Source organism: Hippoglossus hippoglossus, chromosome 21, assembly GCF_009819705.1.
Source record: "Hippoglossus hippoglossus isolate fHipHip1 chromosome 21, fHipHip1.pri, whole genome shotgun sequence".
NCBI classification, from domain to species: Eukaryota; Metazoa; Chordata; class Actinopteri; order Pleuronectiformes; family Pleuronectidae; genus Hippoglossus; species Hippoglossus hippoglossus.
Genome location: NC_047171.1, coordinates 16597279 through 16719174, shown reverse-complemented (window position 1 = coordinate 16719174; position 121896 = coordinate 16597279). Strand labels below are relative to the sequence as shown.

The following is a 121896-nucleotide window of genomic DNA, read 5'->3' as shown; positions in this document are numbered from 1 at the left end:
GCAAAGTTTTCATCCAGCTGCAGCTTAATAAAGATCATTTGAAGCCTAGATCACAGTGCCCCCTTCTGGTCGGTCCAAGCCACACAAATCTCCTAACAGATTCTTTGTCGTGGAAATGGAGCATGACTCGTTCTTGTGTGTTGATTGTGAGATGAAAATGAGGTGAATCTTCGTGGGCCTGCTTGAAAAATCACCTGAAAAGTGGGTTATCTTTCCTCCAAGTGAGCGAGCGGCAAAAAGAAAAAAGAGGATGGCGGGCAGAGCATGCTTTCTTATCTGGGACCTTCCATCTGTGTTCCATCTTTTTGCGGACGTTATTCTTCTGAGCAGCCGAGCATAGTTTCTCTGTAAGCCCACACACACACACAGAGAAGCTGGTTGATTCTCCACGTCAAAGCCTTTCCATACAGGCTGGTTGCGGCCTCGGCTTTGGAGGGAAAAGACGGGGATACTTATCCCGAAAGGTTTTATATTTCCCAGCCACTCAGCTCTGCTCGGTGCCATTCAGGCCGTTCTTGTTTCCCCAAGCACGAGGATTAAGATCTCTGTCTCTCCTCTCCTCCACAGGAGCACCAAGAAAAATCTAAAAATGGAATCGAGGAATTTGAGAGGTCTGCCTCCGGGGGCTGTTTGTGCTTCACAATACGGAGCCAATTTATGCTCGGGTCTAGCTTATTTCCATTTATTGCTTCAGTTGAGCTTGCTTCCATTTATGGCAAATGAGGACAATTTCTTACCTTTGCTGCTCAAACGCATTGAGGGGGCTGCAGACTATGTGCTCTTCTACTCATATGAATATGCAATACAGGCTAGAAAGACAGAATGCATTAAGGAGATAGCCTATCAATGTGTAATCAAATGTAATGCATGCACACTGGATGAAATATGCATGACAAATTGGCTTTGGAGAGCACAAAGCAGGCAGGTCCTCTGAACCTTTGCACAAAGGCTCATTGAAATTCCTTTCATTTCGACTGTAGCGCTACCGAGAGACGGAGAATGAGAGGGACGGACAGAGAAAGATGAGTATAATGATTTCTGATCACAGAGGCAGGAAAAGCCTTGCATCATAGGCTATACCTGAATATCACCACAAAAGGATTACACAATCCCAACAAAAACAAAAGCACGGGGTGAGGATTTAGTCGTTTTATTTACAAATGTTGCCATTTTGCCTCAATGCCATTCAATGGGATATATATAATCTTCACATGGAAACCTGCTTCTGTGTACAATCCTCCATCTATCAGCGATAACTCCAGACAAGTGCTATCCGAGCAGAGGTTTCTCTTTTTAAATATATTTTGAAATAATTCTGTTAATCTTAATCACTTCTCCCTGTTACCAATGAAAAAGGCACATACACATGACGAGAACACCTTGGCTGACAAACATGTTATAACCACGAGATTCAGCAGAAAACAAAACAAAAGCGTGAAAACGAGAAGGAAGAGGACGATCCTGCAGGGTTCTCTCTCAATATCTTGAAAATCTGTCTCATATGACAGCCCCCGCCTGTGGGATCTTAAAGTCTGTTTATTGCTCGACTAGTTTCACGGCTAAAACATTGAAAAAAAACCTCTAGTGCATGCACAACCCTTACACTTTGCACGGCTGTAATACTTAATACGATATAAACGTGTTAAAGTAGATAACGTCTTTGCAAGCTTAGACCCTCTCAATCGCACACTGTAAAAACACAAAACATGATTCTGCTCAATGAGACAAAAGGGAGTTTGCTAGAGTCGGTAATGGAAGTGTGTACGAGCCGAGTGTTTCCGGCTGTTTGCGACGGCTCCGATGTTCATGGGTTGTTGTCACAAGTAGTCTCTTCATCAATCTGCTGGAGGACAGTGACGTCACATAGCGGTTGGCAGGCCGGCTGAAAGAAAAACCGAGCAGGAACATTACACTTCAAGAAAAACACAACACGTCTTGATGTCGGTGGGGTTCGTCAAACACTCACTTTTGAATCGCATGTAGCAGGAGTTACAGTAGAGCTGTTTGTTTCGTATTCTGACTTCAGCGCCGGCTTCCGATCCTCCGAGGTTAGCCGTACAGTCGATACACTGCGGAGGTTTAGCAGAGGGGAGAGTTAGAGACCTGCTCTACTCGTTAAAGCTGCAAAGAAGTGTCTGAGTCCACAGGCGGAGGGATGAGGACAGAGAGAGAGAGAGAGAGAAATGCCTTAAATGTATGTACAGAAGGAGAAAAGTGAGGGAAGAAGAGGATCAAAGTCAAAAGACAAAAAACATTCAGATGCAGGAGACCAAAATTCGAGTCGTGTTTTAGAGAAATAAACAACGTGAGGGGTTGATTAGTTTGTCAGCTTTTGGCACAGAAGATCTACTGTTAGGGATCAGGACCTCCAGATTCAACAGGTTGGTAACAAGAGGGGAAAAAAAGAGAGTCTGGAAGTGATCAGGTTAGTTTTTGGAGGATTGGTGAAGAGTCGTGCTGCAGATGTGCTCCGAGGCCGCCGGGAGCCCAGCTCTCACCTTAAAGCAGGTCAAATGATAACAGAGCCCGAGGGACTCGATGATCATGGCCGCTCCCTTTCCCAGAGGGCTGTCACAGAACGTACAGATTTTCTTGCCACTCACTGACCTGGGTTACAGAACGTACAGCTGTGATTCCAGAGCCGAGCACAAGTGCAAGACTCACGCATTCATGTTAACACGTACACAAAACACACTGGTATACAACGGGGGTAAACTGGTAAATTACTTGTATAATGACAATATTGACTTTTTAAAAATATTTATTTTTGGATGTGGGTCAAACATGTTATACATATATAATGTTTTGTTTTTTAAATTATATATTTATTTTCTAGAGCCTCTGTTTCAGCTAAAATAGAAGAGAGGAAGTTATTTCTTTAATTTTATTTTAATGAAACATATATATGTATATTTAACTCAAAAATTAGAAGTAATAATTTATCATTTTTAAAACATCGCCAAAAATGTTGGGTCTTGTCACACACACACACACACACACACACACACACACACACACACACACACACACACACACACACACACACACACACACACACACACAGGGTATAGATCATGTCACATAATTCAATATCAAATGCAACAACTTATTACAACGCTTAACACATATTAAGAAAGATGAAGATTCAAGAAACCCTTTGTCACCGCTCCCCCCCCTCACCAGAGTTATGGTTTAACAACAACACCACCACTTTGACTATGCTTTAAAACCCAGTATACCAGTGACAGGATGACGCAGCTTGTTGGGAGCATTAGGCGAAGCAGCCATTTTACCTGCTCTGCTGCTGAAGGGCACCGGCCTCGGACGTAGGCTCCGGAGAGGTGGTGGGTGACAGAGAGGAGGGGGAAGGTGTCTGCCGGGACCAGGGGGACGAGGGGGTTCCTGCCCCACCTCGAAGGGAGCCCATGGAGTAGGAGGAGGGCAGGGTGGAGGAAGTGGGCCTCTGGAGCCCCTGTCCGCCACCGTAAAAAGAAGAGCTGCCGGAGAGGGCAGAGTGAGGCCGGGCGTAATTTTGGACATAAGAGTTGCTCCTGGGTGTCCATGACGAGCGCCATGAGTTGTAGGAGTCCAAGTTGTCAAGAGAGTCGCCCCTGCAAAGCCAATCCACGCCACGCCCAAGTAAGCCGGTTAGTAGAGCCATTTAATGCGTCTGGCTACCAACTGCACCTGAGGCAGCAGTTTTTTTATTTGATATCTACTCACTGAAGGTGCAACCCATTTAGCCAGGGCAGGGTCAGAGTGGCAGCCAGACGAATAAATGTTTTCTTTTAAAATTAAAGGTTCAGTGTGTAAGATTTAGGTAGAAGGGTGCCATGTTTTTGTTTTTTTTACAGTAGCCCAAACTAGACAAACTAACACCGTTTGGGTTTTTATGACAACTGAAGGCTACCGGTTCTCTTTCATGTTTGGAGGGGGGTGGGGGGGGGTGGGGGTGAGGGTTGTTCAGCTGCAACATGCAACTTCACCACTAGATGTCACTAAATTCTACACACTGAACCTTTAACTGATTTTTAGTGGGTTTAAAAAGCCAAACGCCATCATCACACAACAGAGATGGGATTACTTGCTGGGTGGACTTTACCTGCGCATGGGTGGCAAGTCACTCTCCTTGTTGGCGGCCATGGCAGCGGAGCGCTGGCGGATCCAGCTGCTGTCCGTCAGCAGCGGTGCTTTCTTCTTCATCTCGTTCAGGATCTGCTGCCGCTCCAGCTCAGCATGCGACAGGGGCTGCTGTCCCTTCCTCTCATCTAGTCCACTTCCACCTGTCACTGCACCCACAGAGAGGAACAAAACATTACACTGGGAAAAATCTAAAGCTTTCATGGAATAAGATCACAACTGGAGACGGGAAGAGAAATTGGAAATAATTTCTGTGTTCCCCAAGTCTTGTTATAAATGAACGAGCAGCAGCATAAGAATAGACGATTTCTTTAAACATTTTGAAATCACGGCAGCAAAAAACGCATTAAATCCATCCCACTATAATCAATCCGTAAATTTCTTCCATGTCATTTTCTGGCCGTTCAGCTGTTAATCAAAAAGCTACATCTTGATTAGGTGAAATGTCACAAGTGATTGATCAGCTGATCAAAACATTCAAATTAAAAACAGATTTTAGTTTTGATTAAAACTGAGAGGGCGGAGCTTCGAGGGCCGAGCCAACCTCTCTCCGGCTCTCTGTATCTCATGGCGTTGAGGATGTTCCTGCGCTCCATCTCCAGCTCTGACGCAGCCCTCTGACTCCGGGCCTGCTTGTCACGCTCACTCCTCAACTGCTTCTCCAGCAGCCAGTGGGCCATGCCCCCCGGCTGCACGTTCACACCTACAGTCAGGTGCATGTGCAACATGTGTACATAGTCTTTCATTGCACAACCAAACAGAGGCGAAAAACAGGCCAATGCGGACATGATATCAGCCTGATGTCAATGTTGCACCTCCAAAAAAGTTACCACTACGTGTACTTTTATAGTAAAACTTAATTAATGCAGAATGAATATAGAAAACTGACCTCTCCTCTGAGGTTTTTCCTCTTCGTCGAGCTGAGGAGACGATTGGGATTTTACCCTGTCAGACAAAAGAAAACATGTAATTAAAAAAAATTACAGTAATCAGTAATAAACTATATATACTAATCTAGAAATCAAACCAATTCATTTGACTTTTTTTGTGACCAGGAGTACGACCGACTCAATAATAAAGAATATCTCACTTTTGTTACACAACAGTGTTCCTTGATTTGACCCAATAAAATTGTATTTGTCCATAAAGGGACACTGCTGATTGTATTTGTCCATAAAGGGAAACTGCTGATTACAGACAAATCTCAGGTAATTTCAATCCCAGCTGGAGACCTAACCCGCTTACTGGAGGACTTCCAACTTCATGACCTTCTGTTTGAGTTATTTTGTTCAAATGCATATATAAAACCTCTACTGGACAACATCAGCTACTCAGTAAAGACAAGACCATTTTCTTCTGTGCAGGAAAAGTGTAGAAAAAATAATGACTCGTATGACATATATAATGCTGAGTTATGTCTGTACTGTAATGCTTTCAGTTTCTCTCTGCTTTCTGTTGTTATTTTTAGGTTAAAATGACGTATGAGTGAGAAATTCTTCTTGTTTCTTAAAAACTGGCGTAGAGGTTTTGGCAGGATCATGCGCTGTTTTGGCAGCTTTGGTACAATTCAGACAAACTGTGTCACCAAGATGAGTCCTGTTGCAAAATTCCCTTCACTGTCCCTCCCATTTAGCATTTATAAACTATTACTTCACATATGAAGACATTTTTTATATCATTACAACTGTATGATACCATCTTGTTGTTCTTTATACAGCAGCCTCCACATGAATGTCCACAGGAGGAGCTACAGTTGTTAACAAATACATTAATTAACACTCAAAACTGCATTATAGTGAATTTTAAATCATTTAGTGATTGTTACCTCTGCCAAGGTTCTGTTCTCATTGCTGTTTGTGTCTCAAGAAAAGCGACTGAACTGATTTTTTTTAAACATGGTAGAAGGAATGTTGGATTTATTTTTTATTCTTTGACACTGACATTTTTTGACATATCCACTATTTTCCCAGGAAGAATATCAGGCATATTTAGGGAACTGATATGAATTATTAATGTGCGCATTTTGATTGAATTCAAAGAGAGACTGTTGGGTCTTTCTATTTCCATTCTATATGCCATTGTACAGCATATAGATACGCAATATATATTTGGGATCTGTCGTTAAGTTTTTATTAATACAACTTTTTAAAGCGATTATATTGAAATATTGTAATAAATTGGGATAACACTCAGGCATTATTGTTACTATTGATCAAAACAGGTAATAAAGTAAATATGCATGGGATAAAAGGTTTGCGTTGTACGAGAAGGTTTTATCTGCGACATTGGCCGATTAGCTGAATATAAAAAGAAACCTTATCTCCAGGCTGCAGGTGCAGTTTATTAACCACAGATCCTGTACTGACCTGTCAGTAAAGGACAGTGGAGGATGCATGTTAAAGCCATCGGAGCCAGCAGCCCTTTGGTGATGAGCGGTGTGCAGAGAGATGGGTGACAGCACAGAGGTTGATGACAAAGCACATGCAAACACGTTAGTTGCAGTTATGTTCATGCACAGATGATAAAGCACGTAATGTTTGACATGTGAGTGTGTTCATATGTGCATGACGGACAAAAGACATGTGAGTGTTATGCAGAGAACAGGAGGAAGCAGCGTCTCTACTGACCACTGCTGCTGCTGCTGCTGCAGCTGCTGCTGCTGCTGCTGCAGCTGCTGCTGCTGGAAGGCTCGCTCCCGCTCTCTGCGCTGCTGCTCCGAAGCTTCCTGCCACCTCCGCTCCTCCTCCCTCTGCTCCTCTCTCCTCCTCAGTTCCTCCTCCCTACTCTTCCTCTCCTCCTCCTCACTCCTCCTCCTCTCCCTCTCCTCCTCATCCCTCCTCTTCTTCTCCTCCTCCGCCTGCCTCTCCTCTTCCTCCCTCCTCTTCCTCTCCTCCTCCCTCCTCTTCCTCTCCTCCTCCGCCTGCCTCTCCTTCCTCTCCCTCTCCTCCCGCAGACGCCGCAGCTCTTGCTCCTCCTCCTCCCGCTTCCTCTTCTCCTCCTCCTGCCTTCGGCGCTCCTGCTCCTGCTCCTCCTTCCTCTTTCTCTCTTCCTCTTCCCGCTGAGAAGAAGTGGGCTGGTTGACAGGAAAGAGTGGCGAGTGTGGGCTGACGCTGTGGCTGTTCCCCTCCAGGCTGCCGGGCTGCACAGACAGATGAAAGAAAAAGAGAAAGTGTTGGAGCACATGAGAACCTCAATTGATCACACGCTCATTAACCCTCCAGGAGGAACTGAAACAATAATGGAGAAATTCCCTGTGGTGACCAAAATCAGTAAATGTTTTGAAATTGCTGAGTTTTTCTTATTGCAAAACATGAGCTGGCATTACAGAGAGGATATACCCACACATGCTGAGTCTCCTGTGTGAATATCCACATGACTGAACGTTGTTCTGCTTCTTAAAAGCCAGAGTCTGCACATGCAACTGCTGCATAATCAAATCCCTTTGGATTGATTTATCCAATGTAATGTCATGATTCAGAGCTTATTGCCACCTTGTGATGGCACCAATTGATGTTTCAGGTATTTAGGTATTCATTTAGACACATTAAAGCTGTGTAGGATGAATACATATAAATGAAAATTACACTCGAGTCCCACCAAAAGAATTCTGATACTACTAATACCGATAAAGCCAATCCGCTGCAGGTAAATCTCTCTGTACACCACGGAGTATTTAGTTCTAAATGAGTTTTAAATCTGGTATCTGTGGAGATAATCCTGCACATTGCACCGGTAGCAATTAGTTTTAAAACCAGCACTAAAGATTGGTTTGCAAGAGATGAAGAGCAGAACAAACCACATAACAACGGAGACGGAGCAGGCTTGAAAGCCAAGAGTTTGACGGGGGAACCTGAGAAGTGTTCAAGACAAGTTTCTGAGCTACAGATAAATAAAGAAACCCTGCATTCAGAAAAGACGACTGCTGAGGCTTTTAGGAGCTGATGGGAAGGAACTGAGGGTAACCTCGGTTGGTGCCTCTCTACCCATAGACAGGTTGGCATATGCAAAATATTTGGAGTTAACTGCCATTACCAGAAGGGGGAGACAGAAGTTCCTCCCTGCAGATTTAAAATACCTTTGCAAAATCTGGTTGGTCCACGGGGTTGTCGATCTCCTCCTGAGACTTCAGCCACTCCTCCTGCAGCTTCTCCTGGTCGCGCTTATATTTCTCCTGGATGAAAAATATAGGTCGAGAGATTGGAGGTCATAGGTCAGATGTTGATGATGATGACGATGAGTGGCAACGGTAGAATGACTGTCCCTCTTTCACTCTCAAAGTGGCTGGGGGTAAGGTCCACACACACACACGCACACACACTACACAGCTACACTGCTACAAATGTGGCTGAAAGCATTTCACGCCACTTTAGGTTTGTTATGGACTCAATCTTCACACAATCTTCACACAATCTTGACAAATCTAAAAGCTGTAGGTCTCCACATTCTGTCTGTGTAAAGCATTTTAGGATCTGCAAACTGCTGCTGACACACAATTCCAACTTGTGGTTATGGCTCCAAAGTGTTTCCCATACAAAAAATACTACAACTACTAAAAAAATCATAGTAACTTTTTCTCTCCTTGGCTTGTGCACCAACTGGGGGTCAAAGTAATGAAATGGAGAATAAAAAGACGCTTGTATTATTTTCATATACTACCAAGCTCACCTACACGTTACCTAACCATCCTGAGTCGATAAGAACCTAGAGAAGCTTGCCCTGGGCAGGAAGTCTCCCGGGCACATCATGAAATCAGGCCGTTTATCCAACAGGGAGAAAGACTGGAGGAGTAACGCTCTGCTCGGACACCTTTGATCTCCATCCAGAAATAAACCCGCAGAAAAATGTTTTGACAGGATTCTACTACATTTAAATTGGCTACTCGACAGATGCTTTACCTTCAGCAGCCTGAGCCCTGTCTGAGGTTTTCTGTTTTCAGCCTATTGGGAGCAGACACTGCTTCGCGGTGCTCTCGTCTCATTGGGACATGGGACACAGAACTGATTTACAGCTGGTTATCAGATCAAATGAATTTTGAGGTTGCTTCATTTGGTATTTTCCATTATTTTAAATGGGCTACAAACTCCATGTCCAGTTTATTAGGTACAGCTATCTAAACCTACTGCAGTCTGATACAACACTAATCCAAGTCTGTTTTGGGCAGATGTTGAGTGTCCTTATTCCTTTGTTTTGAGACTTCATTCCTGTTTTTATGACATATATGACTTAAAGCTGCAACAGTGGAATTTACTGCCCGGATTAATAAATTCACCATCTAAAAATAATCTTCACGTGGGAAGGATTTATCGCAGGACTGTTTTACTAGACTCCTTTAGTATAGGCTGGGGGTGTAACGTAACATCACTGCTACATGCGTGTGCCTTTACGTACCTGTAGGAGGCGCTCCTGTTCCTTCTGCCATTTCTCTTGTCTCCTGCGCTCGTCCTCCGGGTCCCAGGACCAGCGGCTGGAGGAGGGAGTGATTGAGGGAACAGGCATCTGAAAAAAGAGGGCAAACATATCAGAGGGCTTGTGACATCGGTCCGCTGGAACACCTGGCGTATTTAACCTGTTGTTTCCTGACACCTCCGACTGCCTCTGGTGTTTTGCTTGAAACAGCAATTAAACATCTGTCCACATCTGTAACTCTATTATATTTGTAATATAAGGCAAATGCATCATTGCAGTTATCAGTAGATAATGTGTTATTGCCAAGTCAATTTGATCTTTATAGCCCAAAATTACAATGGATATAATATATATAACCCTCGATCCTGAGTATGTTCGGTTCATATATACATCTTCGTATATACTTTTTATATATTCAATGATTCATAATCAAATTGAGGTTTCCTGCAGTCAGTGGAATAACGAGGTGAAGCAGAGTGAACCTGCCTCTGAAGTGAACTAGCAGTGCATGTCAAATGCATAATTATGGATCCAGGCTTCGTGGTATCTGCTTTCAAATATATTGTCATGTCAAACTGCTTTGATGCACCGGTAATATTACTCACATCTGGCATCGCAGACTCTGATCCTCCTTAAAAACAAAGAAAATCACCAAGTCAGTACTTGTAGCGTGCAGAGACAGACCAATGAAACAAGATGTGAATATCCAAGTTAACCCTGAGGCCGTCACAACACAAAGTTGAGCGGCTTATTAAAGCTTCAATTTCGTTTTTTAAAGTCAAGCATCAATTTATGATTGCAAATGACATTTTAAACCAAAGTTAATTGATGTTTTTCATCGGCCTCAAAGCAGCAAAGGTCAAATTTCACCTTGTTGATTGATTCGCTCAATTCAAAGATCACCCACTTGTTGACATTCACATTGCCACACCAATAGTTCTGAATATGAAAATCAATAAATGGATCGTGAAACTGGACAAACTGAAAGGGAAACACATGCATCAGCAGCACAAGAGGCAGCAAAAGTTCAGCGTAGCCGCTCTGACAGTAAACGACAAACAGTTCAACACATGCACGCCGAGAAAGCAACAGGAAGGCTTTTCAGTTCATGCTCAGCAAACTGCGTAACCATGCATTAAACCTGGACACCACTCAGAAACACCACAAAAACAACAGGAGTTTCAGATTTGTATTTGTGGTTGGTACGCTGACACTGGTTCTGACATTCTGTTCATTCTTCCGCAGCCAAATACGCGGACTTTTTAATATTCTCTTTTCATTTTTTAGTATTTCTTTAGGTCTATTTTTATTATTATGAATTATTAAAATAGTTTCTTAAACAGGATGTCAGTGTCCCAGGCTGTACCAGGTGAAGGTGAGGAGATCACTGCACATTCAACCCAGTTTACCACAGAGGTAGACCAGCGCACTGACACTGGACCCTGAGCCGCCTGAAGGAGGGAAGGGGCACAAGGGTTAAAGCTTTGGCACCAGACAAGACTGTCACAAAAAAGGAAAAGTCCCAAGAAAGAGCCATGGAGGATTTCAGTCCTGACATGATTATCAATTCATAACGGGTTCCTTATGCATTTAACATGAGGCGGACAAGAACATGCAAAAAACCCTTGGAAAGCTGAGAACTTCAGCAGAGACGCAGAAATGACACAGAGGCACAGAGAACCCAGCCAACAGATTACACAGACGTTATATGAATATAAAGACAAGCCCACCCCTCTTTGGTCAGTGCTTGTTCTTTTTTTTCTTTTTACCTTGTTCAAAAAACTCTGACCGCCGTTTTAAGTTTTTCAAAGATATGGGTTCTGACTCTACATGAGAAATGGAGAACAGGATAAAGTGAGGAGAGAAACACATTTAACCAGAGGAGAAAAATACGATATCGCTTTAATATGAATTACACACACAGTGCATGTTGCCTAAGATGTATTAGACAATAAAGATTAATATTATCCACAGTAATTACCTCCGCCAATGTTTTCAGCCCTGTCTGTTTGTTGGTTTATTTGTTTGGAAGGATGCACTATATCAATTTTGGTGTGGATCCAGATCAGGATGTGGGTTAACAATGCATTTTTCAACATTTTCACTGTTTTCTCAGAGAAAAAATTCATGGATTTTGATATGAATAAATAAATCAGGAACATTAAGGGAACTGATTTCTATGAGTGTGTGAAATATGGTGGATCTTGATTGAATTTAAGGGGATTTTCGGCCCTTTGCGGAGGTATGTGCTGGACTGAGTGCCATGTTCTCCCACATCAACAAAATTGCACCTAACTTGTGTATTTTTATGTTCAGTACAGACACAGTCATCGAGATCAATTTCATAACTTTTCTGATTTTGCCCTCTGTTCTTTACCTTTGTTCCTCATGGTCACCGACTTCTGATAGAAACTTCCATTAACTCCATTTGAAGCCAAATCCTGCAGAGAGACATAATGCCCACATATTTTTGAAAAAAGAAGAAAATCACAGGGCCGGGAACAATGACAGGTTAAAATCTGACCAAACCTGAGTCAACCTGAGTGATTCTGGGTAACTTACGACTACTGGGTTGGCGGTGAGCTCTTTGGGCAACAGGGTTTCCGAGGTCATGCGCGAGGTGAAATCCAGGCTGGAGTTTGCAGTGTTCGAATCAGGGGAACCTAGAAGTATCGGATCCATACTGGTCAGATTGATGGTCTTATGGCTTTTAAATGGCAGGGAAGGTTGGTCTCTGTCCCAGTCTGCACGCAGACAATGCAATGGCACAAACACACGATGTGTGTATGCACAAAAAAAAACAACATGATTTTGTGCATGAGTGTTTGTGTGTATATGTGAAATACAGCATTTGACTTAGAGGTGTCTACTTGCATGAAGAAGACTAAAAAGCAGGGAACAAGGTTTCTGTGATGGTGTTGTTATAGAGAGCAGCAGGGGGTGACAGAGAACCCACCTTCCCCAGCCATGCAGCTTAATGAAGTTTCCATAAACCCACACAATGTTTACAACAGACGCACAACCACCGGACACAACAACACTAATATACCCAGAACTGTGTGTTAGTGCAGGTGAGCTACTGCGGGTGGTTTATCACGTTTGTGAGTTGACACTGATGCAGAAGAAGCCTGTGGCACTAACACTGTGAAAACAGCACACTCACAGAACCATGGACCTGAGCTGGGTTAGCTCTCCACAGGGGAACAGAGAGGAACGAGACACAAAAGACGAAATGACCAGAAGATTATGGAAAAACAGTGTGAGAAAAAGACGCACAGGGAGGACTAAAAGCCTCAGAGGTCCCCACAATAACAGTTTCTCTTCATTAGACGAGGAGAAAAAGCCTCACGGGTCCTTCACCGTTTCACTGTCATGAAATCATTCATGGATGATTTCACAATAGTTTACGCACCAATTTAAAGTGTCAAAACTGTTTAGCAACGCACGATGCATAAGTGGGACTGTCAGCCCAGGAATGTGACCCTCAAAGTGGTTCACGTCAACCTCACGCACACGCGCACGGTGGTCGGATGACTCACTGTTTTTGCCATGACGGCGAACATCCATGACCAGGCTGCCATCCTGCAGCGCCTCCTCCATGCAGGACTTCCAGTCTGTGTAGCTCATTTCTGCCACCTGCTGGCTGTTCACGGACAGCACCTCGTCTCCGGCCTGGAGCTGGCACATCTCAGCCGGGCTGCCTGCGCCACACAGAGGGATACGTTTTATCACACCTTGGTCCATAAGATGCTGAATATCTAACATAGACAATAACGTGGCTATTGTGGTAACAGTGTAATTTACTGAGATCGACATTGTAAAGCTATAACCTCAATGCAAGAACACATAAGACTTAAGGTCTTCTACAAAATCTACTGAGTAACAAAATACTTTCCATGCTTGAATGGGAAAGTGGTCTTGGAATTTTGGACCTGCCTTTCTATCTTTATTTCTATGCTGTATTCTTTTTAACCTAAGAACCTAAACCTTAATCTACCAGTATTGTATTAACAATGTGGTATTGATAATTCAATAATAATTGACAATTATGTTCTTGCACTACACCACTTACATGTTCAATGTGTGATATTAAAATTCTTACCAACCTTTGAACTATCTATATTAACGTCCCAGTTATTAATTAATAGATAAATACTGTTGATTAACATTGAAGAGAAAAAGTCGGGAACCACAGAAAGTCGGTGGTTTGATCCCAGTCTTCCCCATCTGCCTGCCAAAGTGTCCTTGGTCAGCCCTCATAGAAAAAGTGCTGCCCATAGACACACTGCATGAATGTGAGTGTGTATGTGTGGATGTGGATGACTGTAAAGTGCTTTGAGTGGTCATCAAGACTAGAAAAGCGTATATATAAAAATACAGACCATTTACAGACCATCATATTTCATCTGTGACTTATTGATCTGAATCAGTAATTTGTGCCAGATAACAATAAATGGTATGTTTTGGATGTTCAGTGCATTCTAGTCTTGATGACCACTCCAAGCACTTTACAGTATAGTTTAATTCACAGTTCATTTAAACACCGTCGGCACAGCCCTCAGGGGCAATTTGCAGTTCAAGGACACTTCATGCCAAATGGAGGAGCTGGGGATTGAACGACCAACCTTCTTGTTGGTGGACGACCCGCCCTACCTTCTGAGCCACAGCCGCCCAATAGGATTGTTCATTTATGTTCTGTTGCTGTAAACTACTTTGTTTGCACTGAACAATGAACCTGGTCATTTTACAGCAAGAGTGTTTTGCTGCCTCTTGTTGCTTTTAATTTTTCTTTGCATGCTTGATTCTTTTACTTATTATCTGGTCCTGTGAGGAACAATATCTCATTCTGCTGCATGTGGATTTTTACATGGCTATGTAATGACAAACCAATAACCTTGACATTGAATAGTGCGCCATCTCGTGTCTCATTCTGCATCTTTCCGTCTCGTGTTTCTTAACCTCTCCCTTCATAGGTTTTACAACATTTTGCCAAAGAACTGCAGTGAAAATCAAGATCCGCCCGCTGGCTAACACGGGCACATTTATAGAAATGTTATTGTTCTTATACCTAAAGACATGAAGAAGAAAAGAAAGGTAACATACGACATGACGTGATGGAACAAACATACAACAGGCTTAAACACAATGAACGCTGATGCTGGTGTGACAGAGTTCCAGAGTACGTACGTATGTGTTGGAAAAATACATTCATTTAGTCATTTAGTCATGTGGAGGTGGAGAATCAGTGGAAAGAGGCTCAGGCCCAGCAGATCTGACCCAGATAGATGTTGCCCTACTTAAGTCTGGCACTGCCGCTGAAGTGGACTGAAAAACCTGCTGACGCCTAACCAGCAGAGCCCAGCTGTGAAATACAAAAGCTCCCAATGTGAGAACCATGAATCTGTGAACCCAGAGGGAGATATAACCGTTGTCAGTCTGTAGTTTAACCACTGGGGATGTCAAAGTTTAACGTTGCCCGATTGCCTTTGAATAAAGTTATTCCTACACTATTAAAATCCCTTTGTCTGAAGGTCGTCTGTTACCTGGCGCGATGGTCGTGACGCGAGCTCCGGTTGAGTCCCAGGCTGCCTGGAAGCCAAAGTCTCTGCTGCTGTTGGGCTTCTGGTTCAGGTTGATCCGCATGTCGCAGTAGTTCTCCTACAAACCAAACACCAGCACAGGTGAGTGGAGATGAACGACACTCACCTGTTACAAGCTCTTACAAGCATAAAAACTTGGTGCTGACTTTCCATCACCCAGGAGAGAGGAGAGAATGTCAGGTATTGTTGTCAATGAACCTGTTGCTATTCTTTAATTTCAACAGCGCAGCAACTTATACAGAAAATAAAAAAAATATGTTTATGATGCATTAGGTTTCACGTAAAATTATGTGAATTCTCCGTCAGAGTGAGTCTTAAATACAATTCGTGTTAACAAAGCCGCATTATTTTTTAATGCCTTCAATGCAGGAGAAAAGAAAACAGCTGATCTGTTGTGTCAACAGCAGGTAATTAAATACCTGGCTGCTTTCTTTGGCTGGAGCAGGACTGACTGGAGCAGGACTGACTGGAGCAGGAGTGACTGGAGCTTCTCTCCTGACTGGAGGAGCAGGGACGGGCGAGGTGCTCTGAGTCAAGGTGACACTCTTCGGCGCGGTCTTGCCCCATGTCACCGCTGCCTCCTCCTCCTCCTCTTCCTCCTCATCTTCACTGCTGTGGGCCGAGCTGGAGTGAGCCTCGTCCTCGGGGGTCATGAACTGGTGATAGCGGCTCGGCACCGACGACTTCTTAGAGGCGTCGCCGTTGACGCGCTTGTTAGGGTCGCCCATCTGTCACGGATGAATGCAGAGTTATAAAGAATGTTCGGGCCGTAAGAGTGTAAAACTTTATTGAACAACAAATGGCTGATTGATGAAATTAGCGGATCAGCTCTTTAAACGTGTGTGAAACACTCTATTGCATTTGCTGTAACTGTAATGAATGTGAGAAGGCTGAAAATAGCTGCTCTAGTAGTTAGCATTATAAAAACACTGACCTCATCCATTATTAACACAGTAATCAGATCGTACTGATGGGTAACACCGATGCACTCAAGACAAATAAAATGGCACCTGATCACAGAGGCAAACATTTCTTACCAACACTTAACATCCTCTAGATGCCCTTCGTTTGTGCAGCACTGGTAGGTTGTGTTTGGTTGTAAAATCATCTAGTACTTACTGCGAAGACTCGCGGAAGTGAGGTGATGCGGGAGGCCTGGGTCCCGAAGGGCCTTGCCGTGACAACTGAGGTTAGACGTGCGCTATCCGATTTCTGGTAGCTCCTGGGGAGGGAGGCGGAAACATGAGACACCCCGGGAGGTTTGGGTTCCATCGAGCTGGGCTGCGGTTGTTGTTTGTACAGAAAACCAGGGGAGGGGGCCTCCACCTCCGTTTGTGCGCGCAAGAATGGGCGTCTCGGCTCTGCCACCTTTTGTAGGGCGCTGGAGGAGGAGACGACGGTCGTGGTTTTCTCCTCTGTCTTGGTGGGTCTGCTGCGTTCTGAGACGACAGTCGTGGTTTTCTCCTCTGTCTTGGTGGGTCTGCTGCGTTCTGAGACGGCACTCCTCTGTAAAGGTGCACCTGCAGCAGAGTTGAGGAGAGAGCCTCGGCTGGAGGGAGGGAGGTTGGGAGTGATGGTGGTCGTGGTGTCTCTGCCTGCAGGACGGTCCACAACGTCGACTCGCCGCGAGGTGGGAGGGGAAGCGGCCCTGCCCGTGGCTGGGGAGGCAGCAGGTGGGTCGTCCTCTTTCAGAGAAGGCTCAGAGGGCTCGAAATAATTGTAAGGAGTGTCAATAGTGAAGCTCCTGGCGGGGAGGGTTCGGGTACGAGGGGAGGTGACGGGTCTCTCAAACACGTCCTCCTCGTCGTCCAGGTAAGCCAGAGATCCGAGACGACTGCCAAGACTTTTTTTCCCTTTATTGTCTCTGTGGACCGGACAGAGGAGAAGAAAGGTGATGAGATTAAAAGGGGAAAAAAGTGATGGATAGGATTAAAGATGAAGATGGGCACAGGGAGATGAAATGGGGAGGGCAGTGAGAGACGAGGAGGAGCACAGTTGAATAGCAGCGGGCAAAGGAAGGTGGGGCAGTAAAAGAGGGGCAGGTTGGCAGGTTGTGAGCCGTGATTAAATTACATTTCCACAATGACTGAGAGACTCTCTGTGTTCAAATCTGCAAAACATCTCATTCACACCTTCTCTTAGGTTTACCTCAGCGAAGGATCCACCTCCGAGGGTAGACAGGACGTAAAAGAGGAAGAAACTCAGTGAGCCTTGTTTTTTCCAAGTAAAAAAACAGGATCTATCATCAAGCACTATCAAAACAACCGAATCAGGTGTTCTTATTCCTCCTCACCTCTCCTCTTGCATCTCCTTGAAGGTCTTGGACCTCCTGTTACCGCCGATGGTAACCTGCTCGATCTGGTCACGCTCCTCTTTCTTCTTCACGATGTCAGAGTTGACGCTCCTGCGCCGGTTCTTCCATTTGCTCAGGTCCTGGAGTAAAAGCAAGCTCAAGTCACCTGGTGCATCGTTTCGTGCCGATTCTAAGTTCTAACCCTAACAATAACCCTAACCCTAACCCTAGATCTAGATAAAAACAGACCGGCTGCGTTGCATGGCTAACTGCGCAGTGAAGTTGAGAAGGAGACAGACAGAAAAGGAGACAGACAGAAAAGGAGAGAGGGTAACATTTGAAGGTGTTCTACTTGTGAGCTCCACAGGCTCCTCCCGGCTCACCTCCCCTGTGCATTAGGGGACTGTGTGACCTAAATGCTGCTTTGAGACTCCATTATTTTGCCGTGACACCAATCGCACTGCTGATACGCCTGGTGAGACACAGCCATGCATGCACATGTGGATAACTGTATATTATTCTTCACTCGAGCACTTGTAATGGAGCATTTGTCTATAATATCACAGCCCTGCAGCCAATTTTCCAGGAACAAGCGAATTGTAAACTGATTACCTCGCATCATAACATCACAACATCATTTCGTATTAAGTCTATAACTTGTACTGACAGTATTTCCTGTCTTTGACACTGATTTGGAAATGAGGACAGCCCGTAGCCATAGGGCAGAGCTGCACCAATCAGCGACTTCCTCCGTCTCTGGCTTCTGTCTAAACCCCTCTCATTTCACCCTGTGGCCGCTTCACTGCGTCACAACACCTGCTCCCCTGGTCGCCACACAGATCCATGCACTCACCTTTCACTTCAACATTATCTGTGTTGGAAATCACAACTCTTTTTCTGTCATCATTCTGCCAGAGTCATCTTGTCTTTGATTTGTACAACAAGAATGGTGGAAAGCGAACAGATATCCTGGAGTGGTCCACACGCACATATCAGTTAAAACTCACATCCTGCCACTTGTCCTCAGTATCCTTTATCTGCTCGCGGTGCTTCTGTAGCTCTTCGTAGCGAACCTGCCGGGCGACGGTGGAGTCGACCTGGATATCACTTGTTGATTTGCTCCTGTGGGGAGAAAAAGAGAAGCAAGGGTTTATTTTTTTTAAAAGGCCAATCAGCATTTCACGTGTTTCCATGCACCATCTCCTTCAGTTAAGCGGCAGAAAACATTATGAGAATATAATCCTCCTTATACCTCCCATCCAACCTGTCCTGTAACCAAGCGTTAGTTTGCAAACACAGCACACGGGTGAACCACACACAACGGTGGCGAGTGGGTTAGTGGAGACATGTCACATTCTTTCCTATCATGCAACGTCAGTCAAAGCTCACCACCCTATGGACAACATCACTCACCTGCATAGATTTACACACATCTCATATTTCGACCAGAGTGTTAGGACCCCTGCTCAGTCACGACTCTCTCTCTGGGACACACTGCAGTGTAGGCGGATGGATGACCTAGCGTATTGCTATTGTACGCATCTTTCTAGTTTTTTTTTTTTTGTGCTTTGTTTCTTTGTCAGTAGAGCTTTGTGGAGCTGCACCCTCCACCCCTCCACCCCCCCAAAACCCTGAACTTGGCCCTCTACCATGCAATACACTTTGCTGTGTGTCAGCGTTTAGCACCCAGAGAGAGGGAGGAGAGCAGCACAAAAGCACAGGAGGCAGCGGGGGGTTGGGGGTGGGTGTGCGACTGTAAGAGACCAGAGCAAATGCAAACGTGCCACATTCCTGCGAGCCCGGATCAACTCACCCGTCGATACTCTCTTGCGTCGGGAGCTCTCTAGGAAACCAGACAGAACCACAGACAAACAGAATCACTTTTCTGCAGAGTGGCCTTGGACTCAGTGGTTGGAGAAAGGACTGGTTGAAAGCAAACCTGCTCATCCTCCAGTCTGATAGTGATTGAATATCATTGTACAATAAACATCTATTCCTGTTCTCTCTCTCTCTCCCTCATTTGTCTCCTGTCAACACGACCAGTCGACACAGCTCAGCCGGCCACCATGGGTCCAGCTTTGTCTGTTAATAGGAAGTTTTTCCTTACCCACTGTCAGCAGGTGCTTGCTAGCACTGGGAGCTAGTGTCCTAACCTAACTCTGTAAAATGCCTTGAGATGATGTGCTGTGTAAATAAAGTTGCATTGAAAGGTATGTAAACCCAGCCCAAAACTCGGAAGAATATATATACATTTAAATGTGTGTATAACCAATGGTGGGATGTAACTAAGTATATCTACTTCATTACAGAACTTAAGTATTTAACTATATTTTAATATATTATTCATGTATCTCCTTTACTTTATAGATTGATTTGCAGGTCCTTTCCACTTTTACTCTACTAGATATATAGAAAATATCGTATACATTCTACTCCACTACATTTAAAAAAAAAAACAGTGCTTATGTTCATGATATTTATATATTTCAAAGAAATAACATGTATACAGAAAGGCCACCGCCATGACTCAGCAGTAATGATGTAGTTTATTGTTGAATTTGAGAATAGGCTACACATGGCAAGTACTTTTGCCTTTAATACTTTAAGCATATTTAAAAGCAGATACTTACTTTTACTTAAGAAAAGTGAATGTGGTACTTTTACTTGAGTAATACAGTAGTATTCTTACTGTGCAGTATCACTTTTCCGTTCCCTGACATTTGACTGGAGAGGTGCGTGGACACGTATCTTTCCCCCCCAGAAACAATGCTTCCTTTCTGGAGACTCCAACATGATGTCACTGGAACTGTGGTTTTTTACACATGGATGTGAAGTAAATCCAGATGGGCGGGACTGGGGTTAAATGGTTGCTTTGTGAATGCTTGTGTGTGTCTGTGCGTGTGCAAACACTGCAGCGCAGATTTGTGTCCGGGTTACTATGGAGTCCGCAAGTTGCACCTTCGTTCAAAGCCGTGGGGAATTTCTATAGGTTTTTGTGTCGACTCCAAGGACAAGGCTACGTTTAACTGCGCCGCTGAAAGTCAGTCTTTGGGAGGTTATGTCTGGATATTACTCGAGGCTCCTCCACACGCTCATGCTGCTGCACTTTCAGCCTTACATGTCAGTGTGAAGTTCCCTGTGTGGAGGAAAACAACTCTGTACTTTGGTCAGATCCACGTTTCTGTGGAAGTTATAAAAGTTCAACAAATGGCCAGTTCAATGCAACGCATCACAACTTCATCAATTCTCTTCTCTTCTTTATTTTTTTGAATCACAGGCAAACTCGGTCCGATGGGAAAAGCAACCAAAAAATAAAATGTAGAATTTGAGTCTCTTCACAAAAACTCATCATGAATCAAACAACTTGAATGAGTTTATGCTGTTTTGCTCATAAATCACACTTCAAAATACACAACAGTTGTGGGTTTAAAGTGCAACCTGGACATCCAAAACTTGCACTTACAATATACCATATATTCACTGTGCAGAAAAACCATGTAGTATTTCAGGGTTACTACTGTAGTGAATTTCACCACATGTCCTTTGCTGCATTTTCTGTTGAAACACACAAAACTGATCCAGTGAATGCAAACATTGCATAGTAGTTTTCAGATACGAGAGTTTAATCTGGTACAACTCTCATCTCTAACAGCGAAGGCCTTAAAAACATGCTGTCCAGAACAACTCAGCATCAGACAGAATATATAAAGACTGAAAAGGAAAAAAAATGGAAGACAAAACCTACAAAGTAAAGAGAAGCTACAATTGCATCGACATGTTTCTACAGCTTCAGAGCAGCTAGCCTCTCCACCAAGAGCCTCTTCTTATATCTCAGCCGGCTGGCTTCCCTGATAGCCTGCCACCTCTGCAGGTCACCTTCGCTACAGGAAGAAGGCACTGAGGGAGTCATCTGATTGGCTGATTGATTCTGATCAAAACAAGCTCCGAGTTTACGAATCAGCATGTCATCCGTTTTAGGACGCGGCTCCATCTCAACCTGATCCTCTTTATTTGTTGCCGCTTTCTGGGTCAGAGGGCACGGCGGGCAGAGGAGCTTGGCTTTGAGGTCGGGAGGCAGAGCCCACGGCTCCGGGATGGGCATGGGGGCGTAGTTGTCAGGGGCTCCCGAGAGTGGTCGCTGAGTCTGCTGGGTTTTCTCCTTACGATACACCACATCGTCCTGCTCGATGTCAGGGAAGTCGCTCTCCTCTGTGCCGCCGCGGCCGAGTTGCTGGGTGATGATATTGAGTTGCGGCTCAGATGTGTAGAGTCGGCGTTTGTGGGGCAGCTGAGACTTCATCATGGCCAGGTCCGTGTTGGACTGGAAGGCCAGGGTCCGCCTGGCAAACATGTCATCGTTCTCCAGGTCGGGGAACATGCCCTCATAATCAAAAGGGTCTGGCGGCTCCCTGGGGTCGTGGCGCCCCAGGAGAGGCCACCTCTCGCATTTGACCAGCCAGGGACCTGAGGTGGGGTCCACTGGGGGGAACACCAGAGGGGGAGGCTGTAACAGAGGGGGCTGTGTCTCGGGGAGCTGTGGGGGAGTGTGTGGTTGGATGTGAGAACTGCAGGGCGGGCAGGAGGAAAAAAGGACAGAGAGGTGATGAGTGCATGCATGTGAACTGGATGAAAGAGCAAGAAAAGGAGGAAAATATACAATAAGCAGCAAAAGGTGGTGGTATTTGATTCAAAAGATATTGACCAAATCAGGATTTTACAATCACACTGCTATGAAATATGAATCTGAATATAATTGCTTTAAATCTTCACTAGAATAGGCAGTAATTAAGATATGATACTGCGAAGAGGCCGTCTATTTAATGATGCATGTTAGGGAAACTGCAGTAGCTCTTCTGTGTATTATATCATTAGTATATTAGGAAGCAGCTCATCAGAAATGCAGCCGCTTATATTACTCAAATTAAATCTGAATGCTCTAAAACATTCCTTCATTGTCACAATCGTGCAGCTGTATCGACCTTTTCCCCACAACGAGGGCGGTGTGAGCCGAGGCCTTGTGTGTGTGGGAGTGAGAGGGAGAGGGGCCGCAGGGAGAGGGGGCGGAGGAGAGCCGAGGACTGGTGTCACAGTCCGAATCGTCTGACGAAGAAATCGTCTTCTTAGGGCTACAGCAGGGTTGACGAAGGAGAAGGGGACAGAGGTAGAGAACAGGGAGAAAGAGAGGAGGCAATAGCAGGGAAGGAGAAAGAAAAATAAGAATTGATTGAGCAGACCACATTTTCAATCGGACAGTGTACAGGTGAAACTGGCATGCAAGTAAGGATGGCAAGTAAGAATTAAGTGTGTCAAGTCGGAAAAGGTAATGCAAGAAGCAGAAAATAAATTATTTCCGTGAAGTTATAAGCCTACGTGTGCATGTGCAGTATGAGCTGTGTTTCAATGCCCTCACACACCTGAAGCCTTGCATCTTCTTATACCAGGGCCTCGTCTGAGAGCCCAGTTTGATCTTCTGTATGTGAACGTCTTCCTCAGGCGTCCAGAACTTGGGTAAGAACTTGTCATAAGACACGTTACCCAAAGGCTCCGGTTTGACACCCATCTTGCGGGTGTAGAGATCATCTTGGACGGGGTCGGCATAGCCCACATCATCGTCGTCATCCTCAGAGTCGTCGTAAATTTCCCCGAACACGCTGTCAGTCCTAACGGCTCGGCGGTGGTCCACCCTCACGGAGCTGTGGTGGGGTGGCGGCGTTTCCCCGCCGTCGATGCCGCCACCGCTGCTCGAGGGAGAAGGCCAACCGACACGTGTCAAAATTGTGTTCACTGCACGAAAAGTCACGCAGAGAGGAGCACATTCCACGAGCACTTCAAATGAGATGACGCAAGAAATAGCAAACCAACGCAAGCTCAAAAACCAAACTGTGAAGGAGCCAAAAGATGATTTGAGGAAATATGTTGCCAACTCAAATCCCTCCTCCAAGCTGGTAGAATGCAGAAGGAGCAAATGAGGACGTGCTGCGGCTAAAACTCAACACAAGTCAAACGGAAACCAACAAACCGAAGACTTCAGAGCTGTTAGATGCGGCACACTACGACCAACCACTCATGGTTACAGTTAACCATGCAAACTGAGGGTGAGAGAAGCAATGATGTCATCACGCAGGCAAATCAAAGTCACACCGCAGCTTCGTGTTCTCTGACCTGAGGCAGGCCACATTCTGTTGAGCGGCCACAGTGGGAGCCATAGTGACCTTGGGCGAGGAGCCCCTCCCACCTTCAGCTGCCCTCCCTCCTGCCTGGGGACTGATGGGCACGGCGAAGTTGGTGGGGGGAGCTGGGGAGGGGCTATGGAAGCGTCTGCTGGCCAGATCGTCCAGAACCAGATCCGGGTCCGGCCGGTCTACGTCTGACTCACTGCCGCTCTCGTACTCGTACGCCCACTGTAGCTGAGCGTCGGGCGAGGAACTCTGGGGCGCTTGACTTTTTCCAAAGCAGTCGGAGGAAAGCGCCGTTTCGCGCCAGAGCAAAATGAAAAACAACACCATTGACCATTTGGAGACAGCACAAACACCGAGAGTGACAGGAAGACGGAGACAAAAACAGCCACGACGTAAAATTGAACCCATCACTTGCTGTTACGATGCTTTTAAGAGGGAAACAAAGTTAAAGATTATAAACGGCACCTTCAAACACTTTACTGTCGTGTGTGTTGTACCTGGTGAGTGTGCCGTCATGCTCCGTGTATATGGGGCTGGCCCAGCTACGCCTGTTGTCCTCGTGGCGCTCTGCCCGTTTCTTCCTCAGAGGAGCGGGCACGTAACCCGAAGTTTTGTCCTTACTGGGCAGAAACTGGTTGAACTGGGTGGTGGTCTTGGGCGTGATGACGACTGACCGCCGGTAACTGAGGCCATCCTTGTTCTCAGCCATCCTGAAGACGGAGTCGGCCTCGGTGTCACTGCAACAACCTGGAGCATGGAAGAGGACGCAGGAGCGAGGGACAAACATGGGGAAGAAGACAGGTTATGATTGCGAGGCAGAGAAGGAGAAGGCAGATGTCTGTTGGAGGTGAGGAGGTATAGCGAAGAGGACAAACGAGGTGAGAACAGAGGAAAGAGTGAGGGGAGTGTGCTGTGTGTTCTGGCATGACTTTGAAGGAGTAACAGAGGGGTGCAGGGTGGGGAGCGGAGGCCTCCTCATTTACAAGCTGGTGTGGACGACTGTGGAATGTCTCACTGCTCTCTCTTTACGAAGGGGAGGTCAGACTGCTCTGGGATCACTGACGAGAACTTCACTCTCTTACAGGGAACTATAAATCTGTCATGAAACCAGACAGGCCTCAGTGTTGATATCCATCTCCTGCCTAACCTGGGTGAATTTTCACTGAAAATATTCCCTGTCAAAAGCGCACCACTAGAGGGCGATATGCATTTGTTTTCATAAATGGGAGTCAACACGCTGGCTCTGGTGGAGCATATCTACCCTGTTCAAATATTTGAAGTTCAAGACAGATGAACTGGATCATAAATATTGATGCACAAATACAATTTGAGAAAAAGGCAGACCTCTTTGCTGAGAATGTACTGAGGCAAAAATTATGCTGCGTCTTCTTAAATGCCATAAATACAAGTTTAATAGGGGAAAAAGTAGAAGAAGTTCTTCAGTTTTGCACGAGACTGTCTATATATGTGCTCCTGTTTGTTTGTGAATGCAAATGACAATACATCTCCTTACCCTCGCTGCTGCCTTTAAGGGTGGTGTCGGAGGAGATGCTGTGAGGTCGGGATCCCAAAGAGTCCAAACTGTCCAGGGAGTCGTCTCTCCTGTGTCCGCTGCCGCCGCTGCCTCCTCCTCCTCCTTCTCTCAGTTGGTAGAGCTCCTCTCGCTCAGAGTACCAGCTATCTCCAAAACCACTGTCTCTGACGTTGCTGCCTTTCTGACTGGACGACTCCTGCAGAGCCTTTCACACACACACAAGCAGACAGTCAGATAATAGCATGCCAATTACAATATTTAGCTCTGCGGTGTGTTGTGTGCATGGGAGCTCTCCCAGGTAGAGTGTGAAGTCTGAGCTGTCTCCTCTTCTCATTCTTGCAGACTCAGCTACTGTAAATATATATTTCCATACGGTCTATACCGGGAAAAAGCATGCTGCGATTTAAATAGAATAACCTCATTGTTTTCTATTCAACAACCAGAGCCATGATCCATGCACCCTTGATGACTGTGTTTACTGCATGAGAAGAATGTCATTGCACACAAACGCCATAAACACTTACCCAGCGCGGCTATAAACAAGCAAAAACTTGTCAACCACATTAAAAGAAAATGATTTTCAGATCTTTAATCCACCGAAGCCTCCCAGACAATACAAATCCACAAACTAAACCCAGCCTGAGCCCGTGCCACTGAACTCGGATTACCACGGCTAAATGTACAAGGCGTACAGTAACTGAAAAACCCCTGTAGTGAGTTGAATTACGGGGGCCTCGCACGCCACCCGCCGATAAATCTATGAGAAAGCAAAGTGTCAAATTCAACACTGGCATGAGCTGGGGAGGGTGAGGAAACGTGCTTCCTCGGGGAAATAAACGTGGTAACTTTTCGCATGAACTGTGCACTGCGCTGTAAACAAGATTAGAATAGCTGAGTCGAGGGATCAGGTCATTTGTGACTTAACCTAGCTTTGGTTTCCTTCGAGGCCAGCGATCAGCGGCCACCTCGGCCTATCACGCTCATTCCTCCGCAGCATAGTCCACATACCAGGGAGGATACATAAATGTACTGTGCAGTGGTTGTAAAAGAGGATTTCATTCATGCTATTCCTGGTTTCAAGGAGGAAAATTAAGCTTTTGTTTCATGACAGCAGGGATAAGCCAGCTCAAAGTGCACAGTGAGTTTACCTTGTACAGTGCTGTGCCCAATAATCCCTCGAATGCCTTGAAGTTCAGGTGAGGTCCATTGTAGACTCTGTCGCACTGAGCTCTTCTGCCGAGCCAGAAAATGGTGATCAACACCTGGAGAGAGGAAATCAGACATGTAAGGGAAATCCAGTTCTTATCGGACACAATCAGATCATAGTGATACCTTCATACCCTCACTGGTGAATGTTCTGTGCGGTGCAAAAGCAGGTGATTGTTATGAGCTGGGGTCACAGCACCCTCTTGTTTCCAGGCTCATCCAGAAAACTCTGCTCTGCTGCCATTTGTGTGTGTATTATTCGGTCGGACGGGGACATGTAATGCCCTACATCAATTATGCTGGTCCCCCATCACACATGAAACCATTCAGACTGACAAGTCAGCTCTTTGGGTTTATGCCATGCAAGTTCAAAATAAATGATTATTGTTGCAGCGATGAGGCTGTGATGACAGACGCAGTGTTTCCTGCTCGGGCTGAGCAAATAAACAACATTAATAATTATCGCAAGAGTTTAAAACTACGACCGTTACTCAGGAGCAAATATGAAATAATAAAGTGACATTTATCGTGATAATTATCGATATCTACTGACATGAAAATGTTTATCTTGATATAATTGAATTGTCCAACCCTATTTCCTGCAATGACGTCACTTGCAAATGATACTTGAAGTACAATCTATGACTAATATCACCTGATGGGAAAAATATCTCAGAGAATACGAGCTGTGTTAAATCAACCTCCTCATCCTTATGTCATGTCTCTGTCCTTACAACTGCAAACTTACAGGAAAGACCTTAAAACCAAACTAAATGAAGGAAGAAGACATTTCACCAAGATGAAAACAGATCAAATGTTTTAGTCTTTTTTTAAAAAAAAAAGTTTTTTTCTTAATTTGTTTTGGGGACACAAACACATTGTAGTTACTTTCCCAGGCACCTGATCTGGTATTGAGTGCAGGAGAAGCTCGTCTGTTTACTTCCATAAACTCATATGACAAACTCAGGGAGTAATGTAAATAACACAGATCAGTTATTTACTTTTACAAGTTTTCTGTCTGTCTTTTGACATATTGAGCCTGGTTGGAATTCTGGTTGTCTAATTTCATCACATTACCCTTTGGATATAGCGTGCACGTTGTGCAAGGCGTCCATGTGATCTCTTAGTGTGACACAGGAAAATCTTTGTTTTATTAAACCGCTTACAAAAATTGTACCTATTTAGAAAAAGTGTGTGCAATAGAGTAACCAATATTTTGATGGTTCACTGAAAGTTCTGTGTTGGACATCTAAATGTTAATGTAAGTGCATGATTGTACATGTGATGAATTAGATCATTACAGAGGCACAAAATGCGGTAGGGACAAATAAACTGTTCTCTAATGATGCCTGAATACGACGGTCTCTGGAGATAAATGATGTTTAAGGATTCAAACAGGTCCACAATTCAAACATCTGGAAAAGAGACAAACAGAAGACATGGTTGATATTTGCTCACTCACATTTTTCAGCCTCCGGTTGGTCTCTTGATGCCTGCGAGAGACAGAGCAGAAAAGAGAGGTGTATGTGTATGAGAGGAAATGACAATAAAAAGGGGGGGGGGGGGTCTGTGTGTTAGAGGCAATGAAAGAGCTGGAAAGTGAAAGCACAATCCAGACGACTGTCAGCCCTTCACTCACTCTCACACAGCAGAAACAAAAGCAGAGGTCAATAACAACTACACTTTTCTGTAAAAAAAATAAAAAAGGTAGGATTGAACGACATCTGTGTGCGTATTTTTCTACTTATCGCTAAATCAAGCAATTGCAGGAACTTTTAGTCTTTCAAGTTTAGGGTCATAAAAAGAGCCCAAACAGATGATAAAAGTAATGACTGAAAATACGACATTTGAAAACCAAACAAGGCTCCACTGTTGGAGAACCAGAGCTTTAAGCAGCGACGCAGGGTCACACAGACTTTCAGTCATATTTCTGGGGTGTGACAGTCAGCAAATCACTTTCCCAGGAACACGTCTGTTCGCTCTTGCTCCTGCGAAACCAAACAACGGCCCCAGTCTCAACCTGCGGGCCTGATATTACCTTTCTGCTGTGTGCACACTGAGAACCTGTCACCTAGGTTGACTGTAGTGTCTATTTAACGAGGCCTATAAACAGTGATAAACAGCTACAGCACATAAAGTCTCCACAGCAGTGACAGTGAGGAGGATATATAGTCTGCTTCACATCCTTCCTGCTCTCATGTGGTAATGGATAGTTCTGCCCATGAACACTTGATTTCTTACAGGCCAGTCCCCTCAGGCGGAGCCGGCGGAACTCCTGCTGAGAGCGTGATGCATGTAGGTGCGCCCGAAATGACTGCCTGTCAATCAAATGGGTTCAAGTCAGTTGCTTTAGGTGAAGGAAACAAGCAAGGATTCATAATAAAACACGCAATTTTAATCTTAAACTGATTTCTGAGATTTTGAGCCCGAGTTAAAATGAGTTAACTTAATATAAAACATAATAAATATGAGTTTAGGGGCGAACATTTCTCAGATTGATTTATATGAGTAACTGCTCAAATGATTCATACATTCCATCAACCATTAAATAAAATGTATGTAGCCCAACTCTGTTTTCTTCTTCCCAATCCCAGCTATCACCTCTCCATCCCACAGCTCTATCTCATGACCCAACTGGAAGTATCCTACGTCACTAACATGCTGCATGTGCGTCGATGCATCAGTGTTACACAATGTAATTATGTAATACACTCACAGGGGCCATTTTTTAGGTTCTCTTACTTTCGTACTTTGGTACTAAACCTGTAGTAACTGATTATTTGGCAATTTTACGGTATTTATTAACCAAACATTGATATTTCATTATTGGTAGTAAACTTGTCATCATACGCAGTATACAAATACACATGTTACCTAGCAACCCTATCATTCCTTTGACAAAGGTATTTTTTCAGCTGTGTTCTTGGTCCCTAAATGATAAATACTGCACTGTATTTAACAGCTAGCTGCTAACTGCATCTGTCTGTGGTTTGGTGCTGAGCTGGTGGTGCACAGTGATATTTCAGACTTTTTTATTTCACTGAAAACACCTGCCGACTGCAACCAGATTCGATGCATATGAGAACAGTGAGCGTGAACCATGCAGCAAATCTCTGTAAAGCCGAGCGGACGGATACTTCTCTGTAGGTTCATCACCACAAGAGAATACTTCTACACCATCAAAATGTGTTTTTGCTACAATGTTCTTATTAAAATAGTGTTTTTAGCTGTTTGTTGACACTGTTTGTTTTGAATGCACAACCTTTACTTGTAATAGAGTATTTTTACATTACTCTGTCGGTTCTGAGGATCTGAGCACTTCTTACACCACCGACACCATTTAACTGGATGGGAAGCAGCTCAACTTTCCCACCAGCATGCGTCATCTCACACCAGGGGTTTCCAACATTCTTATTCCCCAGCGGTGAAAAACTGAAATGGGCGTTTACCAATTTGGCATATTACAAATTTATGGACCCAATAAAAGCAGCAGCAGGAAAAAATGCCCTCTCTTGTGTGGCTTGGAACACGGTCACGACGTTTTAAGATTATAGCAGTGGCAGCCAGGTCCAGAAAATAAGCTGAGCTGCAGTGTACCAAAACTACCACCACATCTCTCTTAATGCTCATTTATGGTTCGGGGTAATAGCTTAAGAGAGGAGAAAATAAAAAGGGCTATTTTCAGGCCTTAAGGGCCTCGGGACATTACTGTAGTCTGTTGGAATCAGCTGAGCACTCATATGACTGAGCACAAAACGTCACCAGACAAGCTCTTTACAGAGAGCACAGGTTAGGAATAACTTCTCTGAAGTAGTAATAGTGTTTGAACTATGCTGAGCAGATGCTCGTCTGACATTTGTGAATACCACAGTTCACTTGAGTTAACAAGAAATATGAGGTCAAATAGATAGAACAAAAAATGTGCAACAGACGTTTAGTGAGGTGCCCTGAGACAATGTGGTCCAGTAGGTATCCAGAGTTCTGACAGTTAAACCCTCCGGCTTGACAAATGAACGGGACGTCCACAAGACATTTTTCTCAGGCTTTATCCTCAACCTCTGACATTCATATCTTCACACTCTTGCAGAGGTCAAAGGGTGAGAGACGTCAAATCCATCTCCAGACAGTGACTCTTCATCTGACCTCCAGTAGAAATCCAAAAGATCCACAGACACACAAGTGCAAGTCAACATCTGGAGGTCAACTTCTGCTGCTACACAACCATCAACCGCACAATGTCAAACACGTGGAAAATATCAGACAACAAGCTCTTGAAAAATGATCAAAATTACTTTTATACTGTTACAAACACATCATAACAAGTATGCTTTTCTAACATAACAGGCTTGTCATCACTTTTTGCCAAACTTGAAATATTAGATTTTTCAGTGAAACTGCGTGTTCTGCCAACGCAAACCAGAGACAAAGAGAAAGATACGAAACGAAAGCCACCATTCAAATGTTAGACAAACAACTTGTTAATGAGATTTTCTATCATGTCAATCACTTTCCTTTGCCGCCACAGAGCCCCAAAAAATGATAAGATCTACAGCAAGAAAATAAATCTACAGGAAAGAAGCGAGATGACATAATGTGACAGAGTCCATGCATTTCCACTAAAAACACCGCGGCAACAGCAGACAAAGATCTAAGCCTGTGTTTACGATCTGAATCCTACCTCAGCAATGAAGATCCCTTGCTCTCGTGCGGGCAGTAACAGCAGATGTAAAATCCTTTTATCTATTCTTGCATTATCATAAAAATACCTAAGCTCTTATGAGTCTTACAAAAATAGACGTGTTCTGAACAGAGGGATCAGCTGCGGGTGAGACAGTGTCGGGCATCATTGTGTCACACTCGTCACAGACACTGCAGCCTCTGTGAGTCAGGACACAGGGTGAGGCTGGCATTTCCTTCTCCAACTCATCTACAGAGCACAACTATAACCCTTGTATTGGCCGTTTTTGTATTTATACAGCTGTGGCCTGGTCCGCGGTGTAGAAACTTTATTTGGCCGTGCACCATCATTGAATAATCTGTACAGAGTTTACGAAACACTGCAATGAGAAGCGACAGCGGTGCCACATATTAAAATGTGGAACCAGAGCAGTGCCAGCTCAGTGAGCCACACCCAGAACGCCAACACACGGGGCACTTCGCCCCGTCCTCTTTGCGTTGATTCAAGAGCGCTACAATATGTACAAGGTGCAATATCTCTTGATGTTGAATAAATTCTGATAAGAGGCTGTGTAGTGCGTCCAAATTTGTATGAGAAACGGCACATTCCTTCAGGTTGTTCAAACATTTGGTTTGATCCGCAGCCAAGGAGGCGATTACATAATCCACATCATGTAATCGCCTCACATAACCACTCCTCTTTCTCTATTGTGCACAGAGGTTCACTGACATTCCTCATAGGAGAAGGACATTTTTGATCTACATGCCTCTGTTGGGCAGTTTCTTTTTTGGAGAGTAGTCGAGCCCCATGTCAATAATTTGCTAAATCACGACGAGTGAGACTTTGGACCCGTCTCTGCGGGGGATTTGTTCTGTCAGTAAGTGGAGGTCACAGAGGGGAGTACATACATTCTTTACTTCAAATAAAAAAACAAAAGAGTAAAATGAGAGTGTAAAACTAGATTACAAGTAAAGGTTCTGCCTTCAAATGTACTCTTATATTAAATACATAATTTTGTGTCATTGTTGTGAACACAATATTGACATATCAACACCTTTTTAAGCCGATATGGGGAATGAGTTATCAAACTTATTTGAACATCCAGAAGTTATGAAGAAAAACATCATCAGTCCTTTGGAGTCGTGTTCCTCATCGGGATCATGTGAACGGAAAGTTCCCTTTCTTTTTTGCTCTGTTTTTGGGTTCTACCAACTCCTCAGGGGAATATTTGGCCCTTCAGCTGATAAATGCTCCACTGTGTTCACCAGTTAGTCACCAATAATAACAGTATGTGAGAGAATGAACCAGACCATTGAAGTTGTGGGCTAGGCAGCTACAATGAGCTGAAACTCACTATAAACACAAAGTGAAGCTGCAGATTCGGGTGATAATTCATCACTAGGAACCTTTTTCACACTGTATCATAATTTTATTTAAAACATTATTATTATTATCGACATTGACATGTTTTACCTGATTTCAGTGGACCTATTTTTTACCTCCTTTATATGCTGATGGGTTGTAAGCTTAAAATCATATTTTATAAGATGACATGTTTTACACGTTGTGTGGTGTGTGCGTGGTTCGTGGAAGGATGTGGTATGGGTCCGGGTGAAAACCAATTAAATTTTGGTGTGGATCCGAATTACCGTACAGATCCAGGGACTTTTTTTCACTTTCTTTGACATAACGTTTTTTCAACATTTCCCTGTTTTCCCAGAGAACAATTCATGCTCGACGAAACAAATCCGGCACATTTAGAGGACTGATATCTGTGAGTGTGTGTAATTTGGTGAAGCTTGAATGAATTTAATTAATTTCCACCACTGCTCAAAGTTTACCATCTAAGGCATCTAGTTTAACAACACCTACAGTATATAAACCCTTTATTGCCTGATATGATGCTGTAACTCCTCCCACACCCACTACAATGTACAGTAAGTATGAGAGAGACAAGTCTGAGCTTCATGTAGCTTAGACACTGAAACAGGCGGAATAAGCATTAGAGCTCCTTAGCAACAGTGTGACAGTATAATGTGTAACAGTGCAGGATAATGACGCGTGCATCCTCGGTTCCACGCGCTGTAATTTCCGCCTGTGGAGCCAGATGTCCCATTTAAGAGTTAGCTCTGTGACAAATGGCTCTTGTTGAAACATTCATAGAGGTCAAGTGTAAAGTAATCCGCTGACATTTAACGCCATTAGGGACAAGCCAGTGTGTCCTTGGATTCGTGGTCCTTCTCCGACCTGGAGTCTAGGCTGCTGAGAGGCATTTTTAGGGTCTAAAGGAAGTGGATACAATTAAATTGAGCCTTTTTAAGATGCGTCATTTCCTGAGCAGTCTTTAGAAATGGACAGAGTTGGTCCAATGCAGCCGGTGAGTCATAGCCTTCAATGATGATTCAGATTCAGTCTGGTCAGCGTTACACCTCTGTGAGTGTGGTTGTCCTGGATGGAGAACGACACGTGGGTGATGTGGGGGACGCCATGTTTATCACAACAGTCCGTCATGCTACACGACAAATCTGATATTGAACGTTCTTGTGGCTGATAAACCTCTTTATCGGAGAGCAGGTTTCACAACACAAAGCAATAGAGGGAGTATGCACTGCAGATTAAGTGGTTAAGGCCAATACGACTGCAGAGCTCAAAGGTCAGAGCTGACATGCAATAATCTTTTATGGCTGTTGAAATAACACAAGCTTTTATGTATTGAGTCGTGTTCTCAGCACACGTAGCTGTTAGCAACTATCTCAAAACATCAATGTGTGACATTCAGTGTACCTCATGTAGGCTTAGTTCAATAAAACCAATCAATCCTAAATCAATGAAAGTATTTTTCAGTGGAAATACAGTTGAATCCGCTTCTTATTTTCTACTGATTAATATTAGAGCCAGACTAATAAGGATTTTTGGGGGCCCGATACAGATGTAAGGGAGTAAAAGAATTACAAAAAATTCAGATACCAATTTATCATTGGATAAACTTTATTAGAAGTAATTATAAGTAAAAAGAAGACACAAATACAACTAAATATATAACTTATGTAAGAAAATATTTTTTAAAATCTAAAATCTAAATATAAAGAACATATTTAAAATCTAAGAAATATAATTATAGAAACATAAATAACGCAGTAAATGAAGATACCGATTTGTCTCTGAAAGGCTCGTATTGGCAGATTTACATTATTTGATCAGACTCACTACTAACTAATTTATGAACAAGTTTCTCCATTAATCTTTAGGTCCATAAAAAGTCGGAAAAAATCCCATCACAATTTCCCCAAACGTCTTTGTTATCATTTTATCTATTATCATAGAAGTAAAAGAAAACCAGTAAATATTCACATTCGAGGAGCCGGAACTAGATAAAACAATATTTGACATTTATTGCAAAAAAACGACTTGAAGAATCACACTTTCATAGTGTTTATTCAAGTTGCTGCAGATATCCAAGTTAATGACGGAAATTAAATGTCAGATTGTTGCTTTAAAAGGCTTTTGCCAAGAAAAGCTAATAATAGAAGTGTAACAGTGAAAAGCAGCACACAGCAGCAGCAGGACCCCCCCCCCCCCCCCCATCACTGCTGCTGAACCAGAGAATAGGGAAGCTGAGCGAAGCACCTGTCAGACAGGGTTTAAGGGAGTGGCAGTTGGACACACACCAGGGGCAAAGACAGCTGATAGAAACTACTTTCTCTCTCTCTCTCTCTCTCTCTCTCTCTCTCTCTCTCTCTCTCTCTCTCTCTCTCTCTCTGCTCTGTTCATTTGCCTTTACTCTCTGATAGGTAACATTGAAAAACTTCCACTGGCTGCAGCCATGTTTGGGATTATCTCCTCGTGTTACTCTCCGTGTGCCATCTCCTGTTATAAATACTGCAGCTCGGGAACCACATAATTGGGCCCACAAACACAAACACCTCCACATTTTTCTACTTGTGTAAAGTTTTAGCGAAAGAAAAACTGTGGGGCCAATGAAAACAGGCTGCGAGAGCGGGTGGAGACATTTCCCCTGTATAATTCATCACGACTGACTCATGAACAAAGCAGCTGGAGGAGGTTCATGTAAAAATGAGAACCTGCTACTGTCGAGCATATTTGAGGTGAGCATTAGTGTCTGCAGCAGCAATCAAAGACACACAAAGTATGTTCTGTATGTGTTCTCTTCCGAATGAACGGAATCCTTGACAAACCCTACGTGACAAAGTCACCACAGGAATAATAATAAGTAAATAACACTTCTAACAAAATCTACAAATCTAATGCACAGCAACAAAAATAAACAAACGCAGTTCAGCCCCAGACACATGTGGGTGTGACCCTCAGCCACAGAGTTTTGGGTTTGGTGGGTTTTGAGGCAGTAAGGCCCCTTCTGTGGGGAGTAGATTAGGAAAGGAAACTTCTGAAACAACACACTATTTACACACCGTGTATCCTCTGGGCTCAAATGAGGATCTGTCCTTGTCTTGTGTTTTATGAAAACACGCAGTCGTTCTTGATCTTTGGATTGTTGGTTGTTTTTCCTGTTGACATTTGTCTTAACTTGTAAAACCTGGTATTTACATAGATTATTCACTCCAGAAGTTCAGAAACCATAACACTACAGTGGAAAAGTACTTGATTACAGGTAACATTCAACATGTAATCCAGTCACACCCCCGTGTTTCAGAACCGCACAGAGAGCCTTGGGCCGAAACATTTCTTTCTGCTGCTGTGCGTGTTACCTAAAGTGTTATAAACATACTGTATCTGCAAGTGTTGACATGTTTTCTTTCTATTCCTGGCCCCCATTACACTCTGAAGACGTTTGATTTCAGCACACAACTTCTTTTGTTCAAAAACCACAATCGAAACCAGTAACCACACTCAAACTTTCACATGCACACACACAAATACACAAGTGAGAGAGAATGTACTAGAGGGAGACAACAATCTATTAAAAGCTCCTCAACCATGAGTCCCGATACCATTCCAATCAATCCTGCCAGTCAAAGTGACTCCCGGCTCCTAAAAATAGGACTTTGAGCCCCGGTCTGACCAAACCCCCGCCTGCAGGCGGACAGAGCCGAGCTGCAGGACACTCAGAAAAGTGGTTTTGTGTTGCTCATTCTAAGGATTTGATGCAGAAACACAAATTTCACAAATGCAAGATGAAGTAGAGTCATATTCTATGGAACAAAGTCTAGTTGTAATTCTTCATCTCAGAATAAATTTCAAATTGCTTTCAACTTTAATTTAATTTTGAAACTATTTGCCGCCAATATCACAGTACAGGATTACGCAATGGGGTGAACGTCTGATAACGAAACCGGGGCATGAGGTTTATAAAAGTTTATCTTTGTATTTATGACACTGGAACAGACATTTAGCATTTAGCCAATACAGCAATAATGATACTGCTGGGAGAGGGTGAGGCTCAATAAACAACCGGCAGTTTGTTCATTTAGTACCAGTGTATGTACAGTACATCTGCCCCTGTGTGTGGCCTCAGCATGAATATTAGTCAAATAGAGATTACTGACATTCTCTGGTGGATCATGGTAGAAACGTTACTTGAGGCTGTGGTAACTTTTCAGAGAAACATCCGATCTGACCTTAATTGCACAACTGCGTGCGATGCCAAGTGACACACAGTTGACAGATACACACAGCGTTGAGAGGACCACAACTTCATTACATCATGTTGCATTATTTTTCCAAACTAAAATGTTGTATTTGCCAGTGACTGCTTACGTTTAAACAACCTGCTGATGAAGCACTTAACCTCCACAGTGTTGTAAAGCCACAGACAGTGTGGATGAACTGTGCTCTGCTTCCTGAACACACACACGCCGGTGTAAAGGCTGAACAGGTTGTTCTACATACGACATCCCTGTCTGCCTGGCACACTATTGACACAATAACAACTCTCTAAAACAAGAAAATAACAAACACTATAGAAGTATCATGAAATCACCATCCCGCATGCTAAGTTGTGCATCATCTAAGCTGAACTTCTTTCTGTTTAAACACGTAACAGCTATCTACTCTCACATCTCATTTTTTAGCTGATTTGCTAAACACGCAACAAAACAAGTGAATCTAATCAGCTTTCTTTCAATCAGATCAGAGATTCTTTCATTCTGCACATCCTCTGTTCCACCGACTTGTGTGTTTTCACACCTCGACACCTCCATCGCGTTTCAAAGACGCACACGGAGCAGCGCCGTGCTTCAACAGGTGCGGGCTCCTACAGGAATACTGTACACGCACACTGAAAATAGCGCTGACCTTTTTTAACACCTCAGCAGTTAAACTTGATTCAAGGCTCACGCGAGGAGACATGTGGTTTGGAATAATGCGAGTGTGTGTGGGGATGGTGTGGAACATGTAAACATTCATCCCGGCAGTGCAAAAGAATGGATGCATACATCGATCAGCCACAAGATTAAAACAAGTAACTGTGGATGATTGGTGTATGACCGTGGCCTGATTTGAAGGAGTTGATTCCGACCAAAGGGAAAAAATACACAGATCAGTGTAACCAGAAACTTAAAAAGCTAGATAAATAATAGAAGAGTCAAAATCATGAATTGGTGTCAGTTTAAAAGACAGATCTCATCTCTGTGAACGACAATGATGCGTATCAGAGAGTAACTTACTTGACTGTAACTCTCGTGGATAAGTCCTGAAGATCTCCGGGGTGGAAGAGCTGAGCCTCCTTTAGTCCAAGCTTCCCGCAGGCCCTGAGGAAGACGTTGAGGTTGTCCTGGACAAAAGGAACAAAGTAGGGATGAGGAGGTTGTCCACTTTCAGGAGCAAAAGACTAATCACTGAAGAATTCTCTAGCTGGGATGGCAGGGACACCGCCTGCAACTCATTGCTTCCAAAGTTCATATCCAGAGAGCGGAGACGGATGGGGAGGAGCATGTGTAGCAGCAAATAAGAAGTGACCCAGTGCAGAACACACAAACACACACGCGGGGGGGGGGCTGCGTGACAGGAGCTGAGTGACAGCAGCAAAGCTACCTGTGGGCTGGGCAGAAGGGTGGGGACGGAGCCAAAACCGGAAAGGATGACATCAGAGCTCTGTTGAAGTCCCACCCAACCGGCCATGCGAGTGCAAAAATGACAGACACAGGGAGCACACTGCCATGCCGTCGTCTCCTTTCTTCTCACACCCTGAAACTGTCCCCTCCCTTTCCCGGCCAAGCCCTTTACTCGAGAATACCTGTGGAATCTGCGGGGTGGTGGAATATTTTGGAGACATTCTGTTGCTATGAAACATGAAGCCCGGGTGACAGAAACTGACAAATATTTCCCCTGAAGCGACTTGTGAGGACATGGGAGTGGAAGGACGGTTTCTCCTCCTCGTTCCTGTATATGATTCATTTTATGTTGCGTACGTTTTGTATGAGGGCACATGCTTTGTACAGATGTGTGAGCACAGTGAAAATACATAATCTCTCCATAAATACTCATACACTTCATACAAATCTTAACCACTAAAGCACCATTCCTTTCTGGGGTTATGACTTCTTCACTCGTGATCCCGGCTGTCTTTGTTTATAAGTCTGCACTTCCCATCGGGACTTAGTGCTTAAACAGGGTTTCGTGTAATGACACATGGTTTCATCGTGGGCTAGAATAATTAAGGGGTAGCTCGTTCTATATTTAAATGGCAAACATGCTTATTAGCAAATGGTAGGAGAGCTGACCTCTCGCTGCAGGCATCTCCTGCTAACAGCTTTGCTTGTCCTTCAACGGCCCTTTGACAGGCCCTGCAGGTCACCGCGGGGCCCCTAGAGGTCAAGGATCAAACCCGCCCTCCTCCTCTGTACGGAGGAGCAGAGGTCACTGTTTAGTCATTATGTCACTGTAAAGATTTTCTCTTCTCTTGCGTCATCTGAAGATATTTTGATCATAAGTGAGACCTCTCTCGTCACTTGTGCATGTAACATAGCTCACTTGTGCCTTGCTATTCAATGCATGCAGCATGTACAGTCTGAAATGTGTCTCTTTACCTCAGACTGTAACAGCAACAACACAACAGTAACTTTAAAATCATCAGCGCGTTAGATATGATTATAACCTTGAGTTCGAATGTTAATTATCCTCATTACTATCAAACCAAAAGCCCAACAGTCAGTCCCAGAACACGCAGAGATAATGATGTTGAAAGAATGTTATGCTGACTTGTGCCTGAACATAATCCTGCTAAATATGCTGTAACCATCCAGCAGCCTCTAATCCTCTCATGCAGACTTGAGGACCCCCTGATTTAAGCAAGTCACACTAAGAAACGGAATCAGACTCTAAAAGGTGTTTGGTTTGACATAAAAGTCCATCCCACTGGTTTCCATTGTGGTCACTCTATTTCTTCAACTGCATTGTTTCACCAAGATGTGCACGCTCTACAATTACCCTCAGCTGACCCCTCGCACCAAGCAAGGCTATGGTTAAGATATCAGGCTACACATTTTCCAATCTTGTCACAATAAACCAGAGAGGACACAGAATACGTCTGAAACTGGCCCAAAAGAAGGATCCTGTTCCGATCCAGTCATAACACGCACACATACAACGCCAACACAGTAACAAAACATGGTCAAATGCCTGTCGTTGCACAGATGATTACACATTTGAATCAGTAAAGACTCCCTCAGGGCCACTGAGATCGTTCATCTCCTCCCACTGCTACCTCAACCCACCAAGGAGTTGATATGTGGGAACATCCAGCACTATCTCCATTACGGTCTATTTACGGCACGCAGCGTCAGATGGAGTCATCTTTGACTGAAGCCCAGTCGCTCCTCGAATCCAGGCCCCCACTCATGTGCCGGCTTCCTGCCCAGCAGAACCGGGCCCGAACCATGACTCAAACCCACAGCTCAGCGTGATCAACAACAGGCAGAGAAGTCTGCTGACATGGGAAACATTCCCTTGGACGCAAGTGAAGCCAAAGAAAAGGGCCGGGTCTGGAGCCAGTGTTGCTAAATATTCCACAAAACCAGAGATTTCCGTTTCGTTCCCCTCTTTCCCTCACTGGGCCCTTTATCCTGACCGAGCTGAAACTTGGTGTGGGAGCTGAAATCTCTCAAAAACTATTATGAGAGTGAAAAACATTCATATCTGATTGTTAAACGAGGTGTTTGCAAGGTGATTACAGTCGTTCTCTATTATCTGGAACAGTCCTTTTTCTTACATTGGCCTTTTTTGGAAGCTCAGAATACAAGAAGAATCTCCGGTAAAGCCCAGTGGAGACAGGTAGCATGTGTACATTGAGACAAACCCTATAGCAATAACCTGCATTACGTGGGGATAAATGTCTGAAGATATTCATTAACTTGTTGATTTACTTTGGAATTTGAGAGAGAGCGCGGCTAAATTCTTCCCTCCTCGTCTGTATTTACAGAGATGAGAGATAGAGGACGGAGAAGTCTACAACAACACAGCTTTAATACTTTGGGAGAAAAGCTGATTCTCACAGCGGAGCGAGAGTGAGTAATGTTTGTTTGGAGAGCGCTCTGCTACTCGCCGTGTGGTTGGCAGTAACTGATCGCCGCAGGGCCAACCAGCAGCCTTCACATTTGCGGGAGAATTTATGATCAAGTGGTTTAAGGTTTATGTCCAAGCCTCGGAAATACCACACCAGTGCTACTGGAGGAGATACTTTACCTCATTACCTCAGCAGGTGCCCGGCCTGTTAGATTATCAAGCCGTCCAAAACAAACTGCCAGGAAACATGATTTGTGTCATAACACAGATATGCTGGTGCAGTGTTTGGTGCTGGAAATACTATGTTTACTGTTTACAAGTGCCAGGCCGTTTCGTCCACTGCCAGCTTGTCATTGTCCTGCCAAACATGTTGAGCGTTACTGATCCCACCAACACACACTGGCCGGGTTAGGGTTGGGGTTCTCCATAATTCCTCCAGACAGCTGGACTCAATTACTCCCACAAGAGAGAGAGCTTTGTGAGGGATGGGTTAAAGGTACGACTTTCAACCCTCTACTTCCACAGAACTTGTATGTTGACACTCCCAAAACATACATTACAACCTAGTCACCGTGGCCACAACCGGCTGAGCCACAAGACAGAGCCAGGGAGAGAAAGCTGATTCAATAACACCTAATGGCATGAACCAAACTCTTCTGACTTCCCATCAGTCAATCATAAACTCAATTATCATACCAGTATAAAGATTTATTTCCGGTTCTATAGTTCTTCTTCTCGTAGTTATGATTGAACGCAGCCTAAAGCGGGGCAGACATCATGTTTAGGGTTCACTGAAATGTCGGCGGTGGCCTTTCAAGCCGCACGTTCACTGAACTTATTAGTGCGGATGGATATGCGGAGCGACGAGCCACTGAGGCAGACACCCCTCGCTCACTGGCAGCTGTGCCTCAGACCTGTCACAAGTCAGCTCGACCGCTGCATCTTTCACCGCCTCCTATCACATCTTAACACGCTACGTCATCACCTGAACATGGGAAAACACCAATAATAGGAGATAGAACTGTGCATGAAGAAAACTAGTGTAAAAATATCTTTTAAAATAAATATATGCAACATCCCGTGACTCAAATTTAGGCTGAATAAAAATGTTAAAAGTCTTACCAGTCCAGCGATCGGCGTGGGCAGCCTGTTAACCCTCTTGACGACACCAGGCCTGATTTTGTTGATCAGACTGTGAGCAGAAGAAGGAGACACAACATTATGGAGAGGAAGGGTTGTAAGTGAAAGCCACTGGCCATTGGCTAGACTGGTCTAACTAGTGAGGACTGAACAAAAAAAGATGTTGCAAAACCTTGGTGTTGTGTGTTTACGAGTGTGTTTAATGGTGGCCACCTGGCTCCAGTTTAGTAAATGGTCTGTGCCGCACCGCGATGTAAACACACTGGGTCCCTCTGCTCCTAAGACATACCCTCTTCCATTGAAACGGCCCCAAACAAACCATGAATAACCACATATCATCCCAGAAGAAGAGTGGGGATTCTTTTTTTAAAGGGCAATGCGATCAAAATGGTACTGAATTGGTTTGTTTAGCTAAAGTGGTACAAATTTCCATAACCTTCTACTTAAGTAATAGCAGTAATACTGCACTGACCAAATTCTTAATTACAAATACAAGGCATATAATGAGTAACAAAACATCCTCAGAATAAGGCTGCATTTATTTTTTATCTTTATTATTATTATTTTAATGATTAATTACATAACAAACAGTGAAAATATAGAATATATATAAATACAGAGCTTAAGACGCCATCAAAAACCTACAAATACTGAATATACTTTAATATGATATGAGAAACAAGTGATCAATAGCTGGAATAGTCCAATATATAAAAATATTCTTATTCATCATTTATTAATTAATTTATTATCAAAATAGATTCCAGATTAATGTTCTGTTGATTCATAGTTTCAGTTCTGACTCAAGTCATAAAATGTTTTCATATATACATATTGGCTCCTGACACAATGTTATAAACATGACAGATGCACCAATGTGCCAACAGCATTGAAAGATGTGGCTGCTCAAAGTTAAAGGGACTATTTCATATTCTGCTGAATGGTTAAATCCACTGTGTAACAATGCAATAGATTCTATAGGTTGATCATTTATGTTTTGTGTGTGAAATCACAATCTGTAACGAGACAAAAAGGTGAAACTTTAGCACCATTTGCTTGTTTTTTGAAACTTAAAAGTTCAACGTGAGGCGAAATAATTTGTTAAAGCAGGTTTTTGTTTGCAGCCGTCTCAGCAGGGATAGAAGCAGTTGGAACAGGGTGATGTAATACTTTACAGGGGAGGACATGAAGCAAGAATGCACAAGGTATTTGAGTCAGTCACAACAGAAATCATAATTTCATCAAATAACACACTCTGTAAGGAGGTAAGTGGCCAAGTGGGACATAATCATCTGGGCGATCCCCACTAAAGATTACTTTCCAAGTAGTTGTGACAGGTTAACCACAACACAATGGGAACAGAGGCTGATTTCCTTCTGTGAAAGTGATTTAATCACCGTCTTCCTCTTGCTCCCGCTGAGAAAACATGGACAGCCCTGTGAACGAAAGTGTCTCTGTTGTTCTCTGAGAGGGAACAAACAGCGGAGCCAGGCTCAAATCAGCAGAACGAGGGGGCTTCATCTTTGAACCGATGCCAATAGAGGTTTGGAAGATTCTGCATGGGCAGCCGGCAATTACAGCTTCCTGCTGATTCGTGCAAATCCCATCACTGTGTCCGTCTAGTGCTGCCCACACACACAACTGCACAAAAGGACATTGATGCTAAACTTCGCTCTCACACATCCCCGATCTGAGGGAAGCCACAACTCCACAACTCTCAGAAGAGCATCAATGTGAAAGCCAATTCTGCGGAGATAAATTTGTTCCTCCAACTCATCAAAACTCTTGATGCACCCATGGGTAATGAGAAAGCAGGGTGCCCCGGCTCTCCGATGTGGTTTCTGGCTGGAGGCTTCCCATTCACGACACAGCTTTTCACAGTTCTCATTAAAGCAAGGATGGCAATCTGCCCGTCCACAGATCTGTAACATCTGCTAAACAGACAACATGGCTCCTCCTGGAATAGATCACACTTTATATTCTCAGACAAGACCACAGAGGGCAGATCTGACACTGGAAAGATCAAATAACTACATAATACAAGCTCTATTGTGCCGAAACAGTGGCTCACTTCATGTGGCCGACAAACAAACAGCGCCCGGCGAGGGGTCTGCCTGGGAAATATCAGTAACACTTACGTCGGAGCGCAGACCTGGAGGAGAGCAGAGGGCTTCCATATGAATGAGTGGCTTAAGAGAGGCGCCTGGTAAAAGCAGAGTACTTACTCACACAGCAGAACTCCATTCTCCAGTGCTGATCGGAAGTCGTTGCTCCCGAATGTTTTCTTGGTCACTGCCTGGAAAGAAAACGGATACAAAAACAGTGAGGAAAACAGCAAGAAGGGTTGGGTGAGGAGAGGAGGCGGGGGTTTGGGTGTGTGTGTGTGTGTGTGTGTGTGTGTGTGTGTGTGTGTGTGTGTGTGTGGTGTGGCAGGGAGGCTGGAGAAGAAAGGTAGGATGTTGAGAACAGTAGGAGAGGAAGTAAGAGGTATTTCCTCCTGCGTTCCTACAGTGGCTCAGGAACAGAGTTAAAGCGCAGACCTTCAGGTATTTCTCCTGGATTCCTGCAGAGGTTTGATTCTTCTCACTTTAACGCTAAAACCACTGGTTAACGGGAATAGCGGTGCTAAAACTGTGCTGGAGCCAGCGTGCCCAAGCCGCAAGGCTATGGCAGCATCTGGAGGAGCACAACGCTGGGTTATAGCCTCATGCCTTTCCCATGATCTCAAACCACCACTGCAGGAACACTTAGAGCCACTATGGAGGCAAACATACACACACACTGCATGAGGTGCAGGTACACAAACTTAAAACATGGGTATCTACAGTACACGAATGTTAACGTAACACTTGTCTGTACAACTTAATATCGACAATCTGTGTTTCCACTTAAAGACAATAATAGTTGCGTATTTTCATTTTCATGTAAATCTGCAGGTTGTTGGCCCATTATGTTCGTGTTGATGGCCGCTCCTTAACAGAGCTTCCTGTTTTGTTTGGTTAAGAATGTTTCCACAATCAACTGCTTCACCAATCAGCACCTGAGCTACTGAATCCAACCCAAACAGATACAGTACAGAGTTAGAGTCTACTTCTACAAGTTCTGCACGATCTTCTCTATTTGTAATATTACAAAATGTTCTGCATCTGGATGTGTATAGTTTTGATAATTACAAATGGATGCAAACAATTTCTGCTTAGTAAGTGCTGTACTTCATGAGTAAATATAAAATACGTTCCATAACACCCCATCTTGCATTGTCTAGAAAAAGGTTTTAAAAACATTCTTTAACGCATTCCAAACACTAACAACTTGTTTCTCGGCCCGTGGCCAAACTACATTTCTCTGATGTCTGCTAAACTATGCAAAGTGTCAAACAAACAAACTGGGCTGAGAACTCAGCAGAAGTTGTGACTACACGAGCAGCCACTATGTCATCGTGTTTTGCTGCAGCATTAGGTTCTGCACTAGTTGCTGTCTGAGGATGTTTATTAGAGCCTGACCAATATATGGATTTTTGGGGGCCAATGCTGAGACCGACATTAGGGAGTAGAACATTTCCCACACTAACATATCCGCTGATATATGTATTAAAAAGACTGAAATGATTCCTCGGACGCTGTTATCAAACCTTCATGACAAGATGATGTCATCGAGGCTTGATATTTTACAGTTTACAGTGTACTATTTACAAATACAAAAATACAAAAGAAAACACAAATACAAAGAAAATAAAGAACTCGAAGTATGGAAAAATAAACATCTTTTTATATAAAATGTTAACATTAATGCACATCTGAAATGTTTACTCTCTAAAATTAAAGTTTTCGTATTGACGCATATCGGCAAACATAAACGTTAGTACGACATCTGTGAAAGCCTCATATCGGCCAAATGATAACTAAGTCAGGCTCTAATGTGTATTATTTTGATAATACTCAAAACAAAGTGGTGTTATATGCATAAATAGATGAGTAACTATGATGTGAAAAACACTATTATATGGTGTTTGGTTTAAAATCTGAATTGGATAATTTATACAACCAAGAAAACAGATGAGCAAACAGATTACACTGCAGGAATATAGTAAGGTAGGACAGCTGTCATCAGCTTAAGTACATACACACAGACAGACGCACAAACAGCCAAACAAGTTGGACTGGTTGTGCCAACCAAATTGGTAAAATGTGCCTTGGGTCTAGGGTTTTGTCCTTTTGTCCCCGTTTTCCTTTCAAGGATAAAGGACAAAAAACTGGAGCACTTGTTGGCCCAGCTAAGTACAGGCCGTCACGCTGAGGAGGACGGGAGAAACTGGAGCAATCGGACAGATTAAAGGGGAAGACACTATTATTATTTTTGAAAGAAACGTACACCTGAGAACACACCCTGGGTAACCCGACATGGGCAAGGCCTCAAATACCCATCATTCCAAGAGAATTAGACCATGTTGTAATAGATGAATGAGATTAAAGCTTTGACACAGCGGCTGTTTGCAGCTACAACACAATGCACAATGTGATTAAGCTGCTATTGGGAAAAACCTGTTTTTTTTTGTTGTTTACTAAACACACAAAAGGTCTTCGCCAACTTCTCCTTCGTTGAGTAAAAAACAAAACCAGACACAAATAACACAGACAGACACACTAAGACTCACACAGCAAACTTTACAGTGCGGTGTACAGCCAGTCAGACGCTGCAGTTGACATATGAAATCCTGACCCCTACTGTTCTATGTATGTGGGGGCACCAGCTTGGATTCACATGCACGCAAACGAACAATACAGATGGAAAGGGCACAACAATAAGTGTAATTCCCTCTTTCAGTGACGCTTATAAAAGGTGTTTGTTGCTTTTATGTCTTTTTCTTGTCGAAGCTACATCACCCAAACAGAATGAATGGGTTAATTAAGATAATATCTCCTCGTCCAAGTGTGTGAGGCGGGACCCGAGCTGGCACTAAGCTGGCTGTAGCAGAACACTTCTCTAGTCTCCATCCTGGACATTAGGGGTATTAACTCCCCCTCAGACCCGGCCCTCTCTCGCCCTCTCTCTCCCCTCTGCTGAATCTGCCATGTGGAATAACGACTCTAATCTGCAGCAACACACTGCTGCTCCAATTGAACAAGGGGGCGATTTAAGGCAGGGGCAGAGATTTCAAAAACACAGATTGCCTTCCTGCAAAAATCAACCACCCTCGCTCGCTCCCCTCAAGAATGTGCGGCTGAACGCGTCGAGTCTCATGATGACCCACCCCCTCACGTTAAATGATCGAAACGCGGGACCTCGGAGTTCATTGTTGGCTCTCCAAGTGCTCTGATACATCTGTGAAATCAATTCTTATATTTGCAGTGAACCAAGAAAGGTAACTTGGGGGAACACAAATAATCAGAGGAATCAACAGGGACCATGACCACAGCTATTGTTTATTCATGCCGGGCACTGAGGCAAATCAGTATTCAAGGTTTGTGCGGATGCAGCCCCCCCCCAACACAACCACCACCACCACCACCCAGCCCAAATAATTGTTTGCTAAAATTCTTTGTTCCTTCTGCGGAGGACGGGGAGCATGGGTCGTCGGAGGCCGACAGGGACGTCATCCAACTATTCCAGGGTTCTCGCTCAAGACAAATATAACACCGGGGAGGCCATTAGTACAAAAAAAAATAATCAGCATATCAAAATAACAGTTACACTGACATGTAACTCGGCCTTTCGTGTGAGGTCCTGCTTCATGTGTGTGTGACTGAATGCATGTGGCCTGGTTTCTAATTGCTCCCTGTGAAAACAGTTGAAATGAAAACACAGAATGTGCAGTGCCACAGTGACGTGATGAATTCTTTGTCCTATCAAAAGCTCCTGGCACAAAAAAGAACACTGTGACGTGGGTCGTGGAAAGCAGTTCCTGGCTACTGGCTGCAGGACCAGAGTGGAAGGGTAGAAAATTAAAAGAAAGGAGAGAGGTTGTGGATGGAAAATTCTGTCTTTTTTTTTACATGCGAGTGCAAATTTATTGGTGTTGGCTTCTTTTTTCCTTTCTAACTCACCTCTTGTGGCCTCTGTCCATGCAGATGGTTTTATTTTGAGGTTTTGAGATGGATATCCATCTCTGGCATTTTGTATTTGCTGCCACCCAGTAAATGGAAATGGACAGAATTTTGATACCACAGGATTGAACATACATTTTCATATACTGTATATATCACTGTTTATAGTGTATACTGTTTTATCAATGTATGTCTTGGTAAATCGAAAATTTGAAGATAAAAATATTCTCAAAAATAATGTAACTTGTAAATTTGGAGCACATTGGTCTCTGTTTTTTTTTTTTTTAAATAAGCATCAGCTGAAGTTTATAAATTCCATGTTTTTCTTATGAAAGCAGATTCTTTGTGCCACACACTAGATTTCCAATGTACCCATGCTGTCTTGTTCCTGTGCAAATGAAAATTAACACCTATCTATCTATCAATCTCCCGTGTTACATGACTATCAAATCTAAAGAAATACACAGGATCGTGTTACCTGGGATTGGCTGCTTTGTTCCAGAGAATGTGAGAAACACAATATGGTCCTTTTTCAAGCAAAGACAGGGGAGCAGGAATCAAAACTAGAGCTGACACCTTAAATACAGATTACAACCTGAGACCAGATCGATTGCTGGAATGAAGCTCTGCCTTAAAAACCTGTTTAAAAGGAGGTATTCCAAGTATTCTGGGCAACACCTCGATGAATGGAGAAAACAAAGTCGTGCCCATGGCAGACCAGAACAGATAGAACTGGTATGATGTGTCTGACAATGTTGCCTGTGCTTGTTGATACTGAAACACACTCACATCCAAGCAACCTGTAATCATTAGATCACTGATGGCAAACTAATTTAGTTTTCACTCATAACGCCACATGTTTGTGTTGACGGACTGCCGCCATAGGATCCTGTGACCTGTGAGCGGCATTACCACCGCCACTTGTTCCTGCTTGTCATAACAGCCACACTTAAGGCCTCTGTGTTACATTAACAAGGACCTCTATTCTTCCACCATAGGCCCTGTGGTCGCGGAGCGCAGCCCATCGGCTCTGAGGGGGGGCTGCGTTCACGGCCACGGCGGCTAATGCAGGAATGTGTCCATGTGACAGGCTTCCAGACCATTTCGTTTAGCTTTTAACAGCGGCAGCCTCACCACGCACACATGCCACTGTTTAAAGTGCTGCGAGGCCGAGCGGCTTGTTAATCAGTCAGTGACAGAATCCACAGAAAGCCACAGAGCTCTGTCTTTGAAGGGGAACTGTGCCAGAGCAGATTGCCCCTGTGTTTCCTCCATGTCAGGCCTCTCATGCATTCCCTGTCAATACAACAGCTCCACACCTTTACCTGCTCAGCTTGTTCAGCTCTCCTCACTCTCGCACAATCGCCACACACCCGGGGGCCTCAGATTATGCCCCCACCACATGTCTGAGAGCTGAGCCACTACAATGGGCCAGTGTGCGAGCGTGCAGAGACACTGATGTCACATCGAAAGCATTCAGATTCACCCCTCATGAAATTAGAACAATATTTGTTTAGTTACAGCCATGCAGCAGCTCCGCGCCGCCCTGCTGGGAAGAGAATTTGTGAGATGAGGAAACATAATTTTGACCCGCTTGTAAAGAGAAGAGAAAAGAGTGAGAGTCTGGCTGAGGGCTGCATGGAAACTTTGGATAATTTGACTTTGGAGAAATAAAAGGGGCTGCTATTGAAAGAGCTGGTGAATCTTTTTTTTTTTTTTTTTTGCGAGTTGCTTGCCATTTCTCATTTTGATTACCGTGTTAGAGAAGTGGGCACATGACGTCCATAAAAATAAAGTATTTTGCCACAGAGGATGAATCACCTGTTGAATCCTTTATTCTGCAAATGACACATTTTCCAGGAACATCATGTACGCCACAGCGTGGGTCTACTTAAGTTTTCTGCTCTTCTCTGACATCTTAAACCGCACTCACAAACGTTTAATCTATTCATCAGAAACCATGTGAAAGTCCCATCATTTTATGAATGCGTGCGTACAGTCACATCTTGCGTCATTCAAAGCAGTTTCTCTTAACTGATGGGTTCATGTTCCTTCGCTATTGCAACTGGAGCCTGAAAGCCTCAGGGACATGTAGTGATGAGCAGGTCCGGGCAAGATCTGTCAATGAACAGTAATGATGAATGGAGTCTGTCTTCCGAAGAGAGATCCAGAGAAGATAAGAAGGAGACGCCAACTGATTTCTAGTAGTGGCAAAAAAGAGAAGACTGGTCTCACCACCTCCCAAAGAGGAGAGGTTAAAGGCGACACATGCCTCCAGACATCTAATGGTCCATGCAGGCTGCTATTATCTGGAGCCTGGGGGCAAGAAGCTGAGGAAGCTGATCGGTTTACAGCCATACCTTCAAATAACTCAATCTGGGATGAACTGAAGGTAAAAAACTTCTTCAAGGGTGACACCAGGGATTTCACGATCACCCTTAAATTGAAGCCTCTAAATCAAAAAGCAACACAAAAGTAGCACAAAAACGGAATTCCTAAAGGGATCAGCAGCTTTATCTCATCTTGATGTCATCTTGCATGGTTTTGAAATGTGTTTGCACTCACCTCAATCCATCTCTGCGCCTCTGAGAAGGCTTCGTCGCAGCCGACAGAGGACTGCTCACGCCACTCCATCACAGAAACTGATTATCCGAGCTGCACCGTCGGGGCCAATTCTGCTCCTAATGGCCCGATGACATGAATGAGGGCGAGTTTCAAACAGGCGGACACTAATGAAGCCACTTTAAAAAAAAAACTCCTCTTTAGCGCAGACACACGAGAGCGCAGGTGAACTTTTAGTCATCACACTCCTTTCATTCATGAAAATATGCCTCCTATTGTTCACTTGCACCAGCTCATCAAAGGGATGAACGCAAGATGGTAACAGTCATGCACTCCCTTCTTCTTCACCGGGCGGCACCCGCCTACCTACCCGCTCCTTGCATCCGTCACACCTGCGCTGCGCTCGGCGTCCGCCACCTTTTACGCACGGGTGGAGTGGTCAGAGTGGACCCGGGGCTGGCTCACCTCACCTCGGCTGCACGGACAGGAAATGTCCTCCTTGACTTCGTGGAGGTTTAAGAGCTGCAAGAGCTGGGGGCTGCGGTGGGGTGGACGGTTTCCCAAAGTGGGGTCCGAGGACCACCCGCGGGCCCACAGCTGAACACAGGCTTGTTATTTCCACCTCTCCTGGAGGATTTCATCCGATTCCAGGGTTTTCACCGCCTCCACGAACAACAGGCGAGATGCTCAACAGTGGGATTCTATTCACCGAACAACAAGCAGCAACACAGAATGTCCTCAGACTACAACACAGCTCCTCAGAATGACTTATAAACTACTTCAAGTCTGCTGACCACTAAACACATGGATGCCACAAAGTTTCCAAGAGTCTCGACAAACTTTCCTACTGAAAGAGGGCTCTTCTCTCCTCAAATATCTTTCCTGTAGCGCCACGCAGCGGTGGCCAGGGTGCATTGGAGAGCCTGAAAACTAAACTGACGTTACGCGTCAAGCGATTAAGAGCATTGATGGTTAGTAACAATATACATGTACTCAACAAGGCTACGGTACTTTCTGCGAGGTCTTGGTGCTGTGCTACATTTATTTGACCGTTGTAGTACTTTGCAGACTCAAATTTTCCATCCAAAACCAATGATCACCTTAAAAAAAAGGTACATGCATTGATTTAAATTCCTCAGTGGTATAATAGTAGTTAAAATTAGCTCAGCCTTGACCAGCAATATTAAAATGTTACTTATATGTATATAAAAACTTCTGTAAAATACTGTATAGACTAATAAACCAAAGAGAAAGGAGGCCTTATGCCAAATAAGGCTGGACGATATGGCAAAGATTGTATCAAGATATTCATTTTCATATCAGTCCTAATATCGTTGATTATCACAAATAATATCACATTATTATTTATTTTAAGTTTTAAGACAGATTTTTGCTAATGAGTGAGGGTTGTTGTTTTAAACTCTTCTTCATGAGCAGAGAATGACAAACACTCGATAAACAGCAAAACATTTTATAAATCTGAAGTAGATCATTTCTGTAGCAGCTCCTCGCTGTGATTGCACAATGCATTCACATTATATTGATATACATTGGACTTTAGTTATGTTACTATTGAGAACCTGTTCATCTGAATTTAACCCAACACATATGAAAGACAAGAGAACAGGTATCTGTTAAAGTATCTGTCGTTTACAAATCTAGATATATAATCAGAATGAAAACCTCAGCACTAAAGCTGCCTGTACATCATACAGGTACTTATATGATGATGTTGGGCTTCTGAGTCTGGTAGCATAAAGAACTGTAAATGCAGTTTATTCATAAAAACTAAAACAATATATATTTACCAGTCTTTAATTTTATGGATTAAGTCGGTTAATAAATATTGGCATACTGGGAAAAATTAACAGGTTCCTGGTTGCATTAAAATAAACAGCCTTTTCATTCCCAATGGAGTGTGCCAAGATATTTTAAAAATTTCTCATCAGGCTCTTATAGGTCTGGCATGTCTATTCCAGTTATACATCCGACTATAAGCCTGTCAAAATCTAATTCACACAAAAAACTTAAACGGATGGATATTTTTAAATAGCCAAGAGTCACATAAAAAGGTCAATGAAAGAAACGTTTAATAAATGTGCCTTTTATTTGACAGACTTTCTAATTCTTATTACAAAAATGTAGGCACCCAACACTCAGATGTACAGTCTGTTAGAGTGAGCCACACATGTCAGGGACATTCTTTCTGGGGTTTTTTTACCTTTTCATGAGACCATTAAAAACAGAAAACAGCTTTAAGCCATGACTGAAACTAAAGCCTTGCAAAATATATCTCTTCAGGTGTTTTTGAACACGTGGTTCGATTTATGATCACAACCAAATCACTACATTTAGTATGTTTGAATCCAGAGTAAAAAAAAGAAGTGTTACAGTTTGTGTTTTCCATTGAGAGCCAAGCATGCCAAGTAAACACACTTAAGTGCAGTGTCAGTTAAGTGCAGCTGTCGTCTGTATTGCAGTTAGAAATGTTTCAGCAGTGAAGATTTTCCTCTTGGCAAGAATTACCAAATTCTCTTTCAGTTACGATTAACGCGCAGCTAATTATTGACAACAATATTACTTTAGAATGATATCCCTGACATTTTTATCATTTTCCCCACATCACTTTCTGAAGTACTTTGAAAAAAAAAAAGAAAATTGCATTTTCCAATAAAGTCAGCACTTGAGAATGTTTGGCAGTAATGTTTTCTTTGTTTTCTCCGGTCATGGGGAAGTTTCCTCAGTAAGAATCTTTGGAAAGGGCAATGATGGTGAAACGAACCTCCTGCGGGTCCCGAGCCATGAAGACCTTACAAACCTCTACAGCGTCCTGCAGTGCAATTGAACACAAGAGGAAAGTGATGAGGTGAAAGTCGGAGTAAACAGATATTTTTACGTAGGCATGTGTGTTGTATTTTGGGATGTCGTACCTCGAGGAAAGTGTCTTCTGAAGTTTTACTGTGGATTATGGGGAAAGGCTTCCGGCCATCTGGGTATAAAAAACAACAACATTTCACTTCATCAAGAGTTTTCATTGTTTTAAGTTTAAATGTTGAATCAAAGTAATAAACTGTCAAAAACACAAATACTTCACTCGTGGTGAACTCACCCAGTTCATATAACTGTCCTCCGACATTCACCAACGCTATAAAATGCAGATTCACTTTCTCATCTAAGCTTGGAGCCTACGACAGACAAAAACAAACTTTTACATTAAGTAGTAAAGTTCAACAGAAAACATCTGAGAGAAGCGACCTGAGAAAAAAACAGAAAATCTGAAACTCGTACAAACCTCAGTCTGTCCCTCTTGTGCACTCGACTCGTGGGTAACACGTATACTCTGAAACAAGAAGTAGGAAAATTAGCTGTATGGCAATTTTCTCCTAAATATTTGAGCCGGCAAATTTTTTTGCAGCCGTTAAGGAAAACAAGTCTATGCAGCTGTTACACATTCTTATTTTTCTGTTGGATAATGTTTGAGGCCTTGTGTCATAACATCATAAAAAGGGAATTACTGGAAACTTAGATAATTTTTCTCCATCATCTCTAAACCATTGTGTTTGCTGTTCCCTTAGTGACTGACAGATATTGCAGAACTGCAAACCCTTCATTATTTTATGTGACCAAACAAATCCAAAAACTTAGTATAGTCTTTCACTCATGTGTCTCTCTGACCACTTCATCGTGCCATCCTTGAGAAAATATTTGTTCCTCAGCATTTTCCTACCTCGTCTTTTTCCAGGAATGCAGCCCTTTCCTTTGGGGTCATTGTAGAGGTTTTTTCAAGAAACTTCTTAAGAGGAGAATCAGACTCTGAGGAGAAGGAGCAACAGACACGATCAACTCTCTAAATCATACAGCTGGAAAGATCTCATCTCTACCACCCTGTACGACGCGAATAAAATAACTACTCACCAAATTCCAGGTGTTGCTTGTTGTTTGCCACTGCATGAATTAACCCTATTGTTCCACAGGCATTTCCGATGGTCTGCTTAATGAAGAAGACATCGGGAGAGATCTCCTGTCGCTGATCCTTCAGTTTCTCTTCCTCTTCTTGCTTGAAGGCCTCGTACTGGAGAGATAGGAGAAATGTTTGCTGAACATTGTTTCATATGGCATAAACGGAACCCTGTGCAACCACATGCACAGACATCTACAGTTAATCATACACCAAAACATGTTGCTGGAATAAATTTACAGTACCTTCTCTGTCACTGGGAAGAGGAGCAGCACTGCACACACAGGTCTTGGCACCATGCTGAGGAGCTCTGGATCTAATCCATACACATCTCCAAATTGCCAAGTTGGCTTCATACCCAGACAGTTAACGAACTGCATGAGAGGAGAGAGTAAATTTATATGCATACAAAGACATGAAGCTAACCTATCAAAATCATCCAGACAAGTTCAATATAAAGTAAAGTTGTATATAATTTATGATTACTGATAAACTAACCCCAAAATACAAATACTACGATATTAACTTTAGTATTTTTTATCTTTTACCCTTGCCATAAATTAGTCACACTAATAAAGTCTTATCTTTTCTACAGCAAGAACATCTTGGTTTATTTCCTTCTGTTGCATTGAAATATATTACCCAGTGTTTGTTCTTTATGACAGATAAGCTGCGCTTGCAATTAAACACGGACACAGTGGGAGCCGTGCAACCTTTGTAAGTGTAAACTAACCTTTGACAGTGTAAAGGAATTCGTCTGAGCAGAAAGAATAATAATCTTTTATAATCTGGCCCGCTTTCACAAGACATTAATTAACAAAGCAAAAACAACAAAACAAAAAATGTAAATAGCTGCAGGCCAAATCAACCTCTATTAGTTTCTAAGTTACAATTCATTTTATACCATTCAAAGAAGCTCACAAGATGATTCACCTGACACAAAAAAAAAACTAATTTACTTAATTAAAACTGAATTAACATATTTCATAGTATTTCCTCAACATACCGGCTTTAATTGTTGTTGTTTTTTTATTAAATATAATGATGGTTTTAAATTCTTTGGTTTCTTTGTCGAGATTGTTCCATAAACTGATTCCTTTCACTGTAAGGCAACGTTCCATCAATTGGGTTCTGAATCTCTGTTCCTTTTTAAAGATGCCCCTTTTAAGTTATATCTTTTCTGGATGTTGCAAGGCAAACTTTTCTTCTGAGCTTTATACATCATTTGCAGAATACTGTAATCTACTAGTTCCTGACATTTTGAAATCCCAGTGTGCTGCAAGTGCATCCTGCTCAAACTCTCCACGGCCTGTGACTCCTGCTATAACCAGACAGCTGCACATTACTGCATCAATATTTGATGTTACACTGGAGGTAACATCGCTGCTGTGGAGGCCCTGTGCCCCCAGTCCGTGCGTCTCGTTACCGCCGATCATTCAGTGGCATCTGGGGTCAGAGTCACTCAGAGGAAACCACTCACCTTCGTCATGACCTGGCAAGAGAAACAAAACACACAAAAGGATAAACAACGTGAGTAAAACTGCTGTTAGTGCAGAACGGAGCCGCCGCGCCGGGCTGTAGCTTTGTTCTCGGCGCTAGCATCAGTTAGCCGGCGGCGCTCACATGCATGCCAATGAATGACTTCGCTAGAAATAGACAGTAAACAGAAACATGAACAGCACTAACTTCTGGGTTGGACTCCAGAGGCAGCCATCGTGGACAGTCCATGTTGAGGCGAGGTCGAGTGTTTTGAATCTTTCCGGTTGAGAGCTGATTCGAGTTTACAGAAATCTGTTTGACAGCTGCGAATCACTTCCGCGTCTGGAGAGCGCACTCTGACATTCAGGGGAAACGCGGGGGTGTTCGGTTATTCATAAACTATAAATACATCTCAGCCAGAGCTCTATGACACAAAAATACATTGTGAATATATTTATTGATCCTTTTCATATATTCTCAATAGACAGACTATGGTTATTTATATACAAGATGGATATATTTTAATGTAGTAGCCACAATATGAGGCCAACAGTGGATCATTCCAGGGTCATGGGCGTGTTTCAGAGAGACCGATTCACAGCAGCTGTAGTTGTTTATTTCCCAGAATATTATTACGTTTACGTGTCCAATATAAATATATATTTTTCCACTACTGCTACTGCTACTACTACTACTACTACTACAAAAGTTGAGCTATCACAGAACCTCAGTAACTTATTTACAGATGATTTGTTTCATTCTAAAATTAAAGTTTTTAACAAGTCAGCCAGAACATTTTCTCAAGTATTACATTACATAATATATAATACAGGTACATTATTATAGGGGTGTTAACAAAACCACGTGCAAGATGCTCATTGGAGAAAAAGCAGTTGTGTGTTTATGTCCTTTTTTCATTTTCTGCATGACGAGTTTGGCAGGGTGACATTTATGAAAAATAAAGAAAACTCCTCTTCATGTTGATGGAGAATATTGAGAGGAAGAACCTACATGTAGTACACACTCCGGTACAATAGGTGGCGGTGTATACCTTTAACTATAATAAACACGAGTAAATGTAACACTATTAGCCGCTGTTGTCCAGTGAAAAGTCGTTTAATCGGTGAGTAGCTGGTTTGCGGTCTGTTTCCGGAATATATCACTTCAAAAACACGTTTTGAATCCACTCAACAGGTCTTAGAAGGTGTCAAATCGAACGAGAGGCTCGCTGAGCAGGCGGCGCTCACACCGCGGTGACAGCTCCGGGAGAGAAGATGCCATCCGCCGCAGCAGAGGTGTCATGTGGTGGGTTTAACATGCAACACGGGGCTCCGTGGTGTTTTCAGCATGTTGTAGTTTCACTAGAAAGATGAATGAGTTGTGTTCATCACACGTAGCGCTCCACCACACCCAGGGAATACATGCTAACTTCCCTGTTAGCTTCACAGAGTAGCTAGCAGGAGGCTACCAACCCACCCATCACCTCAATGTTAACCAATCATCCCTAACTCCAGTCAGGCTTCTGATGAGATGATAACTGGATCCAGGATTTATCTTGGACCACTACCAGGCACCTCTGGTCTCAGCCTCAACATGACCTTAGCCCCCATATGTGCCACTCGTGTATTATTCATATATACATGTGTTTATGTCACAGGAGTTAAGGTCAACTGTAAATCACTCGATGTCTCTTACTGCCTGTAGATTTTTCATATTTTATATTTTATCTGTTGGCCCTGCTTATTATACTCTGACATTTCCCTTCATTAGTGTCCGGATTAGTTGATATATTTTGTCTATTTGTTGAATACAGTTAAAATACATAAATTTATAAAGTAAATACATTTTTAAAGACATTTCTAATGAGCTATCTTCAGTTGAAATGGGAAACAGATACATACTAATAATATATGCTGATATATGGGTAATATAAATCCTACATCTTATTGTAAGTGCCTTCTCAAGGCAAGTTGGTAATGTATTAATTACAATAGTCAGACTCGCACGACGCCCCTCTACAGGCTCGGTAAAAGCAGCTCATGATTACTGATCCTCTTGAGACCAGTGTTAATAGCAGCACAACTGTATTATGGGAAACCTCATAATAAATGAGTTGCCTCACGTCTGTATTTCAGGCATCAACAAAAGTGTGGACAACATCTGCCGGCTTTCTCCAGATCTGTTAGAAGAAGCAGTGAGTATATGCTCTCTCAAATTGTGTGTATATATATAATATACCCATGCAGGCTAAAAGCAAGTTACAATTGAATAAATTAATTCATATATTGATTAATTTCTAAGTGATTAATAGAGAAAAGAGAAGCACCACACAGGTCACGTCTTGGTATTATTAGCCTCTAGTATTGGTTTGATTACCATGAGCACATGATTCATTCTTCTTGTCTAGTTTTGAGACTTGCTACTTGATGAAGTTACCGTGGATTAAACCTCCCAGTCGGCTAACACAACAGGATGTTAAATGCCATGTAATACTGCTCATTGTAGAGCTATTGGCAGCCATGCTCTGCACAAGTCACAAAGGATGTGGTATTGGTGGCATAGAGGTTCTACAGTACATCTGATAACTAATCTTCTAATCTCCACAGTGTCAGCACATTCTGATTTATCTTCAAGGGCGAGCTACAGGAGTAGATTCAGCTCAAATGTCTGACGTGAGTCAATATTTTCTTGGATTTTAATTTTTTTAACTTATAGTAACCCATCTCTTCCAAGGTTCCTCTTTCATTCACTTTTTTCTTCTGAGCAGAAGTTTCAGAGAGCTGGAGTTAGACTTGACAATGAAGCCCTGCAGCACATGATCCGTTTCCTGTTGTTAACATTCAGGTATTTTTCCTCTGATTTTATAACTGGTGGACACGTCTTCTATCATATTGTACACATTTAATTCATCTGTGAAAGTCACACAAACATAAGCACACAGTTGTACTATAAGGTGTTATAGTAACATTTGTGTCACCAGGTCAGCTGGGAAAAACAACCTGTCAGGAGATGACCTTGTGTCGAGGCTGGAAGAAAGTAGTAACAAGTGGTCTAAAGCTTCCCTGCAGGTGTTGCACAGGTTGTGGAGTGAACATGGTGCATCAGTCCACGCTCAGCAGGAGGTCCAGGCAATGCTCAGCATCGGCCAGGTACATTCAGATTTAATACAGTAAAGCAGCCGCTCATTTTCAAATATTTTCTGATGACCTGAACAGAACAGAATTTCTTTCAATTTTTGTTTGTTGTGCTGCATCTGTCTAGCTAGTGGACATCCAGTGGAAGCTTGGGATGGCGGTAAGCTCCGACACCTGCCGATCTTTCAACTCTCCATATGTGTGTCTGCTGCTGAAGATCGCTGAGCCCTCGGGACAAATCTGTCTGAAGTCTTTTGAAATGACCATTCCACAGTTCCAGGTCTGTATTTCTTGATGTGATTGTAATGTTGTTGGTGTGATTTATTAAATAATAAGGTTTATTTATATAAATTATGATTTGTCCTTCGCAGAACTTTCACAAGCAGTTCAAGGAGATGGCAGCTGCAATGGAGACTGTATGATGGCTGTAACACCTCAGTGCTTGTAAGCAGGGGAACCTGAGTTGTATCGGCACTGGGGTTTGTCTGCCGGCTGTTTCGCAAAATGTGCATTCGATTTGTTGCAACTCTCAACTCTCAGCTTTGCCTTTAAGTTTATATATTCTAATGTCATTATTTCAGTGTACGTGTCGTCCTTCCATCAACTCATCCAGATTTCAGGAATTTAATGTGGTGTATACGTACGCTGCTAATACTACAAATCCATGACTAATAATAATATTGTTCATTAATTACAGAATGTAGAACATTGATATGGTTTATTTTAATCCGTTTTCTTCTGGCTTTGTACTTATTATACATTTGCACGGTTGCTAATGTATTGCTGTTTCAGATCAAGGGTAAGAGATTGTAATTGTTCTGCTATACAATATGATTAATGCTATTTAGTTTCATATAATGTTTAAAATTGTCCATATTAACAAACCGTCCTGTCATTTTTTGTCTAAATTATTTTTGCTCTTTATGTTTTTCTTGATAATGTTTAAGTGTTTACTGTGATTCTGAGTTTGCCTTTTTTGTTTTTGTTCCTGTTCCATCCTCACTTTAAGTATTAAATACTTATTAAATGTAAATCTTCATTGCTTGGTTGTTTGATCACAACTTCACATCTCAGAGCAGTTTAAGTAAAAGCAATTATACACTAACAAAGTTATCAGTAAATGAATATCACTGTTTACCATCTTACTACTCTGTTCAGGATCCACAGAGAGATGGTAGAAATAGTTCACAGAGGCTAGTGTGAAGTCTGAGTATCTGTTGGTGTCTGTTCTCTTATGAGAAAAAGACAATCATATAGGATTGTTTACCCTTGTTCAGTGGAGGTGTGCACACATAGATTCATTCATTTAATTTTTTCACTACAATGCATTGTAGACAGGCAATTCAACATTAAAAAATTCCAATTTTGAAAAATTGCCATCTCATAACTATATATATATTGATAATGCATTGTTTATATTATTAGTATCTCTATATTTCTTTATGTTTATATTGCTCCTAATTTTAGATTTTGATATTTTTATAGTGCATGTTTAATAATATATTACTTTTTAACTTTTTTTTACTCTCTTTTGCTGCTGTGACTAATATAAGGATTATCTTTTCAAGTGTTTGTTTATTTGGTGGCCTGACAGTCCTCTACAGGAAACAACATGGCCACTTCAGTGACCCACCAGCAGTGTGAGGGCTTGGTAGCTTGCAGGGGTTTAGTAGCAACTGCCTCAGCGATGGAAGGTTATATATGGCAAAGCTACTATTTTGGGGATGGGTGGATTTATGGCATTTGGTAGATGCAAGTCCTCTGGTGCATGAAGCATATCAGATGTGATTACAGCTTTCCAGGAACCATGATTCAGCACCGCCTGCTTATAAACAGATATTAGTTAAATGTTTTTCCTCCTGTTCTTTCACTGCAGGAAATTTACAGACTATAATTACCACTTAAAACATGTCTATAATGCAGAATTAACAGTAAGGGTTAGACATAAACACTTTAAAATAAGGGAATACGATTATTTTTCCTGGTACACAGAGATCTTTGGCACATTTACATTTCATTCATTTCAAGGACAGTAACGTTGGATTTCATTATGGTAGCATGTGGAAATTGCTGTTTAATATAAATCTATAGATTAAGATTTGAAATCAGCAAAACTTTGAGGTAGTGTTTGAACTTCCTTGGTGGTGGAAGTGTAACATGTGATCATTGTGCCTCCATGAGACCTCTGCTGCCCTGCTGTTACCTGGTGGATGGTAAGTGGGGGTGGTATTGGCCTGGAGGACCATGTGGCCTGGGGGCTGCAGACACTTTCCACACGGCCTTGGAAGAGACTTTCCAGTTATTAGGCTCTGTTATTGGGGGTGAGAACAGGCGGGGCCTCCGTCCTGTCACGTTTCACACAGCGCGGCTCTGCCCTGCCCACTCCTCCAGCACATGGGAGGCTTGGGAGGGTTGGGCGGGTCGTCAGCGCGCAGACAGCCGCTCCACCTCCGAGGCGCTGTGGAAGAAAGGATCACACTCGAGAGGTTGGCGAGCATAAAGCATCAGTGTTCGTATTTTAAAAAACCCAGAGAAAAGGAAAAGCGTGGCGGTGCCAGCCGAGCTTTGTGCGCAACTGGGGTTTGCAGGCGCTGCGTAAAATTGCGTCGCGTCGCTGTGCGCGCTCAGGAGCGACGTAAAGAAATCAGATTTCCTCTGGGCTACTTGTGTTGACACAGGAGCCACATCCACAGCCACGTTTTAGCAAAGCGAGCCTGGGAAGGTACAGTACAGGGTTGTTCAGCGTTTGACTCCCTGCCCATGCAAATAGTGGAGGAGCGGAGCTGGGGCGCAGACTACCAACCTTGCAAGGGAAAGTGTCCATCGCAGAGGGTTTGGGTGGATTTGGATATGAACATGGAGAGCTGCAGCTGATCGGGACGAGCACATGTTGTGCGTCGTGTTGTGTGAACTTTCACTGTGGATGCGGACATGGAAACTGTTGCGAACTAAACACAACTGCGCGTGGCTGTGATCTCAGGGAATGGTCCATCTGTGTCATCTTTTCAAACCATAGTCTTTTAGTCCCACGAAGCCGTCAACGACAAACATGGAGGGTCCGGATGAGAAGGAGAACAGTCCTCCCAAGTCGGACCGGAGGTTCACGCTGACTTACATCGGCTGGTCCTCGCTGGACAGGCGCACCACCCTGCCCATGCTGCCGTGGCTGGTGGCCGAGATCCGGCGGCGGGGCGAGAGGGGCGACTGCGGCCCCGTGGTGCAGCCCAGAGAGGTCCAGCTGGTCCTCAACCCCCCCTTGGTGCGGTGCGTGCCCTCCAGCAGCAACAACTCCTCGGTGTTCATCTTCGAGCACAAAGCGCAGCTCATCTCTCGCTTCATCCACAACAGCAACGACCTCACCTACTTCGCCTATCTGCTGCGGGGCCAGCCGGACAACCCGGAGTCCGACATGTCCTGTCACGTCTTCAAGGCCGGCGACCCCAACCAGGTAGGTCGGGCTGCCCCAGTGCCCAGAAATAACCCTGCACCACTTCCAGAGCAGCAGCTGTGCCAGGAGCAGGGACAGACAAGGACAACACACAGAGAAAATAGTGCAGAATTAGTGGGGAAACTATTTGTGTCTGACGATGATGAAGATTTAATGCCCCCCCCACATGCTGCTCATGAAAGACACTGTTCAACTACAATGTCTTTCTGTAATGTTAATGTTTTCTCACATTCCTGAGGGTTTTCAATTTAAAACTCTTATAAATCACCACGATGTCCCACTGAGGCCCACCAATGCACACACAGAGAGCCCTGCCTCTTTCAGTGTAAACACTAAACAAAGCCTGAATGAAAAAATATGTCCTCGAGGTCACAACTGTGCCATTTTAATCTCAAATACAGTAGATTAGTCAATAGTCCAAACATGTTTGCTTTGGTATTAAGTATTTAGGTCAACGGTCAGTGAGGATGAGCACCCTGCATTTTTTATTTTGGCAAAGTTAATCCATGTCTGTATTTCCCCCCCACCCCCCTTGTGCAGGGGATCAGACGTCTCCGCCTGTGGTGTGTGATGACAACAAGTCAAATTGCAAAATATTGTGTCAGCACATTTACATGCTGATCAGCGTGCAGGTCTTGGGTAATGAACCGAAATATGTGGTGAAGAGTCAAAAATTAGTGACGTGGGAGTCACTGTAGAAAAATCAGACGTGCAGTCATGATTTGTGGTCAGGTTCTCCACATGCATGACACTGATGCGTGTGTCTGAGAGTTTTAGTTAACTAGAATAAATGCTTAATACATGTTCTCTCATGGAAATATATGAAATCGTTTGGTCTGGGTTTGTGCCAACATGCTCCTTAACTTGCCGTAACTCAACCTACACCGTTTTACACGTGTTCACGTTCTTCTTGTTTTCCGCAGTGAACCAGGAAACCCTCACTTTTATTCTTCACACACAGGTCCCATGTGCTGTGCGCCACGTATTTGCATCAAACTCAAACATGCCCGCGTTGTATCACGTTTCCTGTGGTATGTGCGGGGCCTGTGCAAGACAGCGCGTCCGCTACATTCACAACCGAGAGCAGAAGAGGCAGTGAGATCGAGGAAGAGGCACTTTCGAGGCGCCTGCCACGGATCCTCCTGTATACAGCAGTCAGAAAGGCATCTTGAACATTCCTCACCCAGCGTTATTATGCAACACAAACTGGTTTGGCAGCCAACAGAGCTAAGGCACATGTGCATGGTGGACCCTGTAGAATGCATGGGTTATTCTATCAGCCCACTGCTGCCACACGACCAGTGTTGATGATATGATTATTTGCCAGTTATCAATACAAAGGTTCTCAATGTGCTTCTGAAATGATCTTCCTGCCAACGGAAACACGATAAAATTCTAACTCTCCTTCTGGGCGACAGGCTTGTTTTCAGATCTATTTTTGGCTGTTGACATGACATTGTACAAACCCTGTGGGAAGACGTGTGGCTCTATGTGGAAGGTTAAATCAAATGACACACACGGTACAGAAAGCATCGCTAACAAAGCAAAGCCTTTAAAGACAATGTGTGTTTCATTGTCTTCCTCAGCTTTGAACATGACTTCAGTCCCAGTATATATGATATTTCTGACCCAGCTGTAATTGCTTATGCATAAGGTGCGGCCATTTAGCCATTCAAGGCCCGCTCGGCCATCTCTGGACTCTTCATTAGTGTATCCATGGCAACAGGACATACAGAATATTGTGCCAGAATAACATCAAACGCCGAAGAGAGTGCATACCTCTGGTGAGACTAACGCACCATCTCACCCTTTTAAAGAAAGTGACAAAAAACTGTTCCGGCGTCAGTTTATTTAGATCTGCTCCAAACAAAAAACCCACAATTCGGGTCAGTAGTTTCTGAGTAATGCTGCAGAAAGACAGAGAAATAAACTTACAAAGAAAACTTTACCTTCTTAGTGGAGGTAATTAACCATCCACTTTGATTTATTGCTTCATTACCACCTATAGTGCAGCTCAGACTCGGAGATACTCATTCACATCCCCAGTGAGACTCCTCGTGGCAGCAGGCGCACATTCAACACCGTCTCAGCTCAGCTCACTTGTTCCATTATCAAGCCGATAATACACAGTGTGGTCCTGCATGGTGTGAGCCGCCACCTCTGCTCAGACTTGGAACTGGACCTCAGAGGAATCTCTCCCTGGGGTGACCCTCGGATGACTCGCCAGCGCTGTTTGTCGTCCAGCGACACGTAGTGACAGGGGGACACCTTCATGAGCAGAGGGCACTTGACTTTCCAAAATCTGAATTTGGGGAACAACTCTTTGCCATAAAGCTAAGGTGGGGCAAAAATAAAAGTCCTCATTATCTATCTGCTGACATTGCTCTAGATCTCTGTGTCATCATGGGACACAAAGCCAAACATGCCTTTTCTTCTGTTCTCTGGATCAGCCTGTTCTCTGCCACACCTGTGCTCACATGCATTAGCCAGAGCAGGTGAGGTGGCCGCCTCACTGTCTGTTAACATGAATGTATTTCTTGCAAAACAAGACGCGATAGACCACAGGTTTATCTGGTTGTTGCGACCGATTCTGACAGAGAACTGGCATCAGGAACAGTTCATTGTTCCAAGTCACGTGGAAACAAGGACATAATAACTCTGCAGGAAAATATTGCCTGGTTTTACTTCCTGGTTTTCCCATTATTGGCAGTTTAGATGTGTAGCCCATTGGTTTAACAGCATTTGGTCAATTAACAGATCAAATTGAATGCTGTTCTTCTGACATCGTGTTGTAAAACCACCATGTTAATTCATGCATAAAAAGCCACTTTGTGTCACTGCTGTATTGACCCACTGTGATTTTTCTTTTCCCATTCAATTATATGACCTGAGAGCTCTGATCCTGTGTTAATGCGACACGTGAGCTTTTGTCTTGCTTTGTTTTCAGTTGGGACACAAACAGTCTGTCAAACCGAGGCACCCAGTTTGTCCTCAGGCGCATGGAAAAGCACAGGGCAGGTGTGAGGACGTCACACTGTAGCTGCAGTGAGGCTCACATACAGACATGTGACGGCAGGAAGTGTCTTCAGCAACAATCCTCAAAGAGCTGCAGGCACTTCAATTACGTGGACTGAAGCAGCACTGTTCATTCACGTGAACACATAATAACCCCAGTTCACTTTAATTGAGACATTTTGTGCAAGAAGTTTTTGCAAATGAAGATCAGCTGTAAATTTTTATATTAATATAATAGGCCTAACAGTCCCTTAATGATTTTTGTGTGGATCTGCACCAGATTTCACACACTCATGAATATGCTTGATTTTTTTAAAATCAAAATCACAAATTACTCTCTTGAGAAATCAAGGAAAATGTTGGGAAAAAAAACATCTAAATTCCTTGATGCGCCCCCTGACCTGCACTTATTTACGCACACTTTAATTGGCTCTATCCTGATCCATGTGGCATCCTTCCACCAAGTTTCCCTTCAGTTTTTGCACAATCCTGCAACAAACAAACGCAGAAGAAAACACAACCCCCTTGATAATAATAATAATCTTTATTTATAGAGCACTTTTTAAAATCCAGATTACAAAGTGTTTCAGGAGGCAGCAATTACAACATATACAATGTCATAAAACATATAATTTTATTTAATTAAATCACCAGTTTTTATCTTTCATTTGCTGCGTTAGAACATACATCGATTACTTTTAATTTAAAAAAAGGGTTCAACCCTTCATTGCTTCTGACCCGACATGCGGACTTATCTCCCTTTCATCTGTCACTGTCTGTTTTCACCCTTATCTTGTATTGACACAGTGATAACCTGTGTGTCTGAGAGAAGTCTAATTGGGCCTGATTGCAGATTCGGTGAGACCTCGCTGTTTCCCTGTTGTTTGGCTCAACGTTGCCGATAAGAGCAGAAGAACTACCGTCTCACCAGAGACTATTAGGGCCTGTTGTAAAGGGAGGTTTGACAGGAAACTGAGCCATGCAGCGCTCAGGACAATCCTCCTGTTTGCTTTCTCCTAAGCTCTTAAAGCTGAGTCCGCCTGCTGGTGTTGATATAGACGAGCCCTGGACCTCGTGTCATTGATATCATTTCATAAAGCCTGGCAATGAGAGGAGCAAATTAGGCACCGTGAAGAAACGTCCGGGTGGGAGGATTTGTTTGAATAGATTTCCTGCCTGTCCGTGCCTGTCTCCAGCCACGGAGTGAACACCTTCGCTGGCTCTGTACCGGGGAGATGCACAAATAATTAATCAGATCAAATGGTGCCGTGGCGTCATCTTACCCATGTATAATCCAGCAGTTCCTGACACGGCGCTCATTTCCCCCCTCAGTGATAGCAGCGCGGGACACGGGGCCAGACAGACCAGACAGTGCAGCCGTGATTCCCGAGCCAGCAAGGCCTCGGAGTTACCTCGACCTCGTAGCATTAGCGCTGAGTTTTACCAAAACAAAAACGTTCTGTTCACACTGTGCATTCTGGTGACATGGTTCAGGTTAATTTGTTTTTAATTGCTTTTTTCCGAAACAGAAATATCAACCCCAACCCCCAAAAAACCGAAACAAACAAAGAAACATGAAAAGATCTGGATTGCCCTGTTTCCACAAAACCTTTCTCAACATTGTTCGTCTTGTGCTCTTATTCTATGAGTTAACACTTCCATATATTCCATTCACAATTTTCAGCCTTCCATCCTGTGTTGGCGGTTCTTCCTTGTGCAGTGGCAGATCTAGGATTTGCATAAATCACGGGCCATAAAGGGTACAAACAAATGTACAACATCCATGCACACTGACAGTAAGGTGCACATTTCGGTCATCCCTTGTGAGCAAAGACACACATCAGGGGCTTGGGCCAGTGCCCCCCCTGGCCCTGCCGCTGGATCCGCCCCTGGCCTTGTACAATCTCTTCGTAATGGCCTTTTTACCGGCTGCCAACAAGAACTTCAACAAATATCTGTCTTCTCTCTCGATACGTTATCTCCTGTCATATTATGAGTGCTGCACTGCAAAAGACAAGTACATTGTGGCCCAGGATTTTCAAGTTGGGGACAAAACTAGAACACATGGGAATGGTCTACGTTTACTGCCGCACATTTTCTCCAGCATTGGTGCTTGTTTTTATTTGCCGACTGTGATAAGTTTGTCATATCTCTAAAAGAGACTAAAAAATACACCAGCTAACAGTTAGAGAATCAATGTCACAGGTCAGAGTTTTGTTTTGAAAGCAAAGAAGGCTTGAGTGTGTATCACTAACAACCCACCGCCCCTTTCGCCCGCCCTCTTCCTCATCTCAATACAGTCCTCTGTCCTGGCTGGCCTCAAACCCTTGGGAAGGCCGGGACTTGGAAAACTGGGACTTTTAAAATAGCCCCTGCAGCCAATGCAGCAGATGTATGACCGACAACCATTTAATCTCTGTGTCTCACACGTGAACCTCTGTGAGCAGCAGGGACACACTTTGTTACATGGGATGTCTTGTTTTATATTGTTTTCCCCACAATCCATCCCTTACTGTGTGTCTGCCCTCTCGCTTCTTTAACCTTTCTGTTCGCACCTCTGAATTACTTTGTTACATAACTTCCCTCCCTAGTGCACATAATGAATATATTTGCACAGCGGCCAGTGTGCAGCTCTTATCGTATACAATAGATGTGCGCACTGTTTGTTTTCAGCGCTCATTGTTGTCTTAAGCACTGCATTTGGCCGACCTTGGCTGTGCCTCTGGTTCCAGGCTCTTTTTTTTTCTTTCTAGAGCTGCCTTGCCAAATATCTTTAGTGCCGCAGTGATTCAGTGCTCCCTGTCCTCTGAACCGTTCCTCTCTACTCTCAACTGTAAAAGTGTCTCATGACTGAAGGATGGACTGTGTTTTCCAGAATTGCTTAAGAGTTCACTTACTTTCTGTCTTGACTTGTTTGTGTTTTGTTTGGATGCGAGTTAGTTTGACGGTGCTGTGACTTTTGACTGTTTCCTGCAGTTGTTGAACGAAGTGCCAGTAGCACGCAGGCTCCGTGACCTTCAAGTCTTTGTTGTCTTATTTTGTCCTGCAGGGTGTGGGTGTTCCCTCGTTCCCTTGGCTGCCGGTCGACCTCTGACTCCACTGTTGTTTGACGAGCTTGTGATAGTTCAAATCTCATGCTGAGCTGCAAAATACAATCAGGCCCTGTGACTTGTTTATGCCATATAAACACATTTCTCTTGTTCTGTGGTGACTTCGGTTTGTGGATTGAGTCTACATCGTGGTCTGGATATAATGGCACTATTTGGTTATGTTTTTAATCCCTAACTATAAGGTTATGTTTTTATCCCTGTCCTTTGTATTTTTTTGTTGGTTTGTTTGTAAGCATGACTTCGCAAAAACTACTGGACTTGCTCGTAACTTGGTGGAAGGATGCGGTTTGAGAAGAGCCCAATACATTTTGGTGCAGATCTAGATCACCGGGCAGATGCAGATCTTTAACGCTGCAAGATAGGGCATTTTTCAACAAGAGTAATTCATGCATCTTGATGAAATAAAATCAGGCACATTTAGGGAACTGATATCTACGATTGTAATTTGTGCAATTTGGTGCAGCTTGATTGAATTTAAGAGATGTCATTCTAGTGCAGTTGCTGCAAAGGTCTTTTTTACTTGAGCTTTTCTTGGTAAAAAATATTGTTGCTATTGCTATTAATGTGCCTACGTCAGTTATGTTGAGTTCTGGAATTCTTGTGTTATTGTGCTGCAGAGAAATCCTCCCCTGGCATTTGGTTCCACTTCCCTTCCCATTCTCTTTTGTTACAAGTTTTCCTTTTCAATGTCTTTCCTATTCATCACATGCTCTGGGCCTTTCCTCCAGGTCCCTGAGGTGATCAGCAGCATTCGCCAGGTGTCCAAATCTGCCCTGAAGGACGGTGCCAAGCCCAAACAGGAAGCAGACGAGGCTTTTTACAACTCCCAGAAGTTTGAAGTGCTTTATTGTGGCAAGGTACCTCAAGCACAAGTTCAAGTACACGGTGCATTCGCATTTAACTAGGTCGTTTAATAGATTTTGAAATAAATTCCAGGTGACAATTGGGCACAAAAAGCCTCCGTCCACCCTCATCGACGACTGCATCGACAAGTTTCGTCAGCACGAGGTCGAGCGCAAGCGCCTGCGGCTGCTCAACGGCCAGCGAGGGTCCACGGAGAGCGCCCCCGTGGAGTTCCTCATTGGGGGTGATGTAGACCCGCTCTCCTCTGCTCTGAACGAGAGTATGGACGACCCCGAAGTTCCTGGAGAGGAGGATGTGACCGGAGGTGGAGGTAAAGAACTCAAATCGTGAATTAGGAGAAGTTGTTGCATTGAATTGATGCAAATGAGCACATCACTGAAGGCGATTTACCCTTTTGAAATTATTCTTATGAACCAACCAACGAGGCTTCAATCTCGTTGGTTGGTAATGATATGAAAAAGTGTTCAAATGGAAGTATCAATCAAATCAAAGTGGATTATAGTGTACAAGTATGAGCAATGTCTTACAGGTTACAAATATGAGCATATGTATAAAATGTGTATGTGTCTGTGTCTGATGCACAGGTAAAGGCCTCTCCAGCAGCACCAGTCAGAGCAGCCTGCGAGGAGCGTTCCCCGAGTGCATCCTGGAGGACTCCGGGTTCGAGGAGCCTCAGGAGTTCCGTACGCGCTGCAGCAGCTTGGCCGGGAGTCTGCAGCGGAAGCCGGGGGAAGGCATCATCATGGGCCCCACACGCCGCCGACACGCCAGCGAACCAAGCCACGTTCAGCCGTCTGACGCGGACAAGAACCGCACCATGCTCTTCCAGGTACAGGAAGTTTAGTACAGTTGCGGTTCATTAAGATGTTCTTATCTTTAAGTCCTGCTGTTTGTAGATTTCCAGTCCGTTGACTCGGAGGAGATTTATCATCACAGCAATGTTCTCTCATTAAAACATGTGGCTGAGTTTGCTCTCAAGTGCCCGGGCTCAACAAGGGGATCTATTTGCAGTGAACTGAATGGAATGAGGATGACGTACAATGTAATGCTCTTTGGATTTACTCCAACATTGTACTGTACGTCAGGTGTATAGGCAGAACTATAAATATTCTCCTCCATCTACGAGATTGATGTGTTTTTTTTTTCTTCCGAATCATAAATTGTCTCGAACTTGATCCTGTTTGCCACGCCAGAAAAACCAAGTGCTTTTTCACCTCAGCGCTCAGATTTGTGCTCTGAACCCTTCCCTGCATGCGCTCAGTTCAGCCTGCGAGCTCCACGTTGGCTGCAAATCATTTTTATGTGCACGTGGCTGGCAGTCATTATGTACGGACTCGCTCAGCCCCGTGTTACTGCTGCAGTTAAAGAGGCTGTAACTCCTGAGCCGAATTTGCGACTGCTGAAACCATAAGGCCGCCACTTCATGAAAAAGCATGCGGGCTTGCATACGCCATGCCCATTTCCTCATGGAGCTAATTTTAAAAACTGGAGCACAACGCTCAATATGATACTCCACATAGCAGTCAATTATGGGAAAAATCGTTGGTGCACACTTGTTGACCTTGATTCTGATTTTTGGGTGTGTGTGAGTTTCTGTCATTGAACGGGTCTCAGAATAGTCGCAGCCCGTGTCATGAGATACTTGACCTTGATATATTCTTTGCCTTAAGTTACACCCATGATCTGCCGACAGTATGAAGATGTTGTAAGCTCTTGCATGAACGTGTGTGACCACAGGTGGGGCGTTTTGAAGTAAACCTCATCAGTCCAGACAGCAAGACAGTGGTGCTGGAGAAGAACTTCAAAGACATCTCATCCTGCTGTCAGGTTGGTTTATTTTTATATTCACACCCAAAGCCTTTCTCTTGTGTCTCTGCCGCAGTTCTACTCAGACGATGAGCTCAGACCAAATGTTTCTTCTGGATGCACTGATCTGAATTAGCGCTTTTTTCCCTTGAGTGTTTAATTTGGCAAATTATGTTTTTATCAGTGATGGAGAAATATGTCTGATGCGGGCCCAATTTTAAATGCCCTCCCTGAATAACGATAATGTAGAGTCTAGTGTGAGCAGAGAAGTCATTATATGAATTGAATCAAAAGTGGAAAATGGAAAATGTTAAAAGCCATTATGTTTTCAGTGCTCTTATTTTCAGTCTAATGTATAAAAAGTATGCCCGTCCTTTGCTGAAATATATGTTCCCGTTTGTCTTGACTTTGACCCAGGGTATCAAACAGACCGACCACTTTGGATTCGTTTGCAGGGACCAGTCGGAGTCTGGGCCCCGTCAGTATGTGTGCTACGTTTTCCAGTGCGCCAGTGAGTCCCTGGTAAGTCGCACAGATGACATAAACGATGATGACTTCAGCGTTTTCTCCTAGGCCCCGATCACACCTGGTTTAACATCCCTCCCAAGAGATCCGCTCACAAGTAGACAGTTTTAAGTTAAGTTCTCCAACAAGAGCGGAAAAATTTCACCTGTCAGCCCTACACCTGGCGTTTTATTGGCTGGGGAATTTTTGTCGTGCAGGGGAGAAATCTGAGAGTTGTCGTTTCACACGTGCACAGAAGCAGCGTGAGTTTGGAGTAAAAGCATTACAAGATCTAAAAGTGAATTCAATTAGTCCTGCTCTCAAACTGAAAGACCACACTTTTGAATAAAGACAGGTAAATTCCCATTTGTGTGTGTGTGTGTGTGTGTGTGTGTGTGTGTGTGTGTGTGTGTGTGTGTGTGTGTGTGTGTGTGTGTGTGTGTGTGTGTGTGTGTGTGTGTGTGTGTGTGTGTGTGTGTGTGTGTGTGTGTGTGTGTGTGTGTGTGTTGGCGTGAGTGAGAGAGAGATGGTCAACAGTGGTCAGTGTTGATAACGTGGCGGCAAATCAACGTATGGCGGCTGAGAATAGGGATAGCGCTGACTACTTGTGATTGGAGCACTCAGGACTGATGTCTGAATGAGGTCATAGCCATATATTTTTATTTAAATCTCAACTAAAATATCTGTGTTGCCGTTCTGCATGTGTGTGTGTGTGTTTGTCTTGTCCTCTGTTTGACTGTGTGTGTGTGTGTGTGTGTGTGTGTGTGTGTGTGTGTGTGTGTGTGTGTGTGTGTGTGTGTGTGTGTGTGTGTGTGTGTGTGTGTGTGTGTGTGTGTGTGTGTGTGTGTGTCAGGTGGACGAGGTGATGATGACCCTGAAGCAGGCCTTCACTACTGCAGCAGCCCTGCAGAGCGACAAAACCCCGATCCAGCTCTGTGAAGCCTGCCCCATGCACGACTTGCACAAGCTCTGCGAGCGGATTGAAGGTTAAGCCACATGAACCCAGTCACACATCCAACACCTCATTCATATTTTGACACGTGGTCTATTTCTCTATAGTTAAAGCGAAATAAAAGAGTATTTTTTATTTCTGTCTCCAGGTCTCTACCCACCCAGAGCAAAGCTAGCCATCCAAAAATATCTGTCCCAGCTGACGGACAAAGAGCAGGTTGAGGTCTTTGAGCGAGTTCAGGTAAAGTTTAGAGAAAGCGCACTTCTTTTACTGAAAATGGAGTGACATGTTTTTTGGCGATAGATTGCTAATAACAACTCTTGCGTCCTTTTTACATCTTGAGTTCTGAGTGTTTGTTTGTCCATGTGTACAGAGACTGAAGCCCGGGTCAGACCAAGAGGAGAATGAGCTGGTGATTCTCCACCTGAGACAGATCTGTGGAACCAAACAAAAGACCCACCTCCACATCGGAGAAGCCCCTCAGGTAAACACGTTTCCTGTAGATGATTTAAAAAAAAAATTGTAATTTAAAGCACGAACATGGCACTCAGTAGAGCACACACCTCCGCCAAGGCCCATCAGTCCCCTTGAATTCACTCAAACTGCACCAAATCACACACACCTATAGATATCAGTCCCCTAAATGTGCCTTATTTTCATCAAGATCCATGAATTATTCCTTTGGAAAACAGTGAAAATGTCAAAAAATGCCTATCTTGCAAGTCCTGAATCTGCCCCCTGATCCGGATCTGCACCAAAATTTAAGGGGCTCTCCCCCGATCCAAATCACAAGGTTACACCAAGTTTTGTGGAAATGCATCTTGTAATTTTTGTCTAAATTACAAGAAAAAAATTAATATTCTCAGTCGTGGAGTTTTACTTTAACTTCCCAAAGAATAAAAGAGTTTTAAAGGACCTTTAGCGTCCTGAAATCTTAGAAAAGTCCATTCAGATGTGACAGGATTGGAGCTTATGTAGCGTATAATTCAACAAAGAATTTACTGTGTCTCTCTTCCTCCTTGGAGTTTTTAAAAATACAAAAACGTATTTCCTTGTCATGTCGGCTCAATTTTCCAGCTTTTGTTGCCGTCGTAAAAAGTTTCCAAAAACTGAATTCATAATGTTCCTGGAAAGAGCTGAGCAGGTTCTGGATTGACTCACTGTCTCGTGTTTCAAACCTGACATTTAAAATATGTGGATTATTACTTCATCGTGATCTGGCCTGAGGGGCGTTGTACGTTAAATATTATCTCTCTTGGCAAAACTCCAACAGCCGCAACCAACAGTCTCAGGCTCTTTCCAGCAGCCTTAGCCATGTGGTCTGCTGCTGCATGGGAACTTACTTATTGCACTCGCATGTTAATAATTATTTCTGCGCTGATGTTTATTCTCTCTTGTGCTTTGTTTTCATCTGACAGAATGCAGGGAACAGCGCAGCGGCAGGCGACGGTGCAGCCTCCAGCAGTCGCTTCAAACTCGACATTCTTAAGAACAAAGCACGCACCTCCCTCACCAGCTCTCTAGAGAATATCTTTGCCCGGGTATGTTTTATTTTTCTTATAACACATTTTCTTTTCCAACCCCACACTTAGTCTTTATTTAATTCCCTGCTGTCGTCTTCAGTTTCTCCCCGTCTCTTATTTCTTCAGCCCAGACAGACTGTAGTTTCCGTGCCGTGCACCTTCACTCGTCCTCCTGCTCTGTCTTTGTATCAGTCGCGGTTAATGTGTCACTGTCATCCAGGGGATTTAGTGTGACCCATATCTGCCTGTGAGACAGCAGAATAATGACCTAGTAGAAGAACCCAGGCAGTCTGAGACCTCTACTGCCATCTGTTATTGTCTCACAGACCTAATGTTACCATGTCAGGATACATGTGACCTTTGTATTTCTTGCCATTGAAGATTTTCTCATTGTATCGCTGATCCCAACAAATCTTATTGTCATGAACAGAAAGAAAGTGGTTGTTTAAAAATGTTTTATTAATAATACATGTTTTTAATTATCTGCTTTGTTTCATATTGTGTAATCACCTCTGTCACCAGGGTGCCAGCCGAATGCGAGGCCGCTTGGGGAGCATGGGAAGCATCGGCAGCTTCGACAGAGTAAGAGGAACCAGAGAATTCTGGGAGCTTCGTTCAGGGGACTCTGGGAATTCTCACCTTTGACTCAGAGGCTTTTGAAAGCATGTCATCCTCCAGCTGTTACATCCAACTCTTTCACTTTTATCATTGTCAGCAGAGGGAGGCTGCCAACAGAGCTGTTCTCACACGGATACATGATTCTGATCTGTTTTATTCTCACACAGTTTTCCTGAAGACAGAATCGTGCGGCATTGAGAGAGTTTGTGTGTTTACAGAAGTGTCAGTGAACCATTTGGGGTTGTTGGTTCCACTGTGTCACTGCTGTGCAGAATGTGCAGTGAAGGTGTGATGTCGTCCCACCGACTCCCCGTCAGTCATGATGGGGTTGAGAGACTCATGGTTTTAAATGAAAAAGATCAAAATCAATGCAGGAGAACAGACACATGTTTTTCTCTCTGAGCTAAGCACTGTTCCTACATTACCTACAATGCAACTCTCTATGACAAGTCATTGATTCGGGCGTGTTCGGCTTGCAGTAGCGGCTTGTATGTAGCCTCAAGCAGAGATGAGGTGCAGGCTGCAGAGCTCTGCTTTTTTTATTGTGCAAAACTTGTTAGAAGGGTGAGGTCTGGGTCGGGATCTGCACCAGGGGGTGGATCCAGGATTTGTTTTTCACTTTCTTTAGCGTTGCGAGATCTCTTAAGGGCGTGTTCAAAATTTTCCTTGATTTTTCAGAGAACAATTCATGGATGTTGATGAAAAATGTCAGGCCCGATGTTTTTCGGGACTGAGTGTGTGTGATTTGCTGCAGATTTGAACAAAAATGGATTGTATTTATATATTTTTGGAGATAAATGTTTTTGTTTGTTTGTTATAATTAGTAAAAATAGTGATTAAAAATGGTGACATGTAAGATAGATAAGACATTCAGAAATACGCACATAATGAGATTACATCCAGAGGAGAAAAAAACAACTGTAAACAGACTTTGATGTGTAAAATCAGTGGAGTTTCCCTTTTAAGAATGACGAGAAACGCACTCAGACATGAAACAGACAGGCTCCCAGCTTGTCACATGACTTTTACTTTGCATCTGTCATGTTATGTCAGATTTTCCGCCAAGTGAGGGAACTAATTCACAATTCAAGTGGCAGCTAGACGTGATGTGGGATTTTATGAAGCTGCTACACTTCTTACCAGATACAGTACTGGCTTTTACAGATTTACTTAAGTCCAATCACTCAGTCAATGAGACCCTGACAAACACAATCCCACTTAGGAAGAGCAAATATAGTGTTCATTTCATACGCAGCCTGTCTAACTCGAAGACGTCCCCCTTTTGCTGTTTCTATGCAGAATCAACACTTATTCCATTACACAGTAAGTGTAACTACTCATAAAGAGAATCTGACGCCTTCAAGGCTCACCTGTGCTCCTGCTTTGTTATATTCCTGACGTAAGAAGAATGTCGTCTGCCTTGTTGTAATTAAGTGAGTGAGTTGTCATCTGGGGACTTGTGTCCCCAGAGTTGTCATCTGGGGACTTGTGTCAGGATGTCTGTTCACCAGGCAGGAAATTCAAGTCAGGATGTGCAGTTGTGCATCTGCTAAGCTGTGTGTGTATCCTGGCTTCCTCTTCTTCGCTCTGTCATTGGACGCAACGCGCTGCACGAGCGTCTGAGCCACTTCGTCTCATCACAGCTTCCTCAAATGTACAATCACAAAAACAAAGACATTCAGCTGACGGTGCAACAGATGAGCAGACCTTCTGCAATGTGATGATTAGATTTTTTTATTTCTCTCTCTCTCTCTATATATATATATATATATATATATATATATAGATAGAAGGCGCACAATAAGTCTCTGAGTGTCTCTTGTCATGTGGTGTCGTGGAGTGGGCAGTCTCTAAAAGCATGATGGGAGGGGATTGGAGGGTTTTCATGTGGAGTTGAGTTGCAGAGATCCTCCCCACCAATCGCGTGCGATACCTTGAGTCACAGGACGTCGTCCATTAGAATACAATAGATGTGGGAGTTGTGCACTGCCAGGCGTGAGGCGACAGTGTTGAGAGGAAAGTTGAACCTGGAATGAGTCTGGCTGTGGGGTTTCATTGGTTTGGTGAGTGCAGACCCGTAACACGAGTGTGTTGTTTGTATTTAGACGCGTAGGATGATTTTCAATCAGAATTCTTTGAATTTAACTTATATACTTTATACTTATACCTGCAGAGCTAAACTGAATACTTTAGCTGAATTTGGATGATGTGTTTTTCAACTTCAAAAACAGATGCATCAGAAAATCATATATGCATATAATTAATAAATTGCTTTTACAGGTCTTACTGACATCTTTCTCTCTTCCTCAGCAGGATGAGGAGTCTCCTGGTCACTCCCCTCCAGGTTCCCCCACCGCCTTCCCCGACGAGGACCCGGAAGGCGGCCTGCAGTTCCGTCGGCGCGCCCACACCTTCAGCCATCCACCTGTGAAGAAACGCATCTCCTTCGAGGGGCAGCCGGCCTGTCAGAGCAAACAGGCGCCACTCCGCAGGCAGCACTCTGTTGCCCCGGAGCTGCTGCAGAGCAGGTAACGGACACTTTGCATCACAATTTGCATCAGTCACTGCATTGCTCCATGTGTGAGAGTCAGGGATGCCGAATGTGCTTCTCTTTGGAAAAGCTGCTGCAGTTGATGTTTCGCTGAGTGAACTGTGCTAAAAGTTTTTCCACAAGGATGAGCTGTTGTGTTTTGTTTGAAGACATGGCTAATGCTAACTTTGCTGAAAAAACCCAGGACCTGTTGGCTTTTCTTTCAGTCACTAACTAAATATTTATTTGACCTCTGATGCACACACAGACGTTGTAATCCGTTTGCAGCACTTTGATCAGTCCTCAATCTCTTTACCTCCTGCTCCGCTCTCCTCAAAACAATAGCATCACACGTTTCCTGCCTCTGTTTTGATCCCTCATGAGTTCCTCTGTGCTCCGACCAGAAGGCTCTTTTCTTTTGTGTAATGTTTGTTTTTTCATTTGTGCGCATTTTCATGTTCGGCTCGCCCAGTCCCGTGGCCGTCTCGAGAACGCGCAGCGTTTCGGAGAGCGAGTCCTCGGCCTCCTTCAGCCTCCCCTCCTCCTTCTCCGCCCCCACTTTCCTGAAAAGCTTTTACCAGGGCTCGCTGGGCTCCCTGAGCTCCCTGGCAGACAGTGGGAGCCTCAAGAGGTGAGAGGGGGCGCTCAGACGAGCCCCCCTGCTTAGACCCAAGTGCACCGACCAGAGAAATGAGAGGGGATGAGATGGGTGGGAGGGACGGACTATTCGTTGCTGGAATGTTGGCTGTCAAACATTTTAACACTCAGCTTTTTTTTTTCTTTTTCCTGTATCTTCTCTTCCTGTCTATCACCAGCAACTTTTTATTCGCGATATTCCAGCTTGTTTTTCTCCCTCGTCTCTGCAGCCGGACCTGCCCTCTTGCTTCCTCACTCAGAAGCAGAAGGGGATGCTGATAAACCCCCCTCCCCTCTTGCATATGCATGTGAACGTGAATCGTTGTTTGCACGGCAAAACTGTTTTTAACCTGGATTTACAGCCTCTAATATCGACATTTCACACTTTTGCTATCACTTTTCCTGACCAGTGGCATTCACTGTGCTGTAGAGCTGCTTCACTAAGCATCATGTTGATTCATTTCAGTAATGCCTTTATTTTTGAAAGGTTGCAGTCAATGTTCAGCTACAATAATCAATCAACTAATATAGTATCTATTACCCGACTGATATGGATCTTTGGAGGTCGATGCTGGTACCGATATTAGGGACCAAAATTTTACCATTATCAATATTTTGACTGATATATGTAATTTATAAAAAAATGGGAATGATTATTAAGATGTCTTTATTAAACCCTTATGGCAAAGAAAAGTAATTGAGGCTTGATATTTTACAGTTCAACCATAAACTTTATTATAAACAACTATAAATGAAAAGAGTGGCACTTGAATTAAGAAAAGAAAAATACTTCTTTTTGTAAAATATAAATGTAAATCTTTTCCGTCATGTGTATTCTGTAAAATAAGAAAATGAATACCGGCACATATCGAAAACGTCAAAACCAATACATCTGTGAAGAGCTCACATCAGCGGATGTTAAATCGGCTGCAGTAGTATGTTCAGGAAAACACAACATACTGTGGTGTGCCTGGTTCAAATCTGCTCTCCTTACGCGGCCTCCACAGGGTCTGGGTGTGTGGATGGCAGGAAGTAAAGGTCAACATCTCCATTATAGATGAGGTTCAGCGGAGTCGACCAATTGTTAAATGTTATTTCCACACGACAGCTGTGCCTGAGCATTTTTGATCGATAATGCAGCAGAAACATCCAGAAATTCTTTTTCGGTGCATGTTTCCTGTGACCATGAATAAAAGCAGGTGTAAAAGACGAGATGATGCAAAGCCTCGACCTACTGGATGTTTCACTCTGAATATGTCAACATGTTTGCAAGGAGGTTTGTTTTCGGTTGCACTATAAATTTTGCCCGGTGACTTTCTCCCTGACTTGACCGACAGGAAAAAACAATACGTGGTCATGCAAGAAGTCAAGTGAGGGATTCAAATCTGCTCAAGAGGCAGTGGTGAATGTGCAGAACGGAAAATTGTGCAAAAAGATTGTTGTGTCAGGGACATTTGTCTCAACGAGAGGTCACTTCCTGTTTTTCCACATGATCGGACAGGCTCCTTTGTTCTGACCTAGCTTCGTATCTACTGTAACTATCGAGTAAACTTCAGTGAGGGACACAAAAACCTTGTTTCTTTAATAGAAGGAAATTATTGAAAATATAAATAATTTAATGACATTTCTTGATTTTATTTAAAATTTTAAAAGCTCTGTTTTTGTGATGTGTGCATGCAGAGTGTTGAGTCAACCAAAATGATTTATGTTAATCTTCAGGGCAAACACTTCAATGTATTTATTCATACAAATGCATAATATAACAAATATGTGTTATTTAATTTCACTGATGTTTACGAGCTCTTGCAAAGTGCACTGGTATAAAATAAGGAAAAAACAATAGGAGAGGAAGAGACTGAGGAACAGAACAACATTGATATGGTTCACTTTTCAGACAACTGCATTATGTGTCACCTGTGACACTAAAAGTCTTGTCATTGCAAAAAGAATGGAATGTATTTTTGTGGTCACTGAACTCTTGTTGATTCAGGACAGATGGTCAGTAGTTGCATGGTGCAAAAAATAGTACCTGACTCTTAATACACCACAAATGTAAAGAACGCTAATATGCATAATAGTGGGGGTGTATTTTATGTAACTTTCTGACTCTTTCACTGAAAGCAGCACACTTGTAGTATGCTAACGCAAATAGCAGGTTGACTTCCCAGAGACTCACATGTAAGCAAACACTTAACTGTGGCTGTTGCACCATCAAAACTGGCCCTTTAAGATTCGCCTGAGGTCTGACCAAGTGTTTTGCTTAATCCTATTTATTTTTAACGCATTTTAAAAGGCTCTGCACACAGCAACAGTAACCCCACGAGCTTCTTCACCAAGTCTTCTTCTCTACTAATAGAAGCAACTTTTCTTGCAGACGACGGAAACGCCTGCATGTGCCTCAGCTGTGGCCGATGTTTGTTGTCGTGTTACACACTAACTGTGAACTGCTGCTTCATTAACATGGAAACTGGGAATCAGTCAATACCTGGCACATGTTTTTTTATCAGTATGTTTAAGATTCATCTCGACCGCTTCCCATCTGCTTGGATGAGAAGCTTGTATGAGGTTTCCTGTGTCAGAGATTAGATGTGTGCTTGCTCATGTGTTGAAAGGTGTGTGTGCGTGTGTGTGCATTTGTAAGAAAGTGCTGAAGGAGAGTTGATGTAAGCCGACACCTGCTGACGCTGCCGTCCTCTCTCGTAGCAATGGGGAGGGCAGGAAGAGGACCTTGTCTGGGTGCAGCAACGACTCGGTGAGCGGAGGTCTCCCCCCGACCCCACGCAGGGTCTCCTGGAGGCAGAAGATCTTCCTGAGGGTCGCTTCGCCTATGAACAAGCCATCTGCATCCATGCAACACCCAGGTCTGGTAACACAATCCAACAGCTCAGGCGAGACACAACGTGATGCACAATGAATAAGCTCTGAATAATCCACAAGTGCATAGAAGATGAGTACAAGGCAGAGGGAGCGCTTGGTTTTTGTGGGAAATTACTTTTTTGAAACATCTGACTTCATATTTAAATGCATACACGTGAAAATCAGGAAGGGTAGAAAGAAAAGAAGGATTTTCACACTTCAACCTTGTAGGAAAAACACTGATGAAGGAGCTTGTGAAACTGATCCTCCTCCCTGTTCCCTGTGACCAGTTTATTAGGCTTTCTCAGCGTACCCAGGGAATTCTAGAGAAATGTAAGATCATCTAATCTAAAAACATCTCGGCTTACCGATTATTCAATAAGTCTTGCTTTTTCTGATTTCATTTTGATAGAACATGTTGCTCTTTTAAACAGAGCAGTGGTGCACCGGGTTCAGACAAATTAGAATTAAAGTGATGATGCTGCAAAATATCTGGTGACATGCTTTCAACGACAACAACAACTGAATCGGAACAACCTATTTTTATTTTTGTAAAGCTCCTGTCCTCATATTTAATTTGTCTGTATCCAAAGAGCTTTACACAACTAATAGTGTTTCCCCTATAATAGCACAGACCAGTCCACATAGGATCCCAAAAAGTGTTTTTTCAATAACAAAACGAGCAAATAATAATGCCAACAAAATAGCAAGTGGCAAAATTTCCATATCATGATGCAGCGGTGAAAAGATGAAGCAATGATTCACGCTGACTGTGTTCTTGATGTGCCGTTTTTGCAAAGGTCATAGGTCACACAGCTTATTGTCCTGCAAAGATAAATGTTCCTGTTTTTAATGAGAGTGAAGTTTGTTCGCTGCTTTTGAGTTTCTGAGCGCGCCGTGTTTTTCCGCCCTGTGCACCTTACTATTTATTTATTTATTTGGGAGCGCGGAAAGAAGAGAGGATTTCACTTAGAAAAAACAAATTCCTATAAATATCCCATCAAAGATTCTTAAAAAGACACCACACATCAGATATGCAGTACATTGCACAAGACGTCACATTCGGAGTTGTGCTCTTCTTTAGCCCTGAACTTGAGAGAAAAATATCTGGCTCTGTAGCTGCTAAATGGTCCAACTGCTGTTGCAGGGTTGGGTGATTATTCTTTGTGAACTCATTATTGCAGACGAGGTCTTTCATATTATGCATCATTATTTATGATCGTTGAGTTGAAGCTGTGTTTTCCACGTGTACTCTCTGTTGATGTTTTATGCTTTTTGTGTTTTAGATCACTGTGATGCCAGAGAGCTGCTGCCTCTCTCTCCCAGCAACTCCATCTCCGGACTGGACCCTTTTGGGCGTCCGCTGCCGTTTACGGGCGGCCCGCTGTCCGGGGAGCGGCCTAAGAAGACGGCCGCCGACTACCGGGGCCTGTGGAAGACCGCCATCCACCAGCAGATCCTTCTGCTGCGCATGGAGAAGGAGAACCAGAGACTGGAGGGTAAGCATCAGTCACTGCTGGGCACATAATAACTATAATAACATGAGGTCACATGAAAAACAAACGGGAAGAACAAAATGTCTGCAGTCTTGTTGTGATTGGATTATTTGATGTTCAGTGCATTTGTTTGTGTGCAGACACTGGTGGATTTTATACTGTGTCATGGGGCTGCAGCTGCTCACACTGGGTCTTACTGTTGAGATTTATCTGCCTGTGAAGATATTTATTACCGTCGTAAAATGTTCACACTCACTCATCACGACACGCTCTCACACTTAAAGTCTTGTTGTTGCCAACTGATGCTTTATGAGTGTGGACGGGGACAGAAGCTACAGCGTTGGCGACTCTTTAAGCTTTTCATTTCTGTTTATGGTCAGAAGTCAAATGCTGCCATGTTGGTTTTGGATTCTGGAGCACGGTTATATTTAGAGCGACACGTTGTGGTGTTGTGACAGTGACACACATTTCAACACATGCAGATACACAAACATCCATGCATTCAGTAGATGAAGTGCGTGAAACTAATTCTCCTTCATGAGAAAACCACCATAACAGTGTTAATATTTCAGACTTCAATAGAATGACATGATGCACAGCAGCTTTTGTAAAAACACTCCCCTCTACTGGCCTAAGATATTAATGGTCTCCTCCTATCCCCCCACCCCCCCCCCCCTCACAACCACTCCACTCTCAACAGGAAGTTAAAAACAAGAGCAGGAGTAGGAAGGAGAGGATGTTAGAAGTTGACTATCTACCTTTTTACATTAAAAAGGGATCTTTAAAAAGTAGCCGCATGAAATAAACAACTCTACTTTGTAACTGATAAAAGACAGAGCACCTCCAAGGTTTCCCGTCAAGGCCCGGCATTCCTCTTAAAAACTATAATATTCATAAATATTAATACCAGTCCCTTAAATGTGGCAGATTTTTTTCCATCAAGATCCTTGAATTATTCTATGTGAAATTAAGAAAAATGTTGAAAAACGTCCTATTTCACATTGTTAAAGAGAGTGAAATACAAAATCCTGGATCCACCCCCTGATCATCCCTCCACCAAATGCCGTGTTACTCCATCTAGCATTTATTTCATAATCTTGATTTTAATCAAGTTCTTTCACCTGGAGAAAAGTAGGAGTGACAGAAGAGTTTTTTGGGATGCAGCTGTTCGTCGTCTTTATGATTCTTTATACCAACACATCTCTTTCCTTTTGTTTGCTACTATGACACCAATGCTGGTCTGAGAACCTAACAGTGAATAACGCTTTTCAATAGAAGGTAAGAGATATAAGAAGAAGCCCTTGGGATGGAAGTCAGGTGCTTTGCATGACTCTGGGTGTTGGTTTTTAAATGAATTCGATTCTGCTTATTTCGTTTGCATGTTCAGGGATGAATGGCTTTATGGTAGTTTGTTGTATCTCTCTCCACTGATGTAGCTTCTCCATCATGTTTTCAGCTTAATAAAGATACTGGTGTTAATGTGGGTATTTTGGCTTGTGTAGTCTTCCCATGACAACTGGTGACATAAGATGTTGTTATTCGTCATTTAATCAGCTACAAAGGCAAAAAAACAAACAGAAGGGCTTTGTGCTTTTCTAGTGCAGCCTTCTTTGCTGGTCTTGATTTTCTGGGATGACAAGAGGATCTTATTTGACGAGATGACGTTGAATATGTTCCTCTCATCTGTTTCATCTCCTTTTCTCTTTTTCGGGCGACTGTCGCGCTGCAGCGAGCAGAGATGAGCTGCACATCCGCAAGATGAAGCTGGACTACCAGGAAGTGGGCCAGTGCTCCAAAGATGCACAGGCATTGTGGGAGAGAAAACTGACAGCCCCCGGCCGAACGACGGTCCTGCAAGACAAGGAGGAGGTGTATCGCGCTGTCTGCCAAGGTGAACGATGTGTGTGCAGGAAAGTCAGAGGAATGGGAAGTGAAGGCATGATTCCTGATCCAGTGAACACGTGGGGTTTTGAATGACCATATGGACTGGTGGTTCCAAGGGAGGGGCCAGGGGGCTACTGGCACAAGCTGACATCAGATTGGCCCCTGAGGTTTCCCCTGTCCCAATAAATATGACGATTTGTTGATCTTTTTTTTTCCTACGCTTTTTGGTGGCTGCGTTTTTGGCTCCCGATTGAGGAAAATCCTTAATCCGCCACTGACCATATGTAATTTTCATATTTGTGTGCAGGTATTCCAAAGAGCAGGCATGGGGAGGTCTGGCTGCTCCTTTCCCATCAGCACCGGCTGCGTAACAGACTCCCCCAGCGTCACCACGCCCCGGACACACCTTACCAGGATCTCCTGAAGCAGCTCACCGCACAGCAGCACTCCATTCTGGTGGATCTAGGTGTGCACAGGATTATACATAACTTTTGAAATTTTAAGACAGCTTCAGCCTCAGCTCTATAAATAGAAAATCTGTTGTCGGTGTCATAGGATTATTCGTACTTGTAGTTGGGGGTGAACTTGAATGACAACACGTTATGAAATCCTCCCCAGTGCCTCTTCTTGTCACGTTGAAATCTCACAGAAACCTCACATTTACTGAATATCTCGTGTCCCCCTCCTCAGGCAGGACCTTCCCCACCCACCAGTACTTCTCAGCCCAGCTGGGTGCAGGGCAGCTCTCCCTCTACAACCTCCTGAAAGCCTACTCTCTGCTGGACACAGAGGTACACACTGTAATCCCCTTCCCCACAGTAAATCACCGCAAGGCCACAGTGTGGGGTGTGTCATGAAAAATGTTTTCTCTGTGCCGCACAGGTCGGCTACTGCCAGGGAATCAGCTTTGTGGCTGGAGTCCTGCTGCTGCACATGAGTGAAGAACAGGCCTTTGACATGTTGAAGTTCCTGATGTACGACCTCGGCATCAGGCGACAGTACAGACCCGACATGGTCTCTTTGCAGGTCGGTGGATGGATGGGCCTCTTTAACGTTTTGTTCGATTTTTTTATGAATTACTCTGTGGAAACAAAACTCCCAACAAGATAATTCAGGGTTTACGATTGATGTATTGTTTTCAACAGACTTTTAAAAAATAGACTGTTGTATTAAGCGCTGTCCTCTTGTTCATGTGCAAAAAGAAATTCTCTCAACATCGAAGCCACTAGGATTATAAAAAGGATGCTGTGATAAACAGCGATGCAAAGTTATGACCAAAGGGTAATAAGATTAAACAGTAACGTACAGTTTCCCCAGTATTGTAGTTCTTCTCTCCGAAAAATATGCGCAGAGTTAAGGAAGCATTGGAGTTCAGATTAATATATATATATATATATATATATAATAATGTAAAGAGTCAGAACATGGTGATTTAAAGGGAATTCTGATTGTTTTTTTTTACTTGGCAACTGCAACAGTCCACAAAATGTCCACTAAAGGTCCCTTTTTAGCCAATAAAAGGCTCAAATTAAATTCTGGGTCTTTGCTAAGAGTCTGGCAACATTACACATGTCTCGCTCAACGACAAGTCGGCCCCATAAGATTACACTGCTGCCTCTGCTGCAGTGTCGTCTGGCGGAGGTGATGCGGACTGATTCGAATGGTTCCTCTTTGTAGGAGGTTATGTTTTTTGTTTGTTCGTTGGTTTGTTGGTCAGTTTGTCAGCAGGATTCCATCAAAACTATCTAACAAAGTGGTGGAGTCAAGACTTTAAAAAAAATATTTTCACCAATTTGTGGAGTGTCAAAGTTGTTGCAGATCCATGTAAAAATATGTAGCTAGCCGATTTAAATGTGGTTTCATAGGGTTTCACCCTTGTTTTCAGGCGGCTACCCACCTGTAACTACCGCCAGTGTGTAGCTGAGATAATGTAATGTGCCTTACTTATAAGCCTTGTTTGAATTTACTGTCAGGCTCTGGCTCCACTGAGTGCCATTCTAGTTGTATATGTAGGTTTATAACTTATTTACCGGACTCTTACTGCACATTGAGTTTTTATCTCTCAACTGCCTGCTGTAAAAAGCCCCCCCCCCTCACCTCTGTGGGTTGTTAGTAATCCACAGCAAACAGTAGTCGAGTGTCTCCACCTCTTTCTGAAACCACACCTGCCTGCTCAGCCCCTGTTAAACATCACCTCACTGGGCTGAAATCCTCGGCGGGCGTGGTAATGTTTAATCTGCGTCAGGTAAGCATTTAGCCACGCTGCCAGATCCTGCTTCTCTCAGCACAGTCGCAGTTGTGCTCCTTTTTAAGAACCAGGCCAAAACGTTTTCTCAAAGAACAGGGACGTCTTTTTGCCATTTCTCTTGAATGGTTGAGTTGGAGGACGTGAAGGTATTACTCGTGTTATTTCTAACCGTCAGGAAACCGTAAGAGTGATAACAGGCTTGTTTTGGCTCGACCTCACTTCTGCTTCTCGTTTCTGTTCGCTGTGCGTTTCACTGCTCCCTGATCACTGTCAGTTGTCAGAGTGTCCGTATAACTCATCAAATTCTTTGGGCCTTGGGAGGTGTCTGAGCAAGTCTTTAAAACAACATGCGCTCTCTGCCTGGGCAAAGGTTCATCTGACAGCAAGTATAATACTCAGATCGCCCTTTAAACTCTTTCTCCCCGGCAGATCCTGATTTACCAGTGTGTTGTAGCCGAGCATGTTTTGACCTGTATGAGTGTTGTTTAGTTTTGTGTGTTTATGTCTGTGCACGCTGTCCATGTTCCCTCAGGTTCAGATGTACCAGCTCTCCAGACTGCTGCATGACTACCACCGCGAGCTGTACAATCACTTCGAGGAGCACGAGATCTGCCCGAGTCTCTACGCCGCGCCGTGGTTCCTCACCCTCTTCGCCTCACAGTTCCCCCTCGGCTTTGTGTCCCGCATCTTTGGTATATTTTTAGAACAATGGCTCCTGTGTTTCCTCACGCACACACAAATGCTTGTCAGCACAATACAAGAGGTTTATATTTAAACAGCCTCGTAAAACAGTTACAACTTAAAGGTGAAATGTGTGAAATATTCAGTTTTTAATTTTTTGTGTCTTTGTGGTTTTTTTTGTGTCTTTCTTCAGATTTTGTGTTTGCCCAGGGGACTGAAGCGATCTTTAAAGTGGCCCTCTGTCTGCTGAGCAGCCATGAGGGGGAGATAGTGGAGTGCGACGGCTTCGAGAGCATCGTGGACTATCTGAAAACGACACTTCCCAACCTCAGTCAGACGCAGATGGAGCAGACCATTGCAAAGGTACAAAGTGCAAAGTTAATAGGAAAAACACTCTCAGGTTTACAAATAATAAAGCCCAGTGAGCCGTGTAAAGGTAATCCTCAGTGGATGATTGGCCACCGGTTAAAAGCTGCTCGTTTCTTGTGATGGTGGAAAATGCAACTCATGATATTCTTATAGTGTAGTTAAACTGAATCAATTTCAAGACAAAGCTATAAACCTATTTCATCCATACTCGTCATTGGCTCTGTCAGATCACATACTGCACAGTGGCCTAATGTGGAGAGGAGAGCAGATCGAAACCACATGAGACTTTTTATTTTCAGATTTAATGCAAATAAAACTTAATAAACGGCAATTAAATGTAATGTGCTGTCACAGTATATAGGAGAGAGATTGCTCTGCTTGTGTGTGGATACCTGAGCCCGTCAGGACCAGTTGGTTGGGGGGGGAAATTCTAAATGCTATTCAGGCTCAGGACGGGTTGGGTTCGGTAATGTCTACTTATAATCTGACATCTAATTTTACTCTGCATCTGCCTCTAATTAGTGAAAATGTCGGGTTTGGGTCAGGTTCAGGGAAAAACAGCACGCCTGTCGGGTTTGAGTCAGGCTCAGAAACAATCAAAAGTGTTATTGTAGTATTTGTTCAGCCACTGGCATATCATTTTTTTTTTGGAGTTTTTCAAATTTGTTTGTGAGTAAATTCTTCAAATATTATCTAGCAAATTAATAAATACCAATATAAAGCTGGCTGTATTGTACATTTTTTGTTCTGTCAACAAATCAAATGAAAGTGTTGGGTCAGTTCCTCCCTCAGTAGTTTTCAGCTTCCCCAGCCTACATGTGGCCCTCAGCCCCAAACCCATTTGTTTGTAGTGAAGAATTAAATATTTTAAAATTGTTCACAAATATGTATTTAAAATTTAAAAAAAGCTTATTACCTAAGACACCTGGGCACTGTAGTTTTTAGGAAAAGCCCACAAGTAAATAGTGCAGCAGCAGAAGAACAGTGTAATGTGTGATTGACTCAAAATAAACTACAGTTTGTGTGTTCATGGTAATGAAGCAACATGTCATCCAGTGCATCCATATCCCTTGAACAGGTTTCTGTCTTTTCCAGGGATTTAACAAGATGAGTTTTCTCTCTATACAGCAAAATGTCCTTTAACCTTATAACTATATATAACTGATGGCATCTGTCTGCCCGTGTGACCTTCTGTTTACCAGGTTATGGACATGGACATCTCCAAGCAGCTTCATGCGTACGAGGTGGAGTACCACGTCCTTCAGGATGAGATGATCGAGGCCGGGCCGCTGCCCGATGACTCTGACCGGCTCGAGAAACTTGAAAAGACGAACACTCAGCTGAAGAAACAGAACATGGACCTTTTAGAAAAACTTCAGGTAAAGAAGAGAAAAATAAATCTTTTTATCTGCCGCCACATCAGTGATTTGGGGAAAAAACAAAATTGTAAATAATATCTATTATTTCAAAGCTACATCATTGAGAGATGTGGTGTGTAAATGTCATGATGGACTGGTGAGTTTACACATCTCCACAGCTGCCACTGGTAGTGTCTCAGACTGCCCATAGATGGCGCTAAAACATAAGTTAAAAACACATTTAGAGTGAGAGAAAGACAAAGGAATTTACTGCTTTATACACGTCCAAATATTCTTATGTCACTTTGATCGGTAACATGTAAATCTGTGCACGTTCTGCATATTAATGAAGGTCACAGAGTTGATCTCTGATGTGACAAAGACAAACAGAATCCTGGTGTTTAGAACTTGTTTCTTTATCAACACAAGCCAATAATTTACACTATAATCATGTTCGGTTGCACTTTATTGTCGAGATTTTGAAATAGGATCAAAGAACAAAGTCACACTTGTGTTGGTTGCTAGTTGCTGCTGAGCTAGAAATCTTGGTATCATCCCCTGTATTTACTGAGGTACATGGTGTGTGTCCTCCAGGCTGCGCGGCAGAAGATCCAGACCCTTGAGACCAGCATGGAGACCTTCCTTTCTCGGGAGAGCAAAATGAAGCACATGATTCGCTCTCTGGAGCAGGAGAAGGCAGCCCACCAGAAGACCATAGAACGCATGCGCTCGTGCCTTCCCCCCGACACCCTGACAGATGTGGAGATGACCCAGATCAAAACAGGACCCAACGGGAAAGCCAAAACTGCAGCCAAGAAGCCCTGATGGCAACCAGGGGGCTGCCTGGCTGCTCTGGGCAGACGCTCAGAAAAGGAAGACTGAAGTGAACAAATGGAGACTGCTTAAGTGGAGGGCTGCTCAGCTCCACAGCTCTTGTTGTGCTGCTGCTGCTGAACAAGAGCGGCGGTGGCGTCTTGTAAATGTGCGATGGCTGGACTTGAGACGTGCAGCCTGTATGGGAAAATGTATAGGTGATGTTTGTCAGCAGATAATAAGAGTGGTGGGAGGATGGCTTCAGTCACATTAGCGAACAGACTGTTCCATCAGGGCTGCTGCTCTCTCTCATCTTTTTCACTGCCAGTTTGGAGGTGAGATGCACAACATCCCTCCGTGTTCACATCTCTTGGTAATCACAGGGACATTTTCTAAGTGATTGACATAAGTGAGCAATGTGTCTGCCTCTGCAAATCCTTTTTCACTACTGCCTTCATGTATTTACTACCAGTAGCAACACAGAGCAGGGAACAGAAGGTGCCTGCTGTCAACAATTTGGACCTCAGGTTCAACGTATAGCCATTACCAGTGTGCGCGATCCAGGACCCGGTGGTTTTTCTTGTGTGTGTGTGTGTGTGTGTGTGATGGAAACTCTGCCTCAGGCTAATCACATGGCTGTGTTATAACCTTTTTATTCACTTGAAATGTTTGTGAATGTATTTTTCTCTCCAAAGATCATTGTAAAATAGATTCTATTCTGCTTTTCTCCACAGAGGCACCTGGGCACACGTCTTCCATATTTTTCTCTTTTTTTTTTGAACTTCAGCCGCTGTATCTCACCGCTCATCTCTCAGCCCCGCCCCAATGCTGTCACTTGAGAGTCGAGTCTTTATTACTTGCGCTGCTTTTTAAGGAGGAAGTGTTTCTTCCAAAGCTCAGGCAGGATGTGATGTCGCATGCCTTCTCAGTTTCCTGTGTGACTGACCGCGGTGTCGCCTCGTTGCAGCACCACTGAGGCAAGAGTTCACACTCCCCCAGGAGGCACCGAAAAACAGACGAAGGTGGAGGGGCCGTCTGAATGTAGCTTACATCACAAGCTCCAGTTCTGAAAAATCGTTATGACTTTTTGTTTCTGCCGGCCCGAGATTTGTCAGAAGGTCTCCTACAGAATGTGGGACGACGAGCAGCTACAGTTGCCTGGCTCGAGATTTGAACCCAACACATATCAGCAGTTGCATTGATTTCTGTCACATGTACAAAACTTGCCATAAACTCAAGGGCTTTAGTTGAGAAGCAAGACTGCAAAGCAAATAAGCACGTAAAGACATTTCGGTTTCCTTTTGATACATTTCAGATACTCTGCGTGCGCACACACACAACACACAACACACACACAACACGAGCAGTGAACTGGCTGAGTAGGAGCAGACAGTTTATATTAATTCAAAGCGTGTCCCTGGCTCTCTCCTCACTTTTGTTTTATCCCACCTCTGTGTCTGATTCACCATTGCCAGGTCTTGATTGAAAGCAATACAGGCCCATGCTTTCATAAAACCCCCCCGAACATTAAAACCAAGGTGATGTCTATCAAGAAAAACAAAGATTACTTTCTCAAAATGTCTGTCAGACGTCCTGTCCTTGGTGACAAGTTGTGGTGACACATTCATGTCGAAAACTTTTATCCTCCGACTCCTTCTGCCGTGCGATGCAACATGTTTGTGTTCAGCAGTCCTTGCGTGTTTTTTTTGCATATACACCCACAGCACTTGCCTACTCGGCAAAGATGGGCGAGCTAATTGACTCAAAAGTTTGATGGGCTGATAAATGCGGCCTGACGTTCCCCGTCAGCAGGAAATGCTCTTGTGGTTATTGAGGTGATGATGTAAAAAGTTGGCACCAAACTTCTCATAAATAATAGAGAAACGGTGGCCTCCGAACAGCAGGGATCCTCTCAACGCTTCAGGAAGTGAAACATATCAAACGGCTCGTCTTGAAATCAGTTGAAGGATACGTGGGACACACGCCTGCTGACAGCTTTCCTACCTTCCTTCTGCTTACGTCGAGTATTTGTTCATAACAGAAATTAACCATTGAACCAAAGATGTGGTTGCTCTTTTGCGAAAATGAAAGGATGAATGAGAAGTGAATGATTTCACCCAAAAATGCCGTGATGTGTTGTACGTTAAATGCGAAAACTTTTTTGTCACTACACCTGTCCAGCCTTCTTTAGGTTTTAAGACAGAAGCTTGAAAGAAAATACCAAATATTGGTAGTAAAAACTTGACACTAAAAAAATAATTGTAATTGTATATTCATTATTACATGAATTTTATTTCTTCTTCAGCTTATTCTATAGTGCCATAACTGAATGTTGGCCTTTATTCTCCATCAACAGAGATTGGAGGCCGTTTTGTCGATATCTAATGTAAAGCACTTGGTTGTAGTCAGTGAAGGGTCTTCATTTTAGATCAGGTGCTCTGAGTCCTGACTACTAAATAGTGCTTATATCACTGTTTTCAGACTGTCAACATGAGGGCTGCACACAGGAACTGTCATGAATACTTCAATAAACCTCACCTTGCCTTGTTTTCTGTCTGAATGTCCTTCCTGCCCGGTAGGCTCTCATAAAGAAATCATGTTCCCCTACTGGTCTACAAGGTAGCACACCTAGTGTAGGACACAGCCTCAAGCTGAAAGGGTCTGTGTGGATGCATTATTACATAAAAGGCCAGGGTAGGCCTTAACAGTTTTAGATCTCTATTTAAAGGCTGTTTTAACGCCTTGGGGAGAGAGAGGAGCAGCTATCAGAGGGGAAATCCACAGCAGGTTGTGTGAAATATTTAAACTGTATATTTCTGAAGTAGCAGCTGTGGATGAAATTTAGAGTCATCAAATGCTTGACTTCTGATAAAAGAGCTGTTGGCCCATTGGGTGAAATTAGAAATATCTCTGGTTTGATGATGTGGATCATTGAGAACAAACCAAGGTACTTGACAACTACTACTACCCAGCAAGTTGGCTCAAATAATGGATAGACAGTACATAAACCCTAAATGGTAGAAATGGCGAATGTTAAAAATATTCCCAAAAAGATGTAAAAAGCTCAAAACTGTGAAACTGTTGAAATGGTAAGATACATGGCTGGACAAACTCCTAAAATAGATACAGTTATAGATAAACAGTAGAAATAGCTAATGTCAAAAGTATGCTGTAAATAATGAGGAAGCTAAAAACTTAAACTGTTGAAATAGTTACCTAGGGTTATAAACGAATTCCAATAATAGATAAAAGTAAGAGACAGCCAATGTTGAAATATAACCTAAAAAGTGAAAAAGCTACAATGGAAGAATGTTGAATGAGCTCATGTAAAAAGGATTTGGTGAAGAATGAAAACGCAAAAAATGTATACGCTGTTGAATTAGCAAATAAAAGTATAAAAGTATTGAAACAGCTACAAGTAATTGAGAGGAAACTAAAACTAATGGATAAGTGGTTTAAACAATGAAGTAAAAAGTATATGGGTGCTTGTAGAGCCCATAACTTTGCCAAGGCAAATATTTGATCTCACCATGTTCTCACCAGAAAATGAAAAAGATCCATCATCCACTCATTTTTCCAGATCAAACTTTGAATGGGTTCTTCCTCGGGTCACGCTCCGCCCCTCCACAAAACTTCATGGAAATTAGTAATTAAAAAGACATTAGTAAATAGACAGCTACAACAACGTTAACAGTAAATCACAAAACTAGAGCAGGGCAATTCAAAGTACAAATATGGATGAGTGCAAGTGTACAAGTATATATCAAGGTGGTGCAAGGAACGCAACCAGAGAGATTATTAACATTAAAGGGATAGTTCACCAAAAACAATGAAAATTCACTCATAATCTGCTCTGCTGATGGACGGGTGGGTAAAGTGTCTGAGTCCACAAAACACTTTTGGAGACTCAGGGGTAAACAGCGTTGCAGCCAAATCCGATACAATTAAATGGTGACCACTTCTTCAAACGTAATAAAACAACAGGAAAAAAAACATAAAATCCCTCCATACTGCTCCTGTGGTGTCATCCAAGTGTCCGTAAACTCCGGCATTCTAATTCAAATCTAAACTGCGTTATTTACACCATGTTTTTAGCCCATATGTCGGCCACGTTCACGTTCGACCACACACTTGTTTAGGCCATCTACACATTAGCAGCTCAGTTTTTTGAAAAAAGGATAATAACACTATTCACTTTAGTATATAAAAGTAAAATGTATGTAATTTTACATCCTTCAACACATTCTCCTCCTCACCTATAAATCCCTCCATGCGCTTACCCCCCAGCACTACACCCCTGTACCTCATAACCTATCTTGTCTTGGGACACGGGTTTGCTATCCAAACACATCACCGGGCCTGCGAACTGATGGTGACAGGACATTTGTTTTATTTCCTTTACCTTTGCCTTCATGACTCTGTGAAGCTGCCCTGCAGGTGCCTGTATAAATCCAAGTCATTACCATTAAATATCATCCCGTTCAAATTAGCATGATGAGTGGCATCAGTGAAGGGCTGCTTGAGATTATCTGATGGTGCTTTAGGGGTAGATGCCCTCGTAAACCTTTGTTTAATCCGTAGTCCGGGGATATGGAGCCAAGCGAGAGCCCAGCAACTGCTCCATCCGCCAAGGAGGGGCTTTGAGAGATAGCAGCCATAAGACCAGTCATTGTTTTCCTGGGAGGGTCTTACCCAGAAAGGACTGCTCTGATCAGCCTCTGCCAAGCCTGGAGCTTGTCACACATAAGACACACAAATGACCGCCAACCAGGAGCCTATCGCACACTAAACAAAAGGGGCCACATTCCTCGCGTATTCCCACACGGAGACACATCCTGCAGCAGGGGAAGAGTGGGATTCTGGGAGTCCACTGGGGATTGGCTGAGAACGACACTTCCTCTGCCGAGGGCCTTATCGGCTGTTTGTGTTTCTCTCTCTCTCTCTCTCTCTCTCTCTCTCTCTCTCTCTCTGTGTTGTCAGTATCTTTGCTCCTCAATCCGTCTCTACCTCCCTCTCCCTTCTCATCCCTCCCATTGGATTTGTGAAGACTGGTCTGAAGTTTTGGTCTCATATTTACTGTGTTGTGTGACTGACAGTGATGCAGCGATGAAGATGTCCAGACAGGTACCTCAGCGAGTGACAGAATGAAAACACAAAATGACAAGTGTCAGTGCTCAAACAGAGAGATACACACAGTGTTGTTGTTCTCAGGCAGCCCTCGATAAGATATTTGTCCGCGTGTGTGTGTGTGTGTGTGTGTGTGTGTGTGTGTGTGTGTGTGTGTGTGTGTGTGTGTGTCTTAAGGGCATTGGACCACAGTCTCAGCAGAAAGGGAAGAGCGAGCTGACAGTGAGAGCTGGTTGCAGTGAGGGAGTGAGGGGGTTGAGAAGAGAGAGTGGGGGAGGACGAGGAGGAGGAGGAGGGAGGAGGTTAGAAAGGGTCCTCCTGCCTTATATGGGAATTCATACCGCTCCGCTTGTGGCGCAGTCTAAAAGCTGGAGTCAATTCAGTAGAAAACACTGGGCTGCAGCGGTCAGTGCAAAACAACTACAGGTCATCCAGTGCTCAACTTTTTACTGCACCACGATTATCTGCAATTCAAATCGGCACCGTGGTCTGGAGGCAAAACACACAAACAACACAAGTGCAGAGCTGTTATTAATTCTTATCTGAGCGGCATTGGGCTCGGAGTCGTGAGACAGAGACTGGGAGGAGGTGAATTTGGATGGATGCGGCTGGAGGGGGGAGGTGGTGGTGGGGGGGAACAGCTGGAGGGGTGGGAGAGAGACTCAGATGGGCTCAACCTAACCCAGGGAGAGGAGCTGGCTCCCCCGAGGCCATGAAAACACACACACACACACACACACACACACACACACACACACACACACACACACACACACACACACACATTAGTGTCTGCATGACTTCAGAGGACATTACAATGACTTATATTGATTTCCTGGAAACTTACTCTAATCTTAACCATAGTTACTAGGTACCCAGCCTTAATCCTAACCTGAACACAAATATACACACGCGCGCACACAAACATCCTGTTGGTGTGATCCTTCCTTTGCATTGACTTGCATTCATAGTGGCCAGCCTTACCAAAACCATAGCCAATTCATGCCTAACCTCAATGTAACCACAGTTTACGTCTGAGCCCTAACCTTAACCAGAACCTCAGAAATGAGGTTTTGCATCGTGAGAATCGGACTTTGGTTCCCATGAGGTCTACTAGTCCTGACAAGGTGAAAAGTGTTTTTCAAATGCTGGAAAAGGTCTTGAAGAGCTAACACAAATACACAGTATTATAGAGTACACACACACACACACACACACACACACACACACACACACATACACATACACATACACACACACACACACACACACACACACTTCACAGCACCTCATAGCTCAGCGTTTGCAGAGGAACCCGCCGCTCCACCTCTTTCAGAACCTCTGTACTCATCCCCTCCGTCTCTAGATCTATGAAATAAACTCTTCACTGTAGCCGCCCTGGATTCCAATCAGCTATCCACACTGCACCGCCATGCACAGGCATGCACCAGGACACACAGCACCGCCACACTGACATGTTTTGGTTAGCACGGTGACAGATTTGCTTCCTACGGAGTTCTTTTCTCTCTCTCTGTACCTGTCATGGATGTAGCTGCCAGAGGGGCTGATGGTACACGGCCACAGACAGTAACGTCAGAGGGAATAGGGAATAGGGCAATAATGAAGCCACAGAAGAGGCACAAACTAAACACACACACACTCACACACACACACTCACACTCACACACACACACACACACACACACACACACACACACACACACACACACACACACACACACACACACACACACACACACACACACACTTCCTATTCCCATGACTAGTTCGGTCCGTTCCTTTGGTCCTTTCCATCAAGAGCAGCGAGAACCCACAAACACTTCCTGCAGAATCTTGTGATTAATGGCATGCTTGTCATGTCGAACCCCTCTTCATCTTTGTCCTGATCGAGAGCCACTCTTCCTCTCCTCACCTCATGCCCCCCGACGGTCTGGCAGACAGACTACCCAAAATCCCCCCGGGGCCGGCTGAAACACATGCTGGGGACTGTCGCCCGGCTTACCTGATCCAATGCTTCATTCATCTGTGAAGCCTCTGGAGGTCTGAGAAACGCACACAGTATCCTACAAATATGTATGTACATGCACACACATGCACTTTACACTGCCACAGATGTGCTGCCCATGCCTATTCCCTGATTCCCCTTTGGCTTCGATGCTCTGCGGCTGTGCTCACAGACATCTTGTGCAGGTTCACACACTCATACATGCGTAAAAAAAGAAAGGACAAAAGGAGGTAACAGAAGTAACAAGTCTGAAGATCTTTATCGGGGCCATTTTCTGCACGGAGATCCCCAGGACAAATGTGACTGAAGTCCCCAGGAGACGGGAACGATCAGAGTGGAGACTTTGAGCCTGAGCCCCTTCTAATCACATTATCCACTGGTTCTGCCCGGCCCACATCACCTCAGCTGTGATTAAGACAAACACAGAGTGAGTGAGGAGGAGAAAGACACAGTGAGAGACACAAAGAGAGAGAGAGCTGGCAGGCGAAGAGGAGGGGGTGGTCAGACAGACAAGGAGTGAGTCAGACACGCAGATATCCTCCTACATGTGGGTCCGTCCAATAAAATAATATGTAGAGATCAAGTCCTGTAGAGATAGTCTCTGAGCTGACTTTATCTCTGCATGTGTGTGGGGGGTTAAGCCCAGTAAGACCTGCAGGCGTATGATATCAGCGATAAGGGACACTGGGTGTGAGGTGAGGTCGGGGGAGTGTGTATGACATCATGTAATGTGTGTACGTACATCCCTGTGCGCGAGGCCACTCAGGGCACAGACACAAAGACGAGGTGGTGGGCAGAGCCTGGATATGTATGAGTCAGTGCGCTCCGGACACACTCTTACGTCAGCCACTGGAAACTCAATGAAAGCAAAGTGTTGGCTCCGAGCTGCCAGAGGTTTTCAGAGTCCACCATCACTTTGCTCCTTTTGCTAAATTACAGCCTCGGAGAGCGTCGCTGGGATTTGTTGGAGAAGCTCCACAAGCTCCCAAGCAGAGACGACGGGATTTGGTGATGCACGATCCTCCCCTCCCCGTTGTTCACTTCTCCGTTTTGAGTTTTTTTTCTCACCGAGCCACCCAGCTGTTCCTGCGAGCACAGACCAACACACTGGGTTTTATTATGCTCTTCTGACATTGCTGAAGTTGGGAGGGGAGACAGCTGTACTTGTGTGGCCCTGGGCGCACCCGTCATTAGTGCCAGCCTCACTCCCCTCTTCCTCCATCCCTCCCTTGTTCCAGATCTCGCTCGCCAGCTCCCTCCTACATTGTTTCCAAAACAACACCGCGCCCCTTTATAATAATTGCTGACCTAATTTCTTCCCACCTGTTCATCCATCTAAGCAAGGCGCCGCACCCTGGCACGTCTTCACCTCCTTCTGCCACAGAGATAACAACCGGTGTTGTGTTGGGGAAGAGGCTGAGTGCCGCGTGTTTGCCACTCAAGATTCTTTTGAGTAGATAATTTCCAAATTGGTGGAGGGCAGGCTCACATCTAATGGTATGTGCCGACCCTGATGTGAGCAGGACATAATCAACACCCTGTGTTCCCGAGCTCTGTTTGTCCATCATCTACGCTTCAAATACAGCCTCTTTCATTGCCGTCCTGCAATTTCTATCAAAACCTTATCTCCTGAGCTGTACCCTCACATAACCTATTGCTTGTTCTCAGAAAGCAGAACCGAAGAGCATTTACCAAGGGAAAAAAAATATATCCAAAGCTGGAAAAATACAGTACAATAGGGTCGGGCTGGGTCCTGATCAGGGTAAGAAAAAGGTGAAGCAAAGAACAGAGCACATGAGAGCGAAGTCACATGGCACAAAGGCAATTTGGCCAGGGAGCAAACGGAAACAGACCAGTGGAGCTGATGCAGGAATGGGGAACAGGAGACAGGTGAGTGAAGAGGAGGAAGAGGAGGAGGTCAGGTGCTTCTGCTGCAGGCAGGTGGGAACCGCAGGGTCTGAACTGGACTGAATGAACGACGGGTTGAATGAGCCAAACATGTTCCTCCGCCCTTATACCTCTGCACCCCTTTCTTCCCGTGATACTTAGAGGTTGATTTCCCACTGTGTGTCGTTGACCTTTTCTCTCTCGTCCTGGTTAACCCCGGTGAGTACATCCTGGTGTTTGAGATGGAGGAGACTTGGGGAGCACGCTGCGCTCACTCAAGTGAGACTGGGGTTTCACCAGAGATCATAACTAAATCCTTATTAGCCACTGGAGTGATACTGTAACACACGTCTCTCTGTTTTATCGTACACCAATATTTCCTCACGCTTTGCTCTAGCTTACTCAATTTCTCTTAAACCTTTATTTTTAGGTCCGTGCGTAAACAAGATTCAGTATGAGGTGTCAGAGGAAATTACATGATGCCAACCCCACTGTCCATGTGACATAATACCAGTGGTGGACAAGAATGCACATGCCGTATTGTCACTGTGGACGCACAAAGAGTTGACCCAGTACAACGCTTTTGTTGTCGATAAGATGCCCCGAGCCTCCAGGGGAAGAGGGACAGATCATCTCTGTGCATAGAATAAAGAGTCCGTCGACTTCCTCCAAAATGTGTCTAATCACAATGAGTGAGGTGTAATTAATGTTTCACTGGTGTGCTGTGTATGTGCAGTGGAGGACCGTGGGTGAGAGGATGTAGTGTGCGGTCTCTCTAACAAGCTCCCACTCACCCCAGTGGAGGCAGGCAGGGAAGGCTGGAGTGACTGCGAGGCTGTTAGAGCAAGTGGGTTGCGTTGGACGTGTCCATGTCTGTGTGTGTGTGTGAGTGTGTGTGTGTGTGTGTGTGTGTGAATTTGTGTGTGTACTTGACAGTGAGTGTGTGTTAGTGTGTGAAAAGTGTGCATGTGTGTCCTTTTGTGTGTGCTGTACTGGGATGTGGAAATTGAATGGAGCCTTTCAGTTCTACTGCTCGTCTCCCCGGGGGTGAGAGACCGGTTGCCATGGTTATCCTGGAATCCTGCCGCTAATGGGTGGGAGTTTGTGTAGCTCTGGCAACCTGGTCTGTCTAGGGTGGAATACGTGTGTGTGTGTGTTAGTGTGTGTGAGGCGTGAGTGTGTGTGTGAGTGTGTGTGTACTAGGGGGGTGTGGTTGGGTGGAGGCAACATTCTAGGACACAGGAGGTCACATATGTGAGAGCACAAGCTTTCATTCCTGTATGCTCCTGCATGTACAAATACACACTCATATATTTATATACTTCCCATATTCCTCATACAAGTATATCAAATAAAACCAACAGTACTGCTTAATGTTGACGTTTCTATAAATTTACTATATTTGCCATTTACCATCACAAAACCCTTTGAATTAAAGTCAAATTATAACCGTGGTGGATGGCATAAACATGCAATGATGAAATAATCTCCTACTTTTACAACATTATATTTTGTCTAAATCATAATGCAGTGGTGTGTAGTTAATCCCTGCTCTCCTGTCATCCCTGTCACCATCCTTTTACCCCCAGGCTATAGTGGGATTCTTAACTGGGCACAGAGACCCCACTGAACAGACGAACACAGTGGATAGTGGATAATGAAAAGCTCCACACACAGATTCACGAAGCCACATTGTCACTGAATGCTTCCCTTGCTGTACAATTCCCGATATGATTACCAATGCTTGTCCGCAACAGAGTTACACAGTTTACTTGCAAATTGGGTCGTGTTATTCAAATTACATAATGAATTGTATACAGAGCACTTTATGTGTACAGCAGCGGGGCAGGGCATGTAATATTGTGTCGAGTATACACGCCCATGATATGCAATGTGACCAGATAATCCCGGTTTTCCTATTCCCAGTGTTCTGGTAGAAGGGCTCAGTCCCTGCTAGTCACACAGATGTCTTGGCTCCTGTTCCTCTTGGAAGACTGATCCATAGGCTGCATGAACCCCTGTGGATTTAAAGGAACTTGGCCGAGGAATTCACTCTCCACCATTCCAGTCATTATGTACAGTATGGCCAATTCACAGTAACCTGCAAACATTAAGGGGAAAAAATGTTACTCTTGTACCGGTTCCAACGCGCAATAAAAATAGAAAATAAAAGTTAAGGCAATATTGTGGTTGCGATCACGCACAATACCTTTTGAGCGTGTGCTCGGGGCAAGAGGCCAGGGACCCAGCAATGAAATCATCTGTCGGAGAACTTGCTGTGGACAAATGATTGATGTGGTTTCAGGCAGTTTTTTTTTTTTTTTTGTACCGAGCCCCTTTCAGAGCACACACGCCTGTGAAAAGTGCACCGGTCTCCTGAAAGCGCTGTGAGCAGAGGCTGAATCATGTGGGCTGGACTTGTGGTTAAACTCATGGGGGGTAGAGGGACCTTGCAGAACCACCCCTTGGTTCCTTTGCCAAGATTTAGGCCAAACAGTTATATAATTCAATCAACATTTCCAAGTCCAGCCACAGGCCATTTAACACTCAAACAACCATTTTTACTTGTATTGCTACCAACTAATGAGAGCGCTACTGGAAAAGATGAAGCAACTATTACATATTTTGGATGACAGGAGCTGAAGAACATGGTATTAAAGTTATATTTCCTCGGTACGGTCAGTCTCTTCACTTGTAGATGACCACGGAGCGAATGCTGCCTCTGTATATGTCCTGTTGGGTGAATATCTTATCATCTTATGCAATGCATTCCTCTTCGGTGTGCAGCTATACCAGAACGCAAAGGAGCAGTGACAAGTAAACTTAACAGATTTGCAGTTTCACAGAATCTACCGTCGCCCACTAAAATCCCAGAAACTCTCTTCTAACCAGGTCACTATGAGAGTTTCCTCTAATCCTTTATTTTGCATGTTCCCTTCTCCCCTCCCTAGCCCCCTTTTTTTTTTTTTTTTGAGATTTCCACTCACTGGCCCAGACAGCCTTAGCCTTGACTCGGGGCCACCCCATGCTCTCACTGTCCAACTATTTAACTAACCGCAGTGAAACAGCTTTAATTTCAGCTTACTGCTCAGCCTGACTGAATGCAGCATCGCTTGGGGGTCTTTCTGGAAAGCCGTGGTATGGGGCCCAACAGGCAGCCAGGCAGACAAGGGAGAACAACAGCCCTGTGCAGTTAGATCTCCGAGACCCCCAGAGACACATACATCAGTCAGAGCAGCCTCCCACAGGAGCCGTTCAGTTAGTTATGGCTCTTTTAAATGCTGCTCTGCACCTCTGCTCAATACATGGAGGTGAGAGTTATTGGATAGCCAATAGTCAATGGCCAAATAAAAAACACATTAAGGACTCAACATGTTTCGAGTGAGTTGAGTGTATTGCCTGCTGTATTTTTGTTGCAGGATAGGTTTTGGTTGCTACAAAGTACAAAGACAAAGGGCTTAAAAGGAAGAAAAACAAGCCCTGTCTCTGTTTTCATAACCACTGCCCTCGTTCCTTCACAACGACATTTTACTCACCAGGTTGTATCGCAAAGGGGATGTGTTTAAAAAAAAATATAGACAGGTTGTAGCAAGGTCAGTCTATGTGACTTTTATAGCTGTTGGATCGCTGTGCAGTTCACACTACACAACGTGCTGTGTTGGGATTGGGAGTCGTTGCAGTCAATCAATCTTTAAGCAGGAGAAAACCCCGGCCTTGGCCCTGTCTTGCTCTCGGATTGGCTGTTGTTGCCTTCGATTCATCTAGATATTTAGCCAGCTCGAAATGAAATAAGAAATAAGCCATTGGAAAGTCCAAACTAGTTTTCACACTGCCAAAGAGCCGAGCCACTGTTTGTTTGATTGGACCGAGACCACCTCTTTTGGTCTGACTAAGTTGTGGCCAAAGGCATCTTTCCCACCTGTTACTTTGGTTCAGAAGTCTAAAGGTCCGGACCAAACAAGATAGGTGTGAAGTCGCCCCTTAGAAAGTAATTCAAAGGATTAGTTCAACATTTTGGAAAATTATGAAGCAGCCATTTAGCTTATACTTCCATAAATACTGGGAACGGTGGAAAAAGCAAAAAATTGGCTCTGTCCATAGATGACTAAATTTGCCAGCTCCGCTTCTTCTTGGGCTTATCTCATCAGTCAAGTTGTGGAGTGAAATGTTTTTGTAAAACCAATCAGACTCGGAGCCAAAACCCCAAAAAAACATGATGTGAATTTTTTCCTTAACCTACATTTTAAGTTGTGGACAAAGTATATGGTAAAACAAAAAGTGAAGAGTCCATGTTCCAGCAAAGGTGGATGTGTGTGTGTATGTGTGTGTGTTTTTGCTGACACAGTAGACTGTGGATTTGTCTGGATGAAGGGGAATACATTTATGGTTTTTGAGGAGTGAGGACCCACACCAGCCACCCTAGGGTCTTGTTATCCTCTCCTATGCCTGTGCTCTTGGGGCGACTTTAATGAATACTCCTGTTCCAGCCTTCTTCTGGCTCCAGTCAGGCTACATACAGGGCTGCAGCCCCCTCCTCCTCCCTGATTGTGCCTGCCTTGCCTGTATGGTCCCTCTACAGCAAGAATGAAGAGTAAGATGGAGACGGCAATGAGGCCTGGTGATCGAACTGAATAATTGATGCATGGAGTTCACTCGGGAACACCTCGAGAGTTTTTCTGAACACACACTGACCGCCATTTCTGAACTTGTGCTAAGACGGCGTGTCCGTTAAAACTTTTCGAGCAGCCGTAATTACTGTACGATTCTCATATACAAACTAAAACACAGAGATTTCTTGCTTTTAAGATGTCACTGACTGCTAAATATCAAATAGGAATCAGAGAAGAATATAAATTAATGTAAACAACAGGAAAAGGAGTGAAATCAGTCTTACCATCTGGACTGATAAGAGATACCGACTGTCTCAAATGTGCACCGCTGATAGGCCCGCGCAACAAGTGCTGGGGCACCTCCAGTTACCTCATGGGTAACAGGAGTTGACAGGGTGAGATGAATAAGAAACATGAGGCAGTAACGTGAAGTGAAAAAATGTAATAACTCAATATAGTTCCCTTTTATGATATTATGATAGAAAAAAGTCAAAAGCCAATCGCACAAATGTTCTCAATAAAAGTTTTGTACTCTGAGCCGAGTCGAGGAAGAAAATGTTTTATTCATAAAGTCAAGTGAGAGGTGAAGCAACAGCTGTTGACAAAAGTGATGCTGTGAGATCTTTTGTTGGACAGTTTCTTTGATATTTTGTGAGCTAAAAAAAAACAGAAAAGGACATTGATAGTGAGAGAAAATGAGAATTTGTCATCACGTAATCAGTCGGTCTGTGGTTGCATTGCATCAGGTATTTTGGTGATTTAGCTCAAACACCTCTTTTACACCAAAATTGGCATTATACAAAGGATTTTTTAAACGTGGGCAAAACCTGCTTAAAAAAGAAGATTGCCTCTTGTCCATTTGCCACTAAAGGAGTTTGCCTTTCTGTTTTTTGCCCCCAGCTCATCATGTTCCACTTTACAAATGAACCAAAAGCTGCCGCACTCTCTCACCTCGCTGTCTTGCCAAATCACCAGGGTATCATATGTCCATCACTGACGATCAGAGCCTTTAAAAACCTGTGTCTGCTGGAGAGTCATTTGACCTGGGAGTGACTGCCGATTTTAACCATTTCCATTGCAGACAAAAGCCAGATGTTAGTGGGTGTGTGTGGGTTTTAGACCAGTGGAAACGGGGCTTTATCTCTTGTTTTTTAGCTCTTATCCATTGTGTACACGGCATTTTGGTCCTGTCTATTTCCTGTACATTTGGCAGAAAATGACAAAAAACGTAGACTTTGATTAGCTGCAGAAAAGTGTTTAAAATGACTACAACTTTGTATAATTTCCATTGTATCTATGCTCCAGTCTTGAAAAGCACAACAGTTTTTCCTTATTGTATTTTTAGGAAAAGGGGAAATGTCTGCATGGTACTGTGTGTGTGTGTGTGTGTCTTTGAATGTGGAGGAAGGCTCAGAAAACTAACACTTCTGGAATGCCCCCCGCAGAGCGAGGACTTCGGGGTTGGATGTGTGTTTATGGGAGTGTTTTGGCAGGAAGAGGCAGGGAACCAGTCCAGAATAACGGAACAACACTGGAATGTGGTACAGCGGGGAATATCCTGAGTCAAACACGAGGCAGCCGTGGGGTCTGAGGAGGAGCACTTTGTAGAAAGACTTTTTTTTGAAAAACTGTATTTTTTAATATTAAGATGGACGACACCCAGCTAGACCGCTCACTCTGTTGTGCGGCTGACAACGAAAGGCGGATGCCTGCAATCGGCTTTCATTTGAGTGTTTTCATTTTCACACCACAACCAAATTAGAAGACCATGTCCCATGGAATATCTCTCAAACCTGTGACTCATTCACTGAAAATCTCTATCCAAATGTGAGAGCCTCAACTGTGGCGGCGTTGAAGTCACAGTGAATATGAAGTGTTAGTATTTCTCTCCAGGCTGTGCATTAGGCCGGATGCCACGCACCTTCGCCCACATGCCTCCCACGACCCAGCGCCCGTATATAGAGGGCAGAATCTGAGCCCAAGCTGCAAGCAGGCAGATAAAGACAATCTCATTGATGTAGGAGCAGCTCGCTGGTAAAAAGAGACATCTCTGACACAACCCTGCTTGCATTACCCTTGCTACAGAATCAGATTAACCACTGCAAAAATATTGTGCTAAGGCTCGAAGGCGTAGAGTCAGCTTTTACATACATTTCAGGCGGCTATGGTGTATGAATATATGTGTGCGTGCACATGGCCTTAAACCTGGTTGGTTGCCATAAACCTTAAACCGAAACACTGACAAGCAGCTCGATCCATCAATTCCTTCAGGAACCACGTCTATGCTTGTAATGACATAAATATGCACTGTGGAGCCCATGAATGGCATGTTCCGCCCACAACGCTGTCTAGAGACAACAATCTTAATGCTTTATGGTATTTCTTTTTCACATGTGAAAACATAACCGTTTACAAAGAAAGTTCAAATGAAAACCAAACGTCTCTTTTGGGAAATCAGCCCCATACCTGGTTAGCTGCAGTCATGTGTTTTGATTATTTTTTTATATATAATTGATACCTACAACTTCACACCCACATTACACCAAAGGACATTTGACAAACCAACATTCCTGTGCTGTATCTCGTACGTCAAATCTGCTCCCAGAAGTATTCCACCTGCTTTGTCATTTTTTTTTTATATCGCTACGAAAACGATTTGTGCCGTGTGATGAGCAACATTTCGAGATAGGGCAGGGTGGCTTGTCTTGCTTTTGTCCCCAGCTCTCATGCTTTTTCTCTTTGAATATTTTCCTTCCAGTCTGTCTCCTCTCACTCTCTTCGTGGTTACTGTTTTCTCTTGCTCCGTCTCTGCCAGACCTCTACTTTACACTGCCCCTCCTCCCTGCGCCTCCTCCCTGAAACCAACTCCTTGGCAACCAGTTGCAGCGTCTCCCAGAAAGGTAGACACCCCTCTCCGCGGTGCCACAGCAACCCAATGCAACATCAGACAGCGAGGCACGCTACATTATTAACTAGGAAAAAAAAGCTAAGAGGGGCTGTTCGAGGACCAGATCATGGACAGGAAGGAGAGAGTGACAGGGAGAGAATGAAAGCAGTAGATAGTGGTCTAAATGGCTGGCGTCGCAATAAAAACTGCAGAGAGGAAACAGCACTTCCAGTTTGGACTTGGACATGTGCACAGAGTAACACACATGCACAAAGTATGTGCTTGTAAGAGTGCGAGAGGAGGATTTTGAAGCGGTTACATTCAGCCAAATCCACAGGGGGATCAATAAGGAACATCTGGGTCTGGGGTGGACAGGGCGGCTTTTGTTTGCAGGCAGTACATTGGCCTGACACCTCACCCAGATTCTCTCTGGCTTTCTACACAGGAGGAGGGAAGGAGCGAGGGAGGGAGATACGTGAGGAGAAATTGCTGGGGGTGCGATTGGGGAGGGAAAGGTGTTTGCTCTTCTGGACGAAAATCTGTCAGTTCCAAGGCGAAGGATTTACTGTATCACCAAGAGTACTCATTGTATCTGTGAAAAAAAATTGACTATATTTTTAGACTTAGAAAAATAATTACAAAGCTTCATTTTCATATAAAATGTTCTGCTTTACTCTCTATTGCCAACAAACATGTGTGAAATGATGATTCAACTTCTAAATAGTGGTGCGAATTTGGGTTTGGCGATAAGACCAACAGTATTTGCTGATGGGAAGGTCATTTTGCAGATAGTAGTTACAGACTGAGGTATTGAAGAAATTGAAATGTTGAACTGAACATGGCACGAGATGGAAAGTCAGAGGATCACCATGTCTTCACGATTCATCCTGAGAGGAACAGGAATGTGTGAAAAACTGTTACGTGGCAAATCATCCAACAGTTTTAAAAAAAGCCAACCATCGTTGGCACTTCAATACAATTCAGGGGAGCAGCAGACATAGTAGCTGACCATGAATGTCGTGGCGATCCATCATAAAAGAGAATCAATAGCAATATAACAGGTCAAAAGTCAAATATTACCAAGTCCCATTTCAATATATAGTATAAAGTTCTGTAGCAGTGAGCAATGATCCTGTGTGAATACAAAAATTTGATGATAATCTATGAATGTCCAAGGGTCTTACTTTACTGACTGACTGTAAAATACTGAGTTTATATTTTATGGCGAGTTTTGAATGAGGGACCAAGAGACACAGCACTCTCAGTTACTCCGTGATAAGTTGATTAGACACATTTTTATTTCAGAATACGCTGCATATGAGCACAATATTACACTGGAAAAACATTTAGAAAGACTTGATTTGACACAGAGCCCCCTCTACAAGACACATAGAGCTCAGGATCAGATTAAATAAAGGAGCCGTCCATACTTTCAGTCAATGTCGTTTTAAGCACTCACTTGTATTTGCTCAGATTACAACATAATAATCAAAGTAGGAACCTGAGCAATTTGGGGGCTCTGAGGGTCTGTGTCCCCAGGGAAGATACCTACTTTACCTGTCTTATAATCCGTCTTTGTAACAGTTAAAAATGCCCCCAACTGATATTAAAACTCCAAAGTAAAACTAATCAGTAAAGCAAGAATAAAAACTATTCGGTTGCTGAGAACATGGGCAAAATCTCAATAAAAGCCAAAGGGTGAAAGAGGCTGTGAACAACACAAAAATCACATTTAGTTGCTTAACACTGAACACAAAGTTGAAGTACATGTTTCAATAATAATAATAAAGTCTGTGAATTTCATTTGAAAAGAAAAATTCTGTATTGTATTAGCAGGAAGGCTCGCACACTGTCCTTGGCTGTGCTGAACTACAGAGCTCCACAGAGTCGCAGCAACAAAAAGATAATTTCTTCATCAGGCGGTCGAGTCGCTGGCAGCCCACCCCACTACTTCATGTTCCTGGAGATTAATGCACTCTCTGCACTTTAAACAGGGGGGGGGGAATACACAAATGTTGAAATGGAGAGACAGACGCAGAGAGCACAAACAGCGGCTGAGGAGGACTGGAAATGGAAAAAAAAAAGTGGAGGAGATGAGAGAGGCTGAAGTGGAGAGAGAGGGGAAAACTAAAAAAGAGAGGGAGCGAGAGAGTTGGAGGGTGGTTGACTTGGGGAGAGAGAGAGAGAGGAGAGGTAATGAGGCCAGTGACTGGCTTTACACCTCGTCTCTGTGGAAACTAATTGGGAGAGAGCTGGAGGGCACTAATTTGAGCACTCTGCTGGGTAAATGTAGTGCAACGAACTATGAAGGGTAAATCAATGTACTACCTCTGCCTACACCTCACTTTCTCTCTTTCTACACCTAACACTCCCCCTCCCATGATTGTTTCCTAATAAAAATTCAATTGAATTCAACTCTGCTTGTGGGCATAAAGGTATTGGCCTGGGTAGATGTCGTGTGTGCTGATGAGGCGCTGCTCACCTGAGAGGAGTTCAGCTAGTTAGCTACATTCGTAGAAAATGCTGCTCGCCCCGTTTTAGGCTAAAGCCAAATTACTATTTTAATTTGAAAATCCATCACCTCTGCTACAGATACTCCTGGCGTCGACGCTACTCCGGAGTTTTAGAGCTGCTAAAACGGAGAAGTTTAAAAACGCTGCTCGCCCTGTTTTAGTTTGAACACTTTGATAAACACAATCGCGTCGATGTGGCCTAAAACCAGGCGGTTCAGTTAAACTGGTCGCCCATGAGGAGTTGTTCCTCCTGCTTCACTGAGCACGCCGTTTAGTTTACAGTAGTGCATGATCAGCCTGCGCACTTCCCGTCAGTCTGATAGATGCGTTTTCTTCCCACAGTGCAGCCGAGCATCGTGGCGATCGAAACGCAGCATTGCTTACTCTGAGACTGTTGTGTACAGCGTGTGTGTCCGCTCCCAGGGTGGTATGTTGTCTGATGGGAGAAGAGGGAAACAGAATGTATAGTTACCCCCTGCAGTGAACCCAAGGGGGACAGAACAAGGAGCCAGAATTCGGGTCTTAAGGGGAATTATCCTCACCCTCGGGCTCAGGGATATAGCGGGGCTTTTCAGCCGCACAGAAGAGAGGAGCTCTGCTCTCATCGACGTAAGATTCAGCAATGCTGGGAGGAAAAAAGGAGACAAAGACTCAGCCATGTCCTTTAATACAACGAGACGTGCCAGGGTTCGTTATTCATCCAAAACAATCATTCAGATTATAAGCGCATTATTTGTTAAGAAAAGAAAAAGAAATGTAAAGGACAAAAAAAAGTTGCTTCCTTTGTAGCTGTGTGATACAGAGTGATTATTATGTGTGTTTGTTTAACTCCACCTTTCATTGTGGTACTTGGAGGATGCTGATCTGCTCTGTTCAGCGCCATCTGCCCCCCTCGCTTAGCGACTGTGCCTTGCAGCTCGGCCCCCTGGGAAATAGCTGTGGATAAGTTATTCAATTAGAGGGGCATTATTGGCCCGCTCTCTCAGAGGACAGAGCTGATGATGCTGTGATTATACCGCTCCACATTCCTTTATGGTTCGGCACCCTCTGTGTGTGTGCATGTGTGTGCGCATAGTGGGTTTCTGAGTATATGTGTGCAACTGCAAATCAAAAAAATAATGTGAGTAGGGCGAAGGGATGTGGGGTAAAAAGAGAGGGGTCTATCAGAGATGCTCGGGAGATTCTAAATGAGCCCATCTAAGTTTGCGTTGAAATACACACTCACATCAACACACACGGGCTTGACCGCACGTCGTCTCCGAGGGGATGGGGACGCGCCCCCTCTGAGTGGCTAATCAGTGCGAGATGGAGAGCCTCAGAAACTTCCACTGGCTTTTCAATTTCCTGTCATTCGCAGAAACGATCTCAGCAGTAGATGTGTTACCATTCAGTCAATTATCATCATGTGCTGTGATTCAGCATCAGGCTTCTATCATATGGAGCCAGTCTTCTAGACAGAATATTTTTTTATAGTCTATGTTTTTAATTTACCTAATATAATTATGATTTACATATTGGCTAAGCAGCAAATTGACATTGAAGATGTTAGTAAAATTTTCACAGACAAACACGTTTGTTTTCTGCCAAAACATCCGATCTTGCAGTACAATGTCCGTTTGTAGTGAATACAGACTTTTTTGTGGTTATAGTTATGTTCAGGCACTCGCAGCTTTTGGTTGGGGAGAGATCCTGGTCTGGTTTGAAACAGAAAAAAAATCTGTGAGTCCACTCAATGTGTTTTATTACATTTAACAAAAACCATGATCTCTCCCTAACGTTAAACAAAGTGCTTTTGTTGCTCAAGCCGAACCACAGATGCGACTGAGCCCTGATCTCTGCTGTGGCAGTCGTGCACTCTGGGCCGCATCTCTCCGACTCCTCACCCCCAGAATTGTTTCATTTTCAAACTTGTAGTCTTTATCCGCAACAGATGCTGAATCACTTGCAGCGTTTTGTCAGATTAATGCAGCAGAGCTCTGAAAATTTGACTGGGACTCTTTCAGATTCATCCTGGTGTCGAGTGATTTCTTTTGTCAACGGAATTATTGCCAGGACAAGGAGCAACACGGCCTGAGACAAAGATATGGAAGGGGAGACATCTCAGCAGGCCAACGCAGAGGGCTACACACCCAAAATCCAAACACAGCCCCTCTCTGCGGACCAGTGAGGTGGTCTTTAAAGTGCTGCCATGATGGGTCTACCCTATCTGCCCAGTGCAGACCCACAGATGCCCTCCCGGGGGGACGGCCTGGAGGGGAGCAGGGCAGCGGGCCTGGAGCCTCATCTGCTCTGCCCAGAATACAAATAGGTCAATGTGTGGTGGGAGAGGAGGGGCACGGAGAGGGACACACACACACACACACACACTGACCATGAACAAGAAGGGGTCCTGCCAGCTGAATTCCTCCATTGGCCATGATGGGAAGGGCCATCTGGTATCAATGTGGGGAAGTCAAGCAAGCTTGTGCACACACTCACACCCACCCACCCACCCAGCCACCCACACACACACACACACACACACACACACACACACACACACACACACACACACACACACACACACACCAGACATGACTTTTTTGTTTTAACGACAAGTGATTCAGGGCAGCACCTGAACACTATTTCACTGACCTTTCATACTATATGCATCACTGGTCTCCCAGGGGTGCGACAGGCTTTCATCTTTAACACCACTCAGCCTGGACAGATTCTGTGCGTTTAACAGGCAGCTGTCTGTTTCTCGATTCATGCAAACGTCACTGTCCACTGAACAAAAAACATCCCTTGTAATGTGTTTACTTCTGCATTTTTACCTGTCCTTGTGAAATTATTTGTATCTTATCTTATAAGATACAAATATCTTATCTTTCATTTTTAAAACTAACCTTGAGAAAGCATTTGTTGAAAAGATTAATGGAGCTTTAAATTTTATGGGGACCAAAGCAAACTGGAACTCAAGCCAACTCAGTATAAGTGCAATTATATTTTGTGTTGTTGTCTTGTTAGTGTGTATATCAGAGGAAAGCCTGGAGCTAGTTACCTTTACAAGGACCTCTAACCCCCAGATATCTAAACTCCAAGCAGCCTGGACAATGTTTAATCCCTATTCTGATCCTGCTTTTATGACGGCAGTTTGATTCAACTTTTTGCAGCACTGTGCACAATCTTCCACATTTCTCCTGTTTTGGAAATTCCTGAAAGTAAGAAAAACTTTGGCCTGGATAAAAATAGACATTGTTTGGCTGTGATGTAATCCCGCGGCTGTATCCTGAAGTTTTCTTTTCGCTGTTGGTGCAGGCTCAACGTATCGCTGAAAAGGGAAACTGATTTATTTTGGCTTAATAACAAAACCCCGGCCTGATGAGGGAAGGCTTGCACAGAGTAAATCAAGTAGAAAATAAGCCAGGCTGAATTATTTTCAAAAGCCAGCATGCTATTAAGCCGGAGCAGGCCCGTGGCAGGAGCTCATGAAAAGAAAACATTTCAGGGTTTTCCATCATACAATTTCTTGTTCTTAATATCAGCACCTCTTGGCAGACACATAAACTTTGAGAAGGACACCGAGCACTTTACATGAGCCTCATGCAGCACTGCAGGGAAACATGTGCAACGCATAAAGTGTGCAAGACCCCTGCTGTACAGTATATCTGCCAGTGGCGATGTATGGGCGAGTGAGAGTGGAAGAGGTCTGGATAAGCACTTGTTTGTGCACTTTGTGCCGATGTTTCAGGCCCTAAACTACAAGTCACAGCGATGGACCTGGAGCTGAACCTTCAAAAACCACATTAACAGTTTGGAACAAGGAATTGATTTGTCTCCCAGACGTTCACATCCTCTCACTGCGATTGAAATTATTACGACTTGAGTCCTCCCTCCTGCTCTTTAGCATTAGCGTGACAAGTTCTGCACCATGGCTCACATATATCTCAAGTGTCCTTGTCTCTACCCACCACGTTCTCATGTCTGAAAAAAAAAGGAAAAAATAAATCATCTGTTGTGCAGCAATCTGCGTCTTTTTGATTAACACCCCCATTCTACTTCCTTGGCGTGCCCCCGCCTCACCTCTCTTTCTTCCTCCCTCTCTCTCTGCACACATCCCTCTCTATGATTATTTAAACGGGTGCCAGAAAAACACTGTGACCCGTCTAATTTGGGCTGTGTGAGAGCGCGGAGAGGAGAGAGGGGCCCTGCAATTCTCCACACTCCCTTTTTCTACCGAGCGGGGAAGTGGCGGGTGAGAGAGAAGCTGTTGCCATGGCTACGCGCTGGCAGCTTCTGTCCTTGTGTTTGGAGAGCACTGGCTGTTCCCTCTCCACCATCAACGCCTGGGAGGGAGGAGAGTGGAGGAAGGAGGTGAGCTAGGAGGAAGGAGGTGAGGAGGAGGAGGTGTCTGAGGGGGGGTCGAGCTGTCAGAGGAGAACAACGCGAGGTCTCTCCGTCACAAAACCAAAGGGCTGCTGGCTGAGAAAAGAGCAACAAAAGAGCAACGCTGAGGACTCTGGTGGCTGATCAGCCCCTGCACACACGCACACACGCACACACGCACACACACACACACACACACACACACTGGTGTTGATGACTGGCTTGACAGCAGTGGGGGGATGCAGAGGAGTGGCAGTGTGTAATTGCTCCAGTGCTGCCACACAATTCAGGTGTCTCCATTGCCTGTATATGAGGAGGCTAATCTCTCAGCCACTCCTCAATGCATCCTTTGCTTGAAGCTCAACACAGAGCAGACCACACGATTGATAATCTCATCATCGCACCTCGACGGCCTCGATTCAAGTCGCTGCCGCCAACGCCATCGCCACGAACACTTCCCCAGGCACGTGTGTCAAGGTGTTGCATTTTCACTTGGCGAACTCGTTGATGCCTTCTACATTGGGTGAGGTATTTCAGGATGACTGTAGCACTGCAGGCTCCACCCTGGGTCTCGCCACCCAGTAAGATGATCTGGGTAATGGATAGCTGCGGAATGGACACAATACGAGAGCTGGCAGTTTTAAAACACACAAGTCTCCTTGTTACTTTCCTATAGCTCCTCTTTCATCCTCTTAAGCTCTGGAGCCGCTTTATAGTTACTTTGTCAACTAATCCAAACTATTTCCTTCTTTAATTGTATCTTATCTTATCTTACATTTGCACAGTAGAAAATGTGAGAGGCTCGCTACAGTCGCCCCCGTCCTTAAACATGTCCCTACGTCTATCACCGATTGCTTGTTTGAGACTGTGTGTGTCTCTGTATTGGTGTTAAAGTTCATTCTAGGAGTGTGTGTGTTTGTGTGTGTGTGTGCAAGAGCTTTTTGCGGTTGCTATTAGACACAGCATGCTGAGGCCCCGGTGGTCATGCTGAACCGTCCCCCCCTGCCCCTCCCGCCCCCTCAACCCCACCCCTCCCTGGCAGGAGGCTGACCTTGGCAGGGCCTGACAGAGAGCTGGCCTGGAGGGAGATCCACGGAGCTCCACGCCAGCCCACTGAGCCAACCCACTCAGTCTGTGCAGGTGTACTGACGCCTGGACAAACACGTTCGCACACACACACACACACACACACACTTGCATGAACAGCCACTGGCCTAGGGGGAGGCCCCCTGAGCGAGCAGATGTCCGATCCGTCCATTTTTCTGTGTTACCTTTCTTCTGGATTTCTCATGGTCATTCATATTTTCTTTTCTCCATTTTGTTGTGTGTGTTTTTCTTTGGTATCTCTTCTATCTCCTTTTAATAAGTCTAATTATTTGATTTGACCTTACAGCATTGTTGTTGTCCACTGTACTTGTAGACCCTTCTTCACTTTGTGCAGTGGTGCATTGTGGAAAAAAAATTATAATAACAACTTTATTTGTTGAGCACTTCCAGAACAGCTGTTTCAAAGCATTTCACAAATAGGACAAATAAAATCATGATTACAAAATACAATAAATAATATATGAAATATAAAATCAAGACAACAGATAAAATAAAACAACATAAATTAAAAGTAACGGCATAAGAAAAGGATAAAAGAATAATTTGCAAAAGCTCAAAACAATCAAGTTAAAGCCATTTGGAAAAAGCACTTATTAGAGATGATTTAAAAACAGACAGTGAAGTTTCAAGTCTGAAACCAACGGCCATAGAAACGTGACTAAATCACACTTCATTCCATTAATGTTATATTTTTAAGCACAAGATCATTAAAATTATCTCTGTGAGTTTAATGAAGGAGTCAGTGTTTCCAACCGCACTGTGCTGCACGCTCTCATTGCTTAATGACAAATGCACATCAATAAATAGATGTATAAATGTATGTGTGAATCAATAATTTATTCCTCATAGCTCCCCTCACCAGTGTTCATTATTATAATATCATGTAGCGGAATATTGTAGGAGTTAAGAGAGGCCCATACATCTGGGAGCTTCTGACGCGGACGTCCCAGTGGAGGTATGAACCTAAGATAAACCTATCAGCTGCATACTGATGATGTGGTGGAGTAGATATACATTATATACACACTGCAGCCACCTCCACCCTCAGCTGGCTTCATTTACAGTGGAACTACAGGAATCTGTTGAAACGAGTGTTTGAAATTACACTGAATTACTTCAAAGTCACCGGGATGTTGCATCATATGAGAAGAGGCTGCAGAACTCAACTAAACACAACATGACAGATAATAAAAAGGACCAATGCAATGCTTACTTGTATATTTCATAAAATAACTGAAAAAATGTTTAGCTTGAATGACTTTTTCATTGAGGAAAAGGACAGGTTAACTTTCATAAATAGTATGAGCAGAATATAATGTGTTATCTGGTAAGTATGCAATGAAAACACTGAATTATGAATCAATAAGAAGGCAAAGAAAATCTGTATCGAATTAGCTTGTGACTGTGCACGAGAAGAAATTGAAGATAACAATCTGGACTGCACGGACACATAAATAATAATATGCAACGAACCCATGAAAAAGTATAACAATGAGAAAAATGCAGGACTAATAAGAAATTATTTACAGCAGAAACAGACTCGCCAGTCATTTTTACTACCTGACAAAGCTGATGAAGTGTCAAAGTGTAACCCTAAAAATTATGTTGTGCCTCTTATCTCGGCTGAGGGGGTCATGTTTCCCCCCCCTGTCTGTTTATGTGTTAGTTTGTTTGTCAGCAGGATTCTGCAGACCACATGCACATGGATCATAAATCGTGGTGGCAGCCGCTCGTGGATTATGATTGCGATTAGATTGCATATACACAATACCTGCCTAATCACATACTATTACTACCACTACAATTGTAACTGCTGCGCCCCTTCATCTCTGTCTGACATTTTCTTTTGTCCTAATATTCTAAACATTGATAAACCTCTCAGTTTATGTCCGACACTGTCTTTTGTCATGAGTGTCATAACTATTGTCATTTCGTTGATGTGCTCTCCTACACACGACATCTATTCGTTTTTTCCTCACTCTGTCGAGTTTTAAGGGCAGATAATATCGTACCTTGTCAGGCTCTATGAGGCAAATTGTGATAAGTGAATATGGGCTACATAGATGAAATTTGATTGATTGATTGATTGATTGATTGATTGATTGATTGATTGATTGAGTTGGGTAAACTTTTTTCAGCCAGTGTGCGTTAATACATTTTGGAGCGAAATCCGGACAAAGGAATTTTTACTTTCCGTAACATTGGGAGAAGAGTGCTCACTACTTAGTGCTGCAATTTGGATGTTTGACCATTCATCACATTCATGGTTTCCTGGACATACAACCATGATTTTGTGACATTAAAACTGCTGATCTTTGTCCAGTGTGCAGCTTAGAGGAGGGAGACGGGGAAAATTCAAAACCTCCTGTTCAACTTTTAATATGACAAATACTTCCATATTCACAGATTCAGTTTTTAGGTGATGTGTGTCATTTCTTACTGACAGTTTTTTCAATGTTTATTTAACAATGCAATGTTTATATAAATGCAGCAATGTGCTTGCAAGGGAGAAAATGTGATATTAAAAATGTTGTTTCCCGTCTAAGCAAGGGACCAATAAACATGAAACCTTGCTGTGAATAGAGATTAATTGCTGATATGATCATGTGCAGTTGTAAGATGCTGCGTCTGCTCAAGTCAAATTCAGTATATGATGTGATACAGATTCCAACAACATCAAGCATGCACTCAGTTTTGCAAAATGCCAGCATCGAGCCTTGTCTGAAAATTGTTGTACAATCTACAGCAGGAGAACTTTCCTTTGAAAAAAAAAAAGTGTGTCAATCTCAGCACAGAGAGCGTCGCAGCGATCCTTTGTGCTTCTCAGATTTCATTTTGGAGGACAGAGAACCTTGACTTGTGAAGCTGAAAGCAAACACTTCTCATTTTGTGTATGTCGCCCCGTGATGTTGGGCATTCAGAGTGGGAGCAGAGTGCGACTGCAGGGGAATAAAGAGAAGGTGGAGGGGTGAGCACTTCATCGCCTGCAAACCAGGGCTGTCTGACTGTGTGAATAGTTCTAATATGTATACATTCTAGTCCAGCCTATTTTTCAAGGATTCAAGTTGATTCTTCACTCTCGAGTTTCTCACAGCCACTTCACTTCGTATATTCTATTCTTTTTCTTCAAATCCTGTCAGTATTATCCCTCTTTTATTATTGAGTTCAAAGCCTATGAAATGCATGAAAAGAGCCATAATTGATCTTCCACTGTATATCCGCTCCCTAAAAACAGAAAGAAAATTAATACATGTGTGCTTATCATTCTTATTATCTTGGATTGTAGTTGCTCTAACTTGACCAACAATAACAGAACATCCTCTGTTTCTTCAATGTTTTCTTCTCCCCCTGTTTTCCCTCCCTCCCTCCCTCCCTCCCTCCTGACTGTGCTGTAACAGGTTGTGTTTAGCTTCTCTGCGCCCTCGTACTTCCTCGTCTGGCACGTCTGTTCTTTCAGTCCAGAGTCTAAAGTTCAGGTAGAGACAACATGAGGGGAGCATCACATCGCCCGGCTGTAGCATTTCACAACACACACACACACACACACACACACACACACACACACACACACACACACACACACACACACACACACACACACACACACACACACACGCGCACGCACGCATGCACACACATACACACACACGCGTTTTTTTTTGTCTTGCTCAGTCAAATCCAGGCTTCCTCTGCACAGTAAGAATGCCTGCCCCCTCAGTGTGAACATTTTGTAGCGTGTGACTAAATGATGAATGTTGTTACAATAATTTGATGAGATTGGGTCAGATGATGCAAGCGAGAATGAGTGTGTAATGATAATGCTCCTCTTGATGTCTTACAGCTTATTATGCTGCACCACAAATGATCCCCCCAGACGCCTGCGCTGTCTTTGAACTGCTGCCGTTCCAGGGTGATACATTTAGCAACCTGTCTGGAGCTGGCGTAGCCTTGGGAGAGGGGATCTGTGTCTCAAGTGTTTAATAAGCCCTACCGAGGGGAGTGGGGGGGGGGGGGGATGCCTGATCCATCCCTACGGTGACCATTCCCCGGTGTCCCTCAGACCATTTCCTCATCCTCTCCAAACTCTCCTCAGCAGATCTCTGCAGCTCCCCCCCCCCCCTTCTTGCCATCCACCTCCCTCTCAGCGCTTGTTTGCGCTCAGCTCTTGCCTGTCTCCCTTCAACACATGCCAGGACTCCTCGGGCACCGGTTCCACAGCGAGGATCTCATTTGAAAGGGCTCCTCAGGACGTCATTATCAGGATCATCACCGGGCCTTATGGCTGATGTTACATTAGTGTTCCATCACACACGCGGAGCCTTCAAAGCGCCGGCCTTCTCATCACGCAAATCGCGATTCTTCTCCGAGATTGGTAATATCACATGAATCTGTAATTGACGAGTCTCATGTATAAATACACTGGAGACCATAAGATGAAGAATAAACATGTCTGTAATGTCGAGGGTCTCTGATTTTTTTTTTTATGCAATTGTACATCACTGTTCGGATTCACTGAGATTTTAAAACAACAGGTAGCAGATATGTCAAATAATGCTCAGCGTTGTGCAACCTAATCATTATGCAATGCTTTTAAATGCCACAATGTGCACAGGCTCAGTGGTGGAGAGCTTGTCAGGAACATTTCCCTGCAGCCTGAGGGTCATTCATATGATTACCTGCTTCTCCACCAATTACCTTTTGACAAACCGGTCAAACAAAAGGGAAAGTTGGAGCAGAGTGGAGAGAATAAAGAAAAAAGAGAACCACAGAACAAGTGCAGGTAAACGGTGCAAAATAAGCGAAAAGGCTTGTCGTTTAAAAACAGCAGTTAAACTTACATTGCTGTAGCTTATGTTGAATTTCAGTGAATATGTGTGTTACAATAATACTGATTTACATTATACTTCAATATTGGGCCAATAATTTAAAACCTTTGACCTAATGCTATGTGTCATTATTTTTTTTTAAAGGGGTTGGCTAATTGGTTTCTGTGCCTATAACCTTATACATGTGTGCTATGTGAATTCCCAGTGAGTTTTTTTAAGTTCGGCCGTAGCCATAACAAACCGTGTAGGTTTTTTTTGTTTTTTTACTTCAGATTTTTTAAGTCAGCAGTATGTCACAGTATACAAACAATTTATACCTGCACATTTATTTTTTTATTTGCAGCATGTCGTCTTACTTTAAGTATTGACAGTTTGTATACTGACCATTCCATTGCTCAAACCAGGGCAGTAGTCATAATAGTCCCCCCCAATGTGTATATATGGTCAAATTGTCCCCCCCAATAAACTGAATTGTAAATAGAGTGGAGAGGAGGGGAGGAGGAGAAAAGATGACTGATAGGAGGTTAGTGTAGGATCAATCAAAACCAATTTACTAAACCTTTTGCTAAAGTAACTGTACTTGCCTTCATAGATCTATAGCAATGCATGCATTTCTGTTCATTGTTTAAAAAATAATACAATATAATCTTAACATTGTGGGCCAACAATGTGTTTGCTGTCTCATGTCTCAATTCTAATGTTTACACGCTAATTTAAAGATATTTATGTATATTTTATATAATTTGATATACTTATGTATTTGTATTTTTTAAAATAAAAAAAATGTTATATATAAAGTTATATAAAATACACATAAACATGTTTATATTACCAAGCACACATTAGACGTACAAAACAGTATTAAATATTTTTTATAAATAACAAAATACATACAAAATAATCTTGTGTGTTATTAAGGAGTTGTGAGATTTTGGTCCCCCCCAATGTTCACTTCATGACTACAGCCTTGGCTCCAACTCTGACAAATAAGGGCAGAGATCATTGATCGTTACTAAATGTTAAGCACAAGTTCACTTCCCTTCTGTTTTTGTTTGTATTTTCACAATAAAAATTATCATCGTGTGATTATTTGGTCACAGAGACCAGATCCAAAATAACCATCTCTAGAAATTTAGTGATGTTAGAAATTGAGAAACAAAGAATTATTTCATCCCAGTTAAGAAAATCAGGGATGGAACTGGTGTGAAAAACCCAATTATACTGGTTTTAATATACTGTAGCTCTTTAAATGTATTCAAACATATAAGCTTTGAAAGGAATATCTAATAGTATAAACCATTTCGCATCTAACCATCTGAGTGGATATGCACTTTGTAACCATGACAATTTTCATTACAGTCACATCCTCCTTCATCCATCCATCCATCTATTCATCCAAACAACCCCTCTTCCCATTGGACACTTGGAGCCCCTCCTATCAAGGCAGCCAGAAAATACTTCTTAATTCACCCGTGTACAATCACCCAGCCACCTCTCCATCCAGCACAGACAACCTTATTAATCTCGTCACTCTTTCCCTCCATCCCTTTTGTTCCATCCTTCTGTCTCCACCCAACCATTTTAACATCCATTCATTGCAAACACAAGACATACAGTATCTTGTGTGAAACAGAGTGAATATTAAGTGGGCAGCAGTTGGATCAGGATTCACAGTGCTACTACTGTAAATGGTCCTTTCCCCTCTGTCTCTATCATCTCTCTCAGCCATGCTCCTCCAGCGCCGCGATAAAGCCTGCACCATGTAAAATGGTACGAGCTCCATCAGCCATGCAGATGAGTGCTGCTTCCTTTACCTTAATTAGAGCTCCCAGGGGACGGACCGTGGGCGCTCAGCAGCATCAGCATCGGCCCCCCCACACCACAGAAATACCTTTCATCAAGACGGAGAACACCTGGAGGAAAGCTGACATGGGTACAGTGGCTCGGGCACTGTGCAGAGGAGAATTTGAAGGCAGTCATTATGTGGAAATGTTCCAGCATGTTATTAAAGGCTAATCACTTAAACAGCAGGCAGAAATGTGGCGTTTTACTTTGGAGCTGAAACTAAAATCCAATATTTGCTGTTTTTCTCAGACTTGCATGACAGTAACCTGAATGAGGTAATGTCTTGGAATGATGGTCAGACATAACAAGCCATTAAAATACATCAAGTTAGAATTACACTATTACCTGACATTATATACATCATCTTAAAAACAAATGAATCAATTAATTTAAAAAAATCAACAATCAAATGGATAATAACAGCAATCAAAGTTTAGTTTCCTCACTTATATATGAGAAAATAATATATTAAAAACAATATTTAAATATAATAAACCCTAACCCTAACCCTAACCCTAACCCTTTAAACCAAAAAATAGGTATGGTATTGGGAGTACTACCTTCTTGCTTAATGGGTTAATCTTTTGGTCTAACAATAGAATATCCATCCATCCATCATGGTTTTCTAAAGCCCAATGTGACATAAACCTAATGCTAAGCTAACTCCACAATGACATGGATAAGCCTCACATTTGAAAAGTTGCAAAGAGAAAAGAACCTTTGGAATTTTTAGTTTCGTCCGAACTAAAATAACAGGTGTGAAACGTGCCTCAGACCAAAATGAATTCCGACCTAAAGAGGTGGTTTTGGTCCGGATCAAACTGAACTGGATTGGAGGGTTTGCAGCGTGAAAACATTTTGTATGACAGTTCAGACTCTTGGACAAATTACAGGAAGTCAAGACAGCATTAATCAAGAAAAGCAGAAAAAGCAGGATTAGTTGTAGTTTACACCTCCAACAATATAATGTTTGAATGACGAGGATATTAATGTTGCTGGTAGTAAAACCATAATGATATTACAGTGGCAACGAAATTAGTAAAGTGAACCGATTCATTCATTTTCTCAATTGAAACAGAAAGACTCATTTTTTCAATGCAATTTATTTAAAAAAATAGGAGAATAAAATGCATGAAATGTCAACATGCCGATGTCA

At 43.6% G+C, this 121896-nt stretch overlaps 5 protein-coding genes across 40 annotated transcripts; 2 read left to right on the top strand and 3 right to left on the bottom strand.

Moving 5' to 3' along the window:
• Positions 1 to 1134: 1134 nt before the first annotated feature.
• lmo7a (LIM domain 7a) lies at positions 1135 to 50392 on the bottom strand. 26 transcript variants are annotated; one of them, XM_034574849.1, is made up of 30 exons: positions 50266 to 50392; positions 43882 to 43952; positions 41639 to 41708; positions 37681 to 37787; positions 27821 to 27851; positions 26301 to 26414; positions 25132 to 25357; positions 24116 to 24365; positions 19253 to 19282; positions 18447 to 18561; positions 17440 to 17579; positions 16266 to 17010; positions 15566 to 15874; positions 15090 to 15204; positions 13086 to 13247; positions 12076 to 12290; positions 11924 to 11987; positions 11316 to 11372; positions 10152 to 10177; positions 9529 to 9636; positions 8216 to 8311; positions 6768 to 7279; positions 6507 to 6560; positions 5030 to 5085; positions 4685 to 4843; positions 4103 to 4289; positions 3294 to 3611; positions 2499 to 2607; positions 1967 to 2069; positions 1135 to 1882 (listed from the first exon to the last, which is right to left on the bottom strand). In XM_034574849.1, the coding sequence occupies exons 1-30, from the start codon at positions 50332 to 50334 to the stop codon at positions 1860 to 1862; spliced, it is 4641 nt and encodes a 1546-aa protein (XP_034430740.1). In that variant the 5' UTR covers positions 50335 to 50392; the 3' UTR covers positions 1135 to 1859. The 26 variants fall into 26 exon arrangements, with proteins under 26 accessions (XP_034430740.1, XP_034430755.1, XP_034430743.1 ...); XM_034574864.1 differs by having other exon boundaries at positions 3294 to 3497; positions 50266 to 50389; XM_034574852.1 differs by having other exon boundaries at positions 6783 to 7279; positions 50266 to 50389.
• LOC117755246 (LIM domain only protein 7-like) lies at positions 20680 to 22839 on the bottom strand. The gene is made up of 2 exons (XM_034574882.1): positions 22419 to 22839; positions 20680 to 22004 (listed from the first exon to the last, which is right to left on the bottom strand). The coding sequence occupies exons 1-2, from the start codon at positions 22676 to 22678 to the stop codon at positions 21221 to 21223; spliced, it is 1044 nt and encodes a 347-aa protein (XP_034430773.1). The 5' UTR covers positions 22679 to 22839; the 3' UTR covers positions 20680 to 21220.
• Positions 50393 to 52330: 1938 nt separating the features above from the next.
• uchl3 (ubiquitin carboxyl-terminal esterase L3 (ubiquitin thiolesterase)) lies at positions 52331 to 56054 on the bottom strand. Its single transcript, XM_034574713.1, has 9 exons — positions 55907 to 56054; positions 55701 to 55712; positions 54466 to 54594; positions 54178 to 54334; positions 53990 to 54075; positions 53555 to 53602; positions 53372 to 53447; positions 53193 to 53251; positions 52331 to 53092 (listed from the first exon to the last, which is right to left on the bottom strand). The coding sequence occupies exons 1-9, from the start codon at positions 55946 to 55948 to the stop codon at positions 53003 to 53005; spliced, it is 699 nt and encodes a 232-aa protein (XP_034430604.1). The 5' UTR covers positions 55949 to 56054; the 3' UTR covers positions 52331 to 53002.
• Positions 56055 to 56758: 704 nt separating this feature from the next.
• On the top strand, positions 56759 to 59859 carry commd6 (COMM domain containing 6). 3 transcript variants are annotated; one of them, XM_034575271.1, is made up of 8 exons: positions 56759 to 56822; positions 56894 to 57004; positions 57835 to 57893; positions 58306 to 58371; positions 58467 to 58543; positions 58680 to 58848; positions 58961 to 59113; positions 59205 to 59859. In XM_034575271.1, the coding sequence occupies exons 2-8, from the start codon at positions 56974 to 56976 to the stop codon at positions 59253 to 59255; spliced, it is 606 nt and encodes a 201-aa protein (XP_034431162.1). In that variant the 5' UTR covers positions 56759 to 56822; positions 56894 to 56973; the 3' UTR covers positions 59256 to 59859. The 3 variants fall into 3 exon arrangements, with proteins under 3 accessions (XP_034431162.1, XP_034431161.1, XP_034431163.1); XM_034575270.1 differs by having other exon boundaries at positions 56768 to 57004; XM_034575272.1 differs by lacking the exons at positions 56759 to 56822; positions 56894 to 57004 and having other exon boundaries at positions 58306 to 58375; positions 58470 to 58543.
• A 1239-nt stretch (positions 59860 to 61098) lies between these two features.
• Positions 61099 to 92093, top strand: tbc1d4 (TBC1 domain family, member 4). 9 transcript variants are annotated; one of them, XM_034575260.1, is made up of 24 exons: positions 61099 to 62281; positions 69135 to 69263; positions 69343 to 69574; positions 69855 to 70099; positions 71008 to 71097; positions 71494 to 71598; positions 72434 to 72566; positions 72681 to 72772; positions 72906 to 73016; positions 73951 to 74073; positions 74578 to 74637; positions 76984 to 77201; positions 77676 to 77834; positions 80543 to 80700; positions 81982 to 82194; positions 83467 to 83469; positions 83921 to 84082; positions 84383 to 84541; positions 84766 to 84866; positions 84958 to 85101; positions 86856 to 87015; positions 87198 to 87367; positions 88576 to 88752; positions 89326 to 89556. In XM_034575260.1, the coding sequence occupies exons 1-24, from the start codon at positions 61883 to 61885 to the stop codon at positions 89554 to 89556; spliced, it is 3774 nt and encodes a 1257-aa protein (XP_034431151.1). In that variant the 5' UTR covers positions 61099 to 61882. The 9 variants fall into 9 exon arrangements, with proteins under 9 accessions (XP_034431151.1, XP_034431149.1, XP_034431150.1 ...); XM_034575258.1 differs by having other exon boundaries at positions 61883 to 62281; positions 69343 to 69580; positions 89326 to 92093; XM_034575259.1 differs by lacking the exon at positions 83467 to 83469 and having other exon boundaries at positions 61883 to 62281; positions 69343 to 69580; positions 89326 to 90310.
• The last annotated feature ends 29803 nt before the right edge of the window (positions 92094 to 121896 follow it).

What these genes read in the sequence shown, in the direction of transcription:
- LOC117755246 (XM_034574882.1), bottom strand. Translation starts at nt 22,678, where the DNA reads ATGTGGTCTGCTCAATCAATTCTTATTTTTCTTTCTCCTTCCCTGCTA. An exon ending in GCCCTCGTTGTGGGGAAAAG is followed by an intron (nt 22,005 to 22,418) that starts GTCGATACAGCT and finishes CCCGCCCTGCAG; the next exon opens with TTCTCACATCCAACCACACA.
- lmo7a (XM_034574849.1), bottom strand. Translation starts at nt 50,334, where the DNA reads ATGGAGTGGCGTGAGCAGTCCTCTGTCGGCTGCGACGAAGCCTTCTCA. An exon ending in CACTTCCGCGAGTCTTCGCA is followed by an intron (nt 15,875 to 16,265) that starts GTAAGTACTAGA and finishes CATCCGTGACAG; the next exon opens with ATGGGCGACCCTAACAAGCG. An exon ending in TCGCCGTCATGGCAAAAACA is followed by an intron (nt 12,291 to 13,085) that starts GTGAGTCATCCG and finishes GTCTGCGTGCAG; the next exon opens with ACTGGGACAGAGACCAACCT.
- uchl3 (XM_034574713.1), bottom strand. Translation starts at nt 55,948, where the DNA reads ATGGACTGTCCACGATGGCTGCCTCTGGAGTCCAACCCAGAA. An exon ending in CAAGCAACACCTGGAATTTG is followed by an intron (nt 54,076 to 54,177) that starts GTGAGTAGTTAT and finishes CCTTCTCCTCAG; the next exon opens with AGTCTGATTCTCCTCTTAAG. An exon ending in CAGAAGACACTTTCCTCGAG is followed by an intron (nt 53,093 to 53,192) that starts GTACGACATCCC and finishes ATTGCACTGCAG; the next exon opens with GACGCTGTAGAGGTTTGTAA.
- commd6 (XM_034575271.1), top strand. Translation starts at nt 56,974, where the DNA reads ATGCCATCCGCCGCAGCAGAGGTGTCATGTG. An exon ending in CGCAGCAGAGGTGTCATGTG is followed by an intron (nt 57,005 to 57,834) that starts GTGGGTTTAACA and finishes TCTGTATTTCAG; the next exon opens with GCATCAACAAAAGTGTGGAC. An exon ending in TGACCATTCCACAGTTCCAG is followed by an intron (nt 59,114 to 59,204) that starts GTCTGTATTTCT and finishes TGTCCTTCGCAG; the next exon opens with AACTTTCACAAGCAGTTCAA.
- tbc1d4 (XM_034575258.1), top strand. Translation starts at nt 61,883, where the DNA reads ATGGAGGGTCCGGATGAGAAGGAGAACAGTCCTCCCAAGTCGGACCGG. An exon ending in AGGTCTTTGAGCGAGTTCAG is followed by an intron (nt 72,773 to 72,905) that starts GTAAAGTTTAGA and finishes CCATGTGTACAG; the next exon opens with AGACTGAAGCCCGGGTCAGA. An exon ending in ACCTTTTAGAAAAACTTCAG is followed by an intron (nt 88,753 to 89,325) that starts GTAAAGAAGAGA and finishes TGTGTCCTCCAG; the next exon opens with GCTGCGCGGCAGAAGATCCA.